Raw genomic sequence first — 144,179 nt, 5'->3', positions numbered from 1 at the left:
GAGCAGACCCCGGAGCTAGTGCCAGAGCAGCTGTGCGCTGCCTCCCATCAACGGAGCCCCCTAGTGTTCAATTCACAATGTGCAGGTCCAGGAAAAACAATGCAAAGCCTGAGCATAATCCAGGTCCAGGGGTGAAATGTAGCTGTTCCATTCATCCATCCCGACTGGAAGCAATTCTATTCCCTGGTAGAGTCAGTAATCCAGAATCTGAGCCAGTTAGGTTCACAGTACTCCAAGGTGCTGGTGATGAAACTAAATCATCATCATCACAGGCGGTCTCTCGAACGAGGATGACTTGCTTCCACAAGAGTTCACAGATGTTTCAATGAAGGACCCGATGTTCCAGTCCTGAACTCCAGTTGAGGGGGTGGAAGATGCCTGTGCGTGGATTTTTTTAACGTGTGGTGACCATTGCACACCAGCCACCACACGGGCTTGACAGAGCTGGGCCTTTATCCAGTGACAAGGGTTAACCAGGACGACTGCAGACCTGCTCTGCTGCATGGAACTAGTGAGCTCACATATCGCAGTGTGGGCTGGCCCGTGCTGACCCTGGGCAGTTAGGTTCTTCTGGGCCCCGTACCTTCATTCGCCGCACCTCCGCCACAATGTTCCAGGGCCTGGCGCTCCAGCTCTATTTATAGCTCCGACTTGCAGTGGTATTCTAAAGCACATGAACTGTACAGCGAATAAACATCTAGCGACATTATGTAATGTACTCGTGCAGGTTGGGGCCTCCACACTGCTCCCGGGCCGCCGCACCCCCGCTCCTTTTATGGCCCGACCTGCCGCTGGTGGCCATGGGAGGAGCGGAGGTGCAGCAGCTTGGGAGCAGCATGGAGGCATGCCACTCCAGGGGGCAGCGTGAGCTGGTGCAGGAGGGCGACAGCAACGAAGCGTGATGTCATCAAGGTCTAGGACGGTGATTGGAGCGTGGGCAGGTACAGCAGGAGCAGTGAGAGACTGTGGAGGGATGTGATCGGGGCCCCAGGGGCAGCATGGACCAGCCCACACTGCGATATGTGTGCACACTAGGTCCGTGCAGCAGAGCTGGTCTGCAGTCGTCTTGGTTAATCCTTGCCACTGGACCAAGACCTAGCTCTGTCAAGCCCGTGTGGTGGCTGGTGTGCAACGGCCACCACACGTTAAAAAAATCCACGCACAGGCATCTTCCACCCTTCAGGATGTAGTTCGGGATCTGGAATATTAGGTCCTTCATTGAAACACCTGTGAACTCATCCCTTTTTGGCGTGGAAGCAAGTCATCCTCAATACGAGGGACCGCCTATGATGATGATGATATATCTACAAATCCCTTAGAATAGAAACTGAGCAGAGACTGAAAGGGGGAAATCGGTGAGGAATAGAGACTAAAGGGACGGGGAAAATGAGATTATGAGGGGGCTTGACAAGGTGGATGCAGAGAGGATATTTCCACTGATGGGAGAGACTAGAACTAGGGAGCATGATCTTAGAATAAGGGGCCGCCCATTTAAAACTGAGATGAGGAGAAATTTCTTCTCTGGGTTGTAAATCTGTGGAATTCACTGCCTCAGAGAGCTGTGGAAGCTGGGACATTGAATACATTTAAGACAGAAATAGACAGTTTCTTAACCGGTAAGGGGATAAGGGGTTATGGGAAGCGGACGGGGAAGTGGAGCTGAGTCCATGATCGGATCAGCCATGATCGTATTAAATGGCGGAGCAGGCTCGAGGGGCCGTACGGCCTACTCCTGCTCCTATTTCTATGTTTAAACTAAGGAAAAACAAAAATTGAGTCAGCAGAGAGGACTGATGACTCGTAAACAGCAGAGTTTAAAGAGAATAAAGCAAGGAATAAGATTGAGAGGGAATGAGACTTAGTGAAAACTAGCAGCTACAGAATTAAGGAGAAGCACCCAGGAAATTAAAGCCTTGGATATATAAAGATTGAATGAAGGTAGAGCTACATTGATCTTGTTGATCATAAGCATTTCCATCTTTCAGATGGAAGGTGGTTCCACAACCATCTTTGTGTTGTCGACTGGGTATCTGAATTTAAGTTGGAGAGTCTGACAAATACTCCGTACACTTGTTCCCTACTCTAGCTCCCTCCCGAGGTGCTCACTCAGGCTGAATCAGAGTGCGCGACCTTGATGTACTGCTCAAACTTAAACTGAATTTTAAATCGCAGGTGGAGTATAGTGTGGGGAAAATGTGAGGTTATCCACTTTGGCAGAAATAATAGAAAAGCTCATTATAATTTAAGTGGAGAAAAATTGCAAAGTGCTGCAGTACAGAGAGACCTGGGGTCCTTGTGCATGAAACACAAAAAGTTAGTATGCAGGTACAGCAAGTGATCAGGAAGACAAATGGAATGTTGGCTTTTATTGCAAGGGGGATAGAGTATAAAAGCAGAGAAGTCCTGCTACAACTGTACAGGGTATTGGTGAGGCCACACCTGGAGTACTGCATCCAGTTTTGGTCTCTGTATTTAAGGAAGGATATACTTGCATTGGAGGCTGTTCAAAGAAGGTTCACTAAGTTGATTCCGGAGATGAGGAGGTTGACTTATGAGGATAGGTTGAGTAGGTTGGGCCTATACACATTGGAGTTCAGAAGAATGAGAGGTGATCTTATTGAAACATATAAGATAATGAAGGGACTCGACAAGGTGAATGCAGAGTATTTCCACTCATAGGGGAAACTAAAACTAGGGGGCATAATCTTAGAATAAGGGGCCGCCCATTTAAAACTGAGATGAGGAAGAATTTCTTCTCTCAGAGGGTTGCAAATCTGTGGAATTCTCTGCCCCAGAGAGCTGTGGAGGCTGGGTTATTGAATGTATTTAAAGCGGGGGTAGGCAGATTTTTGAGCGATAAGGGAGTGAAGGATTATGGGGAAGTGGAGCTGTGTCCATGATCGTATTGAATGGCGGAGCAGGCTCGAGGGGCCGAATGGCCTACTCCTGCTCCTGTTTCTTATCTTCTTATGCAACACGAAGACAGTATACGTCCACCTCCACAACATTGTCCACCTTTTTTTCCTATCTCACTCCTTCTGCCGCTGAAACCTTATCCATGCTTTTGTAGCTGAAGACTTGACTCCTTGAGCAACTTCCCTTATCCAAAACTCTTCCACCTATGTCTTGGTTCTCACTCACCATCACCCTGCCCTCAATGACCTTCACTGGGTCCCTCCCTCCCTCCATGTCAAATTCAAAATTCTTGCCCTTGTTTATAGATTCCACTATGACCTCACCCAGTCCTACAAATATAACATCCTCTGAGTCCCTACGCTGTTCTCCCATCCTCCCACTCTGGGCTCCTGTGCATCCTACCACTTCCAGCATTCTTCACTTAAAAACTTGCAAAGTTTTCCGCTGCCTTAGCCCCACCCCCTGACTCTCCTTCCCTAAACCTCTTCACCTTTCTACTTCCCTTCCCAACTTTTAAAATCTTAAAGGCTTTTTGACCTTGCCTTCAGCCAATTCTCCTAAATGATCTACTGCTCAGTCCATCTCTTTTCTGTGTAAAGTGCCTTGGGATATTTTATTACATTAAAGGCACTATATAGGTACTTGTCATCACCATTAAACATAAATTTTAGGGAGAGTCGATGCAGTCAGGCACTTGGAAAATAGACAAGAAGGGAAGACTACTCAAGGACAAGAGCACAAGAAGATACTAGATTGGTCTTATTAAGATCAACTGACCCCTTGTTAAATCTGACACTTTTAATGCACTGTATCATGGATTAGGGGTGAATGACAGCCCCAAAAACCAACACAAACAGCCTTCTTCTTCTTAGGCAGTCCCCTGGAGTCGAGGATGACTTGCTTCCACACTAAAGTGAGTTCTAAGATGACTGATGAGACAAATGTGGGAGCTCTGGTCTCTGTCACAGGTGGGGCAGACGGTGGTTGGAGGGACGGGTGGGTGGGGTGCTTGATTTGTCGTATGCTCGATTTGTCGTATGCTTCTCCCGCTGTTTGTACTTGGCTACCGCGTGCTCCCGACCAAGAGACTAAGTGTTCAGCGCCTGCTTGGTTGCTTCTCCTCCACTTTGAGCGGTCTTGGACCAGGGATTCCCAAGAGTCGGTGGAATGTTACATTTTTTAAAGGAGGCTTTGAGGGTCTCTTTAAAATGTTTTCTCTGCCCTCCTGGGACTCGCCTGCCATGATGTAGCTCGGGGTAGAGTCCTTGTTTCGGGAGTCTAGTATCAGGCATGCAGACGATGTAACCCGTCCATTGGAGCTGATCGAGTGTTGTCAATGCCTTGATGCTGGGGATGTTGGCTAGAGAGAGAACGATGATGTTGTTGTGCCTACCCTGCTAATGGATTTGCAGGATTTTGTGGAGGCAGCGTTGGTGGTACTTCTCCAGTGCTTTGAGGTGCCTGCTATACATAGTCCATGTCTCTAAAGCACATAGGACAGAAGGTATCACTACTGCTCTGTAGACCATGAGCTTGCTGCCGGGTTTGAGATCCTGGTCTTCGAACACTCTTTTCCTCAGGTGGCCGAAGGCTGCACTGGCACATTGGAAGCGGTGTTGGACTTTGTCATCGATGTCTGCCATTGTTGACAGTAGGCTCCCGAGGTATGGGAAGTGGTCCACATTGTCCAAGGTCATGTCATGGATCTTGATAATCGGGAAGCAGTTCTGTGTGGCAGGGGCTGGTTGGTAGAGAACCTTTGTCTTACTGATATTTAATGTAAGGCCCAGACTCTCGTACGCTTCAGTAAAGGTGTCAATGATGGTTTGGAGTTCAGCCTCCGAGTGTGCACAGATGCAAGCATTGTCTGCACACTGTAATTCAATGACAGAGGTTGAAACAACCTTGGATCTGGACAGGAGGCAACGGGGTTGAACAATTTCCCACTTGTCCTGTAGATTAACTCCACTCCAGTGGGGGCTTGTTAAAGGTGAGATGAAACATTGCAGCGAGGAAGATTGAGAAGAACGTTGGTGCGATGACACAGCCTTGCTTGACATGTATTGGGTCTGTGGTGGATCCGTTGGTAAGAATCACGGCTTGCATGTCATCATGAAGCAAGCGGAGGATGGTGACAAATTTTTGAGGACAGCCGAATTGAGAAGGACACTCCATAATCCCTCACAGTTGACAGAGTCGAAGGCCTTTGTGAGGCCGTGTACAGAGGTTGATGCTGCTCCCTACATTTCTCTTGGATTTGTCGCGCAGTGAAGATCATGTCCGTTGTGCCCCTCAGTGGGCGGAATCCGCATTGCGATTCTGGGAGGAGCTCTTCAGCCACTGGGAGGAGATGATATAAGAGGATTCTTGCAATGATTTTCCCTGCGGCAGACAGCAGAGAAACTCCTCTGTAATTACCGTAGTCAGACTTGTCACCTTTCTTGAAGATGGTCACGATTACAGGGTCTCTGAAATCCCCTGGCACGCTCTCCTCCTTCCAGATAAGAGAGATGAGGTCATGGATTCGCGCCAAGAGTACTTCTCCGCCATGCTTTAGTACTCTAAACAACAGTATTCCGTCGCTAACATAAAAAGCTTTCTCCTCTAGTTACCTCCAAAAGCACTTCTCCATGCTAACAGGTGACCAGTCTGACCTTCACTGTGTCACATCCTTTAAGTATGTACAACTGTTTCATTAATGCAATGTATAATGATGCTCATGCAAACCACTGTATGAACAAAATGTCAATATAACCAAACTCCATGTACTTTCTAAAGTTATAAAACATATACTGAAAAAAACCTGACCAATTATATGTACATAGTTATGCTATGAGCCTAACACAATGGCCCGGATTTTGCGTTGAGGATAATGGTGAGGTTAACAGCGCTCACCGTTATTGTGGAGTAAATCGGACAGCAACTTCAGGAGTACACACGTGCGCAGTTAAATGCGGAAATCCAGCCGTTGCAGTCCGAGTTACCTTGCTCCTCCACAGGTTGTGCTATAACAGTACCTCGCCAATAGACTCGACGTTACAATCAATCTAAGGCTGTGAAGTTGTGGTACTCACATCACTAAACACACCAGAAAAAGTTAAGCTGGTACATTTAGGTGTAAGTTCACTTTTAAACGCATGGTAAGTCATAATTATTGCCAAATAACCTCGCCGGCACTGAAAATTTAATTTTACAAGTGTGGAGTTTCATTTCTTCTGAATTTAATCAGTGTTGGAGATTTAAACAAAAATGTTTTTTTTTATTTACTTTTTCTGTCTTTTCTTTCCTCTCTCTTAATCCTATCTTTCTTTCCCTCTCTTTATTTCGCTTTCTGTACTTGTCAGGACAGATAGCGGAGAAAATTGGTGAGGAAAATAATAAAACTACTGCATTTCTTCTCCCTTCCATTATTTTTTCTGTTTGTCATTTTACTATTGCATGATTTTTAAGCAATTATGTAAGAACTCAATTTTGATTTTAGTTCATGTAAAAAGTGTTATGTATGTAAACATTGTAACCGTGTAAGACTTGCCACCAGAGGGCGCACCTGTTGGAGGCCCAAGGGTCACCTGCACACCTCGTGCAAGGGAGTATAAAAGGTTGTCTGCCATACTGCTTAGGCACTCTGGAGTTGTATTAAAGAGACTAAGGTCACATCAGTTTTAGCTCACAGTACTCAGTGTTGTGGAGTTCTTCTATACTTAACAATTGGCGACGAGTAACAGATTATGAACTTTCACGTGGTCATGGCTGCCGTTGGTATTTAAGAGAGATTTGTAGAGAGTGATGATTGGGAAGCCTTCGTTGAGCGTCTCAACCAGTACTTCGTGGCCAACGAGCTGGATGGGGACGATAAAGCGGTCAAGCGCAGGGCGATTCTCCTCACTGTGTGTGGGTCCACAATATACGGCCTCATCAAGAATCTGCTAGCATCGGAGAAACCAGCGGAGAAGACATATACAGAGTTGTGTACGCTGGTTCAGAACCATCTCAAGTCGAAGGAGAGCATCTTAATGGCCAGGTATCGCTTCTACACACACCACCGCTCCGAGGGCCAGGACGTGGCAAGTTATATCGCCGACCTGAGACGCCTTGCAGGAACTTGCGAATTTGCTGGATTTTTGGGGGAAATGCTGTGGGACCTTTTTGTGCTTGGCATCGGCTACGAGGTCATTCTTTGCAAGCTGCTGTCCGCCGAATCCCTAGACCTGAGCAAGGCCATCACGATAGCCCAGGCATTCATATCCACGAGCGATAATACCAGACAGATATCTTCCCAGCATTGAAGCTCACCGGCAAGTACTGTGCATAAAATAATGACGCTAGCAGGCAGAACTGCATATGGCAGGGCCTACACGCCCGCAGCTGCAAGATCTAGGATGACTCAGAGTCCGCCATCGGGCGTGAATGTAAATCCATTAGCACCAAGTTGGCGCTGCGAGGGTAATCATTGAGCCCATCAATATCGATTCAAGCACTACGTGTGCAAAGACTGCGAAACAATGGGGCACCTCCAGCGAATGTGCAAGAGTGCTGCGACTCACCACGTGGCAGAGTCGGCAGAGGATGATCGATCCGGCGCGGATCACACAGAACAAACAAGAGAGACAACTCAACCCAAGGAAGAAGTGTATGGGGTACACACCTTCACCACCAAGAGCCCTCCTATCATGCTGTAAGTCAAATTGAATGGTATTCCAGTATCAATGGAGTTGGACATGGGGGCGAGTCAGTCAATTATGAGCCAGAAGCCTTTTGAGAAACTGTGGGGCAACGAGGTACCAAGGCCCAAACTGAGCCCAATTCAGACAAAGCTGCGCACCTACACCAAAGAGCTCATATCAGTCATTGGCAGTGCGGCAGTTAAGGTATCGTCGATGGAGCTGTGCATGATTTATCACTGTGGATTGTACCAGGCGATGGCCCAACGCTATTTGGCAGAAAGATTCGATGGAACTGGGACGACATCAAAGCACTATCTTCAGTGGATGATGCCTCGTGCGCCCAAGTGCTGAGCAAGTTTCCGTCACTATTTGAACCAGGCATCGGCAACTTCACAGGCGCCAAGGTGCAAATCCATCTAGTCCCCAATGCACGGCCCATTCATCACAAGGCCCGAGCGGTTCCATATATGATGAGGGAGAAAGTTGAGATCGAACTGGACAGACTTCAATGAGAGGGAATCATGTCGCCAGTCGAGTTCAACAAGTGGACCAGTCCGATTGTTCCGATGTTGAAAAGCGATGGCAGAATCTGCAGGAACTACAAGGTAATGATCAACCGAGTCTCGTTACAAGACCAGTACCTGCTACCCAAGACGGATGACCTATTCGCAACGTTAGCGAGGGAGAAGTCATTCACCAAGTTGGACCTAACCTCCGCCTACATGGCACAGGAGCTGGCTGAATCTTCGAAAAGATTGACGTGCATCAACACGCACAAAGGACTGTTCATATACCACAGGTGCCCTTTTGAGATTCGCTCGGCTGCTGCCATCTTCCAGAGGAACATGGAGAGTCTGCTGACATCGGTTCCGCGCACCGTGGTGTTTCAAGATGACATCCTGATCACCGGTTGTGACACCACCGAACACCTGCACAACCTGGAAGAGATTCTAAGTCGACTAGACAGAGTGGGACTCAGGCTGAAATGCTCCAAGTGTGTTTTCCTGGTGCCAGGGTTGAAATTTTTGGGGAAAAAGATTGTTGCAGACGGCATCAGACCCACGGACTCAAAGACAGAGGCCATCAAGAATGCAACCAGACCACAGAATGTGATGGAGCTGTGTTCATTCCTGGGACTCCTCAACTATTTTGGTAACTTTCTACCCGGGTTAAACACTTTGCTGGAATCGTTGCATATGTTGCTACGTAAGGGTGATGACTGGGTTTGGAGTAAATCTCAAGAGACAGCCTTTGAGAAGGCCAGAAACCTACTTTGTTCTATAAGTTACTTGTACTGTATAACCCGTGTAAACAATTAGTGTTAGCTTGTGATGCATCCTCGTACGGGGTTGGCTGTGTGTTACAGCAAACCAATGTATCGGGCAAACTTCAACCGGTTGCATACGCATCTAGAAGTCTGTCTAAGGCTGAAAGAGCCTACAGTATTGTCGAGAAAGAGGCGTTAGCATGTGTATATGGGGTTAAGAAAATGCACCAATATCTATTTGAACTTCGGTTTGAGCTTGAAACCGACCACAAACCGCTCATTTCGCTGTTTTCAGAAAGCAAAGGTATAAACACCAATGCTTTATCCCGCACCCAAGATGGGCACTAACATGGTCCGCCTATGACTATGTTATCCGCCACAGACCAGGCACGGAGAACTGTGCTGATGCCCTCAGTCGGCTACCATTGCCCACTATCGGGGTGGAAATGCCGCAACCCGCAGACTTGCTTCTGGTCATGGATGCTTTTGAGAGCGAGGGGTCACCTGTCACTGCTCGCCAGATCAGGACCTGGACCAACCAGGATCCTGTGCTATCACTTGTAAAAAGTTGCGTCCTCAATGGGAGTTGGTCGGCCATTCCCGGGGAAATGCAAGAGAAAATTAAGCTGTTTTACCGACGCAAAGATGAAATGTCCATCCAGTCGGATTGTCTCTTATGGGGTAATCGTGTGGTTTTGCCAAAAAAAGGCAGGGAAACGTTTATACGCAACCTACACAATACCCACTCAGGCATAGTCATGATGAAGGCTTTAGCCAGGTTGCATGTTTGGTGGCCCGGCATTCACTCAGACTTAGAATCATGCGTACACCAGTGCAACACGTGCTCACAATTTAGCAATGCACCAAGGGAGGCTCCATTGAGTCTATGGTCATGGCTCTCCAAACCATGGTCCAGGATCCACGTAGATTTTGCTGGCCCCTTTCTCGGAAAGATGTTTTTGGTTGTAGTGGACGCTTACTCTAAATGGATTGAATACGTAGTCATGTCATCCAGCACATCCACTGCGACCATTGAAAGCCTGCGGGCTATGTTCGTCAGACACGGCTTGCCCGACGTCCTTGTCAGTGACAATGGACCATGTTTCACCAGCTCGGAATTCAACGAGTTTATGACCCATAATGGCATCAAGCATATCAGGTCTGTGTCGTTTAAGCCCACATCCAATGGTCAAGCAGAACGGGCAGTCCAAACTATGAAGCAGAGCTTGAAATGCATGATGGAAGGCTCCTTGCAGACCCGCTTATCTCGGGTTCTGCTCAGCTACCGGACGCGACCCCACTCTCTCACTGGGGTTCCCCTTGCAGAATTATTAATGAAGAGAGCACTCAAAACCAGGCTCTCCCTAGTCCACCCGGATCTAAATGATCATGTGGAAATCCGGCGTCGCCAGCAAAACATGTACCATGATCACACGGCTGTATCGCATGACATTGATATTAACGACCTTGTGTTTGTCTTTAATTACGGTCATGGTCCTAAATAGGTCGCTGGCACTGTCTTGGCCAAGAAGGGGAATAGAGTGTTTATAGTCAAACTATTGAATGGACAAACGTGCAGAAAGCTTTTGGATCAGACCAAACTGCAGTTCACTGACAACCAGGAACAACCTGAAGAGGAGACCTCACCATCATCGACCCAACCAACAATCGGCCTCGCTGTCAATCAAGAGGATGGACCTACCATTCCCAACAGTCCTGTCAGATCAGTTGCGCCGCAGTGCAGCAATGGTCCGACCAACTCACCCATGTCAGAGTTTGAACTCAACCAGGTCAACCAGGGAGCGTAGGGTGCCGGTTTGTCTCAACTTGTAAATAATTTGTATCAAAGACTTTGGGGGGGTGGGGGGGGGGGGGGAGTGATGTTATGTATGTAAACATTGTAACCGTGTAAGACTTGCCACCAAACCGTTGGAGGCCCAAGGGTCACCTGCACACCTCGTGCAAGGGAGTATAAAAGGTTGTCTGCCATGCTGCTTAGGCACTTTGGAGTTGTATTAAAGAGACTAAGGTCACATCTATTTTAGCTCACAGTACTCAGTCTTGTGGAGTTCTTCCATACTTAACAAAAAGTACATTTGTTTTCCAGTGACTCTCTGTTCTGGAACTAGGATCCTCAACTTCAAAAAATTTGTCTCCAATTAGCTGAAAGCGATTTCCAAAACTTTTTTTTAATTACTTAAGTGCAAGGACACTGAATGTTAATGTAGTTGCTCCAAGGATTTCAGCAGTTATCTTGGTGGCACTATTAAGTGTTAACACGCATACTTACATTCCAAAACTACTTTTTAAGCCACTCATTGCCATAGTAACTAATTTACAGTTAAACCTTTGTGCAATGCAGTTTACCATTTTTGTATTTTTCCTTCTGTCCTGATCCATTGCAAACAGCTCTGCTTCAGGAATTGAAGCAATTTACGAAAGGAGCTAATCAGGAGGTGGAACGAGCATTTGTCGAAAGATGAGAATTTTGCCTTGATAAAAGTGCTTTACTAAATTTAACCATTTCTGTCCATTCTTCCCCTCCCCACAAAAATGCAAGCCTATAGTCCAAAGTCCATTTATAAAACTAGAATAAAAAGGAAAAACTACAAATGCAGGAAATAAACAGGTAATTCCACATTTGTAAAGAGAAAAGATAGGGTATGTTGTTTCAGGAATGCGCTCTTCATCAGAACTGAAACTGTTCGCCCATTAGGGCAATACTTCTTAGGCAGTCCCTCGTATTGAGGTACCATCAGATTGGAAAGCAGCTAATGTAACGCCTCTGTTTAAAAAAGGGGCAGACAAAAGGCAGGTAACTATAGGCCGGTTAGTTTAACATCTGTAGTGGGGCAAATGCTTGAAGCTATCATTAAGGAAGAAATAGCGGGACATCTAGATAGGAATAGTGCAATCAAGCAGACGCAACATGGATTCATGAAGGGGAAATCATGTTTAACTAATTTACTGGAATTCTTTGAGGATATAATGAGCATGGTGGATAGAGGTGTACCGATGGATGTGGTGTATTTAGATTTCCAAAAGGCATTCGATAAGGTGCCACACAAAAGATTACTGCAGAAGATAAAGGTACGCGGAGTCAGAGGAAATGTATTAGCATGGATAGAGAATTGGCTGGCTAACAGAAAGCAGAGAGTCAGGATAAATGGGTCCTTTTCGGGTTGGAAATCGGTGGTTAGTGGTGTGCCACAGGGATCGGTGCTGGGACCACAACTATTTACAATATACATAGATGACCTGGAAGAGGGGACAGAGTGTAGTGTAACAAAATTTGCAGATGACACAAAGATTAGTGGGAAAGCGGGTTGTGTAGAGGACACAGAGAGGCTGCAAAGAGATTTAGATAGGTTAAGCGAATGGGCTAAGGTTTGGCAGATGGAATACAATGTCGGAAAATGTGAGGTCATCCACCTTGGGAAAAAAAACAGTAAAAGGGAATATTATTTGAATGGGAAAAATTACAACATGCTGCGGTGCAGAGGGACCTGGGGATCCTTGTGCATGAATCCCAAAAAGTTAGTTTGCAGGTGCAGCAGGTAATCAGGAAGGCAAATGGAATGTTGGCCTTCATTGCGAGAGGGATGGAGTACAAAAGCAGGGAGGTCCTGCTGCAACTGTACAGGGTATTGGTGAGGCTGCACCTGGAGTACTGCGTGCAGTTTTGGTCACCTCACTTAAGGAAGGATATACTAGCTTTGGAGGGGGTACAGAGACGATTCACTAGGCTGATTCCGGAGATAAGAGGATTATCTTATGATGATAGATTGAGTAGACTGGGTCTTTACTCGTTGGAGTTCAGAAGGATGAGGTGTGATCTTATAGAAACATTTAAAATAATGAAAGGGATAGACAAGATAGAGGCAGAGAAGTTGTTTCCACTGGTCGGGGAGACTAGAACTCGGGGGCACAGCCTCAAAATACGAGGGAGCCAATTTAAAACCGAGTTGAGAAGGAATTTCTTCTCCCAGAGGGTTATGAATCTGTAGAATTCTCTGCCCAGGGAAGCAGTTGAGGCTAGCTCATTGAATGTATTCAAATCACAGATAGATAGATTTTTAACCAATAAGGGAATTAAGGGTTATGGGGAGCGGGCGGCTAAGTGGAGCTGAGTCCACGGCCAGATCAGCCATGATCTTGTGGAGTGGCGGAGCAGGCTCGCGGGGCTAGATGGCCTACTCCTGTTCCTAATTCTTATGTTCTTATGTTCCACACCAAAAAGGGATGAGTTCACAGGTGTTTCAATGAAGGACTTGATATTCTAGGTCACGAACTACATCCTGAAGGGTGGAAGATGCCTGTGTGTGGATTTTTTAATGTAGGGTGACCGTTGCACACCAGCCACCACACGGGTTTGACAGAGCTAGGTCTTGGTCCAGTGGCAAGGGTTAACCAAGACGACTGGAGACCTGCTCTGCTGCACGGACCTAGTGCGCACACATATCGCAATGTGGGCTGGCCCGTGCTGCCCCTGGGCCCTCGCCTCTTCTGGCCCGGATCTCTCTCCGTTCCTCTGCCCCGGTCATTCGCTGCACCTCAGCTGTACCTGGGCCCCGTCGAAGTTCCTGCCCATACTCCAATCGGCGGCCTGGGTTTTGGTGACGTCAACCAGTCGCCCTCCTGGAGCGGCTCGCGCTGTATCTTGAAGTGGCTCCTCGTCTTATACTCCCGACCTGCTGCTGGTGTGTCCTCGCAGGTCGGGGCACCAATTGTTTACACCATAGTTGGAAGCATGGTTATAGAAAGGACATTAAAGCTATCGGAAGCATACAGCATAGATTCACCCAGACTATGCCAAGGATGGGAAAATAGTTGAGAGATTTCACATACTGGGACTATTCCCACTGGAGCAGAGAAGGATAACAGGTTATGCATTTTTTAATGATGGGATGGTATATTTTTTGTAATCTGCTCCACTTGCTGAGCAAAAATCAGCTTCAAGATTAGTGGTCACATTTCAAGTTTCCGTTCACTGCTGTGCAAGATATGGGTCTCCCACTGCTCCTAATTTTCTTCGTCAACCTACATTATTGATGACCAGTGGGGGAGGGGGGTGTTTCTTGTTGTTTCAAAGGGGTGGGGACATTCTGCATGTATCTTGCTGTCTTTTTTCTCATTTCTGTCTTCATGCACCTGAAAAGGTTGGATTCCTGAGCCACACCACATGGATGTCAGTGCTGTGACAATCCATGGGTAATTAGGGAAAGTGCGTATAATGTCAATGTTGATTTTCCACACTGGTGTTCCTTGTGGTTGTGAAAACCGTGTGATTATCGGGATGTTGGAAGAAAACATCCGAGATTATCATCTGCATTTTATGTTGCTTCATTTCTCAGGGTTTATTCTCTCACAGCTGTGCAAATCACAATTTCCATTCTTTCAGTTTAAAAAAAACGCTATTAAATCTTCTTTTATCCTTCTCTGCTCCAGTAGGGCAATACACCACCAAGTTATACAGACCAGGAAGGTCAAGATAGACTTTAGTTCAGATACATTCCTGGTCTGTTCTGAGTCAGCAGTTGTAGTGTTATAATTTGCATCTATGCCCAGGCAAGGAAACTGGTAAATCAGTTAAGCTTTTCAGGGATGAGGGTGATGGGTGTGCAGGAATCAGAGAGGACTTGAGCCACAGAATTATGAATCACAGACTCCATTTCAAACACCAGATGCCCGGTTTTAGATCATTCTTATTAACCAGATTAAAAACAGGCAATCATGTATGGAAGTCCGATAAACTCAGGATTAAGAGGATTCGTTTTATGAATATGTTCACAGAGTTCATGCCAACAACATTCCAATTAGTGACAAGCACAAATTAAGTTACAGCATGACTCCAATGCATAAGAAAATAAGAAATAGGAGCAGGAGTGGGCCATACGTCCCCTCGATAAGATCATGGCTGATCTGATCATGGACTCAGCTCCACTTCCCTGCCCGCTCCCTATAACCCCTTAACTGTCTATTTCTGTCTTAAATTTATTCAATGTCCCAGCTTCCACAGCTCTCTGAGGCAGCGAATTCCACAGATTTACAACCCTCTGAGAAGAAATTTCTCCCCCTCTCTGTTTTAAATGGGTGACCCCTTATTCTAAGATCATGCCCTCTCGTTCCAGTCTCCCCCATCAGTGGAAACATCCTCTCTGCATCCACTTTGTCAAGCCCCCTCATAATCTTATACGTTTCGATAAGATCACCTCACATTCTTCTGAATTCCAATGAGTAGAGGCCCAACCTACTCAACCTTTCCTCATAAGTCAACCTCCTCACCTCCGGAATCAACAGTGAACTTTCTCTGAACTGCCTCCAAAGCAAGTATATCCTTTCGTAAAATGGAAACCAAAACTGCACGCAGTATTCCAGATGTGGCCTCACCAATGCCCTGTATAGCTGTAGCAAGACTTTGCAATAAAGGCCAAGATACCATTGGCCTTCCTGATCACTTGCTGTACCTGCATACTATCTGTTATATATGTAAACTTGTATTTACTCTGTACAGCCACCAGAGTGCTCATCCCCTGGAGTCCCAAGCGATCCCATAATCCCTTGGGAGCACAGGTATTTAAGAAGGCTGGAGAGGCACTCTGGAGACCTGCAATAAAAGACTACGGTCATACTTTACTTTGAGCTCACAGTGTTCAGTCTAACTCTTTCTCCATATATAACACTATCCTTTTGTGTTTCATGCACAAGTACCTCCAGGTCCCGCTCTACTGCAGCACTTTGCAATCTTTCTCCATTTAAATAATAACTTGCTCTTTGATTTTTTTTCTGCCAAAGTGCATGACCTCACACTTTCCCACATTATACTCCATATGCCAAATTTTTGCACACTTAATTAGCCTGTCTATGTCCTTTTGCAGATTTTTTGTGTCCTCCTCACACGTTGCTTTTCCTCCCATCTTTGTATCGTCAGCAAACTTGGCTACGTTACACTCAGTCCCTTCTTCCAAATCCTCAGCATTGGAAGGGTAGCATCAATGAAAAGACGGGGAAGAAAGTGACAAAATGCAATAATGCATTTCAATAATTTACATCACATTGCAAGTAAGTTTGCTAAGTTAACACTTTCATTACAGGAATTTCTAGTACTTAAAAGTACTTCCAATTTGATATTTAAAAAGCTATGATCACAGAAAGATGCTTTCTTTAAATCGCCAAATCTTTCCCTCCAGAGATCAGTCAAATCAGGTCTCAGCTAGACCAATAATCATCGATGGGGAAGCCTTCAAATTGGTTACACGGAAATCAGCAAAGGGTACAACTTTGTACTGGCCTAATTCCTGACCTGGAACACAAATCCAGCCTGGGCAGTGTGCATTCTGATGTCAGTATAGTATCTTGTTTCGAGCAGATTAAAAATTTGAAAACTGCAGCCCCGTGATGGAAGAGCTCAGTCTTGTTCCAAGCTTTAAATTTCACTTCTCGCTATGAATTTCTACAGCCAATATTATACATTTAAAATGTAATTGTAGCTGCACTGCCAAGATTGCATGGGCCCCAAGTACAGCTGCCCAAAAAGGCCACTTACCGCCAGAAAGCGGCGGCCAGGCGGCGAAGTCGAGCAGCCACCAACGTCCGGTCCAATGGCCGCCATGGTGGAAATTCAACTCGGGGGATTTTTCTGGGGGTCCCCACTTCCGTTCTGCTGCTGCTGACCATCCGAAGCGTGTCATCAAAGCACACGCCACCGCCCAGCTGCACCTCCACAGCACCACCACCCGCCCCCCCCCGCAAAATTTAGCTGGAAAAATGATAGCTCCGCCATGCGGTGACCCCGACAGCTTTTTCTGTGGGTACGGCTTCCTTTCACTGTGAGCCGCAGCAGCCCTTCAAGGGGAGGGCGCACTGCCACGGCCGCCATGTTTTTTTTTTCCCGGCCAACTTCCGATCGGCCGAACAATTATGGTACCCGGGTTCAGCCTGGCGCCAACAGGCAACCTGGCATCCCCTCTTGGATGCCAGGCCGCTGACCCGGCTAAAACCCTCCCGAGTGGCCCAGCTTAAATAATGGCTGCTTCTCTCCCCTTTAAATGAGGGAGAGATGTGGTGACGCACACGCGCACTGACGTCAGCACCGCTGTCAGGACTCCGTCCTGCCTCCACTTCCACCCCTCCACAGCACTTACCGCCGCACTTCCGCCCCCATTACCGCCGCACTTCCGCCCCCATTACCGCCGCACTTCCGCCCCCATTACCGCCGCACTTCCGCCCCCATTACCGCCGCACTTCTGCCCCCATTACCGCCGCACTTCCGCTCCCATTACCGCCGCACTTCCGCCCCCATTACCGCCGCACTTCCGCCCCCATTACCGCCGCACTTCCGCCCCCATTACCGCCGCACTTCCGCCCCCATTACCGCCGCACTTCCGCCCCCATTACCGCCGCACTTCCGCCCCCATTACCGCCGCACTTCCGCCCCCATTACCGCCGCACTTCCGCCCCCATTACCGCCGCACTTCCGCCCCCATTACCACCGCACTTCCGCCCCCATTACCGCCGCACTTCCGTCCCCATTATGATCGACTTCTGGTCCACTCCAAAAAAATTGCTAAAGAGCTCAAAATGGATCAAGGGTTCGCCTCGTCTGGGACGACGGTTTAAAAACATCCAGAAAACGGTAGTTGCGCCAGGTTTCTGGTGGGGGTGAATTTTTTACCTCTGCAAGTTTTACATCAAATTGAATAAAGCTGTTTAGGGAACAGCCAAGGAAAAATAACCAGGACAAAGTTTAGAATAAGAGGCTGCCCATTTAAAACGGAGATGAGAAAGAATTTCTTCTGAGGGTTGTAAATCTGTGGAATTCGCTGCCTCAGAGCTGTGGAAGCTCGACATTGAATAAATTTAAGACAGAAATAGACAGCTTCTTAACTGATAATGGGATTAACGGGTTATGGGGAGCAGGCAGGGAAGTGGACCCGAGACCATGATCGGATCAGCCATGATCGTATTAAATGGCGGAGTAGGCTCGAGGGACCGTATGGCCTACTCCTGTTCCTATTTATGTTCTTATGCTATGTAAAGCCATCCCTCATCTCAACGCCTAAATGTTTAATTTTACTACCATGACATTATTCCCAACACATGAATACAGAATGTAATTTGCAATAAAAAGCACTCCCTCTAATTTTTCCCTTCAAATTTCAAAGCATCTGAAAACCATATTCACAGAAGATAATAATCCACTTCCCTCACAGCTCTTACCAGAAAGATTTCCCCCACCCCATGATGACATTTGAAATAAATTGAGTCCTGTGATAGCTGTGACAGATGTTAGAGGCTTTCACTGCTGGGAAATGGATTTGAATCCATTTGCTTGTTTAAAAGAACCTACATTCAATAGGTAGTCTTAATCGAGTTCTTAAGTAGCCTTTCAGTAATCTCACAGTAGAACTAGTGCATCAAATGAAAAAGCATTGATGCAGTTCAGATATATTTGTTGTGGTCGAGACTGGACTCTGCAGGTCAGTATCTCAGCGGCAGGAAGCAAAGGGTAGTTGGGTTTTTTTGTGACTGGAAATCTGTTTCCAGTGGGGTTCCGCAGGGCTCAGTACGAGGTCCCTTGCTTTTTGTGGTATATATCAATGATTTAGACTTGAATGTAGGGGTTTATGATTAAGAAGTTTGCAGATGTAACAAAAATTGGCCATGTGGTTGATAATGAAGAAAGCTGTAGACTGCAGGAAGATATCAAAGTGGCAAATGGAATTCAATCCAGAGAAGTGTGAGGCATTTGTGTATTCCCTTTGGCTAACAAGGCCAGGGAATACACAATAAATGGTAGGACACAGAAGTATAGAGAAACAGAGGGACCTTGAAGTGCATGTCCACATATCCTTGAAAGTGACAGGTATACAAGGGATACTTGCCTTTATTAGCCAAGGCATAGAATACAAGAGCAGGAAGATTATGCTTGAATTGTATAAAACACTAGTTAGGCAACAGCTGGAGTACTGCGTGCAGTTCTGGTCACCACATTACAGAAAGATGTGATTGCACGAGAGGATAGAGAGAAGATTTACAAGGTTGTTGCCTGGACTGGAGAATTTTAGCTATGAAGAAAGATTGGATAAGCTGGGGTTGTTTTCTCTGGAACAGAGGCAGAAGGGAGACTTGATTAAGGTGTACAAAAGTAGTGAGTAATTATTTGAACTGTTTTTCCTGTGCGCCTGTCAAGCTCCACCCCACAACCGACCCAGAAGTGCGGCCCTGACAAACATTCCACGCGGCCGAGAGCTACCAGCGTGGGACCAAGAGAGCGTGGCACAGAGAGCGAGACAGCGGGGAGGGGGAGGAGGAAGAGAAATCAGAGGGGAGAGTGAACTCAGGGTAGACTGATCACATTCTTACAACCCCCGACAAGGGACATCGTTGAAGTGGATAAAATCCAGAAGTCACAACACTGTCACTATTCACCTCATACCCAGTAAACCCATTAGCAATCCGTACACAGTGCACTTGCACTGGGGTAAGGAACTTTGGCTGGCCCTTGGGGTCCATCTGGGGAGATCTATTCTCTGTGGCTTCTGGAAGTCAAAGTGGACCTCGTTACAATTTGCGAAGTCAGAGACCTTGGGATGGGTGGTTCCAGTTACATATTCCAGAGAAACTTCAGGGTGCGGCTTATCTTCCAAGGGGACCAATCATAGACAAAGAATGAACTAGGGCGGCCATTTTCACAGTACAAATAAGCAAGTCCATAAAAGTATGAGGGGCCCCAGAGTGGATAGGAAGGAGCCATTTCCCTCAGCAGAGGGGTCAATAATAACCAGGGGGCATAGATTTAACATATTTGGTAGGAGGTTTAGAGGAGATTTGAGGAGACTATTTTTCACCCTGGGGTTGGTGGGGGTCTGGAACTCATTGCCTCAAAGGGTGGTAGAGGCATATACCCTCACAGTATTTAAAAGTACTTGGATATGCCATAGCCTACAAGACTGCGGACCAAAAGCTGGGATTAGGCTGGATAGCTGTCAGCAGGCAGATACAATGGGCCGAATGGCCTCCTCCTGTGCTGTAAATTTCTGTGATCTGGAGAGTGAATAGACAAGTTAACATTTCAGTTGTAGACTCTACTTCTGATGGGTCAATACCTGAAACATCTTGTCCAATCTCTCTAAATATGCTGACTTGACCTGCAATGTTTCCAGCATTGTTTCAGATTTCCATCAATGCAGTTTTTTTTTAAATTTAAATTTAGCATTCCAGTAAAGTTGTTTCAGTTGCATACTAGTTGCAAGCTGTGACAATATTGCATTACAATCTAGGTAACTCAGTAAATTGAAAGCCAAACAATATACCCCAACTAAACAATGCAAGAGGCAGCCTTTGTGTGGTAATGAAAAATGTTGGGACAGTCAAGTTAGTTGCTATATGAGGGGGTGGAGGGGTAGAGAGAGACTTGGGGGGGGGGGGGGGGGGGGGAAGTTTTGCATCAAGTAACCCAACAGTGCTATAAGTGTTCAGTTACAGCTTCCCACTTCAGAATACAAGTGATCCTGTAGTGTGCATGGGGATTCAAGAAAAGGGCAAGATCAGGCTCAACTGTGACATTCTACATACAATAGTCTGCACTCACTGTCTAGCATGAACTGTATTCTATCGAGTCAGTGCTTTTGAGAGGAGGGACGAAAACAAGCCAAAAACCCAGAAACAGCACTTTTGTTCAAGTTGCTTTATTTGGAGATAAGCCAAAGAACATTTTTTACAAGTACACTTCAATAAATCCACCGATATGCAGCTTAATAGAACCCATTCAAGTTTATGGTGGTACAATCAATTACATAATTGGGGGAGTGAAAACTGGACAGACTACAAACATAAGTTAAACATGCACTGAGCTTCACAGACAGTGCTGTAAGCAGCAAGGGATAGACAGCAGTTCAGGTGTTCAGCTGCTGTCTTTACCCAAGGTGTGCTTGTCAAATAAGTATTCAGCCATTCCATTTTCAGGAGCACCCAATCTCCGCAAGTTGGTTACATAGTCTCCGAGTAGCTTGATAGACTTGACCTGCTCATCCAGGTAGTAGGTCTCCAGGAAGTCACACAGCTGTGGAGAAAATTGAATCAGAGGCTAAGCAATAACATTCAGCATTTAAAGTGCCAATAATAATCACCTCAAGGGCAGCAAAGTCTCCACTCTATTGCTATCCAGTAAGCCCTCCCCCATTGGCTCTCACTTGAACTGCACCCGAGCAAGAGTCACCATCAGGAAAGGGATTCAAGTAGGAAAGAAACCCATTGTTCTTACAATTACCATGCATCTCCCTGACTAAGGTAGGAGGCCGCCAAATGGAATATCTTACAAAGTGCAACAAATTCAAACTGCACATCTGAACTAAAAGGCAAACTCAACAATTCACATCTACTTACAGCCATCCTCATATCTATTACTCAATTAGCCAGGGGGACCACTTTGCATTATTCTAGGTTTGGAAGCAAGTAAAATAGAAGGAAGCTACCTGACCCAATCGACCCCATTGTGTTTCCACAGCAATTGATTGGACGGTTAGTGTTGAGAATGCCCTGTGCTAGCTCTGCAATCTGTACAACTGCATTTAAAGCCAACAAACATTTGCGCTATTTCAAAGAAAACAGGCAAAGCTTTTCAGAAATACAGGTAAGCCTCTTCTACATTCTGCATTCAGGCATGTTCTTTCGATATCTGGCAGCAAAGTATAGACATGCATTGTTGCTTTAAATCTTGAAAATGGAGGAGAGCTTGATGCAGTTAAGTCAGAATACATTAAGCATATATGCCCTTTCATTCAGCACATAATTACTGCTCATGCCACAGAATTTTTTAAATGGTGTGCATTAACCCATTTTATAAGCAGTTTGCATCTGGCTCATTTGGGGTATAAGCTACATCATTTACCCCATCCATGAATACATGTCAATACTAAAAAGCTTAAAGAGACACTTATTGTGGGGAGGGTGAAGAGAAGAAATAGATAAGCTATCTTGTAGTTACTGAACAGAATGACCAAAGTAAGTTAATCAGAATAATCCAAGGTAATAGTCATGTCCAAATTTACAGGCCTAAGCCAATTCAAAAAAGGAAACAAATCCAGTCCATGGTTCAATACAGCAAAATCTGAATTCTAGCACACACTGAGCACAACCCCATTCTATCATTTCCTGCCTCAAAACAGACGGCAAAAGTTTCTACAATTACATAAAAAGAAAAAGATTTGTGAAGACAAATGTAGGTCCTTTACAGACAGAAACAGGATAATTTGTAATGGGGAACAAGGAAATGGCAGAACAATTAAATACTTCGGTTCTGTCTTCACGGAAGAGGACTCAAATAACGTCCCAGAAATGCTAGGGAACCATGGGTCTACTAAGCAAGAGGAATTAAAGGAAATGATTAGTAAGAAAATAGTGTTGGAGAAACTAATGGGACTGAAGGTCGATAAATCCCCAGGGCCTGATGATCTGCATCCTAGAGTACTAAAAGAGGTAGCCATGGAAATAGCAGATGCATTGGTTGTCATCTTCCAAAATTCTATAGATTATGGATCAGTTCCTGCAGATTAGAGGGTGGTAAATGTAACCCCACTATTTAAAAAACGAGGGAGAGCCTGACATCAGTAGTAGGGAAAATGCTCCAGTTTATTATAAAGGATGTGATAATGGCACACTTCGATAATATCCACAGGATTAAACAAAGTCAACATGGATTTATGAAAGGAAAATCATGTTTGACAAACCTACTGGAGTTTTTTGAAGTTGTAACTGATAGAATAGATAAGGAAAACCAGAGGATGTAGTGTACTTGGATTTTCAGAAGGCCTTTAATAAAGTCCCATATAAGAGGTTAGTGTGCAAAATTAAAGCACATAGGATGGGGGTAATATATTGGTATGGATTGAAAATTGGTTAACTGACAGGAAACAGTAGGAACAAACAGGTCTTTTTCGGGGTGGCGGGCAGTGACTAGTGGGGTACCACAGGGATCAGTGCTTGGGCCCCAGCTATTCACAATATATAAATGATTTGGATGAGGGAACCAAATGTAATATTTCCAAGTTTGCTAATGACACAAAACTAGGTGGATTGTGAGTTGTGAGGAAAATGCAAAGACGCTGCAAGGCGATTTAGATAGGTTGAGTGAGTGGCCAAACTCATGGCAGATGCAGTATAACGTGGATAAATATGAAGTTATCCACTTTGGTAGGAAAAACAGAAGGACAAAGTATTATTTAAATGGTGATAGCTTGGGAAGTGTCGATGTACAGAGGAACCTGGGTGTCCTTGTACACCAGTCATTGAAAGCAAACATGCAGGTGCAGCAAGCAGTTAGGAAGGCAAATGGTATGTTGACCTTCATTGTAAGAGGATTTGAGTACAGGAGCAAGGAGGTCTTACTACAGTTATACAGGGCCTTGGTGAGACCACACCTGGAGTAGTGTGCGCGGTTTTGGTCCTTACCCAAGAAAGGATATACTTGCCATAGAGTGCAGTGAAGGTTCACCAGACTGATTCCTGGGATGGCAGGACTGTCGTACGAGGAGAGATTGGGTCGACTAGACCTGTATTCACTAGTTTAGAAGAATGAGGGGATCTCATTGAACCGTATAAAATTCTGACAGGGTTGGATAGACTGGATGCGGGGAGGATGTTTCCCCTAGCTGGGAAGTCTAGAACAAGGGGTCACAGTCTCAGGATACGGGGTAGGAAATTTAGCACCGAGATGAGAAATGTTTTCACTCAAAGGGCGGTGAACCTTTCATCTGTGGAATTCTCTACCATAGAAGGCTGTGGAGGCCAAGTCACTGAATATATTTAAGAGGGTGATAGATAGATTTCTAGACACAGGGGGCATGAGGAAAAAGCAGGAATATGGTGTTGAGATGGAGGATCAGCCATGATCATGTTGAATGGCAGTGCAGACTCGAAGGGGCGAATGGGTTACTACGGCTCCTATTTTCCATGGCCTCTATTATTGAAGTAACCCATTACAGTATTTATGAACAGTGTTCATTGGCAGGATAATAGGGCCCAGAGAGATCTGATGCAGATTCCAAGGGGATAAAGTGCCATCACTAGGCTTTATATATTGGTACCAAGTGCTGTGGCGAAAATAAATACAGCCAATATGCTTTTTGGACAATACTCTGGTCACCTAGAAGAAAAAGCCCCCCCTTCCACCACTAGACCTGCAGTCACTAGTAGGTCACCCTAGTGTTAAGCAGCTTAAAATGCTCTCCAGACATATCTCAAATTTCAAATGACAAACAGTTTTAAATTGTACAAAAGTTCACATCCACAATTTCACCCAAAATCCAATTTAAAAAAATGAACACAAGCATTAATTCCAAGAACTCCTTCACTATTCTTCCACCTCACAATTTACCACCTAGTTTTCCAGTTAAGACCCAGCCTACAATGCATGCTGGCTACGAACAGATAAGTTTATCAAGTGTCCCACACCAGCAGGCATGATGCTCGAGAAATACGTACATGTGGGTCATTCCTGTCTGTAGCCAGTTTATGCAACTCTAAAAGCGATTGGTTCACACTCTTCTCCAGTTCCAGAGAACACACCATTGCATCCAAGCCACTTCCCCATTCATCACGATCTGGTTTCTATCAAAGAGAAAAATGCATCAATTACTTCACAAACAAATATTAGGGGCTTGTCCAACAGGGTTGCTAACATTGTCAAGCACCTGAACCCAAACCAATGTTTTGCTCAAGAAACACCATGGAATATTGCAGCATGGATCAGTGACCCCCTGCAGCAAGCTTATTTTTAAAAGCAGGCTACAAGACAATTGCCAAGGGACGGCCAGACAAAGTGAAGCTATGGCAAAAACACTTGTTACATGCTGTGCAAGGATATTAATTATAACATTCCTTGTTACCGTTTGCTGGAGTGCAAGAAAAATGAGGGAGCAGCATTAAATCCCAGATGTCAATGTTCTACATCAGGGCAGCTCAAATCAAAAGCCTAGGGCATTGACATGTCAGAGTGGAAATATGCCACAGGGGTGACAATGGAACAAAGGTGTACAGCAGTCATCTAATCTACGCTCTGTCTCCCTAATGAATATTGTATACCAGATTGTAGAAGTAAATGTAAATTGCTGTATCGGAAGGAGTATTTGAAAGACTTACATTTGGGGCCCTTTAATAGTGCAAGAGGACGATCCCACACCAAGCACATTTGAGTGTCCCAAGGGACCCATCCTTCAGGATACTTGTACACTCTTCCACAACCCCAACTTTCAGGTGCCCTTCCTCTGGTAATTTTCCATGCTGCTGCAACAGCTGTCCATTTACCTCCTTTCACTATTGTCCAGGACTGCAATCTGCAGCATTAGGAGTCACTACAAACAATCTTAAATCCTCATTATATATGGAGTACATTCTAAGGATGGAGACCAAATGCCTGTGACACCTTACCACAAAACTTCATGCAACACTTCTTTTTTGGGGGGGGGGGGGGGTGGAAAGAGGGGGGGGTTTGGACAAAGGCAAAGAAAAGCACAAGACAGTGATCTTGGTGATGACGGGAAACAGCCTGCCCATCCTTGCCCTTAGTCACAGCATCACCCAGGAGATTTAAGCTTAAGTCAAGACAATTTAACTTTCTCCTCCCAAATATTCCAATGGAGATTTTTCATGTTTAAAAAATATATATATTTTTTTAAATAGGTTGCAAACTTATTGATCACCTTTAATTATGCTGCACCTACAATGCAAAGTGAATGTTTAAAAGATTGCAGAGTAGTGCAATAGCGTTTGGAAGGGAGGAGAGAACATAGGAAATCAGAGCCATGGGCTTTTCAATTATGAAAACAGATCCCAGGAGGGATTCAGCTTTCATGTTTTCCATTACCCTCAGCTACATTACAGAAAGCCATTAGGCCAATCAGCTCCCAATGTTGAAACTTCAGTATTGTTTGACCTGCAAAGTCATGCATCTTGAAACCAAGATGGGGAAAGACAGTAGATTGAAAGCACATTCCTGATTCAAGATAGATCCCCAGTCATCACTTCATTTAAAAAAAGGGAGATGCAATGAATAGAGGGAATTATATCATTCCTCCTCTACCTCCTCCCACACACCGTGGCACGATTGGAATGCATCAACAGCAATAAACAAAAAAAGACTGGCTTCACTAGAAAGCCTTCAATACTTGAGCTGAAGTTTTGTTACATGCATTCATAATGCCAATGCACTATTACATACAAGCGCTTGACCAGGAGTAAACTAGTTGTTGCTGAGTATTTTGGATACGACTTAAAGTACATCACATTTTACTGTTCACTTGCTGCTGGAGGTTTGAAGGGGACTTTTTAAAACACCGGGAAATTTTCTGGGACACGGTCAAGACTTCAACATTTATTCTGGAAATTCTGAGAACTTCACCTAAAAAAAGGTAAAGTGCTATCTTATAGAAATCACTAGGAGAAAGGGAGTGCTTGGTCATGACATCTTGCTAGGGATCCCCCTTGGTCTGCAGGACACGAGGCCAGAGCAGCAGCAGCTGCTGCAGGAGAGGGGGACAGGAGGGCAAGGTGGACTCCCCTCCCCTACAGGTACAGTGCATCCCTCCCCTTCCAGCACCTGAGGAGCACTCTCTCTGTCCTGGAGCCACCCTGAAACCTGCTGCAGTGGAATATACAAGTGGGTGCTTGGAATATAATCACATTGCTCCACGAAAATTGCATCTAAAACAGCATTTCAGTGCTAAATCTGCAGGTGTCTGATTTAGCACTTCCAAGCAAATTCAAATTGTGGTAATCAACAATTAGGCCCCAAACTGCATGCTAAAACCAGACTTTCAAACAGCATGTCTCATTGACAGCAGCATTTAGCACCTGTTTTCACTCTCAAATAATTGGTTTAGTACAGCTCAGCTCCACAATGCCATAACCAAGCCCTCAGTGCAAATTATTGATTAATAGCCAATTACTGAATGAACTGTAAGTTAGTGGAATGGGCTAGATTGCTCTTTGAAAGAGCTGGTGTAGACTCGATGGGACAAATGGCCTCCATCTGTGCTATGATTGATTCTAGTTGCTTTAACAAGCATTCAAAAAGCATCAGAATGTACTAGTGAGCTTTTTAAACCTTGATATCCTGGAGTAAGATGCGCCCTCCTCGCTGGTTCTGTAGTTTCATCAGTTTCTCAGCATGGTCGCGTTCTTCATAAGATTGTTCCAGAAAGAATTTGGCAAAATTCTTCAATGCAATGTCATCGCGATCAAAGTAATAGGACTGAAAAAGGAGAGTGTACAATATATATTTTAACATGCAATATTGAGTATTTGCTTATAGTGACATAGCTGAATATAGTGACATTGCCATAGCAAACAGCTGAAATATCTCAACATTATAGCATAATTCAATTCACCACACACACTACTCCAGTGGTCCAGATGTCTGCCCTCCTGATTATAATCGCTCCACCTTTGGTGGTCGTGCCTTCTGTTGCCTGGGCCCCCAAACTCTGAAACTCCCTCCCGAAACCTCTCCACTTCTTTCCTCCTTCAAGACTCAAAACCTACCTCTTTGACCAAGCTTTTGGTCACCTGCCCTAATTTCTACTTATGCGGTCAAATTCTTATCTGGACACTCCTGCGAAGCCTTGGGGCGTTTCACTGCGTTAAGTGCGCTATATAAATACAAGCTATCGCTGGTGGGTCTTGAACAAAAAGCAGGGAGCTGTCGAACTGTCCTGGCCAACATTCCCTTTTTCCTTCAGGCGCCACCAAAAGAAAATGAACTGTTCTTGAGTGTTGTTGATTGGAGACTTCGCAAAATGGCTGCTGCGTTTACCTATAGGTTTGCTGCACCTCAAAATAATCCATTGCATACATAACTATACATTTCGGAGATACCATAAAAGCCGGAGATAAATACAAGTCGATCAGGTTCCTCACACCCTATTTTTTCGTCGTGTTGTGAAAGGACATCATCGCGTGTCCGCCCGCCCGCACGGCCCTAAATGGCGAAGCTCGCCAGAGACAATATCCACTCCCTGCCATCCCCAGCCCCCTTCAGGCATCATCCCACCGTCTCCTCTCCCCCCTTTACCCCCCGGTTTTGCTCGCACTCACCATGGAGAGGTAGACGTACGACGCGTACAGCTCCAGATTGATCTGGCGGCTGATGGCGGCCTCGCAGTCGGGGTGGTAATTCTGTCGCACCTGGGAGCTCATGGCGACCGGCTGAGGGAAAGTGGGGGAGGGTGCTCGGGTTAATATAATCAGGATGGTAAATAGCGGATGACTGTGCGGTCAGCTGCTAATGGGGGCGGATGGATGATTTTTTTTTTTAAAAAGTAACTGGGAAATGAAGGTTCCGTTCAAACACTGTTGAAGCAGGAACACCCTCTCTCTCCCTCACTCCTTTCACTCTGACTTCAGCCCCCACTGCCAACAGCGCCTTATATAAGGCTTTGGCGCGCATGCGTGATCTGCGGGCCGCACGCGATTGGGCGGATATTTCAAAAAAATAACCTCCAAACGTACCCCCCCCCTTCCCTTGGGAAGAGGCGCGCGACACCACAGCCAGCCCAGCCAGGGGAACGCGCGACACCACAGCCAGCCCAGCCAGGGGAACGCGCGACACCACAGCCAGCCCAGCCAGGGGAACGCGCGACACCACAGCCAGCCCAGCCAAGCCAGGGGAACGCGCGACCTCACAGCTAGCTAGGCAGGGGAGCGCGCGATCCCACAGCCACGCCCACAGCCAGCGCTGTCCGCTGACGGGGGACCTCGCGCGTGAGGCGGCAACCGCGCGGGGAGCAGCCGTTAAAACCCGTGAGGAGAAATGAACGGAGAAGGCCGGCGCCACTTCTCCCTCGTTCCACCACCACCATCTTTTACACTATTTAAAAAAACTAAAATGAAGGGCAATCAGGACACAATAAGAGAGGTAAACATTTGAGTCTCGATTCAATAGAGAAAGAGGGTCTGGCTGGTAAATGGCTGAGTCAGGAGACAACAACGCCTTTGTGCACAGTCATGTTACACCGGAACATTTGCCTTCTGTATGAAAATGCGCATCATTTCATTTCTACTTACCCCATGACTCTGCACGTTGGCTCTGTTTCAGCCATTGAGTCTACAACTTACATCCGCCCTTCTCCCTCCAGACATTTTACAAAGGGACCTTTGGCTAACAACACTGATATAAATGTGCCAAGATCCGCCATTGCATTGCTGTCTGGGTGAGATCATCATGACGAGAATAACTCGGGATGCTAAAGGTTCTTCACCTCACACACAAAATATATTTGCCAATACCTTTTTATAATGAGCATGATTTTTTTTTAAAGATACCACCAATTTTGCCGACGCAATGTTTGTTCCCTTCATTTGTCAAAGTGTGACCTAACCTTGTCACTTGTATGTGACGAATTAATTCTCTCAAGGACAACAATTTGTATTTATATAGAGACTTCAAAGTAGGAACCATCATAAGGATTTTTACAGTGGCAGAGAATATATAGCAAGATAAATAATAACAGACAATGAGCCATAATGCACAGGTTAGGACAGGTGACTGAAAGTGTGCTCAAAAATATATATTTTGAGAAGGTGTTTAAAGTGGAGATGGAGGGGTTTAGGGAAGGTATTTCAGAAGTAGGATCAAATACGGCTGGTATGAAAGTCTAGAGTCGGAACCTAAGGGACCTCAAAACTATGGAACAGCCTTCCATTCCTCCTACTTTAAAATTCATTCTTAATTTACTTCTCGTCTTCTGCTCTGACCTTAGTAGTGACCTCCATTACCAACCTTGTCCCTTCTCCCAACTTCTTCCATGAGAGAAATGCATACAATAAAGCCTTTTATATACCTGTATTAGTTAGATTCTGGGAGCTGGCTCTTGACAATTACACTGTCAAATTTGGTATCCATAAACCTGTGGCAGACTTGTACATCCAGGTAAGCCGAATCTACAAGTCTGCACCAGACGATGAAAAATGCTTGATGAATACTGTTGGACTGCTTTCTTGCTCTTTTTCGTTTTGTTGCTTTAAATGTCAGATTACAGTTGGCAGGATCAGATCTTTATTTAAACCTTCATATTACACAAAAAAACAGTTGAAAGTTACTGAGACATACACTTCACAAAATCAGTGTATGCTCTCTGCTTGAGAAATACACTCTAAATCTAGTCATCAAAAAAAAAAGAAAGCACGACCCATCTCCTCTATCTGGGAGTCTACCTTAGCCCCGACGAGGAAGCCTGGCCGGCGAACTGGCAAGAGCTGGAGGCCAAGGTCGCCGCTCGCCTAGGGCGCTGGACAGGACTGCTCCGAGTGCTGTCCTACAGGGGTCAAGCACTAATCATAAACCAGCTGGTGGCCGCTATGCTGTGGTACCGGCTGGTCACTTTGACCCCTCCCCTTGCGTTTGTCGCCAAGATACAGAAGAAGCTGGTGGACTTCTTCTGGAACAACAGGAAGCACTGGGTCTCTGCCGCGGTCTTGAGTCTCCCGCTTAGGGAGGGCGGTCAGTCGTTGGTGTGCGTCAGCACCCAGCTAGCGACTTTCCGTCTTCAGACCCTGCAGAGATACCTTTACGTCGAGCCCCCTCCTAGGTGGCGTGCGCTGGCGACGTATTTCTTCCGCCAGCAGCACGGCCTCAACTACAACACGCAGCTCCTGTTTGTGAGCTTGGGGGGCGTCAGGACCGCCGTCCAGGAGCTGCCTGTCTTTTACAGGGTCAGGAACAAAGTCTCCACTAAGCACAGCTCTCCACCGGCTGGAGTGGCGGCTGTCCTGCAGGAGCCGCTGCTCGGGAATCCGTACCTCCACGACCGAGGTTTTAGGTGGCAGTCGGACGAGAGGGCTGTGGCTGGTGAGGTGACCAGGGTCAGGGACCTGCTCAATGGCGGAGGAGCGGGCTGGATGGCGCCAGACACGCTGGCGCGGCGCCTAAATGCAGCCGACGTCCGCCGCGCGGCCGATGCCATTGAGTCGCTAAAAACAGCTCTGGGCCCTGACTCCGTTAGGTGTATCGAGGAGGCTCAAGCACGTGGGGAGATCCCGTCCGAACTGACCCCCGTCCGAACGGAATTTCTCATCGGCGCCAAACCCCGGAACCTCCCTCGGGAGCCGGCGCCTCACAACTTGAGCCGCCTCGGGGAAATCCCTTCCGTGCCTTTCAGTTCTGCGCAGAGGGGTTTCCTATACGGGCTGCTCCTGCACACTCTCAACTTTGCCATCCTCGTCTGCCGTCCGGACACGCCATGGCGTACCATCTTGCCGTCCGGAGGAGGCGGGGGTCCCCGATGGAGGGCACTCTACGCGGGAGTCCTCCCACTATTTATCGGGGACTTGGCCTGGAGGGTGGTGCACGGAGCAGTCCCGTGCAACAAATCTTTAAGCCGGTTCACGGGCTCCCAGGCCGCCTGCAATTTTTGCGGTCTGGAAGAGTCCGTGTTCCATGTTTTTTATTGAATGTACGAGGTTGCAGCCCCTGTTCCAATATTTAAAGGGGCCGCTCCTGAAATTCTGGCTGCACTTCAGTCCCACACTCCTGATCTTTGGGCACCCTGTGCAGAGGGGAGCGGGTAGGTCCGAGGGCCTCCTCGTAGGACTGCTCCTGGGCACGGCCAAGGGTGCCATCAGCCGGTCCAGGCAGCGGGCGGTCGAGGGGGTCGTTCAGCCTGACTGCCTGCCTCTCTTCCGTGCGTACAAACGGGCCAGAGTGTCCCTAGAGATGGAGCACGCGGTGTCCACCGGTACGCTCGCGGCCTTCCGCGAAAGGTGGGCGCCGGAGGGACTGGAGTGTATTGTTACCCCCGGCAACCAAATTTTAATTTGATTTTATTTGTTTTCAAGTTTAATTTTGCTTTAATTGCCGGGTTTTAGTGTCCCCCTCCCCTTTTATAGGGAGCACTTGTAAACTATATGATTTTAATGCCCCAAAAAAAAATCACAAAAGGAAAAAAAAACACAAAACAAACACAAAAAAAAGAGCAGTTGAAAAATGTTTGGAGTGTCCCCCAGATTGGAGGGCACTCGACTTAACTGATTTATTGTTATCCAACCAAAAGAGTTGCAGTCTCTTTTAACTCTTTTTGGAGTTCACCTGCAAAACATAAAACATTAAACGGTGCCACCCGACCTGGGTGACACTCCAGACATTTACAAGGCCCTTTTTTTTCCCCCCTTTTTTTTGTTTTTTTTTGTGTTTTTCTTTTTTTGGTTTTTTTTTGGGCACTAAAATTGCAGTCTCTTTTATGGCTGTGTTAATTGGCAACACCTAACGCTCTGATTGGGTCCCCTTCATCACTAGACCTGATTGGTCCCCTTGGAGGAAGGCACACCCAGCAGTTTCTCTGGAATGTGGGTTTAGAACCGCACTGCCTACTTCATCAGTGACTTTGCAAAGTATAATTCGAGCCGTTCTGACTGCTGTCTCCAGACAGAACAGAACAGAACAGAGCTCACTTGGAACAGATAGGGCTCACTCTCACGGGTTAAGATCTCACTCCCTCCAAACAAGTTCCTACCCCACATCCCAAATTCATGATCTTCCCCCCCCCCCAGCCCAAGTTTCTGATCTATTCACCTCCCAGCCCAAGTTCTTGGTCTCTTTTCCTCCCCCTCCATCCCAAGTTCCTGCCCCACCCACCCAAGTGCCTGACCATTCCCGCCCTCCCTAAGTTCCTGACCTTCTTCCTCCACCGCGCCCCTCTCCCCCTCGAGTTCCTGACCTTCTCCCACACCCCCCCTCGGGTTCCTGACCTTCTCCCCCTACCCAAGTTCCTCCCCTCTGCGGATTCATGACCTTCTCCTTACACCCCCCATCCCAAGTCCCTGACCTCCCCTCCACCCCCATAGATGGGGCATTGTGTGTGGGTCACAGATTGTTAACAGGTTTATTGGCTATGAAGTGAATAGTGACAGTTTCGTGACTTCCGAATTTTGTCCACTCCAATGATGCTACTTGCCACACATGCACCAACCTTTCCGAGAAATCAACCAGGTGTAGGGGAGGAGAGGAGAACGTGGTCCGGGTGTAAAGGGGGTGGGGTTCGAAGAACGCGATCCTTTTTACCATCTGGATCATATTCTTGCTCTCAACCACACACTCGTCCCCCTTTTAGAGCTGGATCATGTTCTTCCCCAGTCCCCTCTCTCTGCCCCATCCTCTCTTCCCCCAGTCTCTCGCTCTCGCTCTGCCCCACCCACTCTCTCTCGCTGCCCCCGCTCGCTCTCTCTCTCCCCCACACATTCTCCCCCACACTTTCCCGCCTCCCTCAGCCTCTCTCTGCCCCAATCTCTCTCACCCAGCCTCTTTCTCCCTCCCCCAGTCGCGCGCTCTCTCTCTCTCTCCCCGCCCCAGTCTCTCTCTCCCTCCCCCCGCAGTCTCTCTCTGCCCCAGCCCCTCTCTCCCTCCCCCCCCCCCAGTCTCTCTCTCCCTCCCCCCCCAGTCTCTCTCTGCCCCAGCCTCTCTCTTTCTTCCCCCCACCCCAGTCTCTCTCTGCTCCAGTCTCTCTCTCTCTCTCTCCCCCCCAGACTCCATTCTTTTATGTTACAAGACAAAGCTAAATTCCAATCTGACCAGTGAATTCCTCCTCCACCGATTCCTACTATCAGCAAATTCTTCTAGGCTGCTTGCGATCCATTCCAGTTGCGATTTACGCAGCTCTGTCTCAAAGCAATTTGTTGGTTGCTGGATGCACAAATCTTAAAAGCCACACTGGAACAAATAACAGACTAACTATACAAACACATACACTCTTATTGCTTTTGTCCTGTTGTACTCTACCTCTTCATTTTGTTTCACATATTCATTTTCTTTCTCCTGTCACTCTGTGCTGTGATCTATGAATCAGCAGCAACTCCATTACAGACATTAAAATGTTCAATATCTGAAGGCAATGGATATTTTCACATTCAAGGTCATTACTGTAACCCTAGGGGACAGTATTTTTAACCTCCAAACCAGGCATGTTACTTTTACTAACTTATTTTGAGTGAGGACAGGATGTGAAGCTTTCAAAGTTGCAAAAACGAATGGAGCAACAAGACGGGCTGACATTTCTGAAGAAGGAAACGTGTCAGAAGAGGAGGACTGGTGAGGATTAGGACTGGATCCTAACTAGTGTTAAATTACGTAAACTACTTCAATAAAAAAAGGTGGAGCACTCTTCAGTCAAGTGGCCTGGAGACTTCCAAAGACATTCATATAACACAAACTAACAAAGTCCTAAGTTAGATGCTGAGGTAATACAGACACCAAAGACTTTAAACTTCGCTGAGGGGGCATGTCAGTACTTGTGAGATAAGTACCACCCTCAGAGAGTTTGACTTGGGCAGTACACCTGTCACACTGTAACGCAGGTGTCCTAAGGCAAGCTCAGGGAGGACAGAAACCTCCCGTGGAGCAGAAGGGATCATCTAATAAATACAGAATGTGCTGGAAATACACAGCCTTCCCCAATGTCTCCATCTTTTCCTTCATTATTTCCACCCTTCAATATTATCTAGAAGCATAAGGTAACCTTCCTTAAATTGCCCATGGGTGCTCACGGTCCAGTTTCACGCATGAAAAATGGCCACTTGTATAAGGAGGCTTCAGGGGAGGAAGAGTAGAGGCAAACAGCTGAAAGGAAAATAAATTGTATTAATTGGAATCATCAATTAAACACTGTATTCTAATATAGAGAGATTGTGCAGATTGACGCAGCATGGATTCATGAAGGGGAAATCATGTTTAACTAATTTACTAGAATTCTTTGAGGATATAACGAGCATGGTGGATAGAGGTGTACCGATGGATGTGGTGTATTTAGATTTCCAAAAGGCATTCGATAAGGTGCCACACAAAAGGTTACTGCAGAAGATAGAGGTACGCGGAGTCAGAGGAAATGTATTAGCATGGATAGAGAATTGGCTGACGAACAGAAAGCAGAGAGTCGGGATAAATGGGTCCTTTTCGGGTTGGAAATCAGTGGTTAGTGGTGTGCCACAGGGATCGGTGCTGGGACCACAACTGTTTACAATATACATAGATGACCTGGAAGAGGGGACAGAGTGTAGCGTAACAAAATTTGCAGATGACACAAAGATTAGTGGGAAAGCGGGTTGTGTAGAGGACACAGAGAGGCTGCAAAGAGATTTGGATAGGTTAAGCGAATGGGCGAAGGTTTGGCAGATGGAATACAATGTCGGAAAGTGTGAGGTCATCCACCTTGGGAAAAAAAAACAGTAAAAGGGAATATTATTTGAATGGGGAGAAATTACAACATGCTGCGGTGCAGAGGGACCTGGGGGTCCTTGTGCATGAAACTCTTTTGAGTTAACCTGCAGAAACATAAAACATTAAAACCATGCCACCCGACCTGGGTGACACAGCAGACATTTTCAAGGCCCCTTTTTTTTTTGGTTTTTTTTTTTGGGGCGCTAAAATCAAATTTTTCCAGTGCCCCCTATAAAAGGGAAGGGGGACACTAAAAGGAGGGTCTCAGTGGCGGCCGCGAGCTGATCCACCGCCTCACTGGCGATGGACTCGAGATCTTCACCCGCGTCCTCCACCGAGTCCCCGTCCCCCTCCGGGAGGTCGCCGCTAGCAGCCGGCCCGTCGACCGCACGAGGTACGGCAAACGGCCCGGCCGCTCCATCTGGCCCTGGCTCTGCCCCGATCCCACCCCCAGGATCGTCGGCAGAGGAGTCCCCACTGGGCTCTTTTAAAATTGGTGCTGGGTCGGGAAGCGACAGCGGAAGGGGTTCCTCCTCCGCCCCAGGAGCCGGGGAACACGGAGAGACCTGGTTTAGAAAATTCTCCAGGTCCACCAAGTCCCTCAGCTCCAAAGTAGGGGGCGAGGGTTGTTGTTCTTCCCCCCCCTCCCCGCCGCCTCCCCCCAGCCCAGCGTGTATGGATTCATTAAACTTTTCCATTTTTTCAGTTTCTACCGAGTCGAGCAAATCCCGGGGGAAGTTGGATATTGGCTGGGCGGGCTCAGGTTCGGCCTTTTCGGCCCCGCCCGCCTCGGTCCCCGGGACGCTCGACCCGGCGGCTACGCATTCTTCCCCTGGCCCCACGCCCCCCACGACAGGCAGATCTTCCACGCCCTCCCCAGGAGGCAGCGGCTGGGCAGCCTCGACTGCCTCACCCTCCCCGGGGAAAGACTCCTCGCGCCTGCAGCACAGTTTGGGGGCGCTGGTGGGGGACGCGGGACACGCGGCGGGCACCGCCTCCTCCGCGGAGGGATGTTGTTCCCCCTCCGCCTCATTGGGGCGGTGCCTCTTTTTGTTCCTGGGGGCGCGCGGAGTCAGGGAGACCTCCATGTCTGCCGAGGCCTCCCGCTCCGCCCCCCCCTTTTCCTTTTCTTGCCCGCGCCCGAGCCCCTCTGTGGTGTTGTTCAAGGCTCGGGCACGGGCTCGGGGCACCCCGCGCTCGCCGGTGACGGGGTTGGGCTGAGCGCGGTGGTCAATCTTTCTGGCGCACTGAGGGGACCCGCCTCTAGATGTTTCTTCTTGTTCCGCGCCTTCTTTCCGGTCGGACGCTCTCCCTCCCCCCCGCCGGAGGCCCTGAAAACAAAGGCCTCCGACGATGCCCGCGCACCTACGGCTCCCGGCACGCGGACACAACTAGGGGGAGGGGTGGCGGCGGCGCCAGCCTTGGCCGCCTTCGGTGGTTTGGCGGCCTTGGAGGCGGGGCAGTTCTTGCGAACGTGCCCCACCTCTCTGCAGGCATGGCACCGCACGCCGTCCGACGTCCAGAAGACGCGGTAGGCAGTCCCCTCGTGCACCACATTAAAAGACCCCTCCGTCGTCTCCTCCCGCGCCAGCCGGACAAAGAGCTGGTGGCGGAAGGAGAACACGTGGCGCAGGCTGCTCTCCCTGAGGCCGAGCGGTATGGGGTTGATCCCCGACCTCACCTCCCCCAGTTGGTGTAGGTGAGGGAGGAGGAGCCCAGCGGGAACAAAGGGCGGGACGTTCGATATGATGACCCTCTGCGCGGTGGCCTCGAGAGGGTCCACCGGCAGGAACGTCCCGCCCACCGTGAGCCCCTTTTCGAGGGCCAGGGACACCGCCCGCTCCGACCCCAGGAAGAAAACAGCCTTCCCAGACATCTTGGAGGCTGCGACAATGGCCGAGGGGCCGACTACCCCAGCCATCGCTCGCACGCACTCCTCAATGCTCATTGTGGGGTGAGTGTAGCTCTTGACCCCGTGTTTTTTTGTAATGAGTCTGAATGGTGGCAGGGCAGCGGGTGGCGCAGGAGGTGCCGTGGAAGCGGTTGCCACCTGCGCATACGTCTTCGCTGGCCCCGCCACCGGCGTGGATGGGGTCGCCATCACGGGGTCCCTTTAAGGGCTACACCCACCCCAAAGTCACAGGCCTTAATGGTCTTTAATGGCCTTGTATGTTTAACTGAGCAGAGGAGCCTTTAACGAGGCACCACTCCCCTAGTTGACAATTGGGGAGGGGCCTTGCTCCCTCTGCTCAGTTGCCTCAATTGGTTTTTTTTTAATTAAATTTGGAAGGAAGGGCTCTTCAGAGAGAGAGGGGAGAAACAGAGTGTAACAGAGAAAGAGAAAGGGGGGGGGGGACTGCGAGGGCAGGTCTCCCTTCGCAGCTGTGGGTGGGTGCACTCCCCAGATGGCAAAACAAAAAGTCTTTGGGGTGGTCTTCAGGTGGGGGGAGAAGATGTCTTCACCTGGGGTAGCTGGAGCCACCAGGCACACACTACTAACGATCTTTAATTGGGTGATTAAGAAAACAATCTTCAGCCTGGTAGCTCCAGCTATCCCAGGCTAGGCAAATGTGGGGGGTGGGGGGGGTCCAATTGTGGGGGGGGCCTAGTTGTAAGCACGGCCCCCACGCACACTTCCACACACACACACACCCCCCGCGATGTTCCGGCCCTCAGTGGTCTTCTTTCCTCCCCCCACCGAAACAACAAAGTCTTTTTGGGAAATGCACCCACACCCACCTCAAGAAATGTAGAGTCTCCCTCCTTCCACACTGGATGTTGTTGGTTTTTCCCCCTCTCTCCAACTCCTTGCAGAATGGTAAAAAGTTGATGAAAATGTTTTCTTTTCTCCTCCTCTCCCTCTGGGTAGAAGTGGGTGTTGAAGCCCCTTCCTTCCTTCTCCTCCTGGGCTGGTCTCAGGACTCTCCAGGCAGGAGCTCAAGTTGCTAGCTGCTTCTCTCACTGCTCACAGCTCCAACTGAGCAGGACACACCTCCACTGCTCTACGATTGGTTCCTTGGGCATGAAACTCTTTTGAGTTTACCTGCGAAAACATAAAACATGTATCCGTGCCACCCGACCTGGATGACACACACAAGACATTTACAAGGCCCTTTTTTGTTTTTTTTGGGGGGTTTTTTGTTTGTGGTTTTTTTTTTTGGGCACTAAAATCAAATTTTTCCTTTTTTCCAGTGCCCCCAATAAAAGGAGAGGGGGACACTAAAAGCACCGGCAATTAAAACAAATTAAACTTAAAAAAAAACGTAAAATCAAATTAAAATTTGGTTGCCGGGCGTGATGATGCACTCCAGTCCCTCCGGTGCCCACCTCTCGCGGAAGGCCACGAGCGTACCGGTGGACACCGCGTGCTCCATCTCCAAGGACACCCTGGACCGGATGTAAGAGCGGAAGAGAGGCAGGCAGTCAGGTTGAACGACCCCCTTGACCGCCCGCTGCCTGGACCGGCTGATGGCACCCTTGGCCGTGCCCAGGAGCAGTCCTACGAGGAGGCCTTCGGACCTACCCGCTCCCCTCCGCACAGGGTGCCCAAAGATCAGGAGAGTGGGACTGAAGTGCAGCCAGAATTTCAGGAGCAGCCCCTTCAAATAGTGGAACAGGGGCTGCAACCTTGTGCATTCAATAAAAACATGGAACACGGACTCCTCCAGACCGCAGAAATTGCAGGCGGCCTGGGAGTCCGTGAACCGGCTTAAAAATTTATTGCACGGCACTGCTCCGTGCACCACCCTCCAGGCCAAGTCCCCGATGAATAGTGGGAGGACCCCTGCGTAGAGTGCCCTCCATCGGGGACCCCCGCCTCCTCCGGACGGCAAGATGGTACGCCATGGCGTGTCCGGACGGCCGGCGAGGATGGCAAAGTTGAGGGTGTGCAGGAGCAGCCCGTACAGGAAACCCCTCCGCGCGGAACTGAAAGGCACGGAGGGGATTTCCCCGAGGCGGCTCAAGTTGTGAGGCGCCGGCCCCCGAGGGAGGTTCCGGGGTTTGGCGCCGATGAGGAATTCCGTCCGGACGGGGGTCAGTTCGGACGGGATCTCCCCACGTGCCTGAGCCTCCTCGATGCACCTAACGGAGTCAGGGCCCAGAGCTGTTTTTAGCGACTCGATGGCATCGGCCGCGTGGCGGACGTTGGCAGAATTTAGGCGCCGCGCCAGCGTGTCTGGCGCCATCCAGCCCGCTCCTCCGCCATCGAGCAGGTCCCTGACCCTGGTCACCTCACCAGCCACAGCCCTCTCTTCAGACACGCCACATAAAGCCTCGGCCGTGGAGGTACGGATTCCCGAGCAGCGGTTCCTGCAGGACGGCCGCCACTCCAGCCGGCGGAGAGCTGCGCTTGGTGGAGACTTTGTTCCAGACCCTGATGAGTTCCCTGTAAAAGACAGGCAGCTCCCGGAGGGCGGTCCTGGCACCCCCCAAGTTCACAAACAGGAGCTGCGTGTCATAATTGAGGTCGAGCTGCTGGCGGAAGAAATACCTCGCCAGAGCACACCACCTAGGAGGGGGCTCGACGTAAAGGTATCTCTGCAGGGTCTGAAGACGGAAAGTCGCGAGCTGGGCGCTGACGCACACCAACGACTGACCGCCCTCCTCAAGCGGGAGACTCAAGACCGCAGCAGAGACCCAGTGCTTCCTGTTGTTCCAGAAGAAGTCCACCAGCTTCTTCTGTATCTTGGCGACAAACGCAGGGGGAGGGGTCAAAGTGACCAGCCGGTACCACAGCATTGCGGCCACCAGCTGGTTTATGACTAGCGCTCGACCCCTGTAGGACAGCACTCGGAGCAGTCCTGTCCAGCGCCCTAGGCGAGCGGCGACCTTGGCCTCCAGCTCCTGCCAGTTCGCCGGCCAGGCTCCCTCGTCGGGGCTAAGGTAGACTCCCAGATAGAGGAGATGGGTCGCGCTCCAGGCAAAAGGCCTGAGCTCCTCCGGCAGGGAGTCCACCCGCCACCGACCCACCAGGAGTCCGGAACATTTCTCCCAGTTGATCCTGGCGGAGGACGCGGCCGAGTAAATCTCCTGGCACTCACGCATCCTCCGCAGGTCAGCGGGATCCTCTACCGCGAGGAGCACGTCATCGGCGTAAGCCGAGAGGACGACCTCCACGCCCGGCCCTTGCAGAGCCAGTCCCGTCAACCTCGTCCGCAAGAGGCGCAGGAAAGGCTCCACGCAAACAGCATATAACTGGCCGGACATGGGGCATCCCTGGCGCACCCCTCTCCTAAAGCGAAGGGGCGCCGTCAAGGACCCGTTAACCTTAATCAGACACTCCGCGGCGGCGTACAAAAGTCGGATCCGGGCGACGAAATGCGTCCCGAACCCGAAAGCGCGCAGAGTTCCGAGCAGATAGTCGTGATCCACCCTGTCGAACGCCTTCTCTTGGTCGAGGGATAGGAAGGCGACCGACAGACCAGCCTCCTGGGAACAATGGATGAGGTCCCGGACCAGATGGATGTTATCGTGGATTGTCCGGCCCGGGACCGTGTATGACTGGTCGGGGTGGATCATGTGGTCCAGCACGGCACCAAGGCGAGCAGACATCGCCCCGGCGAAGATTTTGTAGTCCGTGCTGAGGAGGGAGACCGGGCGCCAGTTCTTAAGGAGGCGGAGATCGCCCTTCTTAGGCAGCAGGACGATGACTGCCCTGCGCCAAGAGAGGGGCATCTCCCCGGTCGCCAGACTTTCCCCCAGGACCCGCGCGTAGTCGCTCCCCAGGACGTCCCAGAACGCCCTGTGGAACTCCACGGTCAGCCCGTCCAGCCCCGGGGATTTTCCCCTCGAGAGCCGGGTGAGGGCATCGGTCAGCTCCGCCAGGCTTAGCGGAGCTTCCAGATTTTCGGCGCCCTCCGGGCCGACCTTCGGCAGGTCCTCCCACAAAACTCTACGCGCTTCCTCGCTGGACGGATCCGGAGAGAACAGAGCCCCGTAATATTCACGGACCCTGTTGTTGACGCCCTCCGGATCCGAGACGAGAGAGCCGTCGTCGGCCAGCAGCGTCAAGAGCTGCTTACGGACACTCTGCCTTTTTTCCAGCGAGTAGAAGAAGGGGGAGCCGCGGTCCAGATCCCGCAGGAACCGGATCCGCGACCTCACGAACGCGCCTCGGGACCCGACGAGCTGCAGGTCCTTCAGCGCGGCCTTCTTCGCTTCGTACACCGTCCGCAGGGCCGGGTCCTGGACGACTTGACCGAGACGGGCTTGCAGGTCGAGCACCTCTTTTTCTAGGCGCCCGACTCTGGCCGCCCGCCTCTTGGTCGACCCCCTCGCGTACTCTTGACAGAAGACGCGGACGTGAGCCTTGCCCACGTCCCACCATAGCCTCAAGGAGGGGAAGCCCCCCTGCTTCCTTCTCCAGTCGGACCAGAATCGACGGAACGAGTCCCGGAACCGCACGTCCTCCAGCAGCCGGTTGTTAAAGTGCCAGTACGCGGACCCCGTCCTCGCGCGGAGCGAAGCGAGCTCCGCCCACACCAGGTGGTGGTCCGAACACGGCACCGGCCGCATGGAGGCCGCCGGGACGCAGGAAACGTACGCCCGAGACACGTAAAGGCGGTCGACTCTAGACCATCCAACTCCAGGCCTCACCCAAGTAAAGGCGCTGGAGTCGGGGTGGAGATTTCGCCAGACGTCCACCAAGTCGAAGGACCCGACCAGGTCCCTCAACTTCTCCATCGCCGTCATGCACTGCGGGGCACCGGAGCGGTCCCTCGCCTCGAGGGTGCAGTTAAAATCCCCCCCGAGGACAATGCAGTCGCCGACGTCGACGGAGCCAAGAAGAGCGGACACCTCTTCAAAGAAGCGCGTTTGCTGCGGGCCGGGATGAGGGGCGTACACGTTCACGAGATGGAGCGGCACGTCCCCCAGGCGAACCGTTACGTGCAGCAAGCGGCCTGGCACGGGCTCCTCGACCCCCAAGATCTCCGGCTGAAAATGTGGGCCCAGCAAGATGGCCACCCCACTAGAAATGGCGGTGAGGTGGCTCATGCGGACCTCTCCTTGCCATTCCAGGAGCCACGTGGCTTCGTCTCCCGGAACGGTGTGGGTTTCTTGCAGGAAGCACACCGCATATTTCCCCTCCCGCAGGAGCGAAAAATTGTCAAATCTACGGCGTGCCCCTCTGCCGCCGTTGATGTTGAGGCTGGCTATGGTTATCTTCATGGCAAAAGCATAGTGCAACCTCTACCTAACCTATTGTGGGGGAGGGAGCGGAGTCTTTTGTTGAACTCCGCTCCCTCCGCAGCCCAGCGAGGAGTCCCTCGAGCTCGCGCAGCTCAAGGTGCTGCTCCTTTGTCAAGGGCCCGCCCGCGGCCAAGGTTTTAACGGCGGCGCGGACGGACCCCTTGATCAGCTCCGGCTCGGACCATTTTTCCAGGGCCAGTCGGGCTTGGTCGCGGCGATCCCGGCTCTGGGCCAAAAAGTCCCGGAGTTCCTTTGCAGGAATGAGGAGGGCCTCAGCGGCGGCCGCGAGCAGATCCACCGCCTCGCTGGCGGTGGTCTCTAGTTCTTCTCCCGCGTCCCCCACCGAGTCCCCGTCCTCCTCCGGGAGGTGGCCGCCAGCAGCCGGCCCATCGACCGCACAAGGTACGGCAAATGAACCGGCCGCTACAACCGGCCCTGGCTCTGCCCCGATCCCACCCCCAGGATCGTCGGCAGAGGAGTCCCCACAGGGCTCTTTTAAAAATGGTGCTGGGCCGGGAAATGACAGCGGAAGGGGTTCCCCCTCCGCCCCAGGAACCGGAGAACAAGGAGAGACCCGGCCATAGGAGATCCCCAGGCTCCCCAAGTGCTCCAGCTCCAAAGTAAGAGGCGAGGGTGGGTGTTCCTCCCCCTCCCCGCTGCCACCCCCCGGCCCAGCATCTACAGTGTCATTAAAATCACTAAATTGTGTTTCTGCCGGGTCGAGCGACTCCCGGGGGAAGTTGGGTATTGGCTGGGCGGGCTCAGGTTCGGCCTTTTCGGCCTCGCCCGCCTCAGTACCCGGGACGCCCGGCCCGGTGGCCACGCATTCCTCCGCGATCCCCACGCCCCCCACGACAGGCAGATCTTCCATGCCATCCCCAGGAGGCAGCGGCTGGGCAGCCTCGACTGCCTCACCCTCCCCGGGGACAGACTCTTCGCGCCTGCAGCGCAATTTGGGAGCGCTGGTGGGGGACGCGGGACACGCGGCGGGCACCGACTCCTCCGCGGAGGGATGTTGTTCCCCCTCCGCCTCATCGGAGCCGCGCCTCCTTTTGTTCCTGGGGGCGCGCGGAGGCAGGGAGACCCCCATGTCTGCTGAGGCCTCCCGCTCCGCCCCCCCCTTTTCCTTTCCTTTCCCGCGCCCGGGCCCCTCTGTGGTGTTATTCAAGGGCTCGGGCATAGGCTCGGGGCACCACGCGCTCGCCGGTGACTGGGTTGGGCTGAGCGCGGTGGTCAAATGATCTGGCGCACCGAGGGGACCCGCCTCTTGATGTTTTGCCTTCTTCCGCGCCTTCTTTCCGGTCGGACGCTCTCCCTCCCCCCCGCCGGAGGCCCTGAAAACAAAGGCCTCCGACGATGCCCGCGCACCTACGGCTCCCGGCACGCGGACGCAACTAGGGGGAGGGGTGGCGGCGGCGCCAGCCTTGGCCGCCTTCGGTGGTTTGGCGGCCTTGGAGGCGGGGCAGTTCTTACGAACATGCCCCACCTCCCTGCAGGCATGGCACCGCACGCCGTCCGACGTCCAAAAGACGCGGTAGGCAGTCCCCTCGTGCACCACATTAAAGTTCCCCTCCGTCGTCTCCTCCCGCGCCAGCCGGACAAAGAGCTGGCGGCGGAAGGAGAACACGTGGCGCAGGCTGTTCTCCCTGAGGCCGAGCGGTATGGGGTTGATCCCCGACCTTACCTCCCCCAGTTGGTGTAGGTGAGGGAGGAGGAGCTCAGCGGGAACAAAGGGCGGGACGTTCGATATGATGACCCTCTGCGCGGTGGCCTCGAGAGGGTCCACCGGCAGGAACGTCCCGCCCACCGTGAGCCCCTTTTCGAGGGCCAGGGACACCGCCCGCTCCGACCCCAGGAAGAACACGGCCTTCCCAGACATCTTGGAGGCTGCGACAATGGCCGAGGGGCCGACTACCCCAGCCATCGCCCGCACGCACTCCTCAATGCTCATTGTGGGGTGAGTGTAGCTCTTGACCCCGTGTTTTTTTGTAATGAGTCTGAATGGTGGCAGGGCAGCGGGTGGCGCAGGAGGTGCCGTGGATGTGGACACCGCCTGCGCATACGTCCTTGCTGGCCCTACCACCGGCGTGGATGGGGTCGCCATCACGGGGTCCCTTTAAGGGCTACACCCACCCCAAAGTCACAGGCCTTAATGGTCTTTAATGGCCTCGTATATTAACTGAGCAGAGGAGCCCTTAACGAGGCACCTCTCCCCTCGTTGGCAATTGGGGAGAGGCCTTGCTCCCTCTGCTCAGTTGTCTTAATTGTTTTTTTTTTAAAAATTTGGAAGGAAAGGGTTCTCAGAGAGAGAGGGGAGAAACAGAGTAGCAGAGAAAGAGAGAGGGGGGTGGGAAGGGGGGGGGGGCTGCGAGGGCAGGTCTCCCCTCGCAGCTGTGGGTGGGTGCACTCCCCAGATGGCAAAAACACACAAAAAACACAGTCTTTGGATTGGTCTTCAGGTGGGGGGAGAAGACGTCTTCACCTGGGGTAGCTAGAGCCACCAGGCACCCACTCCTAAAGATGTTAATTGGGTTAATGAGAAAAGATCTTCAGCCTGGTAGCTCCAGCTATCCCAGGCTAGGCAAATGTGGGGGGGGGGTTCCAATTGTGGGGGGGGCCTAGTTGTAAGCACGGCCCCCACGCACACTTCCACACACACACACACACCCCGCGATGTTCCGGCCCTCAGTGGTCTTCTTTCCTCCCCCCGCCGATACAACAAAGTCTTTTTGGGAAATGCACCCACACCCACCTGTAGATTGTAGAGTCTCCCTCCTTCCACACTGGATGTTGTTGGTCTTTTCCCCCTCTCTCCAACTCTTTGCAGAATGGTGAAAAAGATGATGAAAGTTTTCTGTTCTCCTCCTCTCCCTCTGGGTGAAAGTTGGTGTTGAAACCCCTTCCCTCCTTCTCTTCCTGGGCTGGTCTCAGGGCTCTCCAGGCAGGAGCTCAAGTTGCTAGCTGCTCTCCTCACTGCTCACAGCTCCAACTGAGCAGGACACGCCTCTACTGCTCCACAATTGGTCCTTGGGCATGAAACTCTTTTGAGTTTACCTGCAAAAAATAAAACATTAAGACCATGCCACCCGACCTGGGTGACACAGCAGACATTTTCAAGGCCCCTTTTTTTTTTAAATTATTTATTTTTTTTTTTTTTGGGGCGCTAAAATCAAATTTTCCCAGTGCCCCCTATAAAAGGGGAGGGGGACACTAAAAGCACCGGCAATGAAAACAAATTAAACTTTAAAACGTAAAATCAAATTAAAATTTGGTTACCGGGCGTGATGATGCACTCCAGTCCCTCCGGTGCCCACCTCTCGCGGAAGGCCGCGAGCGTACCGGTGGACACCGCGTGCTCCATCTCCAAGGACACCCTGGACCGGATGTAAGAACGGAAGAGAGGCAGGCAGTCAGGTTGAACGACCCCCTCGACCGCCCGCTGCCTGGACCGGCTGATGGCACCCTTGGCCGTGCCCAGGAGCAGTCCTACGAGGAGGCCTTCGGACCTACCCGCTCCCCTCCGCACAGGGTGCCCAAAGATCAGGAGAGTGGGACTGAAGTGCAGCCAGAATTTCAGGAGCAGCCCCTTCAAATAGTGGAACAGGGGCTGCAACCTTGTGCACTCCATAAAAACATGGAACACGGACTCCTCCAGACCGCAGAAATTGCAGGCGGCCCGGGAGTCCGTGAACCGGCTTAAAAATTTGTTGCACGGCACAGCTCCGTGCACCACCCTCCAGGCCAAGTCCCCGATGAATAGTGGGAGGACCCCTGCGTAGAGTGCCCTCCATCGGGGACCCCCGCCTCCTCCGGACGGCAAGATGGTACGCCATGGCGTGTCCGGACGGCCGGCGAGGATGGCAAAGTTGAGGGTGTGCAGGAGCAGCCCGTACAGGAAACCCCTCCGCGCGGAACTGAAAGGCACGGAGGGGATTTCCCCGAGGCGGCTCAAGTTGTGAGGCGCCGGCCCCCGAGGGAGGTTCCGGGGTTTGGCGCCGATGAGGAATTCCGTCCGGACGGGGGTCAGTTCGGACGGGATCTCCCCACGTGCTTGAGCCTCCTCGATGCACCTAACGGAGTCAGGGCCCAGAGCTGTTTTTAGCGACTCGATGGCATCGGCCGCGTGGCGGACGTTGGCAGAATTTAGGCGCCGCGCCAGCGTGTCTGGCGCCATCCAGCCCGCTCCTCCGCCATCGAGCAGGTCCCTGACCCTGGTCACCTCACCAGCCACAGCCCTCTCTTCCGACCGCCACATAAAGCCTCGGCCGTGGAGGTACGGATTCCCGAGCAGCGGTTCCTGCAGGACGGCCGCCACTCCAGCCGGCGGAGAGCTGCGCTTGGTGGAGACTTTGTTCCAGACCCTGATGAGTTCCCTGTAAAAGACAGGCAGCTCCCGGAGGGCGGTCCTGGCACCCCCCAAGTTCACAAACAGGAGCTGCGTGTCATAATTGAGGTCGAGCTGCTGGCGGAAGAAATACCTCGCCAGAGCGCACCACCTAGGAGGGGGCTCGACGTAAAGGTATCTCTGCAGGGTCTGAAGACGGAAAGTCGCGAGCTGGGCGCTGACGCACACCAACGACTGACCGCCCTCCTCAAGCGGGAGACTCAAGACCGCGGCAGAGACCCAGTGCTTCCTGTTGTTCCAGAAGAAGTCCACCAGCTTCTTCTGTATCTTGGCGACAAACGCAGGGGGAGGGGTCAAAGTGACCAGCCGGTACCACAGCATTGCGGCCACCAGCTGGTTTATGACTAGCGCTCGACCCCTGTAGGACAGCACTCGGAGCAGTCCTGTCCAGCGCCCTAGGCGAGCGGCGACCTTGGCCTCCAGCTCCTGCCAGTTCGCCGGCCAGGCTCCCTCGTCGGGGCTAAGGTAGACTCCCAGATAGAGGAGATGGGTCGCGCTCCAGGCAAAAGGCCTGAGCTCCTCCGGCAGGGAGTCCACCCGCCACCGACCCACCAGGAGTCCGGAACATTTCTCCCAGTTGATCCTGGCGGAGGACGCGGCCGAGTAAATCTCCTGGCACTCACGCATCCTCCGCAGGTCAGCGGGATCCTCTACCGCGAGGAGCACGTCATCGGCGTAAGCCGAGAGGACGACCTCCACGCCCGGCCCTTGCAGAGCCAGTCCCGTCAACCTCGTCCGCAAGAGGCGCAGGAAAGGCTCCACGCAAACGGCGTATAACTGGCCGGACATGGGGCATCCCTGGCGCACCCCTCTCCTAAAGCGAAGGGGCGCCGTCAAGGACGCGTTAACCTTAATCAGACACTCCGCGGCGGCGTACAAAAGTCGGATCCGGGCGACGAAATGCGTCCCGAACCCGAAAGCGCGCAGAGTTCCGAGCAGATAGTCGTGATCCACCCTGTCGAACGCCTTCTCTTGGTCGAGGGATAGGAAGGCGACCGACAGACCAGCCTCCTGGGAACAATGGATGAGGTCCCGGACCAGATGGATGTTATCGTGGATTGTCCGGCCCGGGACCGTGTATGACTGGTCGGGGTGGATCATGTGGTCCAGCACGGCACCAAGGCGAGCAGACATCGCCCTGGCGAAGATTTTGTAGTCCGTGCTGAGGAGGGAGACCGGGCGCCAGTTCTTAAGGAGGCGGAGATCGCCCTTCTTAGGCAGCAGGACGATGACTGCCCTGCGCCAAGAGAGGGGCATCTCCCCGGTCGCCAGACTTTCCCCCAGGACCCGCGCGTAGTCGCTCCCCAGGACGTCCCAGAACGCCCTGTGGAACTCCACGGTCAGCCCGTCCAGCCCCGGGGATTTTCCCCTCGAGAGCCGGGCGAGGGCACCGGTCAGCTCCGCCAGGCTCAGCGGAGCTTCCAGATTTTCGGCGCCCTCCGGGCCGACCTTCGGCAAGTCCTCCCACAAAACTCTACGCGCTTCCTCGCTGGACGGATCCGGAGAGAACAGAGCCCCGTAATATTCACGGACCCTGTTGTTGACGCCCTCCGGATCCGAGACGAGAGAGCCGTCGTCGGCCAGCAGCGTCAAGAGCTGCTTACGGACACTCTGCCTTTTTTCCAGCGAGTAGAAGAAGGGGGAGCCGCGGTCCAGATCCCGCAGGAACCGGATCCGCGACCTCACGAACGCGCCTCGGGACCCGACGAGCTGCAGGTCCTTCAGCGCGGCCTTCTTCGCTTCGTACACCGTCCGCAGGGCCGGGTCCCGGACGACTTGACTGAGACGGGCTTCCAGGTCGAGCACCTCTTTTTCTAGGCGCCCGACTCTGGCCGCCCGCCTCTTGGTCGACCCCCTCGCGTACTCTTGACAGAAGACGCGGACGTGAGCCTTGCCCACGTCCCACCATAGCCTCAAGGAGGGGAAGCCCCCCTGCTTCCTTCTCCAGTCGGACCAGAATCGACGGAACGAGTCCTGGAACCGCACGTCCTCCAGCAACCGGTTGTTAAAGTGCCAGTACGCGGACCCCGTCCTCGCGCGGAGCGAAGCGAGCTCCGCCCACACCAGGTGGTGGTCCGAACACGGCACCGGCCGCATGGATGCCGCCGGGACGCAGGAAACGTACGCCCGAGACACGTAAAGGCGGTCGACTCTAGACCATCCAACTCCAGGCCTCACCCAAGTAAAGGCGCTGGAGTCGGGGTGGAGATTTCGCCAGACGTCCACCAAGTCGAAGGGCCCGACCAGGTCCCTCAACTTCTCCATCGCCGTCATGCACTGCGGGGCACCGGAGCGGTCCCTCGCCTCGAGGGTGCAGTTAAAATCCCCCCCCGAGGACAATGCAGTCGCCGACGTCGACGGAGCCAAGAAGAGCGGACACCTCTTCAAAGAAGCGCGTCTGCTGCGGGCCGGGATGAGGGGCGTACACGTTCACGAGATGGAGCGGCACGTCCCCCAGGCGAACCGTTACGTGCAGCAAGCGGCCTGGCACGGGCTCCTCGACCCCCAAGATCTCCGGCTGAAAATGCGGGCCCAGCAAGATGGCCACCCCACTAGAAATGGCGGTGAGGTGGCTCATGCGGACCTCTCCTTGCCATTCCAGGAGCCACGTGGCTTCGTCTCCCGGAACGGTGTGGGTTTCTTGCAGGAAGCACACCGCATATTTCCCCTCCCGCAGGAGCGAAAAATTGTCAAATCTACGGCGTGCCCCTCTGCCGCCGTTGATGTTGAGGCTGGCTATGGTTATCTTCATGGCAAAAGCATAGTGCAACCTCTACCTTAACCTATTGTGGGGGAGGGAGCGGAGTCTTTTGTTGAACTCCGCTCCCTCCGCAGCCCAGCGAGGAGTCCCTCGAGCTCGCGCAGCTCAAGGTGCTGCTCCTTTGTCAAGGGCCCGCCTGCGGCCAAGGTTTTAACGGCGGCGCGGACAGACCCCTTGATCAGCTCTGGCTCGGACCATTTTTCCAGGGCCAGTCGGGCTTGGTCGCGGCGACCCCGGCTCTGGGCCAAAAAGTCCCGGAGTTCCTTTGCAGGAATGAGGAGGGCCTCAGCGGCGGCCGCGAGCAGATCCACCGCCTCACTGGCGGTGGTCTCTCTAGGTCTTCACCCGCGTCCCCCACCGAGTCCCCGTCCTCCTCCGGGAGGTGGCCGCCAGCAGCCAGCCCATCGACCGCACAAGGTACGGCAAATGAACCGGCCGCTCCAACCGGCCCTGGCACTGCCCCGATCCCACCCCCAGGATCGTCGGCAGAGGAGTCCCCACTGGGCTCTTTTAAAAATGGTGCTGGGTCGGGAAATGACAGCGGAAGGGGTTCCCCCTCCGCCCCAGGAACCGGAGAACAAGGAGAGACCCGGCCATAGGAGATCCCCAGGCTCCCCAAGTGCTCCAGCTCCAAAGTAAGAGGCGAGGTTGGGTGTTCCTCCCCCTCCCCGCTGCCACCCCCCGGCCCAGCATCTACAGTTTCATTAAAATCAGTTTGTGTTTCTGCCGGGTCGAGCGACTCCCGGGGGAAGTTGGGTATTGGCTGGGCGGGCTCAGGTTCGGCCTTTTCGGCCTCGCCCGCCTCAGTCCCCGGGACGCCCGGCCCGGCGGCTACGCATTCCTCCGCGGTCCCCACGCCCCCCACGACAGGCAGATCTTCCATGCCATCCCCAGGAGGCAGCGGCTGGGCAGCCTCGACTGCCTCACCCTCCCCGGGGACAGACTCTTCGCGCCTGCAGCGCAATTTGGGAGCGCTGGTGGGGGACGCGGGACACGCGGCGGGCACCGACTCCTCCGCGGAGGGATGTTGTTCCCCCTCCGCCGCATCGGAGCCGCGCCTCCTTTTGTTCCTGGGGGCGCGCGGAGGCAGGGAGACCCCCATGTCTGCCGAGGCCTCCCGCTCCGCCCCCCCCTTTTCCTTTCCTTTCCCGTGCCCGGGCCCCTCCGTGGTGTTATTCAAGGGCTCGGGCACGGGCTCGGGGCACCACGCGCTCGCCGGTGACTGGGTTGGGCTGAGCGCGGTGGTCAAACTTTCCGGCGCACTGAGGGGACCCGCCTCTAGATGTCTCGTCTTCTTCCGCGCCTTCCTTCCGTTCGGACGCTCTCCCTCCCCCCCGCCGGAGGCCCTGAAAACAAAGGCCCCCGACGATGCCCGCGCACCCATGGCTCCCGGCACGCGGTCGCAACTAGGGGGAGGGGTGGCGGCGGCGCCAGCCTTGGCCGCCTTCGGTGGTTTGGCGGCCTTGGAGGCGGGGCAGTTCTTACGAACGTGCCCCACCTCCCTGCAGGCATGGCACCGCACGCCGTCCGACGTCCAGAAGACGCGGTAGGCAGTCCCCTCGTGCACCACATTAAAGTGCCCTTCTGTCATGTCCTCCCGCGCTAGCCGGACAAAGAGCTGGCGGCGGAAGGAGAACACGTGGCGCAGGCTGTTCTCCCTGAGGCCGAGCGGTATGGGGTTGATCCCCGACCTTACCTCCCCCAGTTGGTGTAGGTGAGGGAGGAGGAGCTCAGCGGAAACAAAGGGCGGGACGTTTGACACGATGACCCTCTGCGCGGTGGCCTCGAGAGGGTCCACCGGCAGGAACGTCCCGCCCACCGTGAGCCCCTTTTCAAGGGCCAGGGACACCGCCCGCTCCGACCCCAGGAAGAACACGGCCTTCCCAGACATCTTGGAGGCTGCGACAATGGCCGAGGGGCCGACTACCCCAGCCATCGCCCGCACGCACTCCTCGATGGTCATTGTGGGGTGAGTGTAGCTCTTGACCCCGTGTTTTTTTGTAATGAGTCTGAATGGTGGCAGGGCAGCGGGTGGCGCAGGAGGTGCCGTGGAAGCGGTTGCCACCTGCGCATACGTCTTCGCTGGCCCTGCCACCGGCGTGGATGGGGTCGCCATCACGGGGTCCCTTTAAGGGCTACACCCACCCCAAAGTCACAGGCCTTAATGGTCTTTAATGGCCTCGTATATTTAACTGAGCAGAGGAGCCCTTAACGAGGCCCCTCTCCCCTCGTTGGCAATTGGGGAGAGGCCTTGCTCCCTCTGCTCAGTTGTCTTAATTGGGTTTTTCCCCAGATGGCAAAACACACAAAAAACACAGTCTTTGGGTTGGTCTTCAGGTGGGGGGAGAAGACGTCTTCACCTGGGGTAGCTAGAGCCACCAGGCACACACTCCTAAACGATCTTTAATAGGGTGATTAATGACAATCTTCAGCCTGGTAGCTCCAGCTATCCCAGGCTAGGCAAATGTGGGGGGGGGGTGGGGGGGGTTCCAATTGTGGGGGGGGGCCTAGTTGTAAGCACGGCCCCCGCGCACACTACCACACACACACACACCCCCCGCGATGTTCCGGCCCTCAGTGGTCTTCTTTCCTCCACCCACCGATACAACAAAGTCTTTTTGGGAAATGCACCCACACCCACCTGTAGAGATAGTAGAGTCTCCCTCCTTCCACACTGGATGTTGTTGGTTTTTCCCCCTCTCTCCAACTCCTTGCAGAATGGTAAAAAGATGTTTAAAGTTTTCTGCTTTTTCCTCCTCTCCCTCTGGGTTAAAGTTGAAAGGTGAAGCCCCTTTCTTCCTTCTCCTCCTGGGCTGGTCTCAGGGCTCTCCAGGCAGGAGCTCAAGTTGCTAGCAGCTCCACTCACTGCTCACAGCTCCAACTGAGCAGGACACGCCTCTACTGCTCCACAATTGGTCCTTGGGCATGAAACTCTTTTGAGTTTACCTGCAAAACATAAAACATTAAGACCATGCCACCCGACCTGGGTGACACAGCAGACATTTTCAAGGCCCCTTTTTTTTTTTAAATTATTTTTTTGGGTTTTTTCTGGGGCGCTAAAATCAAATTTTCCCAGTGCCCCCTATAAAAGGGGAGGGGGACACTAAAAGCACCGGCAATTAAAACAAATTAAACTTTAAAACGTAAAATCAAATTAAAATTTGGTTGCCGGGCGTGATGATGCACTCCAGTCCCTCCGGTGCCCACCTCTCACGGAAGGCCGCGAGCGTACCGGTGGACACCGCGTGCTCCATCTCCAAGGACACCCTGGACCGGATGTAAGAGCGGAAGAGAGGCAGGCAGTCAGGTTGAACGACCCCCTCGACCGCCCGCTGCCTGGACCGGCTGATGGCACCCTTGGCCGTGCCCAGGAGCAGTCCTACTAGGAGGCCTTCGGACCTACCCGCTCCCCTCCGCACAGGGTGCCCAAAGATCAGGAGAGTGGGACTGAAGTGCAGCCAGAATTTCAGGAGCAGCCCCTTCAAATAGTGGAACAGGGGCTGCAACCTTGTGCACTCCATAAAAACATGGAACACGGACTCCTCCAGACCGCAGAAATTGCAGGCGGCCTGGGAGTCCGTGAACCGGCTTAAAAATTTATTGCACGGCACTGCTCCGTGCACCACCCTCCAGGCCAAGTCCCCGATGAATAGTGGGAGGACCCCTGCGTAGAGTGTCCTTGGGCATGAATGACAGAAGGATAGTTTGCAGGTGAAGCAGGTAATCAGGAAGGCGAATGGAATGTTGGCCTTCATTGAGAGAGGGATGGAATACAAAAGCAGGGAGTTCCTGCTGCAACTGTATAGGGTATTGGTGAGGCCGCACCTGGAGTACTGCGTGCAGTTTTGGTCACCTTACTTAAGGAAGGATATACTAGCTTTAGAGGGGGTACAGAGACGATTCACTAGGCTGATTCCGGAGATGAGGGGGTTACCTTATGATGATAGATTGAGTAGACTGGGTCTTTACTCGTTGGAGTTCAGAAGGATGAGGGGTGATCTTATAGAAACATTTAAAATCATGAAAGGGATAGACAAGATAGAGGCAGAGAGGTTGTTTCCACTGGTAGGGGAGACTAGAACTACGGGGCACAGCCTCAAAATATGGGGGAGCCAATTTAAAACCGAGTTGAGAAGGAATTTCTTCTCCCAGAGGGTTGTGAATCTGTGGAATTCTCTGCCCAAGGAAGCAGTTGAGGCAGCTCATTGAATGTATTCAAGTCACAGATAGATAGATTTTTAACCAATAAGGCAATTAAGGGTTACGGGGAGAGGGCGGGTAAGTGGAGCTGAGTCCACGGCCAGATCAGCCATGGTTCTTATTGAATGGCGGAGCAGGCACGAGGGGCTAGATGGCCTACTCCTGTTCCTAATTCTTATGTTCTTATGTGCCCTCACTGTTAATAGCAAAAGAAAAATCAGGAACTATCAGTTTTAGCCAGCAGCTTCCAGTGAAGGGGTCAGGACTACATCAGATCACCCTTTAACCTTCTAAATTCTGGGGAATACAACCCTAATTTGTGTAATCTTTCCTTATACCTTAACCCTTGAAGTCTGAGTATCGTTCTGTTAAACCTATGTTGCACTGCTTAAGAAACATAGAAATTAGGTTCAGGAGTAGGCCATTCGGCCCTTCAAGCCTGCACCACCATTCAATAAGATCATGGCTGAACATTCAACCTCAGTACCCCTTTCCTGCTTTCTCTCCATACCCCTTGATCCCTTTAGCAATAAGGGCCATATCTCACTCCCTTTTGAATATATCTAACGAACTGGCCTCAACAACTTTCTGTAATAGAGAATTCGACAGGTTAACAACTCTCTGAGTGAAGAAGTTTCTCCTCATCTCGGTCCTAAATGGCTTACCCCTTATCCTTAGACTGTGACCCCTGGTTCTGGACTTCCCCAGCATCGGGAACATTCTTCCTGCCTCTAACCTGTCCAATCCCGTCAGAATTTTATATGTTTCTATGAGATCCCCTCTCATTCTTCTAAACTCCAGTGAATACAAGCCCAGTTGATCCAGTCTCACCTCATATGTCAGTCCTGCCATCCCGGGAATCAGTCTGATGAACCTTTGCTGCACTCCCTCAATAGCAAGAACGTCCTTCCTCAGATTAGGAGACCAAAACTCAACATAATATTCCAGGTGTAGCCTCACTAAGGCCCTGTACAACTGCAGTAAGACCTCCCTGCTCCTATACTCAAATCCTCTAGCTATGAAGGCCAACATGCCATTTGCCTTCTTCACCGCCTGCTGTACCTGCTTGCTAACTTTCAATGACTGATGTACCATGACACCCAGGTCTCATTGCACCTCCCCTTTTCCTAATATGTCACCATTCAGATAATAATCTGCCTTCCTATTTTTGCCATCAAAGTGGATAACCTCACATTTATCCACATTATACTGCATCTGCCATGCATTTGCCCACTCACCTAACCAGTCCAAGTCACCCTGCAGCCTCTCAGCATCCTCCTCACAGCTCACACTACCACCCAGCTTAGTGTCACCTGCAAACTTGGAGATATTACATTCAATTCCTTCATCTAAATCATTGATGTATATTGTAAATAGATTGTGCTCGGATGATGTAAATGCCTGAGACATCTTTATTCAGTAACAACTCCCCTGCTGGCTTCGGAAATAAAGAAACCGCCTGGTGTGGTAGCAAGCCAGACTTATCAGAACATTTCAATCCCAACTTTGATCCTCTGTGTTGAGTTAGCTGATCTCAACTCGGTCAGCAATATAACTGCTAGATTTTGTCCCAGGTCAAGGAGGAAAAATAGCCAGGGTTTCCTTTACTGATGAGACACCTGCTGGAAAGTACATGTGTGGACTTTGTGAGAACAGGATTGAACACTATTGTGATTCCCTGCTGTTGAATAGCCTGCTGACAGTCAGTCAGGTGAGGTATCAGAGGGCTGTCAACACCTGTGGAACTGTACTTTAACACGGGTCAATGCCTTGAAGAGAGAAGGGTTGGGGAAATGTATCTCTTAACGCTCATTTGCTATCAACTGCACCTGGTATGCCCTCCACTGCATTCTCTCTTACTGCACAAGCACCAAGTGACAGAATTAGTTCATTTTCAATGGCGTCTGTCAGTCATGAGGCAACCTGTAAGGAAAGCAGCAGGGATAAATGACATTCAAGCACGTGAGCAGAATGAGAGACTTGAGATGCTTTCCAATAACGTAATCATAAGGTAATTTATAAGTATCCACAGCAACAAAATAAGCATAAATTTTCTGAGTATATCCACAGATCAGTATTACACCATAGTGACAGTGCAGCAAAAAGTAAGCAGAATAAAAAAGTATAGATCAAAAGGAAAAAAATGGAAAGCAGAAGTAAAGAAAGTCTCACTTTTATATAATGCTTTATTGTGTCTCTCGGAAAGGTCTCACATACAATAAATGAATTTGAAATTCAATGGGGCCGAAATTGCCCCTTTTTTAATGAGCGGTAACGGGACGGAAATTAGTTTCTCCGACGATCTGTACATTACCAGTGTGATTTTTTGAGGTGGAAAAGGTATCAGTCCCGCTCCTGTGCAAAAGGCGATAATGATGTAATTAGAGTGGTCCCCACCCCGGAAGCAACATTGCCCTCAAAATAGTCGATTCACCGCTTGTCGTTGCACTCGACAGCTTTGCGCAGCGGGAAGCTACCAGTGGCTGGGCGGTGCATTCGCCCTTAAAGGGGAGGGCGCAATGCCACGGCCGCCATTTTATTTTAATTGTCCAACACTGCAGTTGGCCCAACAATGGCAGTCACGGGTTTGGCCGGGCCGCCTATAGGCAGCCCGGCACCCCCTCTTGGGTGCCGAGCCGCTGGCCAGGCCAAAGCCCTCCCTAGTGGCCCAGTGGGCGCCAAGTAGGTCTTGCAGCATTAATAGGAGGTGGGTGGGGTGGATTGACCCATCCACCTCCACGGAGGTGTGCAAGGTGTGCAAGGTGACCTCTGGCGTTTGTGATTTGACAAAGAATTGGAAAGATTGGCAACGAAAAATTAAAAAAAAAAAATTCCTCCCCTTTAAATGAAGGGGAGGTACGTTGTTAAGCGTCAGTGTTGCGCTGATGATACCGTCCGCCTTCCGCCCTGCTCCTGACTCACTTCCACCCCTCTGCCACCCCCAACACCTCCATGATGATTTTTTACGGGAAAAAAGGGCAATTTCTCTCTATTCCCCGCCCCATGGATCCCGGCGGTAATTATCCATCTAATTCCAATTATCCGCCCCAAATGGGGCGGAGGGCAATTTCGGCCCTTTGTTGTGCAAGCTGGTGCGGACAACACCCAGCTCTCTCTCTACCACCTTTCTCGATCCCTCCACCACAAACTATACATTCGATTCCATTCCCCCTCCTTGGCCATTATCTCAGGTTGAATCAGACTGTTGACAACCTCAGCGTGCTATTTGATCCATTTCCTTTCGATTACAAAGACTGCCTACTTCCACCTCCCTAACATCGCTCGCCTCCACCCTACCTCGGCCCATTGCTGCTGAAATCCTCATCCATGCCTTTGTTGCCTCCAAACTAGACTATTCCAGTGCTCTCCTGTCTGGCTTACCATTCTCCACTCTTCATAAACTTCAGCTCATCCAAAACTCTGCTGCCCGTATCTTATCCAGCACTAAGTCCTGCTTCTCCATCACACTTGTGTCCACTGACCTACATTGGCTTCCAGTCCTCCAACACCTATAATTTAAAATTCCACCCTTGTATTCAATCTTTTTTACTCACTCATCGCTATCTTTGTAACTGCCTTGTGTCCTACAACCCTCCAAGAACTCTGGTTCCTCTGAATCTGGCCTCTTATGCAACCCCACTGCCTTCGCCCCACCTTTGGTGGCTATGCCTTCAACGGTGTCGGCCCTAAGCTCTGGAACAACCTGACTAAACCTCACCGTCTCTCTCCTTTAAGACCCTCCTTAAAACTCACCACTTATGCAACCTAATATCTCCTTGTTTGACTTGTATCAATTTTTGTCTGATTATGCTTTTGTGACGTGCCTTGGGATGTTTTTCTACATTAAAGGAACTATATAAATGCAAGTTGTTGTTGAGCCTTTTTGCACAAAGCAAGATTTCACTAACGAGATGTTACTGAATGACTACCTCATCCGTTTTTGGTGGTGTTTGTTGAGGAAGAAATATTGGCCAGGACACTGGGAGGGCTTTCAGTTGTTCGTCATATCGTGCCATGGGAGCTTTAACACCCAAAATGAGCCAACACATCAGGCAGACAGGACACCCTCACCTCCAAGTCACACACTATCCTGACGGACAGATAGCATCTGTACCTAACACGATTCTGGGAGCACCATCACCACAAGGACTGCAGTGGTTCAAGGGGGAAACTTATGACGACCTTCTCAAGGCAAATTGGAATGGGTAATAAATGCAGCCATGCCAATTTACCCACATTCCAAGAACAAATCTAAAGCATAATTAATTAATAATGGAATTCACCTATGTAAACTCATAAGAACATAAGAAATAGAAACAGGAGTAGGCCATATGGCCCCTCGAGCCTGCTCCGCCATTCAACACAATCATGGCTGATCTGATTATGGACTCAGCTCCACTTCCCTGCCCGCTCCCCATAATTCTTTACTCCCTTATCGGTTGAGAAACTGTCTATTTCTGTCTTAAATTTATTCAATGTCCCAGCTTCCACAGCTCTCTGAGGCAGTGAATTCCACAGATCCACAACCCTCTGAGAGAAGAAATTTCTCCTCATCTCAGTTTTAAATGGGCGGCCTCTTATTCTAAGATCATGCCCCCTAGTTCTAGTTTCCCCCATCAATGGAAACATCCTCTCTGCATCCACCTTGTCAAGCCCCTCATAATCTTATACGTTTCCATAAGATCACCTCTCATTTTTCTGAATTCCAATGAGTGGGGGCCCAACATACTCAACCTTTCCTCATAAGTCAACCTCCGCATCTCAGGAATCAACCTTGTGAACCTTCTCTGAACTGCCTCCAAAGCAAGTACATCCTTTCGTAAATATGGAAACTAAAACTGCACGCAGTATTCCAGGTGTGGCCTTACCAATACCCTGTACAACGGTAGCAAGACTTCCCTGCTTTTATACTCCATCCCCTTTGCAATAAAGGCCAAGATTCCATTGGCCTTCCTGATCACTTGCTGTACCTGCATACTATCTTTTTGTGTTTCATGCACAAGTACCCCCAGGTCCCGCTGTACTGCAGCACTTTGCAATCTTTCTCCATTTAAATAATAACTTGCTCTTTGATTTTTTTCTGCCAAAGTGCATGACCTCACACTTTCCAACATTATACTCCAGCTGCCAAATTTTTGCCTGCTCACTTAGCCTGACTATGTCTTTTTGCAGATTTTTTGTGTCCTCACACATTGCTTTTCCTCCCATCTTTGTATCGTCAGCAAACTTGGCTACGTTACACTCGGTCCCTTCTTCCAAGTCGTTAATATAAATTGTAAATAGTTGGGGTCCCAGCACTGATCCCTGCGGGACCCCACTGGTTACTGATTGCCAACCTGAGAATGAACCACTAACCCCGACTCTCTGTTTTCTGTTCATTAGCCAATCCTCTATCCATGCTAATATATTACCCCCAACCCTGTAAACTTTTATTTTGTGCAGTAACCTTTTATGTGGTACCTTGCCAAATGCCTTCTGGAAGTCCAAATACACCACATCCACTGGTTCCCCTTTATCCATCCTGTTCATTACATCCTCAAAGAATTCCAGCAAATTTGTCAAACATGACTTCCCCTTCATAAATCTATGCTGACTCTGCTTGACCGAATTTTGCTTTTCCAAATGTCCTGCTACTGCTTCTTTAATATTGGACTCCAACATTTTCCCAACCACAGATGTTAGGCTAACTGGTCTATAGTTTCCTGCTTTTTGTCTGCCTCCTTTTTTGAACCTGTAATTGCATCATGTAACCACTGCACGGCTTTCCCCACAAATTACTCAAAACATTTTCTCAACATTTTTCATCTGAATATTTTCGAGTGCAATTTTTTTGAGTAACTAGAATTTCTAATGTACAAAATTAAAAATGCTAATATGATTAAATTTATTAATGAAATCATAATTTGCAACTTAATGCTTTAATTAAAGTTTTTACTTGAAGGGCTCATCATCTCTTAGAGGGCTTGACTTAGTCTTGATATTTCTGCTCAGAGTTATGATAATGTGAGTTGAATTTGGATTGTTCAGTCGGAGCAGTTTCAGGGTATTTGATTTCACAGGATGCATCAGTGCCAGTTATTTGTACAGATGGAATATGTTTCTTCAGCTTTGATCAGTTTCTACCCAATCATTTTGAAAAATAAGAAAAATTTCAAGTTTCATTGAAGTAAAATTAATATTGAGTTTTTTTAGTGTGTTTGTGTTGGTGTTTGTGTGTGAGAAATTGAGAAACAAATCACAGTATACAAATTACATCCCCATTAAAGCTTTTTGATCTGTGTTCCATAAACTTGAGAGAGAGAAGAGAAAGAGAGGACTAATTTTCAACCTCACTGCTTGGACGGTAAATGACCAGAGCTAATTTAATCTCTCCTGTCTTCCACCCTATCACAGACCTTCCCTTTGGTTCTTTCATCCCCTCCCCCCTGTTCTCTGCTTCTGTACTTGCTTAAAACCTGTTACATCTCTAGCTTTTTCCAGTTCTGATGAAAAGTCATCGACCTGAAACGTTAACGCTGTTTCTCTCTCCACAGGTGCTGTCTGACCTGCTGAGTGTTTGCAGCATTTTGTGTTTATATTTCAGATTTCCAACATTCGCAGTATTTTGCCTTTGTCTAGAGCTAATTGCCGGCCTGCTATAGAACCTGCCCTGAAATCATTGGAAATGAAAATCAGGCAACTTCTATATTAGGTGGGTGATTTGCCAGTTTATCACCCAAGATGTGAAGGTGAAAAATACTACCAGGATATTTCTATAAGCTAGTGTTCAATTTTCAAAAAATCTCCCTTTATGAGAAGTCCCATTATAAAAAATTCAACATTTTCATGCCTATTACCTATCGTGGCTGTAGGTGACACTGTGATATGTTAGAGCTGTTGCACTTTCCATCATCTAATGCCTTCCTGTCACATAATGTGCTTTTACTGTTTTATTCTGAGTAGTTTTTAAAAAACTGCTTTGTCTTTGTGCAGTTAGGGGCTCTGGCCATTAGGTGGCATTGTGCGCAATCTTTAAACAATGTCAGAGACTGACTGAATTTACAAAAGAGTTGCACCCGCCAATAGTCTGGAGAAATATATACGGCAGTTGTGATTGGTGTCAAACCCGTGTAAGGTGCTGGTGTACATGGAAATTGGAGTGTCGCCTTTAAAATGTCAATTTTGGCTGAAAATTGCAGCAGCAAGCTGGGGGAGCAGATGATAAGTAGAAAGCACGTTTGCCACAGTTAGCTAACCGCACGATACGTCTCAGCTGTTTTTGTGCCAGTTTTCAAGAATATCGAACACAAGCAGCGAAACAAGATCTTACAGTAATGATACCCCATATCCCTTAACAGCACTTTAACATGGCAATGCCACTGTATTTTTTTTACTTCAGCTCTCCCATACCACTTGGCACACATTAGTCAATGGCGCATAATGCCCAAGAGATGCAGGTCACTGGAGGGGGGCTGCCCAAACTAAAGCACTTAGGGCCTATGAGAAGATGGCCATGAGCTTATGGGGAAACTCTCTGCTCTAGCTTTGTGAGATGGCAAGTTTGGGGATAGGTTCGTGACTGAACATCTACACTGTCACTGTGGTGTCCCTGTGCAGAATCATACAGCCATAAGCTTCCATCCCTTTCTCTGCCCCTTTACTAACAAAGAAGTAATACCCATTCCACCACAGCAATTGAGGGCTGGGGCATAAGAGAAAAATATTGATGAGAAGCAACACGGCATAAATGTCTTCCTTGTTGACTAAAACAATGATGATTAGCAGCAAATGCAAAGCCCCAAGCCACACAGGACTCCCTGGAGAATGATCCTGCACATGGTCCTTTGACCCAATCCCTTCAATGTTACCCATTGCATCAATGGCTTTCTCACTCCCACGCACAAGCTCAGAAACTTTCACCGAGGGAGAAGGATACAGTGTTAATGAGAATGTGGCGCAAGCTGATTCACAGAGCATGAGGAAGCGAAAGGAGGGGGAAAGTAGGTGAGGATGTGCCAGATTCTCAGCAGAGTCTAGGATAAAACCTGCCAAAACACCATGCCAATGAAACATAGGAAGGGACAGCAGGCTGCCCAGGAAAAAGTTTCCTACCAATAGCAGTGCTAGGTTAACTTGAGTTCATTTTGAAATACAACAGAATTACATCACAGAAGCAGGCCACTTGTCCCAGCAGTCCATGACCTTGTTTATTTTCATATTTATTCATTCACCAGATGTAGACGTCGCTGGCAAAGCCAGCATTTATTGCCCATCCCTAGTTGTTCCTGTGAAGGTGATGGTGGGGGTTCTCTTTGAACCGCTGCAGTCCATGGTGAAGGTAGTTCCGCGATTTTGACCCAGCAATGATGACTCAAGCCAATGGTGAGTTTCCCCCGGATTCTCATTGACTTCAGTTTTACTAGAGCTGCTTGATGCCACACTCAGTCAAATACTGCCTTGATGACAAAGGCGGTCACACTCTTACCTCACCTCTGGAATTCAGTTCTTTTGTCTATATTTGGACCAAGGCTGTAACGGGATCTGGAGCGGAGTGGTCCTGGCGGAACTCAAACTGAGCATCGGTGAGCAGGTTATTGGTGAGCAAGTGCCGCTTGATAGCACTGTCGACAACACCTTCCATCACTTTGTTGGACAGTAATTGACTGGATTAGATTGTCCTGCTTTTTGTGGACAGGCCATACTTGGGCAATTTTGCAATTTGTCAGATAGTTGTACTGGAAATGCTTGGCTAGAGGCACTACAGGTGGGATGTGGGAGATGGCAGGATGTTGTCAGGAATCATAGCCTTTGCTGTATCCAGTGTGCCCAGTCATTTCTTAGAACATAAGAAATAGGAGCAGGAGTAGGCTATGTGGCCCCTCGAGCCTGCTCCGCCATTCAATAAAATCATGTCTGATTTATTCTTGGGCTCAGCTCTACTTCCCTGCTTGCTCCCCATAACCCTTCACTCAAATCTGTATATCTCCACCTTCTTGATATCTTGTGGAGTGAATCAAATTAGCCGAAGACTGGTATCTGTGATAGTAGGGTCCTCAGGAGGCCAGGATGGATCATCCACTCGGCACGCTGACTGAAGATGGCTGCCTTGTATTTTGCATTCACGTGCTGGGCTCCACCATCATTGAAAATGGCGATGTTCATGGAGCCTCCGCCCGTTAGTTGTTTAATTGTCCACCATAATTCATGATTGGATGTGGCAGGACTGCGAGCTTTGATCTGATCTGTTGATTGTGGAATTGTTTATAGAATTCTGCTTCCACTGTTTACCATGCATGTAAACAGCATTGTAGCTTCACCAGGCATGCTCTTCTAAACTCTCCATTCAACCAGGGTTAGTCACCTGACTTGATGGTAATGGTAGAGTGAAGGATCTGCCAGGCCACGTGGTTGCAGATTGTACCAGAATACAATTCTGCTGCTGCTGACGGCCCACAGCACCTATTGGCTGCCCAGTTTTGAGCTGCTCGATCTGTTAATATATACATTTAGCACAATGGTAGTACCACACAACACAATGGTGTCCTCAGTGTGGAGACAAGTGATCAATCCTACCAATCATGGACCGATGCATCTATGATTGATGAGGACGAGGTCAAGTAGACTTTTTCTTCGTGCTGGTTCTCACCACCTGCCGTAAGCCCAGTATGGCAGTTATGTCCTTCAGAACTCGGCTAGCTTGGTCAGAGGTGGTACTACCAAGCTACTCTTGGTGATGGACATTGAAGTCTCCCACCCAGAGCATATTTTGTTCCCTTGCAACCATCAGTACTTCCTCTAACTGATGTTCAACATGGAGAAGTACTGATTTATCAGCTGAAGGAGGGCAGTAGGTGGTACTGCCCATGTTTGACCTGTTGCCATGATACCTCATGGAGTCTGGAATCAATGTTGAGGACACCCAAGGCCACTCACTCACAACTGTGTACCACTGCTGACACTTCTGGTGGATCTGGGATCTGTCCTGCCATTGGAACAGGTCATACCCAAGGATAATGGAGGATTCTGGGACTTTTGCTGATGGGTATGACTGAGCATGACTACTCTAGGCTGTTGCTTGATTAGTCTGTTAGTCACGAGGATTTTGCAGGGCCGACTGGGCCTGTGTCGTATCCGAATTCAGTTTTATTCTTATACTTCTGTGTAGTGGTTTTAATACAACGGAATGGCATGCTAGGACATTTCAGAGGCAGTTAGTCAACCACATTGCTGTGGGTCTAGAGTCACATAGACCAGACCAGGTAATGACAACAGATTTTCTTTCCTACAAGACATAAATGAACCAGTTGGGTTTTTACAACAATCTCAGCTTCATGGTCACTATTACTGACATTAGCTTTTGATTCCAAATTTATTATTTTTTTTAAGAAAACAATTCAAATTCACACATTGCTATGGTGGGATTGGAACTCAGATTATTACTTCAAGCCTCTGGATTACTAGCCCAGTTACTACAACTGTATCCATTTCCTCCACAAGCAAATCATTCTAATCATATTTATCCACCTTGTCCCCGGGGTTGGAGGTAATACATTAGAATGGATAGAGGATTGGCTAACTAATAGAGAACAGAGAATTGGGATAAATGGTTCATTCTCTGGTTGGCAACTAGTAACTAGTGGGGTGCTGCAAGGATCAGTGCTGGGACCCCAACTATTTACTATCTATATTAACGACTTGGAAGAAGGGACTGAGTGTAATGTAGGCAAGTTTGCTGACGATACAAAGATGGGAGGAAAAGCAATGTGTGAGGAGGACACAAAAAATCTGCAAAAGGACATACAGGCTAAGTGAGTGGGCAAAAATTTGGCAGATGGAGTATAATGTTGGAAAGTGTGCACTTTGGCAGAAAAAAAATCAAAGAGCAAGTTATTATTTAAATGGAGAAAGATTGCAAAGTGCCGCAGTACAGCAGGACCTGGGGGTACTTGTGCATGAATTGCAAAAGGATAGTATGCAGGTACAGCAAGTGATCAGGAAGGCCAATGGTATCTTGGCTTTTATTGCAAAGGGGATGGAGTATATAAGCAGGTAAGTCTTGCTACAGTTGTACAGGGTATTGGTGAGGCCACACCTGGAATACTGCGTGCAGTTTTGTTTTCCATATTTACAAAAGGATATACTTGCTTTGGAGGCAGTTCAGAGAAAGTTCACTAGGTTGATTCGGGGATGAGGGGGCTGACTTATGAGGAAAGGTTGAGTAGGTTGGGCCTCTACTCATTGGAATTCAGAAGAATGAGGTGTGATCTTATGGAAACGTATAAGATTATGAGGGGCTTGACAAGGCGGATGCAGAGAGGATGTTTCCACTGATGGGGGAGACTGGAACGAGAGGGCATGATCTTAGAATAAGGGGCTGCCCATTTAAAACGGACGAGGAGAAATTTCTTCTCAGAGGGTTGTAAATCTGTGGGATTCACTGCCTCAGAAAGCTGTGAAAGCTGGGACATTGAATAAATTTAAGACAGATAGACAGTTTCTTAAACGATATGGGGTTATGGGGAGCGGGCGGGGTAGTGGAACAGAGTCCATGATCGGATCAGCCATGATCGTATTAAATGGCGGAGCAGGCTCGAGGGGCTATAAGGCCTACTCCTGCTCCTATTTCTTATGTTATCACTTCAACTCTTCCTTTACATAGAAACATCCATGTTGAAAATAGAATCTGCACTTGTCATTCTTTATTCATGGGGCTTAGTCATACAGGAAAGGGTGCACTTATTCTGTGCTGATATTCAATCAGGTGATTATTAACAATGATGTAATAGATTCATTATCCATGAGAGCAAGAGATAGACTTTATTACCCAGATATGATTTCCCCTCCCTCCAACCCCATAGGCGGCAGAGGACTGAATTAATTAGGACATCATCCAACATCGCTCACATTGACGTGGAGGATCCTTTGAACACAATCTGCACATTCAGAGAGTGGCCAACAGGTCGGATGGAGTGTAAAACTAGCAATGTTCTAGGATTACCCAAATTTAAGATACGAACAATGACAGACAGGTAAAGACCATCTGGTCAGTCGAGCCTGTCCTACAGCTTCAAGCATCTGCAAGTGAGCTAATTTAGACTGAATTATGGGTAATTTTGTGTCGATCTAATTTTACATAGGATCCTACCAGAGAGCATTCATCCATTGATTTATACTGAATTTTAAACCAGAGATGAATTACCATGTTCTGCTTTGATTAATTACCATCAGTGTTACGCTCAAAGCAAAACCAAGTGGCTAACAGGCTGCAGAAACTCGAGTTGACGCGTTTAGATTATTTTATATTGCGTAGTATTATAGTATTTTAACTGATTGACCTTCAACAGTTTGGTTTTATAAACTGAGGAATAAAGTTACCAGAATAAATCTCAAACTCTTTAAAGTTTATTATTTTAAAAATTTATTATAAAAATGAAATGTCCCTCGTTATTTAGCCTTATGCACATGATTTATTTACAAAAAACAGAGATACTGATTACAAAGCAGGCACCAACACAGTTTAGACTCTCAGTGCATTTGAAGTTATCAATATTGAATCCTTAAATTTTACCATCTTGGCAGAATTACAAGTACAGCACTCCAGTGTACAGTTTGAAACAAGGTACTTTATTAATTTTATCTCCTTTCAAGGCATAACTCTTGCTGGGATATGATTCCATGGGCACTTTCAGGCATCTTGACCAAATGACCATCCTGCAAGCAAGAATCTAAGCAGTGAATGTTGGCTGGCTGTTTGCGGGGAGGAAAAAGAACGAACCTGATCCTTTCCTCAGACCTCCCCATGTACACTTTCCACATTAGGAAAGCAAAAAGTGAGAACTCTGGCTAATTTTCCAGTCCCTAGCCCAGAAGCACTTAAACCAATTTCAACATTTAAGTGGCACGTTAGCCAAGGTCAGCAAACTCAGCACAGACTAGGAACTGAACCTGGTATCATCTTGGTTTATATGGCGCAGTTCCCAGTACCTTTGTTAAAATGTGTCATTCTAGAAGCTTCCAAAAACATTAATGATGGCATAATACACTCAAGGTCAAATATTCTTCAGTTAGAAAAGTATGTGTTCCAGTGGAACGAGTCCTTTTCAAAATGTGTTGAAGATGAGGGACATTTCTGCTGGGAATTGGAAATCGACCCATTTCAAGCACTCTAAATCAGGTGTACACCCAGATGCACAGTAAAGCTTCTTGTAGTCCCAACTATAGAAAAACACCCTCCACTGCATGATGAGATTCCCCCCCCCCCCCCCCACTCCCCCAAAACACCAGGCAGAGCTTGCCAATTAGTGCCATATTAGGGAGTTTTGTGCCATCAGCTCATGCCCACAGCATGAACTGGACTGAGACTTCCAGAAGCACTGTGTACATGACCCTTACATAAAGGCAGGCAGAGATTTTTAACCCAGGCATCAAATACTACAGTCTAATTAAAATATTCTAAGCAAATCCCAGTGTACTAAGATGCAAAACCTCAAACATACATGCTGAATAAAATTCCTGAGGAGCAGCTGACCAAGCTGATTCTGAAAATTATTTCATATTAGGATAGCGGTAAATCAGGCAAGAAAGTGATATAAAAAAGGTTAAAGAGCAGCTTCAGTCCTTACAGTACTTGGAATGTCATTGTAAAATACCACAACAGGGACAGTTCAGTATTTCAAAAAACTGTAGGGTACATTCTTAATGCTGTTTGATTGAGGTGGCGAATGCCACACTGCAGAACTGGTGCGTTTTAGGTAACGTGGCTTGCTTTTGCCGAAGATGGTCTCAAGGTTGGGGGGTTGAATGACACCAAAGAATTTGTCTACATCAAGAGGGTGGTAATATTGTTCTACTAGTGTTTGCTGCAGTTCTTTACCTGATGACAGAAAAACACATTCCATTACAATTATGACAAACAAACAAGGAGATACACAGGAGCTGACAAGCTTCGTTACCACAACTCCACAGATTGAAAATGCAAACCAATTTAGCAAATTTAGTTGCATTGCTGATGCAAGCAAGACGTTCGATATTTCCCCACATGAAGTGGGGAGGTGGGAAGGAGGAGAATCACATTTGGCTCTGATGAATGGTCTACACCTGAAACATCCCTTCCCTGCACAGATGCCAAGTGACCTGCTGAATGTTTCCACCATTTTCTATTTTTAATTTCAGATTTCCAGTATCTCCATTTTTTTTTTTTACTTTGAGAATGACAGAGTCTGGCCCATCTGTCCTCCCATTAAGGTCCAGAGAAATTCAGCAGCCTGAAAAGGAGACAGTTTGCACATTCTGAAAGTGATTTAGGACTTCTGTGGGAGATGGTTTACACTTAGTTACTGGTGTGTGGAACGATTCATCCAACATGATTAATAGTACATCATAGAGGATCAACTGAAATTCAGGAGGAGGAATTTATTTATTAATCTTAGGGGCAAACTGCACCATTAAGATTTTGCCTCAGATACAGTAGTCTTCAGTGAGATGTGCAGTGTTGCAATTGTAGCCAGGATGTAACATGCATGTCCTGGTACATTGGGTAATGTCAAGTAAACTCATCTGGCTGCAAGCCTCGGTTTTCTGGGTTCTCTTGCCCTCAGAAGTGAGATAGCCTGCCATAGCATGAGTGTACACAGCATGTTTTGCATGTCATTAAATTAAAATCATAACTTATATTTATATAGCACCTCCAACATAATAAAATGTTCCAAAGTGCTTTGGGCAGTAACAACGTTTGGAACTGAACCACACAAGACGATATTAGGCCAGATAACCCAATTGCTTGGTCAGAGGGGTAGGTTTTAAGGAGTTTCTTAAAGGAGGAGAAGTAGGCCATTTGGCCCCTCAAGCCTGCTCCGTCTGCCATTTACTAAGATCATGGCTGATCTGATCCTGGGCTCAGCTCCACTTCCCTGCCCGCTCCCCATAACCCTAGACTTCCTCATCATACAAAAATCTCTCTATCTCCATCTTAAATATATTCAAAGACCCAGTTCTCTGGGGTAGAGAATTCCAAAGATTCACACCCTCAAAAGAAATTCCTCCTAATTTCTGTTTTAAATGGGCGCTCCCTTATTCTGAAACTATGCCCTCTAGTTCTAGATTCCCCAAGAGGGGAAACATCCTTTCTGCATCCACCTTGTCAAGCCTGCTCAGAATCTTATGTTTCAATAAGATGACCTCTCATTCTTCTAAACTCCAAGGAACTCCAGAACTCAAGGCCTAGGCAGCTGAATGGCGGAATTATTAAAATTCGGGATGCGCAAAAGTTCAGAATTGGAGGAGCGCACAGATCTGGAAGGGTTGTAGGAGGTTACAGAAATAGGATGGGGAGAGGCCATGGAAGTATTTGAAAACAAGATTGAGAATTTTAAAATGAGGCGTTGCTGGACCGGGGGCCAATGAATGTCAGCAATCACAGGGGTGATGGGTGAATGGGAATTGGTGCGAGTTAGGATACAGGCAGAGTTTTGGATGAGCTCAAGTTTATGTAGGATGGAAGATGGGAGGTTGGCCAGGAGAGCATTAGAATAGTCACATCTAGAGGTATTAGGGCACAGATGAGAGTTTCAGCAGATGAGCTGAGACAGGGGCAGAGTCAGCTGATGTTAAAAGATGGAAGTAGGCCGCGTTGATGATGTGGTCGGAAGCTCAACTTGGGGTCAAATAGGACCACAAGGTTGGGAATGATCTGATCCAAACGGAGAGGGATGGAGTCGGTGGCAAGGGAACCGAGTTTGTGGCAGGGACAAAAAACAATTGCTTCAAGCCTTCCCAATATTTAGTTGGAGGGTATTTCTGCTCATCCAGTACTGGATGTCGGACAAGCAGTGTGACAAATCAGACAGTGGAGGGGTCGAGTGGTGGCAAGGTAGACCTGGCTGTCGTCAGCATACATATGGACTATGATGTGTTTTTAGATGATGTGGCCATTTTGGGGGGGGGGGGGGGGGGGGGAGGAAATGTAAACATGTAAATGAGAAATGTCTTGGAGCCAATGATGGATCCTTGGGTGACTCCAGAGGCAACAGTGAAGGAGCAGAAGAGGCCATTGCAGGTGATTCTCTGGCTACGACAGATAGACAAGATTGGAACCAGATGGCAGTCCCACCCAGCTAGACGATGGGAGAGGCGTTGGAGGAGGATGTTGTGGTGCAGACAGGTCGAGAAGGATGAGGAGTGATAGTTTAACTGGTCAAGATTTAATTTGTGACTTTGACGAGGGGCATCTCAGTACTGTGGCAGGGACGGAAACCTGATTGGAGGGATTCAACCATGGCGTTACAAGAAAGATGGGAATGGAATTGGGAGGCGACTGGTTATAGGACTGGAGATGAAAGGGAGGCTGGAGATGGGCCAACAGTTTGGACAGAGAAGTCAAGGGTGGGTTTCTGGAACCTTGCTTTGCACAAATTGGCTGCCACATTTCATAGTTTACAAGTGACCACACTTCAAAAGTCCTTGCATTTAAAGCGCTTTGGGACGTTCCAAGGTCACGAAAGACACTATGTAAATGGAATCTTCCTTTTCATGTGGGATATAATGAAGTGGACCGGAGATATTCTTGTCTGTGATCGAGACCAAGGGACACGAGAAAAGGTTGAGGGGATAGCCAGGAGGATATCAATCTACTCGTCAGGTGGGCAGAGCAGTGGCAAATGGAATTTAACTCAGCAGTGTGAGGTAAAGCACTTTGGGAGGGCTAATAAGGAAAGGGTATACATATTAAGCAGAGGCCACTTAATAGTGTATATGAACAAAGGGACCTTGGAGTGCTTGTCCACAGTTCCCTGAAAGTAACAGGCCAGGTGGATAAGGTGGTTAAGGCGGCATACGGAATGCTTGCCGTTATTGGCCAAGGCATAGAATATAAGAGCAGGGAGGTTATGCTTAAATTGTATAATACTTTGGTTAGGCCACAGCTGGAGTACTGCGTGCAGTTCTGGTCGCCGTATTATAGGAAGGACGTGATTGCACCCATAGGGCCCAAGTTTCCACATGATTTGCGCCTGATTTTTAGGAGCAACTGGTGGAGAACGGACTATCTTAGATATCGCAATTCTCCACATTTTTTTTTCTGCAGTTCTAGTCAGGTAGAACAGTTCTACTTTGGAACAGAATTTTTTCTTCAAAAGGGGGCGTGTCCGGCCACTGACGCCTGATTTGAAAGTTTCCACAGTGAAAACGTACTCCAAACTAAAGTAGAATGGAGCAAGTGAAGATTTTTGTAGAACTGAAAAAACCTGTTCTACACATTAAAAAATCAGGCGCAGGTTACAAATTAGGTGTCCAGAACAAGGTTGGGGGGGGGGGGGGGGGGAGGGAGGGAAGTCATTAAATTCTATAATAAATCCTTATTTATACTTATACAAATAAATCCAACCTGAATAAACATTTATAAGCAAAGAAAAGATTAAATAAACCATCTTCCTACCTGTGTGAAAGCGCTTCAGGCAGGCCTTTCGGGAGCGAAGGCTGAACAGGCCGGCCCGAGACTTTGGGCAGGGCCCGTCCCCAGCACCAGATTTACAGGTAGGTGGCGTTGGGTTGGGTCGGGGAGGTTCGGTTCGGTTCGGTGGCGGGGGGGGGGAGAAAGAGAGAGAGAGAGAGAGAGAGAGAGAGAGAGAGGGGTCAGGTCGGATCCAGTCCGGGAGCGGGAGTCGGGTCGGGTCCAGTCCGGGGGTGGTGGTGTCAGGTCTGGTCCGGAGGCAAGGGGGGGGGGGGGAAGAGCGGGTGTCAGGTCTGGTCGGGGGGGGGGGGGGGGGGGGGAGCAGGAGCTGGCCGTGGGAGGAGCCTTATTCACACAGCCCCAGCGAGGCCATTCGGCCAGGGCTAGGGGCTGCGTGCTTTGGCCCCTCCCACACAGTTTGGCGCCTGGAGCTACTGCACTTGCGTGCCCACTGTAGCGCGCATGTGCAGAGGTCCCGGCACTGTTTTCAGCACACGGACCTGGCCCCGCCTCCCCTACAGCTCCTGCTGCGTCGAGGGCCAGAGGACCTGCAGGGAGGTGGAGAATACAGAGGATTTTTTTTTAGGAGCACTTTGTGACGCGAAAAACGGGCGTCCAGGTCGTGACTGCGCCGTTCTAGGCGCGTGTGGAAACTTGGGCCCATAGAGTGGTGAACCTGTGGAATTCTCTACCACAGAAAGTTGTTGAGGCCAATTCACTAAATATATTCAAAAAGGAATTAGATGTAGTCTTTACTACTAGGGGGATCAAGGGGTATGGCGAGAAAGCAGGAATGGGGTACTGAAGTTGCATGTTCAGCCATGAACTCATTGAATGGCGGTGCAGGCTAGAAGGGCTGAATGGCCTACTCCTGCACCTATTTTCTATGTTTCTATGAGAGCATGCAGAGGAGATTTACTAGGATGCTGCCTGGAATGGAGAATCTTAGTTATGAGGATAGATTGGATAGTCTGGGTTTGTTCTCATTGGAACAGAGGAGGTTGAGAGGAGACCTCCGAGGTGTACAAAATATTGAGGGGCCAGGACATAGCAGATAGTAAGGGTCTATTTCCGTTGGTGGAGGGGTCTATTAGGAGGGGGCATAGTTTTAAGGTGGTTGGTGGAAGGTTTAGAGGGGATTTGAAGTGGGGCTTCTTTACGCAGAGGGTTGCAGAGATCTGGAACTCGCTGCCTGGAAGAGTGGTGGATGCAGAAACCCTCACCACTTTTAAGAGATGGTTGGATGGGCACTTAAAGTGCTGTAACCTGCAGGGTTACGGACCTAGAGCTGGTAATTGGGATTCGACTGGATAACCTTTGTTGGACGGCGCAGATATAATGCTAAGTACGGCCGGGAATCAAATACGGCCAGGATGATCTTCTGGACTAGTTTCGATTGCCTGGCTGGGTCGGAGAAGAATTTTCCCAGATTTTTTTTCTCCCTAAATTGGCCTGGTTTTTAAATCTGGTTTTTGCCTCTCCCAGGAGATCACATGCCTCCGGTTGGGGTGGAGTGTAGAATGTTTCAGTATAAGGGATGCCGCAGTTGTGTGAGGCGGACTGGTTTGACTGGATGCTCTTTGCCTTTCCGTCATTGATCATAGGTTTATATGTAACCTTTAGGGCTGCTGACCGAGAGCCGTGCGTCTCTTTGATGGGCTGAAATGGCCTCCTTCTGCGCTGTAAATTTCTATGTTTCTATGACTGCTTAGAACAACTTGTATGGAGGGAGAAGTTTCAGGAAGGGTTTTGAATTCAAAGACAAGAGGAAGAGACTAAAAGTACGACTTAGTGATAAGGGCCACACCACTACCACAGCGATTTGGGCAGGACACGTGGTGAAAAGCAGAGTCAGGCAGGAGAGTGTGCCACCCACAAGCCAAGTTTCAGTCAAAACCAACATCTCAATGCAATCATCCACAATATGGTTGTGGATGACAAAGGCCTCCTTTTGCAAATAGACAGACATTATGCAAGGAAATGCTGAAGGGGTAGCTGATCAGAGTAATTAACAAACGATGCATTCAGTAAGCTAATATGGCTCTTGGCACATTTTTGGAATAACTTGCAGCACGTGTGAAGTTAGGTAAATAGCATCCCTACACATCCTCCAACAACCTGCAATCCTTATTTGTTAACCCATATGTACACTAGGCTTAAGCAAAACACAATGGATCAATGGTCATCAACCTGAAACGTTAACTGTTTCCCTCTCCACAGATGTTGCCTGACCTGCTGAGTATTTCCAGCATTTTCTGTTATTTCAGATTTCCAGCATCCGCAATATTTTGTTTTTGTTCCAAGAGTTACTACATAACAAATAAAGAGCAGGAGGACTAGATGACTTTCTCTCCACAGACTTGACCAACTGTAGCACTCCTATTGCTGCCCTGGCTGAAATCAGCTAACTCAGCAGATATCAGGATTGAACTTGGGATCTTGCCGATTTGCATGGATTAGCTACTTTCTAAATAAAATCGCTGAGCCTTTCTTTGGGTGTGCTTCCAGTACAAGATTTTAAAAAGCACAGCTACCATAGGGTTTCCTAAAACAATTTAAATGGTCTCAAAAAGACAGCCTTTAAATCAGATGTGCGCAACTGTATACAATGTTTAAAAAACATAAATCGGTAGAATGCCCTCCCCTTAGACAATGATGGCTGAAAAATGAACTGCAATTCAGTAAGCTTTCCATTTCATTGCAGAAATACAAAACAGATTTCCTTCCTAAATTGATCTGAAGTTAGCCACTTACCATCAGCCCAAGAAGGGATGGGTTTACGTGGCGCCCCCTCGTCATCTGTCGAGTCATCACTGTTCTGGTCCATTCCATAGTCCTCCAGATGTATTTTAGGCAACTTGACTTTGGAATACCCATTGGGAGTCATAACGTAAGACTGCTGTGCTGGAGAGTGCTGGAAAAAAAAGTTAATCCTTTAAACCCCATAAATTGTTGTATCACCTGCAATTCCTAACAAAACCGCACCTAGTTTCCTCCCCTTTCCAATAACGGGCCACAGGTCTCCTGTGGCTGAGTGGGCCACTTACTCCAAAGCAGGAACCAGCAGCATTTTGGACAGCTGATAGAAGGCTGATAAGTCTTCAACTTATCCCAGCAACAGGATGCACCCAACTTCTGCTCTGCACTTTTCCTATGCAATGATTCATTCAACAACTCTTGGAAGTGGTGGTAAGGGGATGGTTGGAAGAGGATGCAAGAATATAGTTATGATTTTACATTGTTATAATTTGGAATAAAGACAGAACAGATAATATAGCAATTATGGTTAAACCACAATAGGTGGTCAGAGTTGGTTTAAACTATGTGGTCGTAAATCCTATCATTTGAGCACAATTGACATTGGAGAAGGATGAAACTTCAGACAATGCAACAGGATATTGACCAGGACAGAGGCCCCCTATGACTGTGTGCTCGGCAATCTGTTTGATGTTCCCATGGCTCATAAAAAAAGCCAAAGTTAAACTCATACAATTTTTTTAAACAGATACACAAACCAAAACTACATTCATGGAGAGCTACTGTGAATCAATGTTCCCTTTAAGCTACTAGCTGTCTGGACCTCCTGTGCAGTCGACTCACCAGCTTTTAAGTGCAAAAACTGCGCAGGCATGGATTTTTGAATGGGCCGTGCAGCTCCCAAAAATTAGAAGGAACATTGCAGCGAATGGCAATAGAATCATAAATTGATACCACGCTGTGAGCAGCCATTTGGCACATCGTGACTGTGCTGGCTCTTTGAAAGAGCGATCCAATTAGTCCCGCGCCTCTGTTCTTTCGCCACAGCCCTGTAATTTTTCTCTAAGTATTTATCCAGTTCCCCCTTTGAAAGTTACTACGGAAGTTGCTTCCACCGCATTTCAGATCATAACTCAAGTTATGTTTTTGTCTGCCTATTGGTCACCTCTGGATCTTTTGCTAATGACCTTAAATCGGTGTCCACTGGTTACAGATCCTTCTGCCACTAGAAAGTTTCTCCTTATTTACTCTGATCAAAACCTCTATCAAATCTCCCCTTAACTTCTCTGCTAAGGAGAACAATCAGAGCTTCTCTCGCCTCCCCATGAAACTGAAGTCCCTCAACCCCAGGTACGATTCTAGTAAATGTCCTCTGCACCCCCTCCAAGGCCTCGGCATCCTTCCCATGTGGTGCCCTGAATTGGTCACAATGCTCCAGCTGGGGCCTAACCAGTATTTTATAAAGGTTTAGCACCACTTCCTTACTTTTGTACTCTATGCCTCAATTTATAAAGCCACGGTTTCTGTATTTTTAAACAGCTTGCTGAATGTCCTGCCACGTTCAAAGATTTGTGTACGCACACCTTGTACTATTTAGGTTATAATGCTCCTCATTCTTGCTACCGGAATGAATTACTTCATCTGCCACGTGGCTGTCCATTTCACCAGTCTGTCTATGTCCTCCTGAAGACTGTTACTATCCACCTCACTGTGTATTACATTTCCGACTTATATCAAGTGCAAATTTTGCAATTATGCTATGTATATCCAAGTCCAGATCATTGCTATATATCAAAGAGCAGCGGTCCTAATATCGACCCTGGGAGGGGGGGGAAATGCCACTGCATACTTCCCTCCAGTCTGCAAGACAACTGGTTACCACTACTCTCTACTTTCTGTCCCTTAGCCAATTTCATATCCATGCAGGCACTGCCATTTTAATCCCACGAGCTTCAATTTTGCTGCGTCTGTTATATGGTACTTTACCAAATACCTTTTGCCAGTCCTTTTTTCCACATCAAATGCACCATCCTCATCATCCCACTCCTTACTTCAAAGAAATCAACTCGGTTAAACACTATTTGCCTTTAACAAATTCGTGCTGGCTTTCATTTTTGAACCCATATTTTTCTCCAAGTGCCAACTAATTTTATCAGATTATTGTCTAAAAGTTTCCTCACACCACCATCAGGCTGACTGGCCTGCAGTTGCCAGGTTTATTCCGCTTTCTTTTTTGAACAGGGGTGCAACAATCTCTGGAAGTTCACAATTCCCAGGAAGTTCTTTACACAGGTTTCTAGATGAAGTCTTATGAATGTTTTGAAACCGCAATAAATGTTTTTAATTCAGACATATTACTGTCTCTAGATTACACAAATGGGTTATTAAAAAGGATAAGGATTATCCCAACAAAGAGAAAAAAAAAGGAGTGGAATGATGAAGAATGGCAATACTGACCAACAGTGACCTGCACGCCAGTGTTCAACATACCCCTCAATTTAAATCTGAAGAATTTCACAATTATGCTCAACAAGAGTAAGTGTCTCTTAGAACATAAGAACATAAGAATTAGGAACAGGAGTAGGCCATCTAGCCCCTCGAGCCTGCCCCGCCATTCAATAAGATCATGGCTGATCTGGTCGTGGACTCAGCTCCACTTACCCGCCCTCTCCCCGTAACCCTTAATTCCCTTATTGGTTAAAAATCTATCTATCTTTGACTTGAAAACATTCAATGAGCTAACCTCAACTGCTTCCTTGGGCAGAGAATTCCACAGATTCACAACCCTCTGGGAGAAGAATTTTTTTCTCAACTCGGTTTTAAATTGGCTCCTCCGTATTTTGAGGCTGTGCCCCCTAGTTCTAGTCTCCCCCACCAATGGAAACAACCTCTCTGCCTCTATCTTGTCTATCCCTTTCATGATTTTAAATGTTTCGATAAGATCACCCCTCATCCTTCTGAACTCCAAGGAGTAAAGACCCAGTCTACTCAATCTATCATCATAAGGTAACCCCCTCATTTCTCGAATCAGCCTAGTGAATCGTCTCTGTACCCCCTCCAAAGCTAGTATATCCTTCCTTAAGTAAGGTGAGCAAAACTGCACGCAGTACTCCAGGTGCAGCCTTACCAATACCTTATACAGTTGCAGCAAGATCTCCATCCCTTTCGCAATGAAGGCCAATATTCCATTTGCCTTCCTGATTACCTGCTGCACCTGCAAACTAACCTTTTGGGATTCACACCGGGTGGAAACATTTTCTCTAAAAGAGTTTCATGGAGATGGAGCACGCAGTGTCCACCGGTACGCTCGCGGCCATCCGCGAGAGGTGGGCACCGGAGGGACTGGAGTGCATCATCACGCCCGGCAACCAAATTTTAATTTGATATTACGTTTTAAAGTTTAATTTGTTTTAATTGCCGGTGCTTTTAGTGTCCCCCTCCCCTTTTATAGGGGGCACTGGAAAAAATTTGATTTTAGCGCCCAAAAAAAAAGGAAAACACAAAAAAAAACACAAAGAAAAAAAAAAAGGGCCTTGTAAATGTCTGGTGTGTCATCCAGGTCGGGTGGCACGGTTTAATGTTTTATGTTTTAAAGGTAAACTCGAAAAGAGTTTCATGCACAAGGACCTCCAGGTCCCTTTGCACCACAGCATGTTGTAATTTCTCCCCATTCAAATAATATTCCCTTTTACTGTTTTTTTCCCCCCCAAGGTGGATGACCTCACACTTTCCGACATTGTATTCCATCTGCCAAACCTTAGCCCATTCGCTTAACCTATCCAAATCTCCTTGCAGTCTGAGTCCTCTACACAACCCGCCTTCCCACTAATCTTAGTGTCATCTGCAGATTTTGTTGCACTACACTCTGTCCCCTCTTCTAGGTCATCTATGTATATTGTAAACAGTTGTGGTCCCAGCACTGATCCCTGTGGCACACCACGAACCACTGATTTCCAACCGGAAAAGGACCCATTTATCCCGACTCTCTGCTTTCTGTTCGCCAGCCAATTCTCTATCCATGCTAATACATTTCCTCTGACTCCGCGTACCTTTATCTTCTGTAGTAACCTTTTGTGTGGCACCTTATCGAATGCCTTTTGGAAATCTAAATACACCACATCCATCGGTACACCTCTATCCACCATGCTCGTTATATCCTCAAAGAATTCCAGTAAGTTAGTTAAACTTTATTCAATCTCCCTCCCCCAATTACTAAAACACTCACATGCACCTCCACAGTTACGTTCAGTATATTTTTCTTGGCTTTTCCGTCTTGTTCTTCCTTCCATCTTCTTTCCTGTTCAAGTCTATTCTCATTTTCTTTTCGCTCAAGCTCCAATTGCTCCTTTCTAGTTTTCTCTTTTGCTAAACACTGACTTTCCAGCTCTGCCAATCGCTGTTCTTCCTACAAACAAGGACATGCAAATATTATCCTCAAAGCGCAATGGCTAGTGTTGGAAAAGCCAAAACTGTAAAACTATTCCCAAAAAACAAAGAAAGCCATCAGCTCACCATGTTGGCTCCATTTGCTACAAGTTAGCCAGATGAGCAGAACTAATGACTAGGTAGGTACTGGAGGGAGTTTTCTCTCTTCCTACCTCCAATCATGAACAAAGTGACCCTTGCTGGTGTCAACTACATGGGTACATCTTTCAAGTGACTTATTCATATGAGGCTTCAGCAAGATCAGCAGGCTATCCATCAATCCACTTTTTTTGAGGTGGGGTGGGGTGGGGGGAGGAGAAAGACAGGAAAAGTGGTGCACAAAAAAAAAAAGAGTAGCAGCGTCACACCACAACCGAACCCAATTTTCCAATTTTGTCCTCACCAAGCACCTATAGGAAATTAGTAGACATTGGTCAGAAGTGGCCCCTTCCCCCTGTTGATCTATATTGACTCCTGGTTGAGCAACATCTTAATTCTGAAATTCTCATCCTGGTTTTCAAATTCCTCGCCTCTTCCTCTAACCTACTCCAGCCTAGAACCTTCTACGGTCTGAGCTCCTCCAAATCTTGCTTCTTGCACATCCGATTTTAATTGCTTCACCATTGATGGCCGTGCCTTCTGCTGCCAAGGCCCTAAGCTCTCGAATTCCATCCCTAAACCTCTCTGTCTCTTTCCTCCTTTAAGATTCTCCTTAAAACCTACCTTTGACCAAGCTTTTGATCATCTGCCCCAATATTTCGTGGCTCGATGTCAAATCTTCATTTGATAATGCTCCAGTGAAGCACCTTGGGACTTTTTACTGCATTAGATGTTATATAAAATGAAAGTTATTGTTGAAACCTCATTATTTTCTCACCCCACCGTGTCCAATTGTAGTACCCCTATTCCTTTGCAGCCAAGATCAGTTAACCCAGGGACCTTCCTGGTCTGTATAGCTCAGCAACTCATTTAATTAGGGAAGCATTGGATCCAACTTTCCAAAACAGAAGCAACCTTCTGAAAGAGCAGAGACTAAAATTAGGCACCTATTTTGCATCATTTTTTGCAGTAGTGTCATTACCAATTGAAATCATATCCTAAAATTGAATTTTACCTTCAAACTGCTGAAACATGCTGTATAAATATTTCAGTAACTAGACAATTTCCTCACCCAAATCCCTTTATTCTTTTGTACTTCTGCTGCAAAACATTCAATCTGTGTAATGTAATAAATTTTGCTATACAATAGTAAGAAATGGCACTTGCAACAACAGAAATGATTTATAATGGAGTCAGTTCCTAAGGTTGCCAAAATGCTATACTGTAAATAAAATTTGAGTTTCACATACACTTGCCCGAAGTCATGAACGTGACAATTATTTCACATTTAGCACTCACACTTAAAAACTTCCAAGACTGATATACAAGGTAGTGAGTGGGGAGACACTGGACCCCCAAGACAAGGTCCCTTACCCGCTTTGTCTCTTTTTCTTGTGCGTCCTTACGAAGCTTTTCTCTTTCATGTTGCAGTGCAGCATTCTCCCGTGCTGTTCGCTCCAGCTCTCGCTGTAACTGGAGGGCTCGCTCTTTCACCAGGCGTTCACGTTCTCTGTTAAAAGTTACATTTGCTATTCATTCTAGATCTTGCACACTTCTATATTAAGAACAATATATTTGACATGAATCTACTAATCTTAAACTCCAGCAATGAATGCAATGATACACATTAGGATCCTATTAAATGTAAACAACTAATCAATGTAATACTTAACTTTAATCTTTGGAGAGAGTCTCCCATTTGCTCAAGTTTGTACTGCTTATATTGGAGGAGTGTTCTATTAGTGTTGGGTTGAATCTGTTCAGCTGCTGTAGGTTCTGTTCAATGACTACGGCAGTATCGCACATTTAAGACTGACAGATTTGGCAACTTTTATAAAAGGTAGACAAGCTAAAACAAACTGGTTTGCTTTAAGAATTACAGTAGGCTTGGGGAGAGTTACTAAAGTTCAGTCTTTAATACTGTAATTCACATAGCTCCCTATTATACCCAACTATATTCCAAACACATTCAACTAGTTTGAATCAGGTTGTAAAATGGAAGTGAACCACTGCCAAAGAACTAACACATTTCAAAAGGCTGTGCAGTCAGGATTAATTCTGACTGAAAAGTCAAGCAATACTATCGTTACTCGAGTGGGCAAACAGCTTTAAGAATGTCATAGAAAAGAAAATAGGACCATGTTTTCTCCACCGCCACCAAAAAGGAACAAAAACTCCATATTGACTTACTGAGTCACAGATGCTGGCCACACCGTAGTCCAAATAGTGCAACATCCCCACCGGCACCTGGGAATCCCTCGCCTGAGACCAGCCCAAGTGGAGGGCTTTGAGCACCTAGAGTCTCGTTGCCGAGAGCATGCAGAAATCAAGCGCAGACAACGGAAGGAGTGTGTGGCAACCCAGGCTCCCCACCCACACTTTCCCTCAACCACTGTCTGTCCCACCTGTGACAGAGACTGTAATCCCTATATTCGACTGTACAGTCACCTGAGAACTCACTTTTAGAATGGAAGCAAATCTTCCTCGATTTCAAAGGACTGCCTATGCTGATGAGTTCAAGAAATACCAAGAATAGAAAGACCAGTTTTAGTTAATAATAGATAATCCATGGTGCGTATATTCAATCACACTCCTGCCTTGGGCCTCACCAACATCCAAGGTGGAATTTAAGAGGGTGATAGAAGAGAGATCGTTTGGCTGGACGGGTACAGCCACAACACAATATCGGAGACCAGGCGCAGAGCAGTGTTTGATTGGTGCCCCTACCAATGGACTCAATATCCAGCTCTCCATCACTGATGCACAGTGGCTGCAGCATGTACTATCTGTAGTACTGCAGCAATTTGCCAAGATTTCTTTGATAGCACCTCCCTCTTGAGACCTCTAACACCTTAAAAGACAAGAGCAGCAATGTCATGGGAATATCACTTCCAATTTCTCCAAGCCATTCATCATTCTGACATGGATTTATAATAGTCGTCCTTTTGTCATTGCCTAATCAAGATCCTTTCATTCCCTAGCCCACACAATTATGGCAACACTATAAGGGCCTACCATCTCCTTCCCAGGGGGTCAGTGTATATAGTCGAGTTTCCAAAATTAGTCCTTGCATGTTATAAGTTTGTTCCATTAATTTGTTGTCATGATTTGGGTAAAAGCATGAATAGCATCTTCACTGGACTGCAGTGCAGTCAGCTCTCTTCCTTGGCTGAATGGGGAAGGAGGGAGTGAGGCAAGAGTTTACAAACAGCAAGTCCCGGGACACTGAATGGCATGTCAAATAAAGAAAATAAACAGCTCTTGCAGGGCAAGTTTTAGACTAACCAGTGAAGAAACATTAAACCTTCACTATATTACCATTACATTTAATGTGGAAAACAGTTCCATTTCATGGGTACCACTCAGTGGTCCCAATAGCCACAAAATTCAGTTACAGCAACACTCAAGAGGAAGAACAGCAATATAATGAAACCAGGGTCAACACACCATTCCAAATAAGTCACATTATGGCACTGCAGTAAGACAACCACATTTAGCTTTTACTTGCAAAGTGAAGGGTTTCAATTAATTCAAAATTGACGATATCTCTGCAATCTTGTACTGCCTCTATTCCAACTTTGCCACAAAGCAAACATAATTAATATTGCTCAAGTAGCGTTTACTAATGTGTATTTATATAGTATCTTGAACATAAGGTGGTTCAGAGGAGTGTTTAAAAAAAAAAGACACCGAGCTACACAAGGAAAAATTAAAGCAGACGAGGTAGGTTTTAAGGAGCATCTTAAAGGAGGAAAGAGAGGCAGAGGTTTGGGGAGGGAGTGCCAGAGCTTAGGGCTGCTGAAGGCACATCCACCAATGGTTGAGTGATTAAAATTAGGGATGCTCAAGAGGATAGAATTAGAGGAGCGCGGCAATGGAGGGATTTTAAAACAAGGATGTGAATTTTAAAATCGAGGTGTTGTAGGTCAGCGAACACAGGGGTAATCGGTGAATGCAACGGTGAGAGTTAGAACACAGGCAGCCGAGTTTTGGATCACCTCAAAAACGTAGGATAGAACGTGGGAGGGCAGCAAGGAGTGCGTTGGAACAGTCAAGTCTAGAGGTAACAAAGGTATGGATGAGGGTTTCAGCAGCTGAGCTGAAGCAGGGGCGGAGACAGGAGATGTTATGGAGGTGGAAATTGGCAGTCTTAGTTATGAGTCGGATGTGTGTGATCGGAATGATTGATAAACGTTTGTTTCCAGTAATCCAAAAAGTCTACTTGGAATATCAGTTTCACAATGCTCCAATTGCCTGTCCTTTTGATGTAGAACAGTGATCACTTACTGAACTAGGACTGCTACACTATGGATCAGACTCCAACTCATCTACTTGCATGCTTCAGTAACTGGCACTCCAATTACCACAACCCATTTAAGACAACTATTCTGGTTACAACCAATTTGTTATACCTACCACTACACCAAAAACAAACATTAATCCACCTAAAACCTGTCTTTTTCTTCCAGCTGTGTTGAATGGGGTGGGGAAAAAGCAGTTGTCCAGATTTAAAAATGTAAACATTTCCATCTGCTTTTTAAGAGTTCTGAGAAAAGCCGAAGAGCTGAAGCACTTTTGCCAGCTTGCCAATTCAAGTTGCAAGTATCAAATGGTTACTATGATCATCTCATTATACTCTATACTATCACCAGGATTTCTGCAATAGTGGATGTAATGATTTCATTTTATACCCACTTGATCGGTGTAAATACTTAGAATGACAATTATAGGTTCTCTTCTTTCAAACCTGGGTTCAAGTCTAGAGTATTTTGAGCTGTACAATACTACGGTAAACTACTGGAGTTACAAGTTCTCATTGGTATAGTGGTAGGAAAAATTTGAAGTTGAGGGAATGAATCAAGAGTACCAAAAGTGCTCATCTTATATTAAAGCATTTGCTTTTAAGAGCAACTTTATCCAGAATGCAAGCAGCAATGACAACCGTAGCATTTTATTGCTACATACTTCTCTGCCTGGATGCTCTCTTGTTCCCTCTTTCTCTCCCGCTCCCTATCTGCAGCCAGTTGCAGCTCACGCTGTCGCACTCTCTCTAGCTCAGCTTGCCGCTGCTCTTGAAGCTTTCTGGCTTCTGCCATTTTACGCTGCCGCTCCAGTTCTTCCTCCTCCTTGCGTTGCAGTAGCTCTTGGCGTTCTTTCTCCTGTATGGGCAAGTACCGATTAAGTGCTCGCAGCTTATCAGAATTTGAATTAAACAGTTGGACACCTGCAAGAATTCAAGAGCTGTCCAAGTGTTGATCAATAGGATTAAGAACCATATACCACAAATGGCACATTTTACAAGTCTTTAAAAGAGCTGCTGAAACAGTTGAAGTGTCTCAGTTGCAGCAAGTAAAATCAGAGGGTAGTAGAAAAAAAAATCCAGTGTTATCTTACTCGTGCTCAAGAGTTCCTGCAGTTAGATACTCAAATAAAGGAAAATTATACATCATGCACCCATGCTGGAGGAGGGGAAATTTAGCCAAGGAAGGAAGGAATTGAAAACTGTGTCTTCTGACATTATAGCAATCAGCACATTGATATGGGCACTTGGTATGAGAGGTCATATGAAATTAATCGGTTTTAAATATCTGACTTAACATTCCCAGGTGTGTTTTGAGGTTTGATGAGATAGTCCCAAATTTTTCATTACTATCTTTTCTTTTGGCGAGATAGAAGACAGATGACTGGGCTAGGATACGGTACAGCAATTTCAACTGGTATGCGACTACAATCAAGGCAAGTAGATATTTGGGTGAGGTACCAGGAGACTATCAGCTTCCATGGAACTATACCCTAGCACAAAATATCTTCTTCCCTTGGTTTACTGGAATGGGGGGGGGGGGGGGGGAGGGGGGGGAGGGGGGGGGAAAGAGAGAAAGGGGTGAAAGAGGGAAGCCCAAGAAGAGATGCCAAGTAAAATATTTCATAAACATCTAGGTCCAATATAAAGTGTCTCTTGTCCATCCCCAAAAACAGCGCAAGTTTTTTTGGAAAGAAAAGGTGATACTTAGGCTCAATTGATGGACAGTAGTAGAATTGCAATCAGGTTCAGCTATGATCCTCATGTCAAAAAGCAAAAAGCTTGTTGGCACTCCTCCTAGGCTAAACGTTGAGTTGACACGAGCATAGTCCAGACCCACTATACCAGAAGAGAATTAACTGAAGAAAAAAGGCACTTCAAGGGTACAGCAGCCATACCAGATGTTGCAATTTCTGTTTGCGTGCTTCCTCCTCTTGCCACTTTCGAGTTTCTATCTCCTCCATCCTCTTGACAGCTGCTTTCTTTTTTGCTTTGTCGTCAGCAAATCTTTCTTCACGCACCTGTAAAGACATACAGAATGCTACATCAAGGGGTGTGCGCGTGTGCATGCGTGTAGGCAGCATCAGAGTTAATTTACCTTCTCATTCTTATCAATTTGAGAAAGTTTTTGTTCAATTTTTCTCTTTTTCTTCTCCTCCTCTTGCTGCTCAGCTCGGGAACGAGTTTCCAAAACACGTTTCAGCCGGTTCTCCCGCTTTCTGTGCAAGGTAAAAATATAAAAATCAACAACTATATTCAGAATTGCTATTCAGAGAAACGCATGCACTTCCTTTCCACAAACCTTACTGTGTTGTCATAACTTTGGGTCATTGTCAATATTTCCCATTCAATTTTGCTACATCAACTGTAATGCAGTTGAAGGTTTCAGCCATTAGATTCCAATGTAGGCAAATTTCTAAACTCTCAACTCCGTCCACCATTTTGCCATCTGAGGCGAAGAAACGTAAAAGTTTTTGTTACAGATTTGCTTCCCTTTTCCATGCTCTTGCCACCTTTATGCCTCTTGTTTATCTTCATGATAATGCTACAAGCACTTTAAAAATAACTTCCTGATTCTCAGATTAGTGCCAAGAAATAAATACAATGGGGCATAGAACAATGAACCACAGTACCTGACCTTACCCCATTCTATACAAGTATATAAAAAGGAAGAGAGTAGCTAAAATAAACGTTGGTCCCTTAGAGGATGAGACTGGGGAATTAATAATGGGAAACATAGAAAATAGGTGCAGGAGTAGGCTATTCGGCCCTTCTAGCCTGCACCACCATTCAATAAGATCATGGCTGATCATTCACCTCAGTACCCCTTTCCTGCTTTCTCTCCATACCCCTTGATCCCTTTAGCCGCAAGGGCCATAGCTAACTCCCTCTTGAATATATCCAATGAACTGGCATCAACAACTCTCTGCGGTAGGGAATTCCACAGGTTAACAACTCTCCGAGTGAAGAAGTTTCTCCTCATCTCAGTCCTAAATGGCTTACCCCTTATCCTAAGACTGTGTCCTTTAGTTCTGGACTTCCCCAACATCGGGAACAATCTTCCTGCATCTAACCTGTCCAGTCCCGTCAGAATTTTAAATGTTTTTATGAGATCCCCTCTCATCCTACGAAACTCCAGTTAATACAGGCCCAGCCGATCCCGTCTCTCCTCATATGTCAGTCCTGCCATCCCGGGAATCAGTCTGGTGAACCTTTGCTGCACTCCCTCAATAGCAAGAATGTCCTTCCTCAGAATAGACGACCAAAACTGAACACAATATTCCAGGTGAGGCCTCACTAAGGCCCTGTACAACTGCAGTAAGACCTCCCGACTCCTATACTCAAATCCCCTATGAAGGCCAACATACCATTTGCCTTCTTCACCACCTGCTGTACCTGCATGCCAACTTTCAATGACTGATGTACCATGGAAACAAGGAAATGGCAAATATTTTGTATCGGTTTTCACGGTAGAAGACACTAAAAGCATCCCAGTAACAGTCGATAATCAAGGGGTAAAAGGGAGGGACGAACTTAAAACAATCACTATCACGAGAGAAAAAGTACTAGGCAAACTAATGGGACTAAAGGCTGAAAGTCCCCTGGACCTGACGGCCTGCATCCTAGGGTCTTAAAAGAAGTGGCTGCAGAGATAGTGGATGCATTGGTTGTAATCTTCCAAAATCCCCAAGATTCTAGAACAGTCCCAGCGGATTGGAAAACTGCAAATGTAACGCCCTTATTCAAGAAAGGAGGGATACAGAAAGCAGGAACCTATAGGCCAGTTATCATCGGTCATTGGGAAAATGCTGGAATCCACTAAGGGAGTAGTAGCAGGACATTTAGAAAATCATAATAAAACCATGTTGACTCTGCTTGATTGTATGAAAGGGAAATCGTGTTTGACAAATTTATTAGAGTTCTTTGAGGATGCAATGAGCAGAGTGGATTAAGAAAAACCAGTAGATGTCATGTACTTGGATTTCCAGAAGGCATTCGATAAAGGTGCCACATAAAAAGGTCACTGCACAAGATAAGAGCAGACGGTGTAATATTAGCATAGGTAGGAGATTGGCTAACAGAAAACAAAGTCAGGATAAATGGATCATTTCAGGTTGGTAAACAGTAACTAATGGGGTGCCACAGGATCAGTGCTAGGGCCTCAACTATTTACAATCTATATTAATGACTTGGATGAAGGGACCTAGCATAATGTCGACAAATTTGCTGATGATACAAAGATAGGTGGGAAAACAAGTTGTGAGGACGCAAAGAATCTGCAAAGGGATATAGATAGGCTAAGTGAGTGGGCAGATGGAGTATAATGTGTAAAAGTATGAAGTTATCCACTTTGGTAGGAAAAATAAAAAAGCAAATTATTTAAATGGGGGATAGATTACAAAATGCTGCAGTACAGAGGGATCTGGGTGTCCTTGTACATGAAACAAAGTTAGCATGCAGGTAAAGCAAGTAATTAGGAAGGCAAATGGAATGTTGGTCTTTATTGCAAGTGGGATGGAGTATTAAAGTAGGGAAGTCCTGCTACAACTGTACAGGACATTGGTGAGACCACACCTGGAGTACGGTGTACAGTTTTGGTCTCCTTAGCAGTTCAGAGAAGGTTCACGAGGTTAATTGCCGAGATGAAGGGGTTATCTTAAGAAAGGTTGAGGCGGTTGGGCCTGTACTCATTTGAGTTTAGAATTTCAGAATAAGGGATCGCCTATTTAAAAAACAAATGAGGAAGAATTTCTTCTGAGGGTTGTGAATCTTTGGAATTCTCTATCCCAGAAAGCTGTGGAAGCTGGGTCATTGAATAGATTTATGGTGGAGAGAGACAGATTTTTGAACGTTAAGGAAGTCAAGGGTTATGGGGAGCGGGCAGGGAAGTGGAGTTGAGGCCAAGATCAGATCAGCCACGATCTTATTGAATGGCGGAGCAGGCTCAAGGGGCCAAATGGCCTACTCCTATTTTCTTAGGACACTCCAATGTACGTCATATATAATTAATTACTTTGAGGTGGTCCCAATAACAACAATTGAAAATCTACTTTTGGGCGGTGTTGGTTGAAGGAAAAATGTTGGCCAGGATATCAAAATTCCTTTCTCTTCAAATTGTACCATGGGACCTTAGACCTTCAAGACTAATTTTTGAAGCGAGTGGAAGATGTGGCCAGATCTAGAGTCAGCAAGGCACGAAGCAGATATACATTTGTGTGGGGAAAAAATAAAAAACAGCAATCAAACAGAAAGAAACTAGCACAAGTTTCCTCGGAAATAATTATGTTCTTGATGCAGACATATTTGACCAGATGCATTCTGTTACTCAGCTAGCATCGGTCTGGAATGCTGCCTTCAGAATCACAAATTACCACATTTGCTTACTTTTTAAGCTCTTCCAATTTGCGTTTCTTCTCTTCCTTCGCTTTCTGTATTCTTTCCTCCTCCTGCTCTTGTTTCTTCTTTAGATTTGCCAGGCGGATCTGCTCTTTTTCCTAAAGATTACAGGGGGAATTATAAGGCAGGTGGATCATACATTGGGTTATTTTTTACTATTTTACTGCCCAAGTAATGATAAATAATCCATTTTAAAAAAGAGGCAAATAGTGAGAGTATGGATCAGATCAGGAAAAGTCCATTGTACTCAAGATTTACATTTAAAATCAAATGTAGTTATGATTTGTTTCTCCATTATCTAACCAGTTCTCCCTCTCCCAAGTTGTTTGGATAACCAGAAGCCCACAGGACAGGACACCTTTAGTAGCCAGCTCCCCAAAACAGGAAAGTAGGATAATAAAATTTAAAGAGTACCAGAAAGATGTTGTAAGGGCCATTCCCAGGCAGGTCCAAACCTGTTCATACAAACCCACGAATTCCAGTCTGCAAAGATTCTTTTAATACTTACACTGTCAGACTGAGGAAGTTAAAAAAGCGCTATTAAGCATTTAATGAATACAATAAATTGTTACATACAAGATAAATATAACAGCAATTCTTTAACTTGCAGCCAGTGAGGCACCCAGCTGAGGACTATTTTCTTCTGTGTAACCTCAGGTCTCCTTGTATACAAAGATATGCAAACGTCATAAAAGATGAGGCAGAATGCACATACCTTGAGATCAAGTTTCAGTGGAGTGTTGCGTTTAATGAAGGACTTAATCATTGTGCGGCCAGCAGAAACAGGAGTCATCAGCAATTGATTCTTCTGAACTGCGTGGAGGAAGCTTTTGTGCTTTGGTCGAACTACCTACAAAAGCAAAAGTGGTTTAAATAAATTCATTGGTCTGTGTTGTATGCTGGATGTATACATCCAGTGGTAACAGAAACATTTAGAATCACACATTTTAAAGCAGCTTAAACATAGAAAAAAAAATTGATGGTGAAAATAAAAGTGTTTTCATCCACAAGGATTTCAACATTATTTCTGCATCAAGTGATAAACAGGACCATAAGGATCATATTCAAACATTTTAAACGTCCAGTCAAGTCGTGTAGCATTCAGTTGAAATTTCCTTCCAAGCACATCAAACTATGTTGAATGTGTTTATATTCAATATGAATTGGATTGTAAAGAGTGAAAATGCTATACACTATGGTGTTCCTTATTCTTATGAAATGCAGCTCATTGTTATTACGAATAGACCAACATCAAGGGCAAGCAAAAAAGATTAGAAAAGGATGAGACACAATCTGGCAGATAAATGGAAACAGCAAGGGTTTTAAAAAAGTTAAAGAAAGGGTAGGGCCAATTAGAAGAGAGAGAACAGAAATCCCAGAGCCACTAAATGGAGTATTTTGCTATGGGTCTCAAATACAATAGGATAATAGGAATGAAATGGCTGATGGAGTAGCAATTAGATAGGATGACTGTTAAAAGCAGATGAAACTCAAAAGCAGAAACGGTATTAGATGCCGATAGCATGCACCCTAAAAGTGCTGAGGGAAATCAGACAATGACAATTTTTCAAACATCCTTGGACATGAAAGTTGTGCCAATGCAACCAATGATCCGTTTAAGCATGACCATGCAGCACTCTGGAGCTCCCACGCGCGCAGAGTTTTGAATGGGCCGTGTGCGCGTCCCCTGCCCCGCACCCCCCCTGCAAAAATTAGAGGGAACATTGAATGCAACACCCTTGCTCAAGGAGAGGAGAGAAAAAAAAAGAGTTACGTCAAGTAACAACAAGCCAGTCAGGCCAACATTGGTGGCGGGTAGTATGGGATAAAATTCATTCTCACCTAAAAAAGGGTCCTGCTTTGGGAACCTTACTTTCGAATGGACGGCAAAGCCATGGATAGGCTCAGCGGAGATTTACCAAAATGATTAACAGGGATAAAAAGGCTTTAGTGACGACATTCGAAAAACTGGGGTTTTTGTTACCAGAGGTGGTGAAAAGGAGATCCAATAGTTGTCTAAAAGTATAATATTTTTTGGAGGGCTAAGTAGAGAAAATCCATTTCCATTGACTGGAGAGTCCATTGCTTAAACACAAATTTATCACTTTAAAAGTGAGATGTGAGAAAAATAAATACACATTTTTTAATTTAACAACGGGAGGTTAAGACAATGCCCTACCAAAACAGTAGTGGAAGCAAAATAAATAGCAGATTTTAAAAAGGATGTGGTAAATATTTAAAACAAAAATTGAGGGCATGAACAAGCAGGGAATAAGAAAAAGAGCATTACTCCATTGGAGCAGTGTTTCTCAAACTGGCATCTGTAGAGAACTTCCAGGGATCTGCGGCCTGTCCACTCTGCTCCGCTCCACTGCTGGGGTAATTACTTTCCTCAAGCTAAAGTTTTTTCCCCCCGTGCACAGTATCTTTCCCAGAGGCAACAGCTGGTGAGCGGCCTGTACGGATCGATGACCTGCCCGCACACCTTGGGGAGAGGAGGGGGGGGGGGGAAAACGGACGGATGTTAGCCACGACCTTGCCATCCTCGTGACACATGATCAGAGCGCCTGATGGGCCCTTCAAACACCTGCCTGAATGTGTTCACACCAATGTGTAAATTCCACAGTTCAGATGTCACAGAACATGCCAGTGAGACAGTATGGTGGAGAGTCATGCTTCCAGCAGCATTCCACTATGAGCAAGGATGCTCGTGCCCTCACTCACCTTGGCCAGCTTTAAACATTGTCCAGCACTAAGTGGCTAATAGTGGCCATGTGTTGCTGCTTAGTACCCAGAATTAGTGCGAGAAGCAGGCACACCCATCTCACTGATATCTGCAAGTAAACACTGGTTTTCTTAAAAGCATTATTAAAAAACTCTTTACATGTAGCACTTTCTTAATGAGCATTATAATTTAGAGGAGGGGGTCCATGATTACTTCGATTTAAAAAGGGGTCCTTCAAAGTTTGAGAACCACTGCACTATCGAGAACTGGCACAGGACCATAACCATGTTCTGTCCCCTAAATGTTGAGGGAAAAATAAATTTTGCATGAGCAGGAGACCAGTGAGATTCTCCCAAGGATAAGGTGAAGAACATCAAAAAGATGACCGCATCTCTCACTCTCACCCACTGGATTGTTAAACAAGTATACTTTTGAATAGATAATGCAAAGATTAGGGAAAGTTTTGCATACAATACTTACCTTGCTAGCAGGACAAGGTGGTGAAGGAGTCTTCTTTCTCGGTGGAGAATCACAGTTTAATTCCCCAGAGTCATTAAGCACATTCTCCACTCCTCGTTTGCAACTATTCTTGCGTCTAAGAAAGAGCGATATAGGAAGTTAATGATGCTCCAAACATGACGACCAAAACAAACAGCATGACCTGAGCCTATACTTTGTGCCATTTTATTTCACCAAAGGCACTCTGTAATGAGCTTTTTTCATATCTATGTTTATCAGTCCACATTACAAAACTTGAATCCTTGCTCGACTCAAGTCTCCTTTCTCAAGGATATTTAACACTGGGTTTACACTTCCTCATTCACAAACTGAAATCAGAGTATACACTCAAGTCTACTCAGATTTTGTTCACATAAGCACGTGGTAATAATGCTATGGAAATTGCGAGATTATTTTCCACTCTATTAATTATTGCACTTCTAAACACAAGGAGGCAAGAGAAGGCCCTTTTAATGGCCCAGCTCATTGTAGAACAAATTAATCAGGGGAAAATTAATTTAGTAAAGTTAAAATCTTAGGCAAGAAAGGCTGTTCATGGTGGAATAGTTGAGCTCTGCATTCCAGTAACCAACTGTTGTCCCCCTCCCTATTAAACTCATTAATCTAGGAAAAGAATGTGTTTTGCTACTATCAGGGCTAGAACAAAGAACAGAGGTTATTATAAGGGGTTAGGACTGAGGTCAAAGAGCTCTCAAGGAGATAGTATCTCGTACATGCCAGAGAACAAAAACAGCTATACCAAGACAAATAGAGACAGTGTTCATAAAATAACGACAGGGGCTACCTCGGGTTATACGAGATAGCAGGAGACAAAGTTTATTTGAAATCATCCAGCTGTATTTATCAAACCTAGTCAAAACGACCAGTACCAGGATCAATGCCTGGGAAAGGAATTCACAGAAATAATGTAGCACGTAACTCATTTGATAAGGACCGCCCCGGATAAACTTGCTATAGCTGTATGTACGAATGAAATCATTAGAATTGAAATTGTATGGACCAATGTAATCACAGTACGAGGGCAAGGACTTGTGGCAAACAACAAATGGAACACTTCTGCACATAGTTTCATGATTTTGTATGTATTTTGAATGTATAAAAAGTAGCAGCCCAGGCTGTTCGAGTGAGACCAGCGGGGATTGCATCCAGTGCAGAACTGATGCGACCGGTCTCCCTTGATCGGTCAAGTTTAAATAAACTCTTTTCTCTATATACAGACCCATGTTGAGCATTATATTTTTAATACTCCACAACACTCATCCACCATTATAGAGTCCCGCACAGGATTTATCATCACACATCTTATGTTTAACACCAAGCCTCAGTTCTAACAAAATTATGCCTCCCTCTGTCCCAGGCTAAGAATCGGTCTGTTTAACCAGGTTGCAGGGATGACTATCCACAACGTTAACAAGAATTGTGGCAACAGCCTCACTTTTAGGAAACTTAGATTCCCAGGCCATTTAAGAATCCTGGATACTACCATAGCAGAATATCACATATACTACCATAGCATATACTCTCTTTCTCCACACCAACACCACAAATGTGCAGCACAGTCCACCAGGAATTTTGCATTTTGGTATATGGAGCTACAAATACAAGTTAATAGTAAAGTATTGGTCATATTACCAGTACGACATTTAATTTTAGGACATTAAGCTCTGTATGCAGTTAAAACCCAGCACACAATAGTCCACACAAACTCACCCAAGACTCTGGTTGCCAAAACTCAGTTTATTAGAATTGGGGCTATCTGTGAAGTTAAAACACACAAGTATTAAAACACCACAAAAACAGACAAGACCATCCTATTTTAACAACTGCAACTGTTACTAGCCAGCTTCAAACCTGAAGTTCAATTCCACTTCATTCAGTAGCTTTCAATCTGGTGCTCTCAATTCCTGTTCAAACAGTTTCCATTCAGGTCCATTCCAATAGGTGTGTACTGGAGAATGAATCCCTTTCTCCTTTATTGCTCTTGTCCCGCCACCTTCATGTTGAGCATGAAGCATCAGGCACTCCCAGGTCAGGTAAAGCACAACTAAAATGTAGTTAAACCCCATCATTCTAATCCAATTGTACATGCAAACTTTCTCATTTCCGATACTTCCCATTCTTCAAAACCCCAAATTAATGCCATGCTAACCAGTCTAACATCAGTGGCGGGGGAAATTTCCAGAGACTATAGTCAAGGACAACTTGGAAAATTGGGTTACCAACGTGAATTTGTTAAAGGAAAATTGTGCCTGACATAATCGGATTGCGTTCTTTGATGAAGTAACAAAGGGTTGATGAAGGTAGTGCAGTAGATGTTATACAAATGGATTTTCAAAAGGCATTAGTACCACATAACAGACTTTTTTGGAAAAATAGAAGCACATGGTATTAAAGGGACCGTGGCAACTTAGGTACATAATTGGTTACAGATGGGAGGCAGAGATAAGCAATGTTTTTCTGACTGGAGAGAAGTATTCAATGGGGTCCCCATGGGTTGGATTTTGAACCATTGCTTTTCTCGTTAATATATAAATGACCTGGACTTGTGTATAATGAATACAATTATGAAGTTTGCAGATGAGACAAGCTTGGCAATGTAGCAAATAGTGAGCAGGAAGACAGACTGGTGAAATGGGCAGATGCATGAGAGATACAATTTAATGCAGAGAAGTGTGAAGTGAGGCACTTTGGGAGGAATATGGAGAGGCAGGAAAATCTTAATGGTATTATTTTGAGGGGAGTGGAAGAGCAGAGGGACCTGGGATCCGTATGCACAAATAAGGTGACAGGGCAGTTAAGAAAGCATATGGAATATTTTGTTTTGTAAATAGGCCTTTGAATACAAAAATAAGGAAGACATGCTAAACCTTTACCAATCACTGGTTACAACAACTTGCATTATATAGCACCTTTAACAATAAAATATCCCAAGGCACTTCACAGGAGCATTATCGAACAAAATTTGACACCGAGCCCCATAAGCTCAAACTCAAAGGTGAACAGCCAGAGGCCATTATCCATATTGGTATCAACGACATGGGTCGAAAGAAGCTCGAGGTCCTGCAGGAAGATTTTAAGCAGCGAGGAAAGAGATTAAAAAGCAGAACCTCAAATGTAGTATTCTCCAGATTACTCCTGATGCCACAAGCTAGTCAGTATAGAAATAGGAGGATAGAGCAGATGAATGTGTGGCTGGAGAGTGGTGCAGGAGAGGGGGCTTTAGATTCCTGGGATATTGGGAACAGTTCTAGGGGAGGTGGGACCTGTACAGATCAATATTCTCATGGGGGGGGTGGGAGGGGGGGGTGCAGTTGATAGTGTTGTTGGGGAGGCTATAAACTAATTTGACAGGGAGAAACAAGGTGCACAAAGGATTGGGAGACAGATAGCATTACAGTAAGAAATAGTACGATATTAAGTATACATGGCACAATTTCAAAATTGGCAAATGATAGTGATAGACTTCAAGAGGACATGGGCAGATGAAATTTAACACAGAAAAGTGCAAAGGGATACAGTGTGGTAGGAAGAACAAGGAGTAGCAATATAAACTAAAGGGTTCAATTCTAAAATGGTGCATGAACAGAGAGACCTAGTGGAAAATGTGCACAAATTAGTGAAGAAGACAGAGCAGGTTGAGAAGCGGTTAAAAATCATACAAGATCCTGGGTTTCATAAATAGAGGCATAGAATACAAAGGCAAGGATGTTATGATGAACCTTTATAAAACATTGGTCCGACCTCAACTGGAGTATTGCGTTCAATTCTGGGCAGACCTCAACTGGAATAGTGTGTCCAATTCTGGGCAGACCTCAACTGGAGTATTGTGTCCAATTCTGGGCACCGCACTTTAGGAAGGATGTGAAGGCCTTAGAGAGGGTGCAGAAATAATTTTCAAGAATAGTTCCAGGGATGAGGGACTTCAGTTACATGGATAGACTGGAGAAGCTGGGGTTGTTCTCCTTGGAGCAGGGAAGGTGGAGAGAAGATTTGATAGAGGTGTTCAAAATCATAAGGGGTCTCGATAGAGTAGATAGAGATAAACTGTTTCCATTGGTGGAAGGGTCGAGAACCAGAGGAGGCAGATTTAAGGCGATTGGCAGAAGAACCAAAGATGACATGAGAAAAAACTTTAAAAAATATATAAACGCAGTGAGTGGTTAGGATCTGGAATGTGCTGCCTGAGAGGGTAGTGGAGGCAGACTCAATTAATCGTGGCTTTCAAAAGGGAATTGGATAAGTACCTGAAGGAAAAAAAATTGCAGGGCTATGGGGAAAGGGCAGGGGAGTGGGACTCTCTGAAATGCTCTTGGAGAGCCAATACAGGCTTGATGGGCCGAATGGCCTCCTGCTGTGCTGTAACTATTCTAAGATAAGGAGCTAAGATTGGTCAATATGGTAGCATTTAAGAAGCATCTTAAAAAGGAAAAGAGGGAGGTAGAGGGGCTTAGGGGGGAATTTTAAAGCCTAAGGCCCAGGTTGCTGAGGCCTCAGCTGGACTATTGTGTACAATTCTGGGGCACACCACTTTAGGAAGGATGTCAAGACCTTGGAGAGGGTAGAGGAGGTTTACCAGGATGATGGCCTTCAGTTGTGTGTGATTGGAAAAGCTGGGATTGTTCTCCTTGCAGCAGAGAAGGTTAAGAGGAGAACTAATAGAAGTATTCAAAATCATTCGTGGCTTTGATAGAAGTAGAGAGAAACCTTTTCTTCATGCAAGTGGGTCAGTAAACAGAAGTCATAGATTTAAAATAATTGGCAAAAGAACAAGAGGGAAAATTGATTTTTTTTCCCACACAAGGGCTGTTAAAATCTGGAACCCACTAACCGAATGGGTCGTGGAATCATATTCGAGGGTGCTTTTCAAAACGCAATTGAGCATGTACTGGAAGACTAATTTTCAGGGTTATGGGGAAAAAGCTGGGGCGTGGAATAATTTTCCCTGTAAGCTGCGCTTTGGTCTTTGCAGCCTGTTTTTATTTAACGCGTGACCCCTTTAGATTGCTGCTCATGCATGGTATTTACAACCGAGAAGCTGGCAAGTGACCTGCGCGGGACCTTTTCCATTACTGCACAGCTTGGAGGGAACATTGAAAGAACTGTCCAATTTAGTCCTAAAGAGCGGGCACAGACATGATGGGCCAAACTACCCCCTTCTGTGCACAAGATTCTATGCCATAGACACCTCTTTAATGCAGACTTGCAACAAGTACGAACAAGATAACTAGGACCTCAAGAGCCTGCAAGAGGAAGAGTAAGGACATAGACAATTTAATGAGAGTCTTGTGACTTAACGACCAGCAGATTGGTCCCAATGATGGAGACTGCCATTACATAATAAATGCTCAAGGATAACCAGATCGCTGTACAGTCACCTCCACCATCAGACATTTGTAGAAGGTTATATTAAATCAGGTACGTCCATCCCAAAAATAGCTGTTCCAACTAACCGTCAAAAATGAATTGGTCCCAAACACTTAGTCAATCTTGGAGGCAAACAGTTGTAAAGCTCCATCCTGCGGCTTGGTGCACACATACCTTTTGGTGAATTACTGAGGCACCCAAATCAGGGAGGTTTCCACATTCAACTTCTGGTATATACATAAGAACATACGAAATAGCAGCAGGAGTAGGCCATTTGGCCTGCTCCGCCATTCAATAAGATCATGGCTGATCCAATCCTGGCCTCAACTCCACTTCCCCGCCCGCTCCCCATAACCCTCGACTCCCTCATCATTCAAAAATCTGTCCATCTCCATTTAAAATATATTCAATGACCCAGCCTCCACAGCTCTCTGGGGTAGAGAATTCCAAAGATTCACGACCCTCGGAGAAATTCCTCCTCAATTCCAGTTTTAAATGGGCGACCCCTTATTCTGAAACTATGCTCCCTAGTTCTAGATTTCCCCCATGAGGGGAAATATCTCTACATCTACCCTGTCAAGCCCCCTCAGAATCTTATGTTTCAATAAGATCGATCGCCTCTCATTCTTCTAAACTCCAATGAGTATAGGCTCAACCTTTCTTCATAAGACAACCCCTTCATCTCAGGAATCAACCTCGTGAACCTTCTCTGAACTGCCTCCAAAGCAAGTATATCCCTCCTTAAATAAAGAGACCAAAACTGTGCACAGTACTCCAGGTGTGGTCTTACCAACACCCTGCACAGTTAGAGCAGGACTTCCCTACTTTTATACTCCACCCCCCTTGCAATAAAGGTCAACATTCCATTTGCCTTCCTGATTACTTACTTGCTGTACCTGCATACTAACCTTGAGTTTATAAAATCAATTTTAGCCAGAGTAGTAGTTGGGATATTAAAGGGATCAACGTTCTGGAGCTAGTGAAAGCACAAAAAAGATTCTCCTCTCCTTGATCAATACAGTAAACCCCGGAGACAATTGTGCTCTGCTGTAATACATGGTTCCCAGGTAAAATAGCCTGATACGTACTGTCCAGGGAAATCCATCCCAGGATGAAGTCACTGGTTGCAAAACAAGAGAATGAATCCTTTTCTCTTGGTCTGTAAGCAATGACTTTGTGCTGGGATAGAATTCCTTGGACACCAGCTGCTCTATTCCACCTTGCCCAAGTGACCATTCTGTATGGGACAGCAGTAAATACAAGCTTTTCAATCATTTTGTGGGTTGCAAGGGGGAGTGGGAAACAACCACCGTGATCTTGGCCGCGAACATTTACACAAATGCAACGTACAGTAAAGGTCACTGCACATCAAAAATCAGAGCTTAAGGACACCAAAGCCAACTGCAGTGCCTTCACTGTCACCCACTCCAAACAGACCAACGGTTGGAACTGGAACCTTTCGGATCAGCAGGATTCAGTAATACACCATGTGAAGAATTTACCCTGACACTGAAGAACCCATCCTCTTTCAAGTTTTAATTCAAGTTTATAGAATTTGCCAAGTAAACCAAAAGTATGCCATTTGTACCAGAATGTCAGCTTTCCTCATATCATTTATACAGAAATATAATGTTGCTATCCTTTGGGATGTTTATCTAAGTTAAGCAGTCTATATAAATGCAAGTTGTTACTAGATTTGATGTGCTTTTCTAATCACGATACACGATGCAAGTTTTTGTGTTTTGTTAAAGCAGCATTATTGTTCTTCAACAAGCTGTTGAGATTAGCCTACTCCTGTATGGGTCTGAGGCATGGACAATGTATAGAAGGCACCTAAGTCGCTGGAGATATATCACCAACGGTGTCTCCGCAAGATCCTGCAAATCTCCTGAGAGGACAGGCGCACCAACATCAGTGTCATCGACCAGGCTAACATCCCCAGTATTGAAGCACTGACCACACTCGATCAACTTCGCTGGGCAGGCCACATAGTTCGCATGCCAGATACGAGACTCCCGAAGCAAATGCTTTATGCGGAGCTCCTTCATGGTAAACGAGCCAAAGGAGGACAGTGGAAACGTTAAAAGGACACCCTCAAAGCCTCCCTGGGAAAGTGCGACATCACCACTGACACCTAGGAGACCCTGGCCGCAGACCGCCCGAGGTGGAGAAAGTCCATTCGGGAGGGCGTTGAGCTCTGAGTCTCGACGCAATGGAGCATGAAGGGGCCCAGGCACAGGCAGCGGAAGGCACGTGGCAAACCAGCCCTACTGACCTCTTCCCCCGACGACTGTCTGTCTGTCTGTCTGTCCCACCTGTAACAGGGCCTGTGGCTCCCGTATCGGATTGTTCAGCCACCAGAGAACTCACTTAGGGAATGGAAGCAAGTCCTCCTCGATTCCAAGGGACTGCCTATGATGACTCCTAAACAATTATTTTGGCTACCACTAAACCATATACTGTAGTACATGTAATAGCTGCTGTAACACAGCAAAGGTTATATTAAAGCGCAACACTGATAGTCACTCTCTCGTATTGCCTATTGTAGAAGGTCTTCCGTACAACCTCTTGGGAGTCGACAACGCCCCCAGAGTTTTGAGTTAGAAAATCTTAGCTGTTTAAGCTCTAGACAGGGCTCAATACTTTACAGTTCCTTCTGACTTCGCTTTCTACAAGCTCCAATGTACTTTATACAGCGAGCCCAGTCGTTAAGATCAGTAAACAAAGCATCTCAGAAAATAAATCATGCAACTATGTTGAGCTTCTCCACAGTAAAATCAAAATACAGCCTACTGAAGTTATAACATTTACCAATTACAAACCTTTTCTCTGAATTTTTGATGAATTTCTGCAAGCTTGTGGCGTAGATACAGCAGCTGCCACATCTTCCTCTAGATTGCTCATGGCAGCTTTTGTGGCACTTCGTGTGCATCGACGGTCTTGTTGTTCAGGAACCTGTACACAAAAAGCAACTCAGAGCCCTCGATAACATGGTTAACTATTTGAGCTACTCACATCTTACCAATTAAACAAAAACAAAACCACAGAAATTAAATGTCAAAAATATTTTAGAAAAGCAATGCCATGTGTATTATACCTACCAATCTGGCTGTTTGCTTCTCCTCGTTTGGTCGCTCAAGTTCAAGGATTGCGCTAGAAATTGCTTCAACACTACAATGACAAGATATTGCTGTTTTCAAGTGTCCTACAACATGCAACATTTTGCAACTAAAAAAGGTCAGGCAATGGATCTATTCTCAGACTTTTATAGCAACTAACTTAGCTATGGAGACCCATAGTAATAATTTCCTTCCCACGAGTGGAGAAAAAATAACCTCAGATTTAATTCTATGAATCAAATGAGTTTATTTCCTTCCACAGCAAGTTTAAAAATCGTTCAGATCCAGCCACGTTTAAAAAGAAATCGCACATGTCTCCCCCACCCAAGAACTATCCCATGACCACATCCAACTATCTGAAACTCATTAGGATTAAAGGTGCAACAAGCTGTATTATACACCTACAAATCATTTTCAGCATTGTATAAGGTGACCAACTGCAGTTTGGAGGATGGAATACATTTATAATTTTTTTTTAAATCACAATCATCACAGCTAGGCAGCTACATACTGCTTACAGGACACCTCCTCCTACAGCAGTTCGGTTTTTGATTTCTCAAGCTGTGACTGGCATTTGCAAAGCCAATCCCTAGTTACCTAGAGATGATGGTGCTAGGCCTTCTCCTTAAACCACAGTATCCTTGTGGTGAAAAAGGTAGATAAGAGTCCAGTTGCACAGGTGTGGAACTTTTTAATGTTATGGCTGCACCCATCCAGATCTGTGGTGGGTATACCATCACAATCCTGACTCGTTAGAAAAAGAGTCAATGATTGGTCTGGTCACTCTGGCAACAAAACATCAGCTTTTAGGTTTCTACCACTCCACTGACATAAAAAAACCCACTGAAAACTATACCTGAAGCAAGGCATACACATTAAATGGTAGGACATGGAGAAGTGTAGAGGAGCAAAGGGACCTTGGAGTGCATGTCCACAGACTCCTGAAGGTAGCAGGCCAGGTAGATAAGGTGGTTAAGAAGGCATACGGAATGCTTGTATTATATGCCTCAGCCAATAAAAAGAGCAGTGAGGTTATGCTTGAACTATATAAAACACTAGTCAGGCCACAAGCTAGAGTACTACACGCAGTTCTGGTCACATTACAGGAAAGATGTGATTGCACTCGAGGGTACTGAGGAGATTTACGAGGATGTTGCCTGGACTGGAAAATTTTATCTATTTAAATTGGATAGGCTGGGTTTGTTTTCTTTGAAACCTCCCAGAGGAGGCTGAGGGGAGACCTTATTGAGGTGTATATAATTATGAGGAGTCTAGCTAGAGTGGATAGGAAGGATCTGTTTCCCTTAGCAGAAGGGTCAACAACCAGGGGCATAGATTTAAAGTAATTAATAGGAGGTTTAGAGGATATTTGAGGGGGAAATTTCTTCAGAGGGTGGTGGGGCTCTGGAGTCCACTGTCTGAAAAGGGTGGTAGAAGCAGAATTAAATTTACAACTCACATTTAAAAAGTACTTGGATGTGCACTTGAAGTGCCGTAACCTACACGGCTACAGACCAAGAGCTGGAAAGTGGGATTAGGCTGAATAGCTCCATGTTGGCTGCTGTGGACACGATGGGCTGAAATGGCCTCCTCGTGCTATAAATTTCTATGATTTTATAATTCTACAAGCCTAGAAGCCATTAATTTCCCCAGTGAGTCCCATTTCTAAAAATGGCAAATAAAAACATTTATTAAACTTTAAAATAGGATTCAATCAGGATCTTTGTAAATGTTAAATAAATTAGGCCTTTAAATTAAACACCGTTATAAAGTTGTTTATTTTCCAGTGCAGGGTTAATAGAGGAAGTTATCTAGCCCTCTATATAGAAATACTAGATTTAAGTGGAATGGTACAAGTATCACCTCTGTGATGAGCTAGATCACAATAAGCATAAACACTCAAACCTGATGGGAATCAATCTTGTACAAAAGGTTTCTTCCATATTGGGAGAACATGTATCCTATTCTACACTGGGCTACAACAGATTTAAAGGTGGCAACTTTTCAGATGCAGCAGCAATTTCTGCAGAGACAAATCTCAAATTTAAAAAAGGAGTTATCGACATCCAGTACTACCCAATAGCAAGATAGTTGCTTGCATTCATTGATATCAGGATGCAATTTTTTTCAATAATCAAAGCATTACAAACTATGAAGTCCTCACCTTGAATTACTAGAACAGAATCAGAACCTGCCATTCTATAATGCAGTGATGAATGGTTAATATTCCCAATTAGTTAAACTTCAGCTGAGAAGTAAGGTCACTAAAAAAGGTTTATGCCCTTGGTTTAGGAAGGATTTTAAAACATTTTTTTGAAGCCACCAGGGATTCCCCTGTAGTAACCGTGCTATAAATGCATATTTGTGAATACAAATGGGGACAGGATCAGTAGATGAAAGTGTTCCAATAGCCTGCAACACACACTGTCTGGGCTCATGAAGAATTGCCATTTGGCAAAGTAGTAGAGAGCAACAACTGCTGAAAGAAGTGTCCCTCGCTAAAAAGTCAGCAACTCCAGGAGAAAATAAATTAACCGGGGGGGGGGGGGGGGGCTGCCTGCATGAAAATTAGCTTCTTGGGCAAGCTATAGAAGGAAACCATGTCCAACTTAAAAGCACAACCTTTAGGAAAGATTTCTACCAGAGATACCTCCAGATCATTTTTAGAAATCTAAATTAGGAGGAAGTTTCACTTTACAGGAAGATACACATTGCTGTACTGCCCTTCGTGATATCCCGATTTAAAGAACCACAACTTTAAAGGATTACACCTCATTGTACAACATACATTCTGAGCAAGCTACTTCAACAAAAATCTCACCATTCTTTCTCTGCATTTTCCCCCATTTTCTCAATGGAGCTTTGGTCTATGGAGAAAAGACATGGGCATTATTGAAGTGAAACATTTATATACAAAGCTGAAAAGGATACTGGTGTTAAACACAAAATTTGAAGTACTGAATTGTTCTATCAATTGAATCAAGAATTCTGAAGTGACATGTCGTTTCATATCTGGATTCAAGGAGTCAGTGAAAAATTTGGTAGTTAACAGTCTTGCTCGAAATGCCAAACTTTGTAAAAAGATTTAATATACAAGATACCCAAAAAGATTTAGAAGTGAAAGTTACAGTCCTGGACTCCACTGAAATGAGGATGCATTGGTATTGGGGCGGGGAAATCAGGATCGTTAATTTTAGAACAATAGGTTTATTCCAGTGAGAATGAGAATCCACAAAATCGGAGGAGAAAGCAGGAGCCCATAATTGAAGACCAGGTTTTGTTCCAAAATGTGAACGGGAAAAAAATAGCCAATGACACTGCATAGGCAAGGAATGTAACACAAAAAGGGAAACATTACACATGAAGAATGTATCTAAACATATGCTCTTTGATCTGAAAGCTAAAATAGAGTTGAAACAGACCAAGTGACAATACGAGTAGTTTGAGACAGGAAATGACCTTCAGCCCATCGATCCACGGTATTCCCTTGGTGTATATCCAATAACTCTGGATCGAGTTATTGACAAGAGCCTGTCTAGTTCCTTCTTGAAACCCAATAAAATGTTCTGGTTCCACTACCCATGTTCCACAATTTACCACCTTTTAGTAAAAAAAAAAGCTTCCTCCTGCATTTATTTTATTTTGTTGCACTCGATTTGTAAATATGATCCACTGTGCTTAAATTCTGTGCTCAACAGGAAAGCTTACTTAGATTCAATTTGACCAAACACTTCGATCACATCCCTTCAGTCTTCTCCTTTTGGAGAGAGAGAAAAAAACAGGGTAGTCAATCTTTCATCAGACATCATTCCTTCAAGTTTTGGGATTAACTGTGTAGACTTTCCTTGTATTCCCTCCAATAACGGATTATTTTATTAGATTATAGGTCCACCATCCAGTGAGAGGGAGTGTTGCAGTTATCATTCTGCAAGCCGAACGCAACATGTAGGTGTGAATTTTCCTTAAGACAGTTATACTTACGACTGGAAGCAGAGGACTCCAGCATATTCTTTCTTCTGGCAATAGATTTACGCAGTGATTTTCTCGTGGATTCCTGCACCATGGTAGTCCGTTGAACATTCAATGAATATTTATCCATTAACCTGACACAGCTGGACCTACGGCTGGCAATGCTTTTCCGGAATGACCTACGAGTACTTCTAGTGCGTCTACGAACCGACTTATTTTCATCTTCCTCAGAGATGGAGTCTTCACCAGCAACTGGAGCATTACTCAACTCCCAATAAGCTGAGCCAGACTCACCATCAACTGCATTTTCTTTAATAGTAGCATCTATTTTCAGCTTAGTTGCTTCACGAGTTGGGCTGCTGGGGTTCAGTGCAGTGGCAACAGGAGTCAATGTTTCCAAAATAGGTCCACTTCGAGGAGTTGCTTTTGCCTCAACTGTCTTTTGAAGCAAGTTCACATATTCAAAAGTCAGCAAAGTTTGAGGTAAGTTGGCCTTCTGACCCTTTTGGTACAACTCCACACTCTTGTAATCATTCAGCGATAGTTCAACTAATGGAACACGGCCATTAATTGGGACAATAGGGGACTCGCTGCTTTTTCCAGTTTCTAGACCGGCAGTTGCTGCTGCACGTAATGCTGACCGTGTCAGACGCACAGGATGGGCCGGCTCAACTATTTTATTGCAGTCATTGTTAGCTTCCTCAAAGACTCGACTTCTGAGTTTTGGTCGTTGAATTGAAGAACGCCTTAAACTCTTTCTGCTTCTAGAAAACCTGGAGGAATAAAATGTGTAAAACTGAAACATGCCTAAACAACTAATGCAAAAGCAAAATACTGCAGATGCTGGAATCTGGAATAAAAACAGAAAATGCTGGAACTCTGTGGGTCAGGCAGCATCTGCGGAGAGGAAGCAGAGTTAACGTTTCAGGTTGATGACCCTTCGTTAGAACTGGAGAGTGTTCGGAAAGAACAGATTCTTAACAAGCACTAAAAGGGGGAGGGGAAGAAAGAACAAAAGGGAAAGTCTGTGATAGGTTGGAAGACAGGAGAGATTAGAGACACAAAAGGGATGATGGCCCAAATTCAAATGGTAATGCCAGGAGTTAGAAAAACATTAGCCAAGATAGGGTGTGAATGGCAGGATAATGACCAATTGCCATTAGAGACAAGGAGAGAAAAAAGAAACAGGCTCCGGGGGGGGGGGGGGGGGGGGGGGGGAGGGAGCCAAAGGTTGGCAGCGGTTACGCTCTGAAATTTTTGAACTCGACAACTAGAAGAATTTATGAATTGCCCCATTCAAACGACTACAGTAACATTTATACCAATTACAATCATAACACCAAAGCAAGCCATTTTTTCAGAATCATAGAACGGTTACAGCACAGACGAAGGCCATTTGGTCCATCAAGCCTGTGCCGGCTCTATGCAAGAGAAGTTCAGCTCGTCCCACTTCCCCACCCGGTGGTCCCTGTAGCCCTGCAATTTTTTTTTCTTGCAGGTACTTATCCAACTTCCTTTTGAAAATCATGATCGAGTCTGCCTCCACCACCCTTTCAGGCAGGGCATTCCAGATCCTAACCATTTGCTGTGTAAAAAAGTTCTCTTGTGTCGCCTTTGGTTCATTTGCCAATCACCTTAAATCTAAATCCTCAGGTTCTCAATCCTTCTGCCGATGGGAACAGTTTCACTATCTACTCTGTCCAGACCACTCGTGATTTTGAACACGTATTAAATCTCCTCTTAATCTTCTCTAATCCAAGGAGAACAACCCTAGCTTCTCTACTCAATCCATGTAACTGAAGTTCCTCATCCCTGGAATCATCCTCTTAAATTGTTGCTGCATCCTCTCCAATGCCTCCACATCCTTGCTAAGTGCGGTGCCCAGAATTGAACACAATACTCCAGTTGAGGCTGAACAGTGGTTCTAGAAGCAACCCCTGGGGAAAAGCCATTGTATACCTTCCTCCAATCTGAAAAACAACCGTTCACCACTACTCTGTTTCCTGCCAGAGCCAATTTCATATCCATGCTGCCACTGTCCTTTTATTCCATGGGCTTCAATTTTGCTGGCAAGCCTATTGTGTGGCACTTTGTCAAGCACCTTTTGGAAATCCATGTACACCACATCAACCCTCTGTTACCTCATCAACAACTTGGTTAAACACTATTTGCCTATTTCCCTTAATTAATCCACACTTGTCCAAGTGACTTTCTAAAAGCTTCCCCACTACTGAGGTTAAACTGACTGGTCTGTGGTTGCTGGATTGTTCTTTACATCTTTTTTTGAACAAGGGTGTAACATTTGCAATTCTCCAGTCCTCTAGCATCATTCCCGTTTCTAAGGAAGATTGGAAGATTATGGCCAGTGCCTCCACGATTTCTTCCTTCACTTCCCTCAGCATCCTAGAATGCATCCCATCCGGTCCTGGTGACTTATCTACTTTAAGTACAGCCAGCCTTTTTAATACCTCATCCAAGAATTTTTATCCCATCCAGTATCTTCTCTTTCACTATGTCTATGGCAGCAGCATCTTCCTTGGTGAAGACTGATGCAAAGTACTTACTTAGCATCTCAGCCACACCTTCTGCCTCCATGCTTAGGTCTCATTTTTGGTCCCTAATCGGCCTCACCCCTCCTCTTCCTACCCGTTCACTATTTATGTGCCTATGGAAGACTTTTGGATTAACTTTTATGTTAGCTTCCATTCTAGTCTCATACCCTCTCTTTGTCCCTCATTTTCTTTTTCACTTTTCTGAACTTTCTATATTTAGCATGATTTTCAGATGTATTCTCATCCTGACCTTTCATACGCGTTCTTGTTCTGGATTTAATCAATGCTATTTGTAATTATATTTTTGTTTAAACAGAATTGAATATCTTTGCCTCCCAATTTTCTCCCATCCTCTTCTAAAAAGACATAGAAGCTAGTAGTTGTCTCCTACGTGGCGATGACAGCCGAGACAGTGAGTGTCAGTAACTGTTTTATCATGGAATAGGATGGAATGGGGTAGCGGCAGGGGAAAGAAAGAGAATCGCATTGAGCCAAATTGTGCTTTAAGAGATGCACACTTTTCCATTATCAAGTGGATAACCACCAGGAGCAGGGACCTTTAATGTGCTCCTCACCCCACTATCCCTTCTTACCCCATCAATAGGTCCTGGGACATTAAAGTAACCCATTGCATCTGCAATGCCACCCTGGTTGATCAACTAAGTGAAGAGATTGGTAATAAAGTCATACCTTCAAATCTATATGACTAAGCTACATGTTACTTTCACCAACTGAGCCAACAAGAACTGAAAAATAGTTTGCAAGATGAGCATGAAGCTTTTCTATTATCTCTTAACTGAACTGGACAGACTTAATTTTTGTGACATGCAGGAAAAACAAAGGAATTTTAAGAAATATTTTATGGTATAATGAAACTGAACCCTTCCATTCCATTCCCACCCCCTCTCCCTCAATTCTAAATGTTTTGCCATTTGATCTTTCAGGGTCAGGTTTTGTGCATTTTTTTCTTCTGCTAGACAAACTCTTTCTCCTTCCTTTTCCACCCCCTTTACCCCCAAGACTTGAATTAAAGCCTCCTGGCATAAGTAGAATACACCATTTATTCCACACAGGGGAAGCCGAGCAACTCATTCACAAGTTATTACTCCAATTGGACAAGTATCTTATGTGAATAGAGTTTAAGTTTCATGCAGTCACTTCGGGTTTGCTAAATTAGTTATGCCAAGCCATTCGGATATCTCCGAACTGATTGTTCAGAGCAACATTGGTGGAGGCCAGCACAGGTGGTTCACTGTCCAATGAAATAGATGGAATTTCTCCTTTCAAAAAAGAAACAGCTATGAGAAATTAGATTACTTAAATCCAGTTGTTGAACATATATCAGATGATCTTTATACCATTGAACTGTAACCTCATTAAACACCATTGAGATCCTTACCTCTTATTGGGATCCTGGGCCACAGATGGGCGTCTCCTTCGCCGCTTTCTCTCTGAAGGTGTTTTTGGCATCAACTCAGGCTCTGCATTAAAGTCACTGAAAAACATTTTCAATTTGTAAAGAAGTGACTAGCTTGTTAAACACAGTAATCCTTTGCTACAATGTTCCTTCATGAAGTTAGTGAAAGACAGATTAAATTTAACACAGTCCCCACCATTTATAGTAGGTGTGTCGGTGATGAGGTGATTTGCCCACTACAAGCATTGGACAGTTTGAAGGAACACACTATGGCCACCATGTAGCAAGTGATGCCCGAGCCTAGGGAGGAGTATTTGAGCGTAGAAATATCCTAGTGTTCTCACTCAAGGTCCAAACACCTGTTCTTTGCAGGAGCAATGACCTCATGGTGTCTAGCAGTGGATAGCCCTTTCACTGAGAGTTTGTGAACACAGGCATTTAGATCACAAAGGAAACATTGGCATGGGAAGTAAGATCAGGAGATGAGAAGCTTCCTCAGAGAGAAGAAGAATTGTTCCGAGAGAATTGGGACAATTGAATCAGTTGAGGATTCAGAATCAGGAGAAGGAAAGAGGATCAGAGGTGAGAAATTGAACACTATTAAATAACTGAATAAATTCAACCATCATCATTAACTGATCACACAACACTTTAGTAGTATTTATCAAGAAGCTTGTTGATGCATTGGTTGTAATCTACCAAAATTCCCTGGATTCTGGAGAGGTCCCAGCAGACTGGAAAACTGCAAATGTAACGCCCCTATTTAAGAAAAGAGGGAGACAGAGGAGACAGAAAGCAGGAAACTATAAACCAGTTAGCCTAACATCTGTCGCTGGGAAAATGCTGGAGTCCATCAAGGAAGCAGTAGCAGGACATTTAGAAAATGATAATGCAGTCAAGCAGAGTCAGCATGGTATTATGAAAGGGAACTCATGTTTGACAAATTTGCTGGAGTTCTTCTGAGGATGTAACGAGCAGGGTGGATAAAGGGGAACCAATAGATGTCATGTATTTGGATTTCCAGAAGGCACTTAGTAAGGTGCCACATAAAAGGTTACTGCACAAGATAAGAGCTCACAGGGTTGGGGGTAAAATATTAGCATGGATTGAGGATTGGCAAACTAACAGAAAACAGAGAGTAGGCATAAATGGGTCATTTTCAGGTTGGCAAACTGTAATTATTGGGATGCCACAGGGACCAGTGCCAAGGCTTCAACTATTTACAAGTTATATTAATGACTTGGAAGAAGGGACCGAGTGTAATGTAGCCAAATTTGCTGAGGATACAAAATTAGGTGGGAAAGTAAGTGGTGAGGAGGACGCAAAGAATCTACAAAAGGGACATAGATAGGCTCAGTGAGTGAGCAAAAACTTAGCAGATGGAGTATAATGTGGGAAAATGTGAGGTTATCCACTTTGAAAGGAAAAATAAAAAAGCAAATTATTATTTCCACAGGGAGAGAGTACAAAATGCTGCAGTACAGAGGGGGTTGTGTACATGAAACACAAAGTTAGCTTGCAGGTACAGCAAGTAATTAGGAAGGCAAATGGAATGTTGGCCTTTATTGCAAGGGGGATGGAGTATAAAAGCAGGGAAGTCCTGCACCAACTATACAGGGCATTGGTAAGACCACACCTGTAGTACGGTGTACAGTTTTGGTCTCCTTATTTAAAGAAGGGATATATTTGCATTGTAGGCAGTTCAGAGAAGGTTCATAAGGTTGATGCCCGAGATGAAGGGATTGTCATATGGTTGAGTAGGTTGGGCCTATACTCATTGGAGTTTAGAAGAATGAGAGGTGATCTTATTGAAACATACAAGATTCCAAGTGGGCTTGACAGGGTAGATGCAGGGAGGATGTTTCCCCTCAGAGAAATCTAGAACTAGGGGGCATAGTTTCAGAATAAGTGATCGCTTGTTTAAAACAGAAATGAGGAGGAATTTCTTTTCAGAGAATCGTGAATCTTTGGAATTCTCTACCCCAGAGATATATTTGAGGTGGAGATAGAAAGATTTTTGAATGATAAGGCAGCCAAGGATTATGGGGAGCGGGCAGGGAAGTGGAGTCGAGACCAGGATCAGATCAGCTATGATCTTATTGAATGGCGGAGCAGGCTCGAGAGGCCAAATGGCCTGCTCCATCTTCTTATGTTGAAGCAGTCAACTATTGAGTAAACACCCATTTCTGCCCAAAATGCTTAACACACTAAGCAGCAACTTTATAACTGACTTACGGAAATTAAAATGGAATGCCTTATGTCAAATTGGATGTCTAAGTGGTGGGGACGGCATATTCCACTTTAATCAGAAACCTACAGATGACCATATAGCATAGGGTAACAATTAGTGAAGTAGCAAAGGATGGAAGACAATTTAGCTTCATTGTGCACAGCTTTTTGCCAATTATCTACTTCCCTCTCCTAAAGCCAATGTTTCTTGCTGGGGTTGCAGTTCCATGCCTGCTGACACTTCACTCAAATGATCTTTCCTAGAGTGTGATCCAGACAACATATGGTGGTAGGCTACTTGGCTAGAGGAAATAGCTAGAGGAGGACATAACCAAGCCAGATATTGTTCTCTTCATTTTCATATACATACACTTTCCAACAGAGGTCACTCTACTGTAGACAAACAGGAACCTTGGCAAATTTTTTTTTTTAAAAACATTTTAAAATTAATTTTCTCCTCTCCCCAAACCAAGGAGCAATTAAGTTAATTATGGTATACCTGAAATCCTGGCATACCACAGTCCCCTTCCCAACCTCCACCTTACACTCCGGTGGTAGGAGGTAAGGATAACCATAACCCCACACCAACGAACCAAAAAGCCCAGACGGACCCTTCATCCTCTGATAGCGACTCAAATCCCCAGTTCACGAGCAATGTAGCCGAAAGGACCAGGTCTCACACCCGAAAGGGCAGATCTATAAGGAACAAGCAGTCCCGTGAATCCGCTAGTCAGAATGCCAGTCGCGAAAGGCAAAACAAACCCTCCCGCCGAACGGGACGCAGAGGTGCTGTGCGGTCAGACAGCTCCGAGCCACCCTCCGACCCAGAAACGTCTTCTGAGATTGACACCCCCACCCCGAAGCCCCAGCTCCCGGTTCGACCAATGCCAAACCCTGATGCACAACAAGCTGCAGCCCACCCCACCATAGATGTCTATGTGCCTTGGAAACCGAGTGAAATTATGGCCATTCTGGCCACCATGCCAGATCGGAAAAGGGAACCTATCAAATTTATAGATCATCTCCGGACTACCATTGCAGTTTATAATGCAGAATCAAGGGACTTGTGGGTCCTGGTACAGCAGACCCTGAGCCCGACTGAGCACTCCCGATTTCTAGCTCACCCAAGACATGCAACCCATGACGCATTGTTGGCTGTACACCCTAATAACGCCCAGGACCGCCTAAGCGCTATTCTCACCACCCTCGGCATGACCCTTCAAAAGCCCATCAGTATGGCCGCAGTATTAGAAACTAAACCCAAGCGAGACGAAAATGCCGAAGAATTCATGGAAAGATTTATTGAAATATACGGAAGTCAATCTGGAGATAATGCCTTCCGGGCGGGTGATAATTCACCTCAATTCTGCGCTATTCTACTTCAGTGCCTACTCCATTCGATTGCACACGCTATCCGGACCAATAATATGAATTGGGCAGATAACAATCAGGTCCAGATGGAGAGCAGTGAAATATTATTGGCAGAATGCTGTAATCACTTGCCCGTATTTAATTGGGCAAAAAAGGTCAGGTATCGGCTAATGAGTGGACAAAGGGAAGGAGGGATCACAAAGGATAGGGTGAACTAAATGTCTTTCAATTGTATTATGTACTGAAATTGTATAAATTATGCGCCTCTATGTTGCAACGGCACTTGTCCGTAGGAAGTGGGTGCGCTCTATCGAGAGAGTATTCCTTCTGTCTGATAAGTCCCGGCCGGTAAATCATTATAATAAAGATTGCTTTGTTATAAGCTTCTTTGGTGTTCGCCTCAGTGTATTCGCTGAAACAGATTGAAGGAAAAGAATCCAGAAATCAACAGACCAAGAACCAAATTTGAGAACGTTTTAAACTCATTAAGACTTAAATTTTTATAGCACCTTTCACAACCTCAGGACTTCCCAAAGCACTTTACAAGCAATTAAGTACTTTGGAAGGAGAGTCATTGTTGTAATGTAGGAAATGCGGCAGCCAATTTGCACACAGCAAGCTCCCACAAATAGCAATGTGATGATGACCCGATGTTGGCTGAGGGATAAATATTGGATAACTCTCCTATTCTTTAAAAAATAATACCATGGCACTATTTTAATGTCCATAGGTCCACAGTCTACTCTGCCATTTTGTTTGGTCTTGGCACCTCTTAAGACCTCTTTTTTAAATCCCAATTCCCCAATTTCTCACTTTTAACCAAATGTCTTACTTTAATCCACCTACTTCCATTTGAACCATTTTGCATCTGTGGTATTCCACATACTCTCAACCCTTTGTGAAAATGTTTTCCTGAATTTATGTTTGCTCACTTAGTTTGAATTTTATTACATCACTTTATTCTGAATTCCCCATATGTCAATTCCTTTGGTTATTTAAAACAGCTGGGTGGTACTGTCCACGCCTGGTTCCATTCTTATCCATTAAGTTATAGTCAGAGAATCACCCGCAATAGCTTCTCTTCCTGCTCGCACATCGTTACCTCTGGAGTCCCAAGGATCTAACCTCGACTCCTTCCTATTTCCCATCTACATGCCACCTCTCAGCAACATCATCTGCAAACACATTTTACGCTGGCAACAACCAGCTCTACCTCGACACCACCTTTAAATCGACCCTCTACTGTCTATGATTTGTCACAATGCTTGTCCAACATTCAGTGCCGGATGAGCAGAAATTTCCTCCAGCTAATAAATTGGGAAGACTGAAGCCATTGACTTTCAGTCTCGACCACAAACCCCATGCCTCTCCCTAGCAACTGTCTGAGGCTGAACCTGACTGTTTGCAACCTCGGTGCTGTATTTGACACAGAGGAGCTTCCAACCACATATCCGCTCCATCACCAAGACAGCCTACTTCCAACTCAAATAAACAAACGGCTGACTCCGATCCTGCCTTAGCTCATTTGCTGTTGAAACCCTCATCCATGCCTCTGGACTGGACTATTCCAATGCACTCCTGGCCAGTCTCCCATCCTCCAACCTCCATAAACTTGAGCTAATCCAAAACTCTGCTGCTCATATCCTAACTCACACCAAGTTCCATTCACCCATTACCCCAGTGATCACTGACCTACTTGTCTTCCAGTTTGGCAACGCCTCAATTTTAACATTCTCATCCTTGTTTTCCAAACTTTCCATGGCCATGCCCCTCTATTTGTTGCCTCCTCCTACACATCTTCAAGGTCTCTGTGCTCCTCCAATTTTTAAATCATTTCACCTTGTTGGCTGTGCCTTCAGCCAGCTAGCCCCGAAGCTCTGAAATTCCCTCCCTAAAGCTCCTCCCTCCCCACCCCCTTCTCTCTCTCCTCCTTTTAAGACACTCCTGTCCAAGCTTTTGGGCATCTGTCCCAATATCAAAGGGTGGTGAAAGCAGATTCAATGGTAATTTTCAAAAGAGAATTGGTTAGTTAAAGGGAAATAAATTGCAGGTCTATGGGGAAAGAACAGGGCAAGTGTGACTCATTGAGAAAATGAATTTCAACATAAATGCAAGGTATTATATTTTGATCAGAAAAATAAGGTCACAATGGGGTAGAGGAGCAAAGGGATCTGGAAGTACAAATACACAAATCACTAAAAAAAATAGTGGCACAGGTTAATAAGGCTATTAAAAAAGCAAACCAAGCACTGTTTTTATTTCTAGAGGGATAGAGTTACACTAAACTTGATTAGACCACACTTTGATTAATGTGTATAGTTTAGGTTATCATATTATAAAAAGAATATAAAGGTATTGGGGAGAGGATGCAAGAAAGATTTATCAGGATGATGCCAGAACAGGCTGGATCTCTTCTGTTGGAGAGAAGGCAGAGAGGTGATCCAATAGAGGTCTTTAAAATTGTGAAAGGATGAGAGGGTAGATAGTGTTTCCACGAGTGGGCAAGAGCAAAACTAGAGGCCACCAATATAAACTAGTCACTAAGAAATCCAATAGGGAATTCAGAAGAAACTTCTTTACCCAGAGAGGTGAGAATGTGGAACTCGCTACCACAGGGAAGCTCGATAAGCACGAGGGAGAAGGGAAGAGAAGGTTATGCTGAGAGTTAAAGCATGAAGGATGGGAAGAGGTTCGAGTGGAGCATATACACTGGCATGGACAGCCTGCTTCTGTGCTGTATATTCTATGTAATTGGATAGCTGTTTCAAAGAGCACAGACAATGGGACAAACTACCTCTTTTTCTGCTAAGATTCTATAAGGCTTGGTGTCAAATTTTGTTTGATAACGCTCTTGTGAAGCGCCTTGGGACATTTTACTGTAATATATATAAACCTGTAAACACCTTGTTTAACCACCAGAGGGCTCAACCCCTGAAGTTCCAAGGGATCCCACAATCATAAGGAGGCCTCTCACGCTGGAGAGGCATTCTGGAGACCGGTAATAAAGGACTACAGTCACACCTTACTTTGAGCTCACGGTATCTGGTCAGACTCTATATTCAATACATAACATTTACTATGTTATATAAATGCAAGTCAGTGTGTTGCTGAACTGGCAGTATGGGCACCTCAGACAATATACTACCACCCAAGAGTTGAGCAGTTTGTCATATCCCAGGACAATTCTCACCTGATAAACATCTTCTTGGCCTCCTCCTGGATTTCTTTCAGCCATATATCATTTTCTTTGAAACCTTCGATAACAGCATTGAGTTTTTCACCAAAAAACTTCAGCATGTTATCACAGTCCATCACTGTGATTGCTGTAGTTGAAGCCATGGTGCCCCTGAATGGCAAAAAAAAAGGTTAAAGTTGACAAAAGATAGCCAAAAGCAAGTGGTTTAAATTACCCAATTAAAATTCAGATTCCACTACAAATCTAAATATTATATCTTACCCATAAAAAGTGCAATATTCCTGACTAAAATAGGCTCATAATTAAAAATTTATTATTGCATTTGTTTCCACCACTCTTTCAGTCAGAACATTCCAAATTCACTGCAGAAAAAATTCCCCTCACGTCACTTCTGGTACTTTTGTCAATTACCTTAAATCTGTGTCCTCTGGTTACCGACCCTTCTACCACTGGAAACAGCTTAAGAACATAATAGGAGCAGGTGTAAGCCCATATGGCCACTCGAGCCAGCTCCACCATTCAATAAGATCATGGCTGATCATCGACCGCAACTCCACTTTCCTGCCCGATCTCCATATCCCCTCATTTCCCGAGACCCTAAAAATTTATCTATTCAGAGACGCAGCATCCACAGCCCTCTGGGGCAGAAAATTTCAAAGATTCACAACCCTCTGAGTGAAGAAATTCCTCTTCGTCTGTCTTAAATGGCCAATCCTTTATCCGGAGACTGTGTTCCCTGGTTCTAGACACTCCAGCCAGGGGAAACAAGCTCTCAGTGTCTACTCTGTCAATCCCCTTCAGAATCTTATGTTTCAATGAAATCACCCCTCAATCTTAAACTCCAGAGTGTACAGGCCCATTCTACACAATCTCTCATAACACAACCCTCTCATTGCAGGAAACAATCGAGTGAACCTCTGTTGCACTGTCTCCAAGGCAAATCCAAGGCAATCCTTAGATAAGACCAAAACTGTGCACAGTACTCCAGGTGTAGTCTCACCAACGCCCTGCACAGTTGTAGCAAGACTTCCTTATTCTTATCCTCCAACCACCTTGCAATAAAGGCCAACATATCATTTGCCTTCCTTATTGCTTGCTGTGTGCACCTGCATGCTCACCTTGTGTTTCTTGCACAAAGACACTCAAATCTCCCCTGAACACCAACATTTAAAAGTTTCTCACCATTTAAAAAATATTCTGTTTTTTTTTAATTCTTCCTACATTATACTCCATCTGCCACCTTACACTTAGTCTATCTATATCCCTTTGCAGACACTTTGTGTTCTCTTCACAGCTTACTGCCCCCACCTAGCTTTGTATCATCAGCAAACTTAGATACATTACACGCGGTCCCTTCATCTAGGTCATTAATAGACTGTAAATAGCCGAGGCTCCAGCAACGATCCTTGCAGCACCCCACTAGTTACAGCCTGCCAACCTGAAAAAGACCAGTTTATTCCTATTCTGTCAGTTACCCAATCCTCTCTTATGCATGTCAATACATTACCTCCAATCCCATGAGCCCTTATCTTGTGTAATAATCTGTTATGTGGAACCTGTCCCCCTGTATCTACCCTGTAGTTACATCCTCAAAAAACTCTAATTTGTCAAACATGATTTCCCCTTCATAAAACCATATTGACTCTGTCTAATCATGTTATGATTTTCTAACTGCCCTGATACCACTTAACAATGGATTCCAGCATTTTCCTGACAACTGATGTCAGGCTAACTGGTCGTTTTCTCTCTCCCTACTTTCTTGAAAAGCGGTGTTACATTTACTACCTTCCAATCCACCGGGACCGTTCTAGAATCTAGGGAATTTTGAAAGATCAAAACCAATACATCCACTATCTCTGCAGCTATCTCTTTCAGAACCATAGGATGTAGGCAGTCAGGTCCAGGGGATTTGTAGGCTTTTAGTCCCATTAGTTTCCTCTAGTACTTTTTCTCTACTTATATGAATTTCATCAAGTTCCTCATTCGAGCCTTGGTTACCCACCATTTTAGGTATTCTTTTTGCATCTTTTACCAAGAAGACAGATACAAAATATTTGTGCCATTTTCTTATTCCCTATAATTTCTCATGCTTCAGCCTCTAAGGGACCAATGTTTACTTTTTCTACTCTTCCTTTTACATACTTGTAGAAACTCTAACAATCTTGTTTTTATATTTCTTGCTAGTTTTCTCCGTCTATTTTTTTCCCTCATCAATTTTTTGGTCATTCTTTGCTGGTTTCTGAAACCCTCCCAATGCTCAGTATTTCTGAAAGAATGCATTTAGTGACAGAGGTCTGGTGATTTGTGTAAGCAGGGCAGAGATAACTGCGTAGATGTTATGTTAAACTTGTATCAAACCTTGGTTAGACGACACTCGAGTACTGTACATAGATCTGGTCTCCATATTATGAAATGGATATGGGGCATTGAGAAGATACAAAAAAGACTCAAGAATGATTCAAGAACGGAAAGGATTTTCTGATCAGGAAAGGCTTGGACTCCTCTCTAGATGAGAAGCTGAGGGGTGAAACGAGATAAACACGAGGGACAGAGGAATAGAAGGATGAGGAGGAGGATGGGAGGAGACTCTTGCTGAGCATAAACACCAGCACAGGCCAATTGGGCAAATAGCCTGTTTCAGTGCTGTAAATTCAATGTCAATCCAGTGGTCAAAGGAATCTCTGACCATGTCCACCCTATTTCCCAGGTTTCTCCTCTAACTCCCTCCCATCACCTTATTCAGGGATAACCCCTTCGCCGGTCCTCTCCCCCACACTTAATTTTTTTTTTTTAACAGGATGCGAGAGTCACTGGCAAGGCCAGCATTTATTGCCCATCCCCAATTGCCCTCAAGGTGGTCATAAGCCACCTTCTTAAACCGCTGCAGTCTGTGAGGTGAAGGTACTCCCGCAGTGCCTTTAGGTAGGGTTCCAAGATTTTGACCCAGCAACAATGAAAGCATGCAATATATTTCCAAGTCACGATGGTGAGATTTGAAAGTGTTGGTGCTCCTCTGTGCATATGCTGCCCTTGTTCTTAGAAGTGGCAGAGGTCACTGGTTTTGGAGGTGCTGTCAAAGAAGCCATGACAAGCTGCATCTTTCCATGCTGTATTCCAGGATTCTATGATCTTGTAGATGATACACATTGCAGCCAAGTTGCACCAGTGGAAGGAGTGAATGTTTATGATGGTGGCTGCTTTGTCCTGAATTGTCTCAAATTTCTTGAGTTTTGTTGTTCCTGTATGGCTTGGAGATATGGACCATGTACAGCAGACACCTCAAGTCGCTGGAGAAATACCACCAACGATGTCTCCACAAGATCCTGCAAATCCCCTGGGAGGACCAACGCACCAACGTTAGCGTCCTTGTCCAGGCCAACATCTCCAGCATTGAAGCACTGACCACACTTGATCAGCTCCGCTGGGCAGGCCACATGGTCCGCATGTCCGACACAACACTCCCAAAGCAAGTGCTCTACTCAGAACTCCTACACGGCAAACAAGCCAAAGGTGCGCAGAGGAAACATTACAAGGACACCCTCAAAGCCTCCCTGATAAAGTGCAACATCCCCACTGACACCTGGGAATCCCTGGCCAAAGACCGTCCGAAGTGAAGAAAGTACATCCGGGAGGGTGCTGAGCACCTCGAGTCTCGTCACCGAGAGCATGCAGAAAGCAAGCGCAGGCAGCAGAAAGAGCGTGCGGCAAACCAGTCCCACCCACGCTTTCCTTCAACTGTCTGTCCCACCTGTGACAGAGACTGTAATTCCCGTATTGGACAGTTCAGTCACCCAAGAACTCATTTTTAGATTCCAAGGGACTGCCTATGATGATGACTTGTCCAGGCAAGGGGAGAGTATTCCATCACACTCCTGACTTGAGCTTTGGAGATGGTGGAGGCCCTTTGGGGAGTCAGGAGGCGAATCACCTGCTGCAGAATACACAGCCTCTGGCATGCTCTTGTAGCCATAGTACTTAAGTGGTTGCTTCAGTTCAGTTGGTGAGCCACAGGATGTTGATGGGATATTCAACAATGGTAATGTCATTCTGTGTCATGGGGCAGAGGTTAGACTCTCGCTTGTTGGAAACAGTCATTGCCCATCACTTATGTGGCACGAATGTTACTTGCCACGTACCAGCTCAGGCCTGAATGCTGCCCAGGTCTCACTGCACGCAGGCACAGACTGCTGCATTATCTGAGGGGTAGCAAATGGCACTGAATCATCATCATAGGCAGTCCCTCATAATCGAGAAAGACTTGAAGTGTCTTCTATACATCGTCCATGTCTCAGGTCCATACAGGAGGAACTGAACACTGTGCAGTCATCGAAACACAGAAAATAGGTGCAGGAGTAGGCCATGCGGCCCTTCGATCCTGCACCACCATTCAATAAGATCATGGCAGATCATTCACCTCAGTACCCCTTTCCGGCTTTCTCTCCATACCCCTTGATCCCTTTAGCAGTAAGGGCCATATCTAACTCCCTCTTGAATATATCCAATGAACTGGCATCAACAACTCTCTGCGGTAGAGAATTCCACAGGTTAACAACTCTCTGAGTGAAGAAGTTTCTCCTCATCTCAGTCCGAGATGGCTTACCCCTTATCCTTAGACTGTGACCCCTGGTTCTGGACTTCCCCAACATCGGGAACATTCTTCCTGCATCTAACCTGTCTAAACCCGTCAGAATCTTATATGTTTCTATGAGATCCCCTCTCATCCTTCTAAACTCCAGTGAATATAAGCCTAGTCGATCCAATCTCTCCTCATAGGTCAGTCCTACCATCCCGGGAATCAGTCTGGTGAACCTTCGCTACACTCCCTCAACAGCAAGAACGTCCTTCCTCAGATTAGGAGACCAAAACTGAACACAATCCTCCACGTGAGGCCTCACCAAGGTCCTGTACAACTGCAGTAAGACCTCCCTGCCCCTGTACTCAAATCCCCTAGCTATGAACACCAACATACCATTTGCCTGCTTCACCGCCTACTGTACCTGTATGCCAACTTTCAATGCCACTATAACATGCCTCACCAAAAGACCAAAATCATAGGCCAGCATCCCCCTCACCACCCCCCACAAACAACCACCACCCCTTCATTCCCAACCTCCACATCCACCTCACCATTTTGGGCCATTTCTCTCCCGACAGCGGGATCCCATTTGAACCTCAGCACGAGGGGAGGGACTGACCCCGGGGGCCCTCATCCCCCCCCCACCCCCGGCGGTGCTCCCCAGGCCTCCCGCTCGGCCTTATTCCCGCTCTGCCCGGGAACAAGACCGAGCGGGAGGCCTGGGGAGCGCCGCCCCCGCTGCAGCATAGGCCGGCGAGGGAGAGGGTGGGGGAAGCGATGTGAGGCGCAAGGCCTACAGCCCCCGCCTTCGACCCCATGGTAACAGCTTCCCCCACCCCCCCACCGCGGCCGCCAGTCTCACCCCCCCCCCGGGGCCTTCCCCTCTCACACACCGAACGACAGCGGCCGCTGCTTACCGGACGCTCCCGGACGGAGCAGGCGCGGCGGGGACAGCAGGAAAACACAAACCGGGCCGGCGCGCGCGAACTCTAACTTTCAAATCCAGCAGCAGTTAGGTTGCCAGCCAATCGGGGACAGGCAACGCGCGCTAACGTAATCACGTCGCTCTCTTTCTCCACCCCCCCCCCCGTGCTCTCGGGCAGCAGCGGCAGGTCTCGCGATATTTGCCTGCAGCTTCACCATTCCCTCACACTGCAAGGTTCCCTCTCGACAGATCGACAATGATATTGGTCTCAGCAAGCCTGGACTCAGAGTTGGGGTGCTCAGCAAGTGGGATGAGGGGGCAATGTGCATTACACAGTGGGTTCTCAAACTGGGGCCCCCCAGATATTTTCACGGTCCATTAAGTCCCGACGATATTCCCTTACCACTACACCCTGGGAGGGTAGACGCACCAACGTTAGCCATCCTCGACCAGGCCAACATCCCCAGCATCGAAGCACTGACCACACTCGGATCAGCTCCGCTAGGCGGGCCACATTGTCTGCGTGCCCGACATCGAGACTCCCAAAGCAAGTGCTCTACTCGGAACTCCTTCATGGCAAACGAGCCAAAGGTGAACAGAGGAAAAAACATAGAAACATAGAAAATAGGTGCAGGAGCAGGCCATTTGGCCCTTCGAGCCTACACCACCATTCAATATGATCGGAATAACCTTCTGAATGTACTAGGAGACAGTGGGTCTAGTGAGAAGGAGGAACTGAAGGATATCCTTATTAGGCGGGAAATTGATGGGATTGAAGGCCGATAAATCTCCAAGGCCTGATAGTCTGCATCACAGAGTACTTAAGGAAGTGGCCCTAGAAATAGTGGATGCATTGGTGATCATTTTCCAACAGTCTATCGACTCTGGATCAGTTCCTATGGACTGGAGGGTAGCTAATGTAACACCACTTTTTAAAAAAGGAGGGAGAGTGAAAACGGATAATTATAGACGGGTTAGCTTGACATCAGTAGTGAGGAAAATGTTGGAATCGATCATTAAGGATGAAATAGCAGCGCATTTGGAAAGCAGTGACAGGATCGGACCAAGTCAACATGGATTTATGAAAGGAAAATCATGCTTGACGAATCTTATGGAATTTTTTGAGGATGTAACGAGTAGAGTGGACAAGGGAGAACCAGTGGAAGTGATGTATTTGGACTTTCAAAAGGCTTTTGACAAGGTCCCGCAAAAGAGATTGGTGTGCAAAGTCAAAGCGCATGGTATTGGGGTAATTTACTGACGTGGATAGGGAACTGGTTGGCAGACAGGAAGCAGAGAGTCGGGATAAACGGGTCCTTTTCAGAATGGCAGGCAGTGACTAGTGGAGTGCCGCAGGGCTCAGTGCTGAGACCCCAGCTCTTTACAACATACATCAATGATTTAGATGAAGGAATTGAGTGTAATATCTCCAAGTTTGCAGATGACACTAAACTGGGGGGCGGTGTGAGCTGTTGAGGGGGACGCTAAGAGGCTTCAGGGTTAACTTGGATAGGTTAGATGAGTGGGCAAATGCATGGCAGATGCAGGATAATGTGGATAAATGTGAGGTTATCCATTTTGGGGGCAAAAACACGAAGGCAGAATATTATCTGAATGGCGGCAGATTAGGAAAAGGGGAAGTGCAACGAGACCTGGGTGTCATGGTTCATCAGTCATTGAAGGTTCGCATGCAGGTACAACAGGCGCTGAAGAAGGCAAATGATATGTTGGCCTTCATAGCTAGGGGATTTGAGTATAGGAGCAGGGAGGTCTTACTGCGGTTGTACAGGGCCTTAGTGAGGCCTCTCCTGGAATATTGTGTTCAGTTTTGGTCTCCTAATCTGAGGAAGGACGTTCTTGCTATTGAGGGAGTGCAGCGAAGGTTCACCAGACTAATTCCAGGGATGGCTGGACTGTCATATGAGGAGAGACTAGATCAACTGGGCCTTTATTCAATGGAGTTTAGAAGGATGAGAGGGGATCTCATAGAAACGTATAAGATTCTGAGGACTGGATAGATTAGATGCGGAAAGAATGTTCCCGATGTTGGGGAAGTCCAGAACCAGGGGACACAGTCTTAGGATAAAGGGTAGGCCATTTAGGACTGAGATGAGGAGAAACTTTTTCACTCAGAGAATTGTTAACCTGTGGAATTCCCTGCTGCAGAGAGTTGTTGATGCCAGTTCATTGGATATATTCAAGAGGGAGTTAGATATGGCCCTCACGGCTAAGGGGATCAAGAGGTATGGAGAGAAAGCTGGAAAAGGGTACTGAGAGAATGATCAGCCATGATCTTATTGAATGGCGGTGCAGGCTCGAAGAGCCGAATGGCCTAGTCATGCACCTATTTTCTACATGGATCCTCGACCATGGTCTGGAGGGCCAGGACCACAAACTTAGTGGTGCCTCTCTGGGCGCGTTGCACAACTGAGCACATACGCTGCATTGCCGTACACAGGACTCTTAAGTCAGAGTCGATACCGGGCCACCACACGGGGATCTGGCTGTCGCTTTCATCATTACTATACCCGGGCGTGTGCTGTGGAGATTCGAGATGAACGTCTCCCTGCCCTTTTTTGGTAGCACTACGCGGTTACCCCACAACAGACAGTCTGCCTGAATGGACAGCTCGTCCTTTCGCCGCTGGAACGGCTTGATTGACTCTTGCATTTCTACGGTGATGCTGGCCCAGCTCCCATGCAGTACACAGTTTTTTACGAGGGACAGCAGAGGATGTTGGCTGGTCCAAGTCCTAATCTGGCGGGCCGTGACAGCTGATTTATAATTTTCAACTGCTTCCATGACTATCAACAAGCCTGCTGGCTGAACCACCATCAACAAATTTGCAGGCTGCGCCATTTCCACCCCCATGGTGGGCAATGGTAGCCGACTGAGAGCATCCGCACAGTTCTCAGTGCCTGGCCTGTGGCGGATGGTATAATTATACGCTGATCGCGCAAGTGCCCACCTTTGTATGCGGGCTGAGGCATTAGTATTTATCCCCTTGTTTTCAGCAAACAGGGATGTGAGGGGCTTGTGATCGGTTTCCAGCTCAAATTTGATGCCAAACAGGTACTGATGCATTTTCTTTACACCGAACACACACGCTAATGCCTCTTTCTTAATCATGCTGTCGGCTCTCTCGGCCTTAGACAAGCTCCTGGAAGCACAGGGTGCAACTTCCCTGCAACATTAGCTTGTTGTAATACACACACGACTCCGTACGATGACGCGTCAAATGCTAGCACAAGCCTTTTACACGGGTTATACAATACAAGCAGCTTGTTGGAGCATAAAATATTTCTGGCTTTCTCAAAAGCAATTACTTGTTTTTTTCCCCATACCCAGTTCTCACCTTTGCGCAATAACACATGTAGGGGCTGCTTAACCCCGGTAGGAAGTTACCAAAATAGTTGAGGAGTCCCAGGAACGACCGCAGCTCCATGACGTTCTGTGGCCTGGGCGCGTCCCTGATAGCCTCTGTCTTGGCATCTGTGGGCCGAATGCTGTCCGCCACGATCTATCTCCCCAAAAACTCCACTTCTGTTGCCATGAAGATGCATTTCGACCTCTTCAGCCGCAGCCCTACGTGATCCAGTCGCTTGAGGACCTCCTCCAGGTTTTGTAGGTACTTGGAGGTGTCCCGTCCCATGACCAATATGTCGTCCTGAAACACCACCATGTGTGGTACCGATTTGAGTAGGCTCGCCATGTTTCTCTGGAAGATCACTGCAGCCGACCGAATTCCAAACGGGCATCTGTTGTAGATGAACAGTCCCTTGTACGTGTTGATGCAGGTGAGGCCCTTCGAAAACTCCTCCAGCTCCTGCGTCATGTAGGCCGAAGTCAGGTCGAGCTTGGTGAGCGTCTTGCCTCCTGCCAGCGTCGCAAATAGGTCGTCTGCCTTAGGTAGCGGGTGTTGGTCCTGTAGCGAGAAACGATTAATAGTTACTTTATAATCGCCGCAAATCCTGACCGTGCCATCACTTTTGAGTACTGGAACAATCAGGCTGGCCCACTCGCTAAAATCCACTGGGGAGATGATGCCCTCGCGTTGCAGCCTGTCCAGCTCGATTTCCACTCTCTCCCTCATAATGTGAGGTACCGCTCGCGCCTTGTGGTGAATGGGTCATGCCTCTGGGACCAAGTGGATCTGCACCTTTGCCCCGGAAAAGTTTCCAATGTCTGGCTCAAAAAGGGAAGGAAATTTGTTAAGAACCTGGGTACATGAGGCCTCATCGACATGTGATAGCGCTCGGATGTCATCCCAGTTCAAGCGGATTTTGCCCAGCCAGCTCCTTCCAAGCAATGTCGGGCCATCGCCCGGGACAATCCAGAGTGGCAGTTCGTGCACCGTGCCCTCGTAGGTGACCTTGACCATGGCACTGCCCAGGACAGTGATAAGCTCTTTGGTGTACGTTCTCAGTTTTGTGTGGATGGGGCTCAGGACTGGTCTGAATGCCTTGTTGCACCACAGTCTCTCAAACATCTTTTTACTCATGATGGATTGGCTAGCGCCAGTGTCCAGTTCCATGGCTACGGGTAAGCCATTCAATTTTGCGTTTAGCATTATAGGTGGATATTTCGTCAAAAATGTGTGCATCCCGTGTACTTCAGCATCTGCCTCCTCTTTCTGAGGCTCGAAATTGCTTTGATCCACCACGGACTGATCTTCCTCTGCCACGTGGTAGTTTGCAGAGCTTGCAGCTCGTTTGCAAGCTCGTTGGAGGTGCCTCATTGTTCCACAGCTCTTGCAAACATACCCTTTGAAGCGGCATAAATAGGCTGAATGGAAGCCTCCACAACGCCAACAAGATGTTAATTGTCTTGCATTCATCGTTTGTTAGGGACTCTGAGTCATCTGGGTCACCTGAAGCCTGCTGGCAGTTGCAGACTCGTGGGTTCTGCCCTGTACATTTCTGCTCGCAAACACAGTTCCAGTTAATGAACATTGCTAGCACTTGTGTGCTGAGAGATTTGTTCGGTGTTATCACTGGTGGACATAAATGCCTGTGCTATCGCAATGGCCTTACTGAGGGTCGGTGTCTCCACAGTCAAAAGTTTTTGTAGGATGGTCTCGTGGCCAATGCTCAGTACAAAAAAATCTCTGAGCATTTGCTCCAGGTAGACATCAAACTCACATTGTCCTGCAAGTCGTCTTAGCTTGGCAACGTAGCTTGCCACCTCCTGACCTTCAGATCGCTGGCACATGTAGAACTGATACCTCGCGATCAGCACGCTCTTCCTCGGGTTAAGATGCTCCCGAACCAGTGTATACAGCTTCTCATACGACTTATCTGTGGGTTTCACCGGAGCCAGAAGATTCTTCATGAGGCTGTAGGTCAGTGCCCTGCAGACTGTGAGGAGGACCGCTCTCCGTTTTGCAGCGCTTCCTTCTCCGTCTAGTTCGTTGGCTACAAAGTACTGGCCTAGCCGTCCGACATAGACTTCCCAGTCCTCACTCTCCGAGAACTTCTCCAGGATGCCCACAGTTTGCTGCATCTTTACGTTGAATTCATATTCTCGTCGCCAGTTATTGTGTTCCTAACTTAGATGAGGCTGCACACAGAGAGGTTAAAGTAACAGTGACCTCAGTCTTTAATAAAACACTCCAGAGTGAGGAACAGGCCTTAGGGGCCGGCTTATGTACAGTGCTCCCAAGGGATGCTGGGCTCCCTTGGGACTTCAGGGGATGAGCTCCCTGGTGGCGGAACATGGGAGTGCATGCTTTACAGATACACAACAGTTTCTCTGAGATCTCCTCTCATCCTTCAAAACTCCAGTGAATACAGGCCTCGTCGATCCAGTCTCTCCTCATATGTCAGTCCCGCCATCCCAGGAATCAGTCTGGTGAACCTTCACTGCACTCCCTCAACAGCAAGAATGGCGTTCCTCAGATTAGGAGACCAAAACTTAACACAATATTCCAGGTGGGGCCTCACCAAGGCCCTGTGCAACTGCAGTAAGACCTCCCTGCTCCTATACTCAAATCCCCTAGCTATGAAGGCCAACATACCATTTGCCTTCTTCAGCGCCTGCTGTACCTGCATACCAACTTTCAATGACTGATGTACCATGACACCCAGGTCTCATTGCACCTCCCCTTTTCCTAATCTGCCGCCATTCAGATAATATTCTGCCTTCATGTTTTTGCTCCCAAATTGGATAACCTCACATTTATCCACATTATACTGCATCTGCCATGCATTTGCCCACTCACCTAACCTGACCAAGTCACCCTGCAGCCTCTTAGCGGCCTCCTCACAACTCACAACGTCACCCAGCTTAGTGTCCCAGCAAACTTGGAGATATTACACTCAATTCCTTCATCTAAATCATTGATGTATATTGTAAATAGCTGGAGTCCCAGCACTCAGCCTTGCGGCACCCCACTAGTCACTGCCTGCCATTCTGAAAAGGACCTGTTTATCCCAACTCTCTGCTTCCTGTCTGCCAACCAGTTTTCTATCCACGTCAGTACATTACCCCCAATACCATGTGCTTTAAATTTGCACACCAATCTCTTGTGTGGGATCTTGTCAAAAGCCTTTTGAAAGTCCAAATACACCACATCCACTGGTTCTCCCTTGTCCACTCTACTAATTACATCCTCAAAAAATTCCAGAAGATTTATCAAGCATGATTTCTCCTTCATAAATCCATGCTGACTTGGACCGATCCTGTCACTGCTTTCCAAATGCGCTGCTATTTCATCTTTAATAATTGATTTCAACATTTTCCCCACTACTGTTGTCAGGCTAACTGGTCTATAATTACCCATTTTCTCTCTCCCTCCTTTTTTAAAAAGTAGTGTTACATTAGCTACCCTCCAGTCCATAGGAACTGATCCAGAGTCGATAGACTGTTGGAAAATGATCACCAATGCATCCACTATTTCTAGGGCCACTTCCTTAAGTACTCTGGGATTCAGACTATCAGGCCCCTGGGATTTATCGGCCTTCAATCCCATTAATTTCCCCAACACAATTTCCCGCCTAGTAAGCATTTCTTTCAGTTCCTCCTTCTCACTAGACCCTCAGTCCCCTAGTATTTCCAGAAGGTTATTTGTTTCTTCCTTCGTGAAGACAGAACCAAAGTAGTTGTTCAACTGGTCTGTCATTTCTTTGTTCCCCATTATAAATTCAGCTGAATCTGACTGCAAGAGACCTACGTTTGTCTTCACTAATCTTTTTCTCTTCAGTCAGTTTTTATGTTCCCGGCAAGCTTCCTCTCATACTCTATTTTCCTCCTCCTAATTAAACCCTTTGTCCTCCTCTGCTGAATTCTAAATTTCTCCTAGTCCTCAGGTTTGCTGCTGTTTTTGACCAATTTATATGCCTCTTTCTTGGATTTAACACTATCCTTAATTTCCCTTGTTAGCCACAGTTGAGCCACCTTCCCCGTTTTATATTTACTCCAGACAGGAATGTACAATTGTTGAAGTTCATCCATGTGATCTTTAAATGTTTGCCATTGCCTATCCACCATCAACCCTTTAAGTATCACTCGCCAGTCTATTCTAGCCAATTCACGCCTCATACTATCGAAATTACCTTTCCTTAAGTTCAGGACCCTAGACTCTGCATTAACTGTGTCACTCTCAATCTTAATAAAGAATTCTACCGTATTATGGTCACTCTTCCCCAAAGGGCCTCGCACAACAAGATTGCGAATTAATCCTTTCTCATTACACATCACCCAGTTTAGGATGGCCAGCCCTCTAGTTGGTTCCTTGACATACTGGTCCAGAAAGCCATCCCTAATTCACTCCAGGAAATCCTCCTCCGCTGTATTGCTAACAGTTTGGTTAGCCCAATCTATATGTAGATTAAAGTCGCCCATGATAACTGCTGTATCTTTATTGCACTCGTCCCTAATTTCTTGTTTGATGCTGTCCCCAACCTCACTACTACTATTTGGTGGTCTGTACACAACTCCCACTAGTGTTTTCTGCCCTTGGGTATTCCGCAGCTCCACCCATACAGATTCCACATCATCCAAGCTAATGTCCTTCCTTAATATTGTGTTCATTTCCTCTTTAACCAGCAATGCCACCCCACCTCCTTTTCCTTTCTGTCTATCCTTCCTGAATGTTGAATACTCCAGATGTTGAGTTCCCAGCCTTGGTCACCCTGGAGCCATGTCTCCGTGATGTCAATTATATCATATTCATTAATTGCTGCCTGCGCAGTTAATTCGGCCACTTTATTACAAATACTCCTCGCATTGAGCCTTCAGGCTTGTCTTTTTAACATACTTTGCCGTTTTGGAATTTTGCTGTTTTGTGGCCCTTTTTGATTTTTGCCTTGGGTTTCTCTGCCCTCCACTTTTACTTTTCTTCTTTCTATCTTTTGCTTCTGCCCCCATTCTACTTCCCTCTGTCTCCCTGCATAGGTTCCCATCCCCCTGCCATATTAGTTTAACTCCTCCCCAACAGCACTAGCAAACACTCCCCCTGGGACATTGGTTCCGGTCGTGCCCAGATGCAGACCATCTGGTTTGTATTGGTCTCACCTCCCCAGAACTGGTTCCAATGTCCCAGGAATTTGAATCCCTCCCTTCTGCACCATTCCTCAAGCCACGTATTCATCTGAGGTATCCTGCGATTCCTACTCTGACTAGCACGTGGCACGTGGCTCCGCTGGGCAGGCCACATTGTCCGCATGCCAGACACGAGACTCCCAAAGCCAGCACTCTACTCGGAACTCCTTCATGGCAAACGAGCCATAGGTGGGCAGAGGAAACGTTACAAGGACACCCTCAAAGCCTCGTTGATGAAGTGCAACATCCCCACTGACACCTGGGAGTCCCTGGCCAAAGATCGCCTTAAATGGAGGAAGTGTATCCGGGAGGGTGCTAAGCACCTCGAGTCTCGTCGCCGATAGCACGCAGAAACCAAGTGCAGGGAGCACAAAGAGTGTGCGGCAAACCAGTCCCACCCACCCTTTCCCTCAACGACTGTCTGTCCCGCCTGTGACAGGGACTGTGGTTCTTGTATTGGACTGTTCAACCACCTAAGAACTCATCTTTAGAGTGGAAGCAAGTCTTGCTCGATTCCAAGGGACTGCCTGTGATGACGATGACCACTGCACCCACCACTCCTTATCCTCGACCCTCCAGGTACTTGATTGGCTGTAACATGCTTTGGGACATCGTGAGGTCATGAAAGTCTTTATATAAATGCCCCTTGGAGATCCTTTTGGAAATATTGACAGGACCCCACAGATAAAACATTCACTCACTTCTAAGTAAATACAGACTCATTCTCAGAATCCTTGGCAAATATGGACCCATTCCTAACGATACCCCTGCAATTCTTGATTCACTCTCAGAGAACCCCAAGAAATATTGACACCTTCCCAAAGATTCCCTGCAAATATTGTCTCACCAATTACCCCGAAGAATACCCTGCAAATATTGACTCGCCAGGCATACCTCTGAAAATATTGACAGAAGCTCAGGGACCACCTACTAATAGAACCCATTTGTAGGGCCTCTGAGATATATTGACGCACACTTGGAGACTCCATGACAGGATCTTGGATCCCAGGACCTCTCAGCCTCACATCTAAAAGGCAGCATTAGCTACCCAAAGGAAAAGTATTTTCTTTTTATTAATTTATAACAGCACAACTAATGTGGTAGGCGCTTGTGGACCACCTGATATCTTCTGGCGACCCCAGTTTGAGAACCCATTGCCTAATATAGCGATCATACACTTTTCCATCTCATCCCAGTTCCTGACTGTCATGTATGTATCCTCTATGTAACACCACAGCGATACTATATATACTTAAGAAATGCACACCTTGACCACAGCGGATGAACTTGTGGGAGACACTCCTTACCTGGTCATCCAGGTATATAAAGGAAGGTCCCACGCAGGGTCATCACTTCTTGGTCCTGTAAATAAAGGTTCAGATCATAGAGTAACCTTGTCCATAGAATGTGCCTCATGTGGGTTTTGTGCTATTGAGTAAGGACATTACATTGGCGACGAGAAACGTGAATCAACGACCCATGAGAATGGCCACCGGTAGCACAGAGGAACGGTACTGTGTTGGTGAGGACTGGGACGATTTCATTGAGAGGCTCCAGCAAAGCTTTGTCACGAAAGAATGGCTGGGAGATGCAGCGGCCGACAAGCGAAGGGCTCATCTGCTGACCAGCTGCGGACCTAAGACTTACGCGCTCATGAAGGACCTTCTAGCACCCGAAAAGCCGGCGGACAAAACCTTTAAAGAGCTCAGCAAACTAATCGGTGAGCACCTCAAACTGGTGAGCAGCATACACATGGCCCGACACAGATTCTATACCCACCGACGTCGTGAAGGACAGAGCATACTGAACTTCATTGCGGACCTCCAGCGCTAGGCCAGCCTCTGTAAGTTCACAGACGCCTGCAGGGGGGAGATGTTAAGGGACTTCGTTATTGAGGACATCGGTCATGTGGGGATTTTCCGAAAGTTAATTGAGACCAAGGACTTGACCTTGGAAGTGGTGGCGTTGATGGCTCAGACTTTCATGGCAGAGGAGGAGGAAACCAAAATAATATACGTGTGCAATTCTGCCTCCAACGCGGCGATGGATCAGGGAGTCAATATCATAAACACGACTCAGAGCCCCGCAGGCAGGCAAGGGCAGTTCGACACACCCCAGGCAGCAATAGACCCCAAAGTAGGGTTTCAACAGAGACAATGGCAGGCTGAATGGACATTTACGCCATCACAGTGGACAATGTGGTCCAGGATGGGGCCACTGACACCACTAACAGGGTACTCAAGAGCAGTCAAAGGGACACTCAGCGAGGAATGCCGGGTCATAGCTCCTTTGTTCACAACAATGGGAATCTCAGCTCATGCTGTAGGTGTGGGGGCAAACACTCTGCTAGGACTTGCAGGTTTCAACAATTTGTCTGCAGAAATTGCATCCTCAGTGGCTATTTAGCTCGAATGTGCAGAAAGCCTGAAACCAGGCTAATTTATGAGGTGGATAGACCAGAAGAGGGGTCTGTGAGGCAGGATGACACTTGGAGCAAATCAATGGACGCTGAAGTTCACAGTTCATATACCAAAACGCCACCAATGATGAAGGTTTTATTAAAAACCTGTACGCATGGAGCTCGACACGGGGGCCAGCCAGTCACTCATGAGCGTTCAACAATTCGAAAAGCTATGGCCACTCAAAGTCAGTAGACCCAAACTAGAATGCATTGAGACACAACTATGGACATATACCAAATAAATCATTCCAGTACTAGGCAGTGCAATGTTGGCGGTCATGCACAATGGATCAGTGAACCAGCTGCCGCTCTGGATTGTCCCGGGCAACGGTCCCGCACTGTTGAGGAGGAGCTGGTTAGCTGAGATGAACTGGAAATGGGGGGATGTGCACGCAATATCATCTGTGGAGCGAAGTTCGTGCTCACAAGTCCTACAACAATTTGAATCACTATTCCAACCTGGCGTTGGGATGTTCAAAGGTACCAAAGTAGTGATACGCATCACCCCGGACGCCAGACCAATGCACCACAAAGCCAGAGCGGTGCCGTATGTGATGCGGGAGAAAATTGAGAGCGAATTGGACCGGTTGCTGAGCGAGGGCATCATCTCGCCCATTGAATTCAGCGACTGGGCGAGCCCCATCGTTCCCGTCCTAAAAGCGGATGGTTCTGTCAGGATCTATGCCGACGACAAGGCCACTATCAACCGGGTGTCCCTACAAGACCAATACCCGCTCCGAGAGCGGAGGATCTTTTCGCCACACTGGCAGGCGGCAAGCTGTTTACCAAGTTGTACCTCACTTTAGCCTACATGACCCAAGAACTGGCCGACGAATCTAAACTATTGACCATCATCACCACGCACAAGGGACTGTTCATTTACAACAGGTGCCCGTTTGAAAAATTGCGGCCGCTGATCGAATGCCAAAGAAACATGGAAAGCCTGCTCAAATCCAGTCCTGGAACAATCATATTTCAGGACGACATCCTCATCACGGGTCGTGACACCGAGGAACACCTCCACAACCTGGAAGAGGTGCTACGCCGACTGGACCGGGTAGGCCTGCGATTCAAGAAGTCTAAATGTGTGTTTTTGGCTCCTGAGGTTGAGTTTCTGGGCAGGAGGGTTGCTGCAGATGGGATTCGGTTCACCGAATCCAAAACAGAGGCGATTCGACGAGCGCCCAGGCCCGGCAACACATCGGAGTTGCGTTCATTTCTGGGACTCTTGAACTATTTCGGGAACTTTCTGCCGAACTTAAGCACACTGTTGGAGCCGCTACACGTGCTCCTGCATAAGGGTTGTGATTGGTTTTGGGGGGACTGTCAGAAACGGGCTGTCAATCGGATGCGGAACCTACTTTGTTCAAATAAGTTATTGACCCTGTACAACCCCTGTAAGGAATTGGTTCTGACATGTGATGCATCATCCTATGGGGTTGGGTGCGTGTTGCAGCAGAGTAATACTGAGGGCCAACTGCAACCTGTGGCTTATGTCTCCAGGTCGCTCTCTCAAGCAGAACGGGGATATGGGATGGTTGAGAAGGAGGCACTTGCATGTGTCTATGGTGTAAAAAAAATGCATCAGGACCTTTTTGGCAGGAGGTTCCAATTAGAAATGGACCACAAGCCGTTAACATCCCTGTTGTCAGACAGCAAGTCTGTCAATGCCAACGCGTCAGCTCGCATACAGGGATGGGCTCTCACACTGGCTGCTTATGACTACTCCATCCGGCACCGGCCTGGCACTGAAAATTGTGCTGATGCGCTCAGCAGGCTTCCACTGGCCACCACCGAGGGGACAGCGGAGCAAAGCGCTGAGATGGTCATGGCTGTTGATGCCTTTGACAGCGCAGGCTCCCCCATCACAGCCCGCCAGATCAAAATCTGGACAAACATGGATCCCCTCCTATCTCTGATTAAGAAATGTGTCCTGACTGGGGATTGGGCGCCCGCACACGGAGCATGCCCTGAGGAGGTCAGACTGTTTCACAGACGGATGGATGAGCTCTGCATCCAAGCTGACTGCCTACTATGGGGCAGCTGGGTAGTCATGCCCCAGAGGGGCAGGAGGCATTCATCAGGGAACTCCACAGCGAGCACCCTGGCATCGTGCTGATGAAGGCCATTGCCTGGTCACGTGTGGTGGCCGGGAAATGATTCAGACCTGGAACACTGTGTTCGCAGGTGCACGACGTGTGCCCAGCTGGGCAATGCCCCCAGGGAGGCCCCGCTCAGCCCGTGGCCCTGGCCCACCAGGCCATGGTCACGTATTCATGTCGACTACGCGGGCCCGTTCATGGGAAAAATGTTTCCCATTGTGGTAGATGCGTACTCAAAATGGATCGAGTGCATCATTTTGAATTCGTGCACGACATCCACCACTGTGGAGAGTCTACGTGCGGTCTTTGCAACCCACGGCTTGCCGGACATCCTTGTTAGCGATAATGGCCCATGTTTCACAAGCTACGAATTCCAGGAGTTCATGTCGGGCAATGGCATCAAACATGTCAGGACAACACCGTTCAAGCCGGATTCCAATGGCCAGGCGGAACGTGCGGTCCAAATCATAAACAAGGCATGCTCAGGATTCAAGGACCCTCCCATCAATGCCGCCTATCGCGCCTCCTGCTGGCCTATAGGTCCCGACCGCACTCGCTCATGGGGGTCCCGCCCGCTGAGCTACTTATGAGACGAACACTCTTGTCCCTCATTCACCCAGTCCTGTCCGACATAGTTGAGGGCAAGCGCCAGTCCCAAAACGAGTACCATAACCGAAATTCAAGGGAGAGATGTATAGAAATAAATGACCCCGTATTTGTCCTCAATCACGCCGTGGGGCCCAAATGGCTTGAGGGTACTGTAATAGACAAAGAGGGAAATAGAGTCATCATGGTTAAACTTAGCAGATATGCCGTAAGCATCTGGACCAAATAAAAAAAAGGTTCAGCATGGACACTAAGGAACCTGAGGAAGATCATGAGATGGTATTCACACCACCGCCAGTGAACGAGCAACAAGAACATTCAGCAGCATGCACAGTCCCTGCGGTCAGCCCGGAATCACCACAGGTGACAGACACTCACGCCAAGGCTCAACAACCAGAGCCCCAACTGCAGCGCTCCACGAGGGAGCGTAGACCACCTGAAAAACTTAACCTATGATCCCAATAAGACTTTGGAGGAGGGGGGGGGGGGAGATGATGTCATGTATGTAATCTCGATGTAACACCACTGCAATACTGTATGTACTTAAGAAATGTACACCTTGACCACAGGGGGTGAACTTGTGGGAGACACTCCTTACCTAGTCATCCAGGTATATAAAGGGAGGTCCCACGCAGGGTCATCACTTCTTGGTCCTGTGAATAAAGGTTCAGGTCATAGAGTGACCTTGTCCATAGAATGTGCCTCATGTGAGTTTTGTGCGATTGAGTAAAGACATTACAGGAAGAGAAGCCATAAGTCGGAAAACTGCTGTATGCTTTTGCTGTCTAACTCGTGTGTTATATTGTCCTAAACTCTGAATAAACACAATATATCCACCGTTATAGTTTGCATTCGAACCTGATTATTAAGATGACCAGAGATAGCCTGAAAAGGCGGTTTCTAACAATGGTGAGCGAGACAGATGTGTAAAATGGGATATTGTGGAGAAAAGAGTTAAAGACGGACGTGTCATCATCATAGCAGTCCCTCGAAATCAAGGTAGACTTACTTCCACTCTAAAAATGAGTCCTTAGGTGACTGAACAGTCCAATACAGGAACCACAGTCCCTATCACAGGTGAGACAGATAGTTGTTGAAGGAAAGGGTGGGTGGGACAGGTTTACCGCACACTCCTTCCGCTGCCTGCACTTGGCTTCTGCATGTTCTCGGCGATGAGACTCGAGGTGCTCAGCACCCTCCCTGATGCACTTTGTCCACTTTGGGCAGTCTTTGGCCAGGGACTCCCAGGTGTCGGTGGGGATGTTGCATTTTATCAGGGAAGCTTTGAGGGTGTCCTTGAAACATTTCCTCTGCCCACCTTTGGCTCGTTTGCCGTGTAGGAGGTCTGAATAGAGCGCTTGCTTTGGGAGTTTCGTGTCTGGCATGCAAACAATGTGGCCTACCCTGCAGAGCTGGTCAAGTGTGGTCAGTGCTTTGATGCTGGGGGTGTTGGCCTGGTCGAAGACGCTAACATTGATGCGTCTGTCCTCCCAGGGGATTTGCAGGATCTTGCGGAGACATCGTTGGTGATATTTCTCCAGCGACTCGAGGTATCTAATGTACATGGTCCACGTCTCCGAGTCATACAGGAAAATGAGCTTCACTCACTTTTCTGTGCAAAAGTTGGTTAACCCATTGTAGTCTTGGAAGTTTTAAGAAAGTGTAAATAAGTTAAGTGTTAAAATGGTCACATGTACCGAGAATTGAATTATGTTTTAAGTTAGAGACGCAGGTGTAGACTTAGTTTGATGATGATTTACAGAGCTATGAATGCACAGAGATGGTTTACTTTACAAAAGATAAGCTTCAGCCTTGAAGTTACAGTTGCTATGGTGTCTGCTTAAAAAAAAAGAAAATGGTCTTTAGTTTAAATTAAAAATGTGTCTAATCGTTTTAAATCAATCAATTTGGTTATTGCAAGTCCGAGACACCCACTCTCTACTACTCACTTGTCAAAAACTTAATCGGTGATTATAGAGAAAGGAGAAAGGAGAAAGGGAAAGATCCTGTGCCTTTCAGTGGAATGCCTTTTTTTTTAAAAAGCCTGCATGAATGTTTCAAAGCTACAAACCGAGAGTTGCTCCGCCCGCTTTTTCCTTCTGTGTAGAATGTGGATATTTGTTAAATGCTAAAACTAATTTTTCTAGTTATTTAGTATTTTTAGTCATTTGGAAAGGCATCTGAAGAAAGAATATGAAAATGATGTAACTTACTGTACTATTTTGTTTTATCTGCTCTGTATTGTGTTTAGATTGGAATTATTGAGGTTAAATATTAAATTGTGAAAAAACTTACATTATGACCACAGTGAAATGCCAGTTATTTTACATTGAGAGAGTTTTTAGTTCTATAAAGAGATTCTCATATTTAAAAGAAAGATTGGTAGAATTCGAATTGGAATTTTGATTCTCCTTGAATTGGTTGCATTGGAAAATCTTGGGTTTGGAAACTTTTTTTAAAAAAGAATTAAGTTTAGAAACAATCTGATGAGAGACAGATGTACTCGAGGTGGGAAGATCATAAATAAGATATGGAAGTTACCTTGTAGATGAATTGCGAGCACTTGTGTCTCTAATGTTAAGACACTATGTAAACTATCAAGCTTGACAATCGCTGGTTTTCAAAATTGAAATTGATGTGTAAAATGGAGAGAGGAAGTTTTGAAAGTACAAAGACTTGGAAAAAAAATTTCTATCGGGAAAGGTTTTAAAATTCTTTACTTAAAGTGGTGCAATTGTGTCCGCTTTCTTACAAACCTGCAAAGGAATTAACCCTTTCCGCTGACAGGTGTTTTCTTAATTCAGCAAGGAACCACTGTTGAATTGCTGAATGAAATTTTAAAGATATTGGACATTATTAATTTAAGGTTTCTTATTTTAAGTGAATATTTTCCCTTGTACGAGAAGGAAAATTATGATTTGACAAATTAACTCCTTGGGCTCTTAAGCAGAGCTACAATTCAAGCACTCGAGAAAGGAAAATCTTGCTGTGTATCAAGAGAAAAGTTTGTGGGGAAATAAAATTGAACATGGACAAAACTTGTCAGTGCAGCAATACTGCTGTTTGGATTTGAGATAAGTTTGAAATGATAAAATGGACTCAGGCACAATATAAAGAATTTTTTTTTAAAGTGTTAATAACTTGGACCAAGTTGGAATGTTTAATCTATGTTTTCAACTTTAAATATTGTATTGGATATTAAGGTTCCTCCAGAGATCATGAATGAATATGAATAATAATTAATAGGAAGCCCCATTTAAGATGCAAGATAGAAACAAGAAAAGTACACCACCAAGTGGGAATTTTCCTGATATTCTAGTCAGAAAAGTGTAATTAAGAATAGTAAATTAATAGCATTTGGTCCTTGCCTATGAACTTTTTAAGGAGATTGCATTAAAAGCCTGGCCACTACCTTTGAACTCATTTTAAGAGTGGAAGCAAGTCTTCCTGAGGGACTGCCTATGATGATGATGATGACTACCCAAGACATTGGGAACATGCAGTGGAAGATGAGAAAAACCTCCAGGCAATATTTTGAACAGATCACCTGAAAGCCCGAGAAAGCTTGCATCACTTGGCAGATGAAGATACCTGTGTAAGTGTCAACATGATTTGTAGTTATGCAGTAATTAGCATGCGGAAATGCACGGTGAATTTGCACTGAAGAACGGGTCTCAGACATGCTCAGTTAGTTGACCACATGACAGCAAGACATGAAATGGTTAATATGGCTCAGGAAGTGGGAAAATTTTTAAAGCATTGACATACACAGAAGAATGAGGTGATCTTATCAAAACGTATAAGATTATGATGGGGCTTGACAAGGTGGATGCAGAGAGGATGTTTCCATTGATGGGGGAGACTAGAACTAGAGGGCATGATCTTAGAATAAGGGTCCGCCCATTTAAAAGAGATGAGGAGGAATTTCTTCACTTAGAGGGTTGTAAATCTGTGGAATTTGCTGCCTCGGAGAGCTGTGGAAGCTGGGACAATGAATAAATTTAAGACAGAAAGAGACAGTTTCTTGAGTGATAAGTGGTTATGGGGAGCGGGCGGGGAAGTGGAGCTGAGTCTATGATCGGATCAGCCATGATCTTATTGAATGGCCTGCTCCTGCTCCTATTTCTTATGTTCTTATTAGATGTTAAACTTCAGCTTTCTTTACAATGTGTTTTCGTTGTCTGCATCATTGTCGCTCGAAATGTATGTACTTAAGTCAACGTGCTAGTGATTGAAAGACTGAATGATAATTGTGTTTTGTAGGTAACAGAGTGAGGGAAAAGCCAGTACGAATCCAGTACGAGAGGGTTTTGGTGGTACCTCCCGTGTCACCACTGCCGCAATTACCATGCTTTACGGGTCTAACAAGACCGGTCTCAAAACCTATACTTAAGTATAAGCTGCACATTAGTAAACATAAGAACGCAAGAACAGCTTGGGTTGTCGTGCGCTCCTTCCGCTGTTTGCACTTGGCTTCTGCGTGCTCCTGGCGAAGAGACCCGAAGTGTTCGGCGCCTCCCCGGATGCTTCTCCTCAATTTTGAGCGGTCTTGGGCTAGAGATTTCCCAGGTGTTGGTGGGGATGTTACACTTTTTCAAGAAGGCTTTGAGGGTGTCCTTGAATTTCCTCTGCCCACCTGGGACGCGCCTGCCGTGTCGGAGCTCTGAGTAGAGCGCTTGTTTTGAGAGTCTAGTATCGGGCATGCGGACGATGTGGCCCATTCATCGGAGCTGATCGAGCATGGTCAATGCTGGCCTGAGCGAGAACACTGATGTTGGTACGCCTATCCTGCCAATGGATTGCAGGATTTTTCGGAGGCAGCGTTGGTGATACTTCTCCAGTGCTTTGGAGGTGGCTACTGTACATAGTCCATGTCTCTGAAGCATATAGGAGGGCAGCTATCACTACTGTTCTGTAGACCACGAGCTCGGTGCCAGTTTTGAAGTCCTGGTCTTTAAATACCCTCTTCCTCAGGCGACCAAAGGCTACACTGGCACACTGAAGGCAGTGTTTGCCTTCGTATGCGACGTCTGCCCTTGTTGACAGTAGGCTCCCGAGGTATGGAAAATGGTCCACATTGTCCAAGGCCTCATCATGGATCTTGATAATCGGGGGGCAGTACTGTGTGGTGGGGGTAGGTTGGTAGAGAACCTTTGTATTACGGATGTTTAGTGTAAGGCCCATACTCTCGTACACTTCAGTGAAGGTGTTGACGATGGTTTATAGTTCGACCTCCAAGTGTGCGCAGATGCAAGCGCCGTCTGTGTATGTAATTCAATGACAGAGGATGGGACAACCTGGATCTGGACTGGAGGCGACGGAGGTTGAACAGTTTCCCATTTGTTCTGCAGATTAGCTGCACTCCAGCGGGGAGCTTGCCGAGGGCGAGATGGGGCATTGCAGCAAGGAAGATCGAGAAGAGCGTTGGTGCGATGACACAGCCTTGCTTGACCTTGGTCCGCACGTGTATTGGGTCTGTGGTGGCTCCGTTGGTCAGGATCATGGCTTGCATGTCATCGTGAAGGAGACGGAGGATCGTGACGAACTTTTGATGGCAGCCGAATTTGAGGAGTACACTCCATAATTCCTCACAATTGACAGTGTCGAAGGCCTTTGTGAGGTCAAAGGCCATGTAACAGAGGCTGGTGCTGTTCCTGCATTTTTCTTGAATTTGACGTGCGATGAGGTATGGAAAATACCTCATCCAGTTTCTTAAACGATAAGGGAATAAAGGGGTTATGGGGAGCGGGCAGGGAAGTGGACCCGAGTCCATGATTGGATCAGCCATGATCATATTAAATGGCGGAGCAGGCTCGAGGGGCCGTATGGCCTACTCCTGCTCCTGCTCCTATTTCTTATGAAGATCATGTCCATTATGCCCCTTAGTGGGCGGAATCTGCATTGCGTCTCTGGGAGGAGCTCTTCAGCCATTGGGAGAAGGTGTTTGAGGAGGATTCTTGTGATGACTTTCCCTGTGGCAGACAGCAAGGACACTCCTCTGTAATTACCACAATCAGACTGGTCACCTTTCTTGAAGATGGTCACGATTACAGCGTCTCCGAGATCCCCTGACATGCTCTCCTCCTTCCAAATAAGAGAAATGCATTCATGGATTCGCGCCAATAGAGCTTCTGCGCTGTGCTTTAGTGCTTCGGTGTGGATTCCATGTGCTCCGGAGGCCTTGTTGTTCTTCAGTTGTCGGATGGCCTTTTCAACCTTATGCCAGGCTGGGGTTGTGCTGAGGTGGTGGCGGATGGCATGCTGCAGGATGGAGTCAAGGACGCTCGTGTCGAAGGCAGTCTTGGTTAAGGAGATGTTCGAAGTGCTCCTTCCAGCAGGCACTGACTGCCTCTCTGTCCTTGGAGTACCCCTCCGTTCTTGGCCCTCAGTGGGGTAGGACCTTGGGCAGGTGGTCTTGACTGCGCTGAAGAATCCATGCATGTCGTGGTTGTCAGCTAGTTGATGGATCTCCTGCGCTTTTTCCACCCACCATCTGTTCTTTAGGTCAAAAGTTTTATGTTGAACTTCGGCCTTCAGACGTCTATAGAGCTGGTTTCTTGCTCTCGAATTGTGTTGCTTTTTCCAGTTCAAGAATGCCTGGTCGTTCTTGTCGAACCAGTCTTTCTGTTTCCTGATCGAGTAACCAAGCATCTCTTCACAGGTGCCCATTATGGAGGCCTTGAGGGCAGACCAGGCACTGTGGACACTCTGCATCTCTAGTTCACTGGAAGTCGCCAGGTTGGTTGTGAGGCGCTGGCTAAGTAGGGCTTTCTTAGCAGGGTCTGTGTGTGCTCCAGCATTTCTGTTGCCGCCGCTGTTTTGGAGCTACATTGATGGAGGTGACAGAGCGGATTAGGTGGTGGTCAGTCCTGCAGTCATCCGCTCCGGTCATGGCGTGGGTGATGCACACGTCCTTGCGGTCCCTCGCTCGGACGATGACGTAGTCGAGCAGATGCCAGTACTTGGAGCGAGGGTGTTGCCATGAGTCCATGCACTTGTCTTTCTGATAGAACAAGATGTTGGTTATGACAAGACCATGTTCTAAGCATTTCAGCAGGAGGGTAACCATTGGCTTTGACTACCCCTCTGCCGATGACACTGCCCCAGAGGTCTACAGAAATACAAGCTATTGTTTTCATTAAATTGCATGATAGGTACAGTGGTAAAAGCTAGGTTATGGACAGATAACCTACCCATTGCCAGCATGGAGAGAAGAATGTGGAACGATTTTCCAGATCTAGATTTGAAAGAGAGAACGAACAAGATGTTGTGATGGGGATATAGGTTGCTAATGGAAGGATGACCTGGATTGGCCTTCCCTTATATGTACTGTTGCAATCTTATTTTTTGATGCGATGTAGAAGCTAGTTGGATGGTCAGAAGGAACATGGACAACCTTAAAGGAGCAGTATAACATTATTGCAAGTCTGTTCATAAATGAATGGGGCGAAGGGAGAGTGATCAGAAAAAAAAATAGCAAGCTAGATTTCCTGCCCCGGATCAATGTTCAGCAAATGTGCAGTTACTGGCCAAGGACAAGGCCGACTGCGATGGCCTCAGGGTCACTGTCCAGTATCATAAAATGGCTACTTGGATGAGATACTGGAAGGCTGTTGGCACCCATTAAGAGGGGTAAAAGGTATAACATTAGAGGAAAGATAAATTACAGTGAATGGAATCAATTAAAAACTGGCTTTCCAACAGAGTGAATTTTCACTGTTACTATCAAAATCAAGGACAGAATGATCAATTTTAGGCAACTGGTTTCAGTAAAGGGATGATGATTACATAAACACCATCACAAATTACCCTAAACAAGTTGAAGCTCAGGTTACAACTACACATAATTGTAGTCTTTTGTTCCATGAAAATGCTTTAGTCTGCTGGAGTCTGAAGATACAGCAAATCAACCACATCATAAGAACATTTAACTTCTGGCCAGACCACAAAAATGTACTGGAATTTCAGGATATGGTGTTATGAAACATTCCCTTTAATAGCAACATTTCTGATGGGCAAATGCAATGTATGGCATGCCAGAAAGTAACGATATTTGATCCCTGATCTTTGCCAAGTTAGTTAAGCATAAGAAATGTGGCAGTGGGAGTGCTGGATTGTTGGACTGGGGAAGTGTCAAAGTAACTCAAGTTTCTTGCTCCTGATTGTAATACACCAGTGAACAGGATTAGACTTAAGAGCAATATCCACTACATCCAAATTGTCCATCAACACATACTGGCTTAGTTAACACATGAGAATGTATTAGAGAGCTACTGGCACCAGTGATGGAATTTTTAGGATGAAGCAGCTTCAGGTAGCTAGGAGGGAAAAAGTCAAAATTATTGAAAAAAATATGATGAGAAGATCCTGCATGTGCAGATACCACCAATAGCTGCAGCACTATAACGAGTTCTTTGAGATGATGCTATTGGGTTTGAATCTCAAATTCTTACTATGTCGGGAAGCTGTTGGAAAATAGGCTGCACTGTTTGAGAGGGAGTCCAGACAAGCCAACTATCTATAACAGCACATGAAAACATGCTGCAATTTGAGGAAACATTCGTGACAAGCACTTGAAAGCCAACCAAGGGAATTTATACGGCAGTTTGCTTTCCAGTGAACCCGATTGCTTGTTTGTCTTCTTCTGTCCATTCTATCATGATGCGAAGTTACATTGATAAAGCATCTTTAACATAGCGAAATGCATTAAGCAAGCTGTTCTACCACACAGCACGTCAAGACAGAAATCAGCTGCAGCTTTTTCCTCCCCAGTACAAGGGAACAGAAGCCAATTGTAGCACTCCAATTGCTGCCACAACAGAGTCAGCGAACTGAAGCCATATGCTCTGGTTTGAATCTCAAGTCTGTGTTTGGCATTACACTCGAAGAGCATTTATGTCACATGTACTTTTAATACAATTACCATACCCAATGCAGAAGTATGCCTCTGATGCAATCACAAGCCAGGCTTTGAGAAACATACACCATACATTGTTTCATATTGTTATATGAAATAGGTCAGAAGCCTCCCATGGTGTTATGCGTAATAAAGTAACCAATGCTGGCTTCTTGCTTTCATGGAACCAAGGCATAACAGAATGAGTACCTCACTTCCAATTTGAACAAAAGGTGCTGAAGCACAGAGAGGGAACTAGTAAAAGCTTCAGGGAAGCTGCTGGGCCGCATTTGGTCTGGCTCTCACGGTCATTCTGAACAGCTTATTTTTGATTGTGGGTGTTTAAAAACTAATGACAGAATGTGCACCACTATAACCTGGCTGTTGAAAGTAGTCTTGAAGAAAACAATGTACATCTTAAAATGGAGGAATCTCAGAGTAGTAAATGGAGTGAAAACAAGTTCAAAATGTAACCCTTAAGCAATATAAATGTGACTATTAGCTAACTGATCTATTAAAGCTACAAACTTCAAGCATTGACCTAATATATGGCGAGTTAAGGGACCATTGATGACTAAACTGTACAAAATAAAAGGACATGGCCAAGGCAGACACAGGCTTGTCTGTACTTACTGTTCCAATCATGGGCTGTGGACATAGATGCTGAAAAGCCCAGCCATGTGTTTCTGGATGCTATTGGTGAATACCTGTATCGAATCAAAATGCAATCTGCACTAAATCAGATTCAAAACAATCCTACTGAAACATTACTGATAGTGGCTTGATTCCTGCCTGTGCTAGAACAGAGATTAAATCATTTAACAATACTTATATTTTAATGGAATGGAACGTGCTCAAGTTGAGACACAATACTGAGAAGTGAAAAATTTTCCGCACTTTAATTAAAAAAAAACAATACTCAGCATCACAGGGTTTGGGTTGAATTTGAATCTAGGCCCAAGAAATGAAAGACCGTGCTTTGTAACCTCTCTCCATGTAAAAATGTCACACTCAGCAAAACCAGATGGCCAACTGGTTTCAAAAACTGTATTCTAGTTAACAGTTTTAGTTTATGATTGCATTTTAACAAAAGTGACAAGTTTGGTTTTAGCAACTTCAAGAAATAAGTTAAAGACACCACTTTATTTAGTAAGTTTTTTTTTTAAAAAAAGAAAAAGTACACATTTTCCTCATGTAACATAGCCCTTGTGTACAAGACAATACTTTTTAAAAATAAAACTGATCACTTGTCAGACTGAGATGAAATCATTTAACAATATTGGTCAGACTGAGACAGACTCACTACACAGGAGGCACCAACACAGTTTATATTTTCATCCCAGCTGAAATCATAGTGAGCCCAAAATTCATATTGAACCCAGAATTCAATCCTCTAGGCAAGTAGAACACTAAAATTGTGTGTCTAAAACACAAGGGGTATTGTGTTAATTTTATCTCCTTTCAAAGCATAACTCTTGCTGGGATACGACTCCATGGGCACTTTTAGGCATCTTGACCAAGGGACCATCCTACACACAAGAGTCTAAGCAGTGAATGTTGGCCGTTTGCAGGGAGGAAAAAGAAGAAAACCTTCCCACAGATGA

General features: G+C 46.7%; 3 protein-coding genes across 6 annotated transcripts in view; all 3 read right to left on the bottom strand.

The window, feature by feature from the left end:
- Positions 1-20,521: 20,521 nt before the first annotated feature.
- LOC139280217 (ferritin heavy chain-like) lies at positions 20,522-28,261 on the bottom strand. Its single transcript, XM_070899822.1, is given in 5 exon segments — positions 20,522-20,764; positions 20,767-20,911; positions 24,331-24,456; positions 26,951-27,097; positions 27,940-28,261. Coding segments are annotated over 5 exon segments (540 nt in total). The 5' UTR covers positions 28,042-28,261; the 3' UTR covers positions 20,522-20,744.
- Positions 28,262-66,860: 38,599 nt separating this feature from the next.
- On the bottom strand, positions 66,861-120,036 carry LOC139280216 (inner centromere protein-like). 2 transcript variants are annotated; one of them, XM_070899820.1, is made up of 18 exons: positions 119,962-120,036; positions 114,463-114,618; positions 107,655-107,750; positions 103,716-104,476; positions 102,556-102,601; positions 99,717-99,786; positions 99,438-99,570; positions 92,962-93,007; positions 91,213-91,327; positions 88,723-88,857; positions 87,996-88,105; positions 84,709-84,829; positions 84,509-84,631; positions 83,276-83,469; positions 79,685-79,820; positions 78,012-78,191; positions 73,784-73,943; positions 66,861-67,456 (listed from the first exon to the last, which is right to left on the bottom strand). In XM_070899820.1, exons 2-18 carry the CDS (start codon positions 114,609-114,611, stop codon positions 67,248-67,250), a joined length of 2,784 nt encoding a protein of 927 aa, XP_070755921.1. In that variant the 5' UTR covers positions 114,612-114,618; positions 119,962-120,036; the 3' UTR covers positions 66,861-67,247. The 2 variants fall into 2 exon arrangements, with proteins under 2 accessions (XP_070755921.1, XP_070755922.1); XM_070899821.1 differs by lacking the exon at positions 78,012-78,191.
- Positions 120,037-143,500: 23,464 nt separating this feature from the next.
- Positions 143,501-144,179, bottom strand: part of LOC139280214 (inner centromere protein A-like) — a 42,360-nt gene continuing 41,681 nt past the window's right edge. For all 3 annotated transcript variants that reach the window (XM_070899817.1, XM_070899819.1, XM_070899818.1), the window contains one exon: positions 143,501-144,179. This exon is cut by the window's right edge and continues 1,490 nt beyond it. The gene's annotated coding sequence lies outside the window, so the exon portion shown is untranslated.

This window comes from Pristiophorus japonicus, chromosome 14, assembly GCF_044704955.1.
Source record: "Pristiophorus japonicus isolate sPriJap1 chromosome 14, sPriJap1.hap1, whole genome shotgun sequence".
In the NCBI taxonomy this organism is placed as follows: domain Eukaryota; kingdom Metazoa; phylum Chordata; class Chondrichthyes; family Pristiophoridae; genus Pristiophorus; species Pristiophorus japonicus.
The sequence above is the reverse complement of the archived record's forward strand: the minus strand, read 5'-3'. Positions and strand labels throughout refer to the sequence as shown.

Excerpts from the sequence above, each read along its gene's own strand:
- LOC139280216 (XM_070899820.1), bottom strand. The coding sequence starts at position 114,611 with ATGGCTTCAACTACAGCAATCACAGTGATGGACTGTGATAACATGCTG. Across the intron at positions 102,602-103,715 it reads GGAGTCCTCTGCTTCCAGTC|ACCAAAGCTCCATTGAGAAA; the intron begins GTAAGTATAACT and ends TTTTCTCCATAG. Across the intron at positions 91,328-92,961 it reads TTTGGCAACCAGAGTCTTGG|ACGCAAGAATAGTTGCAAAC; the intron begins GTGAGTTTGTGT and ends GCTCTTTCTTAG.